This window comes from Molossus molossus, unplaced genomic scaffold, assembly GCF_014108415.1.
Source record: "Molossus molossus isolate mMolMol1 unplaced genomic scaffold, mMolMol1.p scaffold_m16_p_10, whole genome shotgun sequence".
NCBI classification, from domain to species: domain Eukaryota; kingdom Metazoa; phylum Chordata; class Mammalia; order Chiroptera; family Molossidae; genus Molossus; species Molossus molossus.
Genome location: NW_023425345.1, coordinates 58,411,267 through 58,535,647, shown reverse-complemented (window position 1 = coordinate 58,535,647; position 124,381 = coordinate 58,411,267). Strand labels below are relative to the sequence as shown.

Sequence of the window (124,381 nt, the reverse complement as noted above, 5' to 3'; positions counted from 1 at the left end):
TTAGGAAATGAAGGGACAGGTCATGAGCAGTCTCTTGAAGCTAAAAGGAACAAGAACTGGATTCTCCCTTGGAGCATCCGGAAGAAACCAGCCCTGCTGACATCTTGATTTTAGTCCTGTAGAATTCTTTTTCTAATTCTGACCTCCAGAACTGTAGCATAATGACTTTATATTGCCTTAAACCACTATGTTTGTGGCAATTTTTTACAGCAGCAATGGGAAACTAATGCATGTACCTCTTCTCTACCTACCACCAGGTGAAGTTTTATTTTCTTTACTCTTTGCCTAATCTTTGTGAGTTTTAATTTTGCCAAAGTAGGCTGACAAAAATTGTTTAGCTAGCAGTATTATTTATCTAATACAAAGAATAAAATGGAGTGAATGATCCAACTAGTAATTCTGAGCTGATAGGTAAAAATGTTTGCCAAAGAATGTGAAAATAATCAATTTGCAAATATGTACAAAATAAGAATTATATGAATATCTAAGACATTCAGATTCTGAATGTTTTATTTTATACTTCAGCCTTACATTACCAAGGATGCATTTTTGTTTAATGTTTCATTCATACCTTCTTTTTCTATTAGACTTGGATTTCTTTTCATAGCAGATATTTTTGTTTTGTTTTTAAGGAAAGATAGCATGGCATAGTGCTTGGAGTCAGAAAAACTGATATTAAAATCCTCGTTTTTGACACTTTCCCATAAAGTAAGCTTGGGTAAGAATTTAATTTTTCTGAGCCAATATTTCTAATATGTAAAATGAGTTTAATGTTAGCACCTTTCTCATCCTCCTGTGTCATGTGGAACATGGTTAATATTCAATACATGGTGGCCATTATTATTATTATTATTATTACAATACAGTTTTATTTCAGGTCCAGTAAAATCCTCTTACCTGAAAGATATATCAATTCTGTATTAATATATCTCTATGATTTCCTTCACCTCACTGTCATAGCCCCCTCCCCTAAAAACCTCATGCCCTAAGCCTGGAATTCTACTAGAAGAGTAAAGGAAGGCTTGCCAACCAACAGTAGACATATTCTGAAAACATAACAGAGTATTAGGATTAAAAAAACTCCTACAGCGCCTTAGCCAGTGTGGCTCAATTTGTTGGACATCATCCCATGCACCAAAAGGTTGCTGGTTTGAATTCTGATCAGGGCACACACCCAGGTCAGTGAGGGGCATTCAGGAGGCAACCAATCTTCCATGTTTCTCTCTCTCTCCCTCTCCCTTCCTTTTGCTCTAAAAAAAAACAAAAACTCAATAAAAATATTTTTAAAATTAAGTTAAAATTACTCCTATAGCACAGATAACTTTCAAAAAGAAGCAACTTTAAAAGTTGCTATTGGTTTGGTGGGGGAAGAGTGGTGGTTGTTTGCTTTTGATCACATTACAAGAGCTATTTTATTTGCCATGATAATTAGTGGTCAATAAACCCAAGTTGAGACAAGAGTGTCGAACAATCAGCTAGGTGATTTTCTCCACATCTCAGCCACACAACTGTTTCTACCTTAGCAACTACTTCAGGCACTTCAAATAACTGTAGGTCATTTTAAATCACTATAATTCTTTTGCCAATAATAAAACAACAAAATTTATACCCTCAAATTTCCAGGTCCACCTCAATGGCTTCTGTCTTCACCTATACTGGGGCAACTCATGAGAGGTTATTGCTTAACGTGCAATGAGTCTTGCCATATTATCTTAAGGGCTACCAAAGTGAGTTAAACTCACTTCCCACTTGTCTCATTTTTTAAGGATGTTTATATCCAATTCTAATTATCATAACTTTTTTCTTGGTTAGTGATATTAGTGGCTATACTGTTGCTTATACCAAATCAGAACATAATGGAAAGCAAAGAATAAGTTGATAGAATCTAGCCCTCAATCAAGGAGAGAGGAATGAGATTTGAAAATAGTATTTGAAGCTCCATGCAGGTAGGGAACAAGTAAGTCCATTTTGGAGCCCAGGTGATAACAAACCCAGGTCTATTCATTAAACCTGCTGCCATGGTTAATTTCAAACAAAGCAGAGTAATTCCCCTACATCCCTCCCCCAAAAGTTCAGATTATCCTTCAAGGCAGTGGTACCTGCAATGTACCAGGACGAATTCTCCACTCTCTTCCTATCTGGTGTTCATGGACTGGGACAGCACACAAGGAACAGCCAAACTGATTTGATCCAAAGCTCGGTAAAGACCAGGTCCAAAGTGGGAAGGCTGGGAAAGGTATAAGCTGGGGCGATTTCACCAAGAACCCTCTAGAGGCAGTTTGCAGACAGGTCAAGAAAGAAAGGGGGCAGTTCCCAGCAAAGGCTCCAGCCCACTGAGATCTGCGTTTGCAGGTTGCCTGGCAACAGGCAAGTCCAGCTGGGCCTCCAACCCTTCTCTCCCTTCCGGGGTAAAGAAGGTCTAGGCGCAAGTCCCTAGCTGCGTCCAGGCCACCTCCCGGCCCCAAGCTGTGTGGGCCGTTTCTCCTGCTCCAGGGTCAGAGCCTAAAGCGACCCGCCGCCCTCTCTGACTTGCTGAAAAAAAGGAACTCTTAGTAGCAGCCTCCGGAGCCTCAAACCGGGTTCAGCTCCACGACGCCTCTAAACCCCGGGGAGGAACTGGAGCGGACTCACCCACATGTGCTTCTCCTGCGCAGGGAGAGGGCCAAAGCCCGGCCCGGATCCATGGCAGTTGCATAATTCTTTAGTAAATTGTATTTAACACATTTTATAGGGCATCTACCAGGTGTCAGCTCCCAGAATGATGTTCTGATGGGGGAAATCTCTAAGCATAAGCTCTCAAGGAACTTTCAAGTATTTAAAAAGAAAGTATTGCAGTATAGAATTAGAGAGAGATGTATAGGCATAGATATAAATATTTCTTTAAATAGGTATGTACATATGCACAACTATAATGATCACTTATATATATTTGATAAGAAATTAAAATACTAATAGGAACAGATCTAAGAATCAGGAAATCTCCACTGCATACTTTGCTCTGCACGTGATGTCTTTGGGTGTCAACTCCTCATTAATAAAAGAAAAAGCCCGGTTTGAGATATTTCTAGAGTTCCATTCCATTCTCAGATGCCCAGCTTTGCCGGACTGCACAGGCAAGTGTCAGATACCCAACTAGAACTCAGATCTTCTGAAGCCTAATCCGGTTCTCTTCCCACAAAATCAAGATTTCTTCTCTGCAGTCTCTTCCCAAAATTAGCTCCCCTCTGGAGGGGTGGAGGGGTTGGAAGATGAACGATTTGGAACTTTGTGTTAATGCATTCTTGCTATCTGGCCAGCCCAGGTGCAATAGAGTGCTTCATTTGCATGTGAATAAGATAAGGTTTGCATAGGTGGACTAATGGGTCCTAGGACTCAGGAATGTCTGTGTTTGTTATCTTTTAGTTTCAAAGTCTCTTTCCACCAGAAAAAAGCAAGAGACAAAACTAGGCTGTATAGTTTACAGAGATGCCATCTCAAGGAAATAATTTACATAAATCCACTTGTAACCAATCTGCAAATAAATGGGCTGCCTTGCAAAGCTCCCCCTCTCTCTATGCACCGTGTGCTAGTAGTTTCATTGCATTGCACCGAGAAACGGCGCCCCTCAAAATATAGGCATTTAAATTTCCAGTTGGACCAAGTTTTGGTGTAAAAAGACAAATATATTTTTAAAGCATAAAAATAGTGAAGGTGATGGGTATAAGGCAATCATTCCTTCTGTTTCTTCCTTGTACTCCATAAAATTCATCTACCCATTATCCCCACACAGAAAGAAAAGCAGAAGTAAACTGAAAAAAGTAATAATGAAACAAACACTGAACTTCAACTTTTAAAAATTTATCAAAGATTCTAATTCTAATGCCCAACTAATGTTGTCCATGACACAAGTAGATATTCAAGAAAATAAAATATCCTTGTCTGTTTCTGGCACTTAGGCTAGTAAACCTAATTGCTTCAGTATTTCTGAATATAGTTCTCGAAGCCATTAGGAACATGGTCTAAATAAAACAAATCTGTCTAACCCAGATATTGTGTTAAAACATCTATATAAAAGCAATAATCTTGGGTTATGCATTGAATATATAAAAATGATATTTTTTGCCAATCTTCAATACAGTTCATTATTTTACCAAAGTTATGTCGTTATTACAGCCAATTAATTTCTCTATACACACAATAAAATTAAATTTACCATATGTTAACCTATTTTATTTTCAGTATCAAAATAATTTGCATTTGAAGCTCAACAAGCATTCATTGAACACCAACTATATGAAAATATATCCAATGTTATAAAAAATAAAACTATGTGAGCATACCTAGTATTATCTTTTAAACTCAGTATAAAATATATATTGAATCACTAGTATGTATATAACAAGATACAGTTTCCAAAGAAGTTTACATTTGTATATAACATTATGGGAAAGTTAGGGTGTTCATTTCTTCAGTAACTCATTCAATAAACTTTACTGAGGCATGTGGCTTCAGTACCTGATCTAGGTGCTATAGATATAGCAGTGAAGCAAATAGAGCTAGTGTTTTAGTGCAAGATACAATCTAACAGAGGTGACAAACATTAAATAAATAAATAATATGATGTGGCGTAGCAACAGGTTAATGGAAGAGACACTGGCAGGTAGGAAATGTGGTGAGATCAGGTATGGCTTTACTGAGAAGAATTCTGAAGGCAAAGGGAACAGCAAGGGCAAAAGGCCTGAGGAGAGAGCATTCTTGTCAAACTGGTGGATGTCGATGCAGCAGAGTGAGTCAGGGAAGAACGTAGGTTTGCGGCAGAGATGAGCCATGGTCAGGTTATATAGTGCTTTACAGGCCATACCTAGGACTTCAGATTTATAAGTGTGATGGGAAGGAAGAGAGTTTTGAAAAGAGCAAGGCTTATGTTTTAAAGGGATCATCTGACTGTTCTATGGAATATAAATTGTAATGAAGCAAGAATGGATATAGAGCGCAGACAGGGTGCTCAGTGGTTGAGCATGGATCCATGCTCTAAGAGGTCAGTGGTTCGATTCCCAGTCAGGGCAAATGCAGAAGTTAAGAGTGGGAGCAGGAAGATCCACTAGGAAGCCATTGCATTTATCCATAAATCAAGGAGATGCCATTTTAAATGGTGAACACTGGTCAAGGTCTAAAAATATAAGAACAAAGCCAACAAAACTTGCAAAAGTTTGAGGCCTGAGCAATCGATTAAATAAATAAGTAAAATAGAGCTTCCATTAACTAAGATAGTGAAGATTCAGGAAAGATCAGGATTGGGATGTGAAGCAGCAGAAGCTCAGTTTGGACTATGACTGTAATGTTAAAGTCACATACATTGCTATTCTCCATTAGCAGATAGTAGAACAAAAATATTTATTGCTCTGTAGAATTTCCATTGGGATCCTTGTATTTTCCCCCATTTTATCATTGAATTTTCTGCTTTTTATTAACAAAGGTCTAGTTGCATCAAAGTTTTGGGATTTTTTGGTTGCAAGCTTAATTGATTAGAATATCCATAGATGTGAATATGTGCTCATTTAAATTAAATAGCATTGGACACAACCTCAAATCATCAAATCAAGATATTTATTTAAAACACAGAAACAATGAAAAAGGTCATTTAATGTCAGAAAAAAATGCTGATTTATTATTGAACAATAATATTACTGATATGATGGGTTTAAAACATGAAACCAAATGAAGATGATTTATATTGCAATGTAAGTAAAATAAGCAATCAAATGTACTCTAAGCTAGTCTTCAGTATACCAACTAAATCAGTCCTTTATCTGAAATTCCCTAGTCACCAAAAATATAGATGTGTTCCAAACTTAAGTATCAAGAAGAAGAGATTTTGTCCAGAGAAATTACTTCACTACACTTTCCATGTGTCTATTTTTACCTTTCTAGGAAGTCATTCTCTTTAGGTATGAAAACAAGCAAATTATAAAATTATTAAAATTTTGACAAAATAATTTAGAATCACACTATCCAGTATATGCTTGCTTTAGTCCCAGTCTCTGAGGAAACAAGCAATACGATGAGCAAAACACAGAAGCTGAGTCTATCAAACTCACATTCAGGATTTTGCACGGGTCTGGTCCATTGTCAGCATCTAACACATGTCCTTCTTTTACATAACACGGTGCTGCCTGCATGTTACAATCTAGATTACAATCCAGGCGCCTTTAGCAGTGATTCCAGATTAGGTCCACAGAAAGCGCCTTCAGGAAGGTTTAAACTCTGTACCAGAGGGCAACTCAAGGCTTTCTTCTGCAGCCCAGGGGATTCTGGCCAGCGACTCCTGCTGCCTGTTCGGCCTCCGTCCTGGCCCCGCCCCTGGGGCCCAGTTTGCTGCGCATCCCCGCGACCGCCTCTGCGCAGGAGGATGGAACCCCCAGAGAATGTAGTTCCCAGGCTCCCCAAGGAATAGCTGTCTGAGCCGTTAGGAGTCCCCGCAGCCAGAGCATCCTCTACATCTTGCCATGGTTCTGTGGAATAAATTGAGTTGCTTATGGACCTTAGGTTTCTGTCTGGTAACCAGTAAGCGGTTCAGCGTCCCTTCCATCAAAGACAAGAGTTTCATAGACCAGTGTGTTGATGCTCACAATGAATTGCGGCGCCAAGTCCAGCCCCCTGCGGCCAACATGAAATACATGGTGAGAAAAAAAACCGGGCTGGGATCATCCGAAAGTATCTTGGTGATTAATTTTATGGACGCACTTGTATGAATTCAGTCTGGACTTTCAGCATGCAGTTAAAAGTCACACCTTGGCCGGTTGTCTCCTGCAGGGTGGTGATAGAAGGGAATGAGAAAGGAAATCTTGAAGCTGTTCTTTGCCTAGATTTACATACAGGGTAGGGCAGAATTAGGCTTACAGTTATGAGGACCTGAAACAGAGCTTATTCTTGTATTTTGTTTATTAATTAGTGTATTATTACTTCGTATTACAATGTAAGCCTACTTTTGTCCACCCATGTATATACACACGTTCTACATAAACATATACTATATTTTCCAAAAGAAACAATGAAAAGATAAATGTAAATTAATCGAAATTTACACAGCTAGCTGCAGAAGAGAGGGAAGAAAGGAATAAGTTGGAAGAAACACGAGCCTTCTTTGAATTTACTTTGTTTCATAGTTTGACTTTGTAAACATGCAATCATTTTTGTTACTCGAACCCTTCCCATTAATGATCTGGTGCTTTTCTTTTTCTTTTTTCTTTTTTTTTTTTGCAGATCCATATTCCCACCTTGTATCATTTTTCTTCTGTCTAAAGGACATTAATATTTCTCATACTGTAGGTCTGTTGGTAATTAATCCTATCAACTTTTTATGTCTGTGAGTTTATTTCTCAATTTATGACACATATCATCATTAGACACAGAATTCTAGGTTGAACTTCAAAGATAATGCCCTAACTAACTTCTGTGTCCCCACACATTGTTCGTGATGAGAACTCTGCTGGATCATTTTCTTGGTTCCCATGCACATTACATGTATTTTTCCTCTGGCTGCTTTTAAGAAATGGCTTTATCCTTGGTATTGAGCAATTTGATTATGATGTGCCTTGGTGTAGTATTGTTCATATTTCTGGGGGTCACTATGCACTATGCTTCGTTGATCTGCAGGATTGAACAAATTAGAAAAATTTTAGCCATTGTCCGCTCAAATATTAAAGAGTCCAATGACAAGTATATTAATGATACAATTTGAAGTTATCTCACAACCCACTGATGCTCTTTTCAAGTAAAAAAAAAAAATTTCTCACTCTTGCTTAGTCTACTCATTTTAACAATATGCTAATTCTGGCTCAACTTCCATTCATTTGGTTTTTCTCCTCACTATTTTTTTTTTAATTTATTGATTGGAGGGAGAGAAACATTGATTTGTTGTTCTACTTATTCATGCATTCATTGGTTGATTCCTGTAAGTGCCCTGACCAGGAAACCTGTAACTTTGGCACATCAGAACAATACTCTAACCGACTGAGCTACCTGACCAAGGCCTTTCTCCTTATTTTTTATAGTATTATCAGGCATCCTTACATGCAGATAACCTTTTATCAGATACCTGATTCTTTCCATTTTAGCTTGTTGGGTAATGGTTATTTTTGTATTTCTATAAATATTCTTGACTTTTTTCTGGCATGGATTTATGTTACGTGGCATTTTGATCCACTTGAGTCTTGTCTTTAAAATTTGTAAGTCAGGAAAAAAGTGGTGGTTGAGTCTCCCTCTATTAAGGAGAGATCTTTCTGAGTACTTTACACAATTCCCAAGATTATGAAGTTTTCCAATCTCAACAGTGATAAGAGGCAATATTCCTGGTACTGTGTAAACATTAGGTAATATGCTCTCCTGTCCTTCTGAGTGACTCATTCCCTGGCCTTGAATATGTTCTTCATATGTGTATCTTAGTCAGTACCCTGCTAAATACTCATCTTTGGAGCTCTGCCTCTGTGCAGGCCTCTGCCTTGTGGCATTATGGCCTGAGCATTCTCTCGAGGCAGTAGGCTAACAAACTCACAGGACTCACCTTGTTGGTTTCCCTCCTCTCAGGGATCACTGGTCCTTGTTGCCTGATTTCATGCGTATTGCTTTCTCACATATGTATTTTATTCTTAGTGTCTCAAGTAGTAAACTTACTCCATCTTGGCCGAAAGCAGAAATGCTAACTGTTGGCTAAGTCTTCAACAGTAGTTTCTCCTGTCCCCCACCACTGAATCGCCCAGGAAAGCTAGGCACCTCATTTCTCATATCAATTTCTACAAATGTCAGAAAAGATGGACTGTGATGTGTTAACAAATAAACCCTGAAATCATGAAAGTTCTAAAAAACATTTATTGATATGTAACATTGTTTTAGTTTAAAATATAAAAGAAAATGATTTAAGTATATATTGAAAAAATGATTACCACAATAAGTTTAGTTAATGTCCATCACCTCACATAGTTCTTTTTTATCTTGTGATGAGAACTTTTAAGAGCTCATCTCTGAGCAACTTTCAAATATACGATACAGAATGGTTAACAGTGCTCGCAGTGCTGTACTTTACAGCCATAAACTTGTTCATCTGGTAAACGGAAGTTTATACATTTTGACCCCCTTCACCCTTTAACCTATCCCCACCTGAGATGCTGACAAATGCTAGTCTGTTCTCTGTATCATGAGTTTGGTTTTTTAATATTCTGCATATAAGTGAGATCATTCAGTATTTATCTTTCACCATCTTATTTCACTTAGCATAATTCCTTAAGCGTAGATTTAGCATCTCACTCACACTATTCTCCAGATCCCTGTTCTCCATGCAGTGCCTTTGGGCTATTTATATGTTGGTTGCATCATGTCAACATGTGTTCTTCAAAGTCACCAATGAGAAAGCTACAGGGCTCCACAGAAGTTTTATGATCAGATCTAGTGGTGAGATATGCCATTCCCACCCATATCCCTTTGGCCAGACTTAGTCTGATAACCCTACCACGCTTACCTTAAGTGCCCTACCACAGACTGCTTTTGTAGTCATCAAATATTGTTTTATTCCTTTCCTTTAATATATAGAAAAAATTCAAGGCCTCCCTCAAAGGATAAAACACAGTATCCTCTCCAGTTACTGAATCAGAGTCTAATGTCACTGTGTGGTATGAAACAATTTCTCCAACAGGGTTGGTTGTGGATATTCTTGACTGGGTGTGTCCTTCACATAAAGAATATTAAATGCTAGCATAAAGACAAGACGACCACAACAAACGTTTCTATTCAGGAAGTAGAAGAGTAGAAGCCATGCAGCAATCATTGATTCAGAGCAATTTTGAGTTTGGGGTATACCTTACCTGTTCCATTTGCTGAGACACTTTTTAGCCAATCAAGAGGATTTCCTTGTCACATACTTCATCTCCTCTTTGCCCTGGGGCTTAATTACATGAGAGTTTCCTGACACATGTCTCTCAAAGCTTTTTCAAAATCTTCTCTTTCATTATGTGCAATAGAGAAGCAGTTTCTTTTCCATCTCCAAAAGCCCCACATGTCTTGATTTTCTCTCTTATTTCTGTTTCCAAATGGCCGATTTTGTAGTCTTTTAAAATCTTGTTGAATCTACATTAACAACCAACAAACACTATTAATGTTCTGTTTTCCAATCTCTGTTTTGACCTTCAAATTCAATGGACTCATAGTCTACCTCCTAATTTGTAGATCACATTTTTTCAGATGCTTTGGCCCTGAACAACTTGGATTGCCATCATTCCTGCCTCATTTTCAATTTTTTGTTGAATTAATAATACTTTTATATTCAGATTGTTGTTCTGCTGAAACAATTCAAAGATGTTTGTTATGCTGAGGGAAACTAATAAAAACATGAATAAATTTTAAGATAAGTGTCAAGTTTACACAGAAATTGGAACCATTGTACACTGTTGGTGGGAATGTAAAATTATGTCAAAGCTATGGAAAGCAGTATGAAGATTACACAAGATATTAAAATTATAACTACCATATGATCCAAAAATCCCACTTCTGGCTATATATAAAAATATTGAAAGCAGGATCTTGAAGAGATATCTGCACTCCCATGTATATTGCAACACTGTTTACAAAAGCCAAGATATAGAAACATCCCAAGGGTCCATCAAGTGCTTCAAGAAAAGGTGGTCTATACATACAGTGGGATATTATTCAACCTTAAGAAAGATGAAAATGCTGCCATCAGTGAACACACCGAAGAACCTGCAGGACATGATGCTAAGTGAAAAAGCCAGTCACAAAAGGACAAATACTGCACGATTCCACTATTTGAAGTCTCTAAAATAGTCAAACTCGTAGAAGCGGGAAACAGAATTGCCAGGGTCGGGGTTGGGGGGATGGAGTAGGAAACTGGGGACTTGTTTATCAGAGGGTATCGTTTCAGTTATGTTAGATGAATAAGCTATAGAAATCTGCCATGTAGCACAGTGCCTACACTTCATAATAGGGTATGTTGCACTTCACAAATTTGTGAAGAAGGTAAATCTCATGTTAAGTGTTCTTACCTCCCTGCCGCCCCCCCCCCCCCAAAAAAAGTGGAACAAACGAAAACAAAGGCCCACAAAGAAACTCTGAGAGGTTTGGTTATGTCTCTTACCTTGTTTGTACTCTTAGAAACATAGGTGTTTGCATATGTCTAAACTCATCAAACTATATATATTAAATAGGTACAGTTCTTTCTATACCAACTGTACCTCAATAAATACATGTTAAAGTATTTTTATGTGTTTGTGTTACTTCTTAAGTCCTTTCAGGAATTCTGAACATTGACTACTGTGCTATCTTTATTGCTCAGCATCATTCTTTTTATACTATCCGTGTATAGTATAAATTCTTTAGTAGCATACTGACACATCCCAACATCCTCCTGCCCTCAATCATATGCACAAAATACTGCTTCATGCCACAGCACAAGCAGAAGTATGATTATATGAGCCTATTCTTAAAAAGATAGTGTGGGTACTCACCATCAGATGAAACTATTTATAAATATATTTGTTTTCAGTTTATATTTTGAAGAATTTCTTACCAGGCTTTCTTCTTCCTCCTGTGTGGGCTTCATTTACACAGATGTAATTCATGATAGGAGGGGCTTGTACTGCTGGAGTGTATTTGAGTTAGGCTAGGCATAAGACAGGTGATAGGGTCTTTAAAAGTTTGTCTATAAGCTCGTCAAATTAATCTCTTTGCAATTTACGACACAATATTACTCAATAAATTGTTTTTCCTAGGGCCAGAGAATTAATATTAATTAAGTTTTAGGTGAAAGTATTGCCAATTCCAAGGGATCATTAAAGTATTTTTTTCTGGAAATATTTTTGTAATTAATTTATTTATTTTTGTTACAGATGTTTCTTGTTTTTCACCCACTGATGCCCCCCAACCTCTCCCTCCCCGCTCTCTCCCCAGCTTTGTTGTCCATGTCCATTGTTCATGCGTACATGCATATAAGTTCTGTAGTTTATCTCTCCCCTCCACTCCCTCTTCTGGGGATTGTCAGTCTGTACCCCACTTCCACGCTTCTGGGACTCCCCATTCCTCAGACTGTTATGTTCATTATATTCCACAAATAAGTGAGATCATATGATACTTGTCTTTTTCTGTTTGCCTTGTTTCACGTAGGATGATACTTTCCTGGTCCCTCCATGTCGTCTCAAAGGATAAGAGATCTTTCTTACTGCTGCATAGTACTCCATTGTGTATATGTACCACAGCTTTTTTATCCATTCGTCTACTGGTGGACACTTGGGCTGTTTCCAGATCTTAGCTATTGTAAATAGTGCTTCTATGAACATGGGGGTACATATATTCTTCCTGATTGATGTTTCAGGCTTCTTAGGGTTTATTCATAGAAGTGGGATCACTGGGTCAAATGGAAGTTCTATTTTTAACTTTTTGATGTAACAACATATTGTTTTCCACAGTGGCTGCACCAGTCTGCATTCCCACCAGCAGTGTACTAGAGTCCATTATTCTCCACACCCTCGCCAACACTTGTTGTTTGATGATTTGTTGATGGCAGCCATTCTCACAGGTGTGAGGTGATACCTCATTGTTGTTTTAATTTGCATCTCTCTGATGATTAATGATATTGAGCATTTCTTCATAGGTCTCTTGGCCATTTGTATGTCCTGTTTGGAGAGGTGTCTATTTAGTTCCTCTGCCCATTTTTTAATTGGGTCCTATGTTTTCCTTTGACTGAGTTGAGCACTCTATATATATTGGAAATTAACCTCTTATCTGATATATCATTGGCAATTATGCTCTCCCATGCAGTGGGTTGCCTTTCCATTTTGATGATTGTATCTTTTGCTGTACACAAGCTTTTCAGTTTGATGTAGTCCCGTGTGTTCATTTTCTCCTTTGTTTCTGTTGCCTTAGGTGATGTATCAGTGAAAATTCTGCTGCATATGATGTCTGAAATTTTGTTGCCTACATATTCTTCTAAAATTTTTATGGATTCATGAGTCACGTTTAAGTCTTTTCTTCATTTTGAGTTTATTATTGTGTATGGTGTAAGTTGATGGTCTAGTTTCATTTTTTTGCATGTAGCTGTCCAATTTTCCCCACGCCATTTATTAAAGAGGCTGGCTTTACTCCACTATATGCTCTTGCCACTTTTGTCAAATATTAATTGAGCATATTGCCTTGGGTCCATTTCTGAGTTCTCTGTTCTGTTCCACTGGTCTATATGCTTGTTCTTGTGCCAGTACCAGGCTGTTTAGATTACATTGGCATTGTAGTATAACCTGAAATCTGGTAATGTGATTCCTCCAACTTTGTTCTTCTTTTTCAAGATTGCTGTGGTTATTCAAGGTCTTTTTTGGATCCATATGAACTTTTGAAGTATTTGTTCTAGTTCTGTGAAGTATGTCTTTGGTATTTTGATGGGGATTGCACTGAATCTATAGATTTCTTTGGGTAGTTTGGACATTTTAATGATGTTAATTCTTCCAATCCATGAACAAGGTATGTGCTTCCATTTTTTTATATCTTCCTCTATTTCCTTTTTCAACGACCTGTAGTTTTCTGTGAATAGTTCCTTTATTTCTTTGGTTAAGTTTATTCCTAGGTATCTTAATTTTTTTGCTGCGATGGTAAATGGAATTGTTTTCTTAGTTTCTCTTTCTGTGAGTTCATTGGTGTATAGGAATGCCATCGATTTATTGATGTTAATTTTGTATCCTGCTACTTTGCCAAATTTATTTATTAACTCTAGTAAATTTTTGATGAAGTCTTTGGGGTTTTCTACGTATAGTACCATGTCATCTGTGAATAATGACAGTTTCACTTCCTTCTTTCCAATTTGGATCCCTTTTATTTTTTCTTCATGTCTAACTGCTGTGGCTAAGACTTCCAGTACTATGTTAAATAAGAGTGACAAAAGTGGGCATCCTTGCCTTTGTCCTGTTCTTAAGGGAAATGCTTTTAGTTTTTGACCATTGAGTATGATGTTGGCTGTAGGTCTTTCATATATGGCCTTTATTATGTCGAGATATGATCCCTCTATTCCCACATTGCTGAGCATTTTTTATCAGAAATGGGTGCTGGATTTTGTCTAATGCTTTTTCAGTGTCTATTGATATGATCATATGATTTTTTATCTTTCATTTTATTTATGTGGTGTATCACATTTATTGATTTGCGAATATTGTACCAGCCTTGCATCCCTGGAATGAATCCCACTTGGTCATGGTGAATAATTTTTTTGATGTATTGCTGGATCCGATTTGCTAGAAATTTGTTCAGGATTTTGGCATCTATGTTCATCAGGGATATTGGCCCTTAGTTTTCTTTCTTTGTGGTGTCTTTTTCTGGTTTTGGAATTAGAATTATTCTGGCCTCATAAAACAGGTTTGGAAGTCTTCCTTCTTCTTGAATTTTTGGTAATAGTTTGAGAAGAGTGGGTATTAGTTCTTTGAATGTTCGGTAAAATTCCCCCATGAAGCCGTCAGGGCCTGGGCTTTTGTTTGCTGGGAGAGTCTTGATTACATCTTCAATTTCTTCTGTTGTTATTGGTCTGTTCACGTTTTCTATCTCTTCCCGGTTTAGTGTTGGGAGACTGTGTTTCTAGAAATTTGTCCATTTCGCTTAGATTGTCAGATCTGTTGCCGTATAATTGTTCATAATATTTGTTAACAATCCTTTGTATTTCTGTGGTGTAAGTTGTTACTTCTCCTCTTTCATTTCTGATTTTGTGTATTTGGGTTTTCTCTCTTTGTTTCTTGGTGAGTCTAGCTAGGGGTCCATCAATCTTGTTGATCTTTTCAAAGAACCAGCTCTTTGTTTCATTGATCCTTTGAGTTGTTTTTTTGGTCTCCATGTCATTTATTTCTCCTTTGATCTTTCGATTCCCTTCCTTCTACTTGCTCTGGGATTTTCTTTTGGTTTGCTTTCCAGTTCCTTAGGTTTGAGGTTAGATAGTCTATTAGAAAATTTTCTTGCTTCTTGAGATAGGCCTGCAGTGCTACAAACTTACCTCTCAGAATTGCTTTTGCTGCATCCCATAGATTTTGTGTTGTTGTGTGTTCATTTTCATTGATTTCCAGGAAGTTTTTAATTTCTTCTTTGATCTCCATGGTAACCCATTCATTGTTCAATAACATGCTATTTAGCCTCCATGTTTCAAATATCTTTGCACGTTCTTGTTGCAGTTGATTTCTAGTTGCATGTCATTGTAGTCTGAGAAGATGCTTGATATGATTTCAAACTTTTTGAACTTGTAGAGACTTAGCTTGTGCCCTAACATGTGGTCTATCTTTGAGAATGTCACATTTGCACTTGAGAAGAATGTGAGTACTGCAGTTTTGGGGTGTTATTCTCTGTAGATATCTATGAAATCCATTTGATCTGCACATTATTTAGAGTCTGTGTTTCCTTGTTAATTTTTTATCTAGAGGATCTATCCAGTGATGTCAGCAGGGTATTGAATTCCCCTGCTATGATTGTATTGCTGTTTATTTCTCCTTTGAAATCCTCCAGAAGATTTTTAATATATGTTGGTGCTCCTATATTGGGTTCATATATGTTTACCAAGGTTATATCTTTCTGTTGGATAGATCCTTTCAATATTATGTAGTGGCCCTCTTTGTCTCTAGTTATAGTCTTCATTTTGAAATCTACTTCATCAGATATGAATATTGCTACCCCAGCTCTTTTTTTCCTTTCTGTTTGCTTGAAAGATTTTTTTCCATCCCTTCACTTTCAACCTCTGTGAGTTTTTTGATGTGAGGTGGGCCTCTTGTAAACAACATATAAGTGAGTATGCTTTCTTATGCAGTCAGTTACTCTGTGTCTTTTTATTGGAGCATTCAAACCATTAACATTTAAAGTGCTAATAGATATGTACTTATTTATTGCCATTTTTGTTTAGTGTGGTTACATTTTTCTTCCTATTTTTTCTACTAATTACAGCAGCCTTTTTGCCATATCTTGCAGTACTGGTTTGCTGTTAAGATATTCCCTTAGCCTTTTTTTTTTTTTTTGTCTGGAAAGCTCTTTATTTGACCTTCTAATTTGAATGATAGCCTTGCTGGATAGAATAGTCTTGGATTCAGATCCTTGTTTTTCATGACCTTGATGACTTCATGCCACTCCCTTCGGGCCTGTAGTGTTTCTGTTGAGAAGTCAGCTGAGAGCCTTATGGGGTTTCCTTTGTAGGTAACCTGTTGTTTATCTCTTGCTGCCTTTAGGATTCTGTCTTTGTCTTAAATTTTTGGCATTTTAATTGCAGTATCTTGGTGTGGGCCTGTTTGGGTTCTTCTCACTTGGGGCTCTCTGTGCTTTTTGAACTTGAATGCCTTCTTCCTTCACCAAATTAGGAAAATTTTCTGTCACTATTTCTTCAAATATATTCTCTAACCCTTGCCCACATTCTTTCTCCTCGGGGACTCCTATGATGTGAATGTTATGACGTTTCCACTTGTCCCACAGTTTTCTTAAGCTCTCTTCCTGTTTTTTAATTGCTTTTATCCTTTTGGTTTTCTGATTGGTTGATTTTTCTACCCAGACTTCTAATTCACTGATCCAGTCCTCAGCTTCCTCTACCCTGCTTGTTAGTCCTTCCAATGTGTTCTTAACTTCTGCTATGTCATTCTTCATTTCCTCTTTGTTGATTTTCAATGTTTCTATATCTTTACTCATGGTGCTCATGTCCTTACTCGTGCTGTTGAGCTTCCTCAAGATCATGGCTCTGAACTCTACCTCTGATCATTTGCTTAGCTGCATTTCAGTCATCTCATCTTCGATAGAGTTCTCTTGTTCTTTCATTTGGGGTTGTTTCTTTGTTTCACCATTTTGGCTATCTCAGTGGGTTTTGGAACCTTCCAAATTTTCCCTGTGGGTGTTAGTGTTTTGCTGTTTGTGGCTCTCTCTCTACTGGGTTTGGATGAGACTGGGTGGGCCCACGTTAAACACCACTCTCAAGTCTTACTTTCCTGGGTAGATTTGCAAGCCCAGGAAAGGTTAAGTTTTCCTCTAGCTTTTTCCTGGTGGCTAGTAGTCTCAGTTACTCAGTGCCTTGGAATGTAGCCCTGGTGTTCTGCATAAGAGGATTTCCAGAGGGTGGGATAGATGCTGGTTATTAATGAGCCACAATTTGCATTTCTTTGCCTCACCTGGGAATGGCTGAATCTTCGAGAGGGGAGGGGGCTGCTGCATTTCTCCACAGCTCTGGAAAGGAGCACCCTGGCCACTGTCCTTTGTGGCCGCAACTTAACAAAAACTCTGAGTGCCCTCCAAATCCCAGGTGTCCCGACAGTTTCAGCCTAGTCTGCCCTCCCTCTGCTGTAGCTCCCAGGTGAGTGGCTATGGCTATCTTAGCACTCTGTCCCAGCTCTGTGTGCTGTGGAGCAGGCTTGGTCTTTATTCCCCAAGGGGGCTGCTCACAGCTAAGACTGCTACTGTCCGTGGGCTCCCAGCTTGCCACCCTTTTGTGCCTCCCCAGATCCTACCAGTGTCCCTGGTTATATGGTCCTGTCCTGCTGCTTTTCTGTTGTTTTTTTTCTGAGGATTTGTCTTTATTCTAGTTGTAATTCCTGTTTGGTTCTGGGAGATCTTCTGCATAGCTTCTATTCACTCCACCTCCATTTTCACATCCTCTGAGCCTATCTTGTGTGCATCTGGGTCGCACCCTGCAGGTCCCATGGGTAACTGGATGGCACAGTTCCTTTGGGGACCTGGCTCTATGCCTATGTTATGGGCTGCTGGGTCACACAGTCCTCTCTGGTACTTCAGCACTCTGCAGGTCCCACAGGTAATTGGATGGCATAGTCCCTGCTGGGTCACACAGGCCTCTCTGGTGCTTCAGCACCCCGCAGGTCCCAAGGGTAACTGGATGGCACAGTCCCTGCTGGATTTTGCAGGCCTCTCTGGTGCCCCTGCACCCTGCAGGTGGATCACATCAGTCTCTCTCGAGCTCTGGCTTCCCACTGCTCTTGTGGGCTACTGGACTGCACAGGCCTCTGTGGAGCCCCAGGTCCCGCTGCTGGTGGCTGGGGAGTGCTGCTGCCCTGTGGGGCTCAACTCCTGCTTAGCTTTTGCTGTAGTTTCGGGGGATGGGTCTCAGCTGCTGGTCTGTGCTTTTGTTGCCTGGGATGGATGTCTGCTCCCCAGCCTCTGTTGCTGGGGATATATTTTGACTCTGATCAGGCTGCTACTAGTGGGGATGGTGCTGGGCTCCGGACTGCCTGCGTCTTCCACGACCGGCACCTTGAGAGCTCCACTACTGTGCCCTGGTCTGTGTTGACACAGAGTGTCCACTGGTCCAATGGTACCAGGTGTGCTGGTGGGCTCAGGTTGCTGGGCCCTAGCTGCTCCCACTGCCTCCTCCCAGGGAAGACCCAGGATCTTTCAAAATGGTGGGACCTCCCCACAGCGCAGAGAGAAGCTTCCTGAAGGGCCACTTACCGTGGTAGCCGGCTGCTTTGTCCACAGCACAGGAACCTTCTGCTCCGTGGCTCTGCACTGCACGGGTTTGCTCGTCCACCTTCACATCCACTCACACTCTCTCACACACTCACCCTCCCTCCAGTCCTGCCCACTGCCATCTTCCTGGCTTTTCTCTCTAGAAATATTTTTAACTACATTGTTCAGGTGAAAAAAACAAGAACTTTAATGATAAGGTCCTTGGGAATTTTAAAATGCAAATAGATGCTTTTAGTTATATACACATCAAGGTAATTATAAATTGAACATATTATGTATGTTTGAACTGCTTTGAAATACATGTTTTGAATATAAACAATTCCTTAACCATCATATAATTCATACTCTTTCAAGGCCATAGAGTTTACCATTTAGATATTAAGACAAGGTCGTAATTAAAATGATTGAATCATTTTCTATTTTATCATACTTTGGATAGGGATGATTTGAACAAGCTATTCTATATTAAAACTCTATTTTCATTATATTTTTTAAAAATAAATGTAAGGGTTAATAATAATTTATTTCCTTTCAAAGCAGAGAATTCTCCCAATGATTTAGGCAAAAGACTAGGACTCTCACAGGCTTAAGGAGGTCAAGTTTTCTACAGTCTACAGCTAAACTATCTTGGCGAAAGGAATGAGTTACACAAAATTATAGCTAGGAATATAGTAAGTGAAGAGACCTGGCAAAAAACATTTGTTGGGCCCTGGCCAGTTTGGCTTAGCAGTTAGAGTGTCGGCCTGCGGTCTGGAGAGACCCGGGTTCGGTTCCCGCTAAGGGCACGTACCTCGGTTGCAGTTTGTCCCCGGCCCTGGTTGGTCATGCGGGTGGCAGCCACTCGATGTGTCCCTTCACGTCGATGTTTCTCTCTCTCTCTCCCTTCCTCTCTCTCCCTCCCACTCTATCTATACAAAAAAATGGAAAAATATCCTCGGGTGAGGAAAAAAAAAAAACATTTGTTGGTTGTTGTTGATATCTTGTTTGTTTGTTTCTGAAATTGTATCTATCTTACAGGAACTATAAGAAAAATGGAGATTCTGTCTTTATGGTATTTCACCTGTTCTAACTACACATTATTTTTAGGTGGAGAGTGACATATGAGAACTCATCACTCAGCCTATTCATTTTTGGAACAGTGAATTATGAACCATACTCTGGGAGCCGCTGAAGTCTCTCTTGCCAACTGTTAATAAATATTTGATACATCTATTTTTGTAGATTAAAGGAAAATAAGTGATTAAAATGTCAAAAAAAAAAAAAAAAGAATATAGGAAACTTTACCCAGTGAAATTAGTAGTATACATTTAAATCAATAATCTTAAAATGGAAATAAAGTGCCGAAAAGATATAGGAAGTATCTTTAGGAATCAAGTCAATAATCGTCATAATCTTTACAAAATCATCACCACTGGGACACCAGTGGCACTGCCCTTCAGATTTGGACATGCTACTGGTGCCATGTCATTCTGTGGCACAGAAATCTTGATGGAAGCTGGGAAAACCATGCTAGATACCACCCTCCCACTACACAGTCCTATCATCCCCTCTGAAATCTCGCTGTATGTTCAAATCTCTGATTCTTGTAGCAACCTTTATACTTAGCTACGTAAGCTTATTACCAAGTGAGAATTCTAGAGACAAGAAATTACAGGGAGTATATTTACCTGATGGAAATGCCTTCTTTGGAGTTCTGGAAATAGGAACGAGAAATGCGATGAGCCTAACCCTTGAAAGATCATATTCCCAAGAGCAGGAGTAAATCTATATGCCTCGGTTTTCCTGTTAAATAAAGCTAAAACTATTGTATATTATATTTAAATAAAAAATAAATATAAGAACACTCTTAAAGAGGGAGAGAAGAAAGCAGACAAATCAATTAGAGACTTCAAGACTCAAGAAATTACAAAGGCGAGTTCCCTGGCTTGCTTTTTCATTCCTATATGTTCTGAACTAAGTATTAAAGAAGCTGAAACCCAGAAATGTCAATAAATGCAGAAAATTAAAGCCTCAAGAAAACCTGCTGTTTATCTTGCCAGAGAATCAGGAAAGGGGCAGTAGGACAGAAATCTTTTATTTGTTTATTTATTTTTATAATAACCACCCTACTGTTGACAAACAGTGCAGAGAAAAAAAAATAACCTTCTTAACCTCTACAGCAAAGGCCAAGAGAAAACCTAGACTATCAGCCTTGTATAACAGTAAGGAAGCACCCTCCCACCTCCACCCACCAGTGTTGTATCAGAGGAGGCTAAGTGAAAAGAATTCTATCCCCCATCAGGAAGTAACCAGTTGCCCAGTCAGCCAGGGCGGCGTCAGAGAAGTACAAGCATATAGCTGGTACTTTCACCACCACCCAGCAGTAATGAGGTAGCCCTCACAACAACCCCCCACTAGGGTGTCAGTCGAAGGCATGTCATTACTTTCACCCTCATATTGAAGTGATGGGGTACCCCCTCCTCTCATGTGATGTCAGCAGAGGCCAAGAAAAGAGCATAGGTTTTCCTCCTTACCTGGTGGTAAGACATTTTTTCTCCCTGTGGGATACAGTCAGCAGAAGCAAAGGGGGAGCCTGGGTACCCATCTCCTTCCAGTGGTAACGAGCATCCCACCCACCCCATGGTTAAGAAGAGTGAGTGGGGAGCCTAGACTTTCACCCACCAACCAGTGAAACAGAACTTTCCCCCAATTGAAACAGTGTTGGTGAACCCCTCCTAAAACCTGAGGATTAAATAAGGCCTAGAGTCTCATAACATAAACCTCAAAATGTTAAAGATACAAGAAAAAAAATCACTCATCGTACCAAAAACCGGAAAAATATCAACAAGAATTAGAAAAGATGACAGAGGCCAACACCCAGATGACATTGATGTTAGAAGTATCTGGCACGAATTTCGAAGTACTTATCATAAAAATGCTTCAAAGAGCAATCACAAAAAATGCTTAAAGCAAATGAAAAAATAGAAAGTCTCAGCAGGGAAATGGAAGCTATAAAGTAGATTCAAATGGAACTTTTTCAACTGAAAGATTTAATACAAATTTGAAACTCATTGGATGGATGGGCTCAATAGCAGAATGAATATGACAAGGTGGGGGGGGGCAGTAAACTTAAAATAGGACTATAGAAATCACCAAATCTGAACAACAAAGAAAATAGACTGAAAAAAAGTGAACAGAACATCAGGGATCTATGAAACAATAATAAAATATCTAAAATCCATGTCATTGGAGTTCCAGAAAACATGGAAAAAGATGGGGAGGGGTAGAAAAAATATTTTAAGAAACAGTGAATGAGACCTTCCAAAATTTGAGTAAAGACATAAACAATAAATCTGAGTGAAGACCAAATACGATGAGCTCAAAGAAATTCATGCCAAAATACATCATCATCAAACTTTATAAAACTTAAGACAAAAAAAATTCTTAAAAGCAGTTGGAGAGAAACGACACATTAGCTATAGGAGAACAACAATTTCAATGTCATCAAATTTCTTATTCAAATCTATGAGTGCCAGAAGCAAGTGGCACAACATTTTCCTTTTAAACGTCAAGGCCAGTTTCAAAGAAGACTCATCCAAGAATTCTACCCAGAGGAATAATACTTCAAGAATGAAAGTATTAATAAGACATACTCATATTCAGCAACTATGATAATTTGTCATAAGCAGAACTACACTAAAAGGAGCCCGGTCAGTGTGGCTAAGTGGTTGAGTGTCCACCCATGCACCAAGAGGTCTCCAGTTCGATTCCCAGTCAGGGAACATGACCAGGTTGTAGGCCCAATCTCTGGCGGGCAGCATGCAGGAGGCGGCCAATCGATGTTCTCTCTCATTGATGTTTCTATCTCTCTCTCTCTGCTTTCTTCTCTCTCTCAAATCATTAAAGAAAAAAAAAATTTCTTTAAAACAATAAAATAAAAGAACAGCTAAGGAAATATCTTCAAACAGTAAAATAATGATAAAACAAGGACTCTTGCAACATAAGGAATGCAGAAACGAAAAGGCAAAGAGTACAAATATGGGTAAATATAATAAACTGTTCTCTATGTTTTTCAAACTATGTTTGACACTTGAAGCAAAAATTATAACATTGTTCTACATGGTTCTTATGTATGTAGATATTTAAGACAATATTTTTCTGTTTGGTTTATTTATTTTGTTCTTTAGATTCCACATATAAGTGAAATCATATGGTATTTGTCTTTCTCTGACTTATTTCACTTAGTATAATACCCTCTAGGTCTATCCATGAGTCACAAATAGTAAAAATCTATTTTTAATGACCAAATAATATTCCCCTGTATCTATGTACAACTTCTTTTTTACCCACTCATCTATTGATGGACACTTAGGTTGTTTCCATATCTTAGCTATTGTAAATAATGCTGTAATTAAATAAGGGTGCATATATATATATTTGAATTAGTGTTTTGAATTTCTTCAGAGAAATATAAGAAGTGGAATTGCTGGGTCATAGGTAGTTGTATTTTTAATTTTGGAAGGAACTTCTATACTATTTTCCACAGTGGCTACATCAATCAGCATTCTTACAACAGTGCACAAGGGTTTCCTTTTCTCCACATCTTCACTGGTTGTTTGTTGATTTATTGATGATAATCATTTTGACAGATGTGAGATGATATTTTTTATGGTTTTAATTTGCATTTTTCTGATGATTAGTGATGTTGAGCATCTTCTCATATGTCTACTGACTAGCTGTATGTCCTCTTTGAAGAAGTGTTTACTCAGGTCCTCTGGCCATTTTTAAATTATAGTTTGTTTTTTTGATGTTAAGTTATGTGGGTTCCTTATAATTTTGTTGTTGTTAATCCTCACCTGAGGATATTTTTTCTACTGATTTTTAGAGAGTGGAAGGGTGGGATGGAGGAAGGAATAGAGAGAATGAGAAAAAGAGAAAAAGAAACAGAAACATCAATGTGAGAGAGACACATCGATTTGTTGCCTCCCAAACACACCTAAACCAGGACCTTGGATCGAAACTGCAACCCAGTACGTGCCTTTGACTAGGAGGAATCAAACCTAAGGTGCACGGGCTGACACTCTAAACACTGGGCCACACCAGTCAGGGCATAATTTTTTTTTTTTTAATTTTTTTAGAAAGAGATGAAGAAAGAGAGAGAGAGAGAGAAACATCAATGTGAGAAAGAAACATTGATTGGCTGCCTCCTGCACACCCTCTACTAGGGATCAAGTCCCCAACTTGAGCATGTGTCCTGATGGGGAATCGAGCTGGGACCTCTCAGTCCACGGGACAATGTTCAATCCACTGAGCCGCACTGGCGGGGCTAAATTTTTAATATTAACTCCTTATCAGATATATCATTGGTGAATATCTTCTCCCACTTAGTAGGTTGTCTTTTCATTTTTTTGATGGTTTCTTTTGCTGTGCAAAAACCTTTTAGTTTGATGTAGTCCCATTTGTTTATTTTTCTTTTGTTTTCCTTGTCCTAAGAGATTTATCAGAAAAAAATATTACTAAGAAAAATGTGAGAACATTTGCTGCCTATAATTTCTTCTATGAGTTTTATGGTTTCAGGTTTTACATTTATCTTTAATCTATTTTGAGTTTATTCTTTTGTATGGTTTAAGTTGGTGGTCTGGTCTCATTTTTTTCACATGTATCTGTCCAATTTTCTCAACACCATTTATTGAATAGACTGTCTGTACCCCATTATATATCCTTGCCTCCTTTGTCGTAGATTACTTGACTATATATGCATGGATTTATTTCTTGGCTCTCTATTTTGTTCCATTAACCTGTATGGCTGTTTTTACTCCATTACTGTGCTGTTTTGGCTACTATGGCCATGCCGTATAGTTTGATAACAGGTAACATGATACCTCCAACTTTGTTCTTCTCAAGATTGCTATGCTATTCAAGGTCTTTTGTGATTCTATATAAATTTTTTAATTATTTGTTCTAGTTCTGTGAAAAATGCCATTGGTATTTTGATAGGGATTGCATTAAATCTATAAATATCTTTTGGTAGCATGGACATTTAAAACAAAAAACAAAAAACATGTATTTAAGACAATTATATTATTGCTGGAGTGAATGTAAAGGGACCTAAATGGAATTACAGCGGTCCTCTCATATCTGTAGGAGACATATTCTAAGACTCCTCGGTGGGTGTCTGAAACCATGGATAATACCAAACCTTATGTACAGACCCGGCACACACAAAAACATACACACACGCACTTTCTCTTCATGTCTTACACCCATCAATTTAAAAGACTTTCTCATCTTAACTAAGCACTCATCACATACTATGGTTATACTTTTGCAGTTTGAGATGCAGCAACAAAATTAGTAAAAATTTCTAATTTCTTCTTAATTTCATAATTAGAAGATTTATTCTTACCACAAATCTTAGACATCACAGCATACAATCTTTTCCTTTCCTTACTAATAAAGTAAGTATTAAAAATAATACTAAGCAAATAAGTATGATGATATGGTAGGCTAATAGTAAAAGCATGAAGAAAAACATGTCATGCAAACATTAATCAAAAGGAAGCAGGAGTGGGCCTCAGGAAGATGGTGACAGGCACAAATGGAGTGAGGTTGAGTGTGTGAGAGTATGAGCGAGTGTGAGAAAGAGTGTGAGTGGCTGTGGGTGTGAATGAGCAACCTCGAGCAGTCCAAAAATGTGGGGCAGAGGGTTCCTGTGCTGTGGATGGGGAGCAGCCGGTTACTGCAGTAAGCACCTCATCTGGGAGCTTCTACCCGCACCGCCAGGAGGCCCCACCATTTTGGAAGGTCCCGGTTCTTCTCTGGGTCCACCAGAGTGTTTTGTACCTTTGGACCGGTGGAACCCACTGTGTCAATGAGGACCAGCGCACAGAAGTGGCTGCTGCAGTAGCTATAACCGGCGGGAGCCGAGCACCATCCTGCACAACAGCAGCCTGATTAGAGCCCAGCATCTTCCCCCAGGGCAGCAGTGACTGGGCAGGAGTGGAACACTACTCCTAATAGCAGCTAAGGCTCAGGAGCCGAGACATACTCCCAGCAGCACAGATCGGCAGCTGAGACCCCTCTCGGTAGCATCAGCACAGGCAGATCAGGAGCGGTGCCCCAGCCCAAGCAGCAACAAGACTCTGGCAGCCGAGAACTGCCCAGACAACTGCAGCAACGGATTTGGAGTGGAGCCCCTTCCCCATCAACAGCAAAGTCCCAGGAGTTGAGCACCCTCAGCCCCCAACAGTAGCAGAGGATTGAGAGCTGAAAGCACCCCCTAACAACAGCAGCAGTAGCAGCACACAAACCAAGGGTTGACACTTGCCCCCACCAGCGATGGATAAGGAACTGAGCCCCACTAGGTAACAGTGTACCCCAGCAACACACCAGCAGGACCCACACACCCCAGCAGACTAAGAAGCAGCAAGACATGGGCAGCTGAGACCTGCAGAACAAACCAACACCAGCTGCCAGTTCTCAGTCCTCCGAGATCAACAACAGGCAAGAGGCACCATACACCAAAATAGTCTGGGAGGCAAAGCAGTCTTATTTGACACTCACCGACCTGCCAACACATTCCAAATTTCCTTACCAGGCCTAGAACTACCAGATTGTTAAATGGTGAGAGAAAGAAAAAACACCCAGATGAAAGGAAAGGAGGAATCATCAAAAAAGGAACTACAGGGAACAGAAGAAAGCAATTTGTCAGATAAAGAATTCAAAGCAATGATTTTAAGGGTGCTCAAACAATTTAGTGAGAACTACAGGCAACTTAAGAATTTTGAAGAGCTCAGTGGGAAATACATAAGCTTAAAAAAAAAGGTATAAGCTATGAATAAAAATCAAGTGGAAATAAAGAATGACATAGCTGTTATGGAAAAAATAGCCTAGAAGGGTTCAATAGTAGATTAAAAGAAGCTGAAGACCGAATTAGCCACTTGGAAGACAAAGTAGAAAATTTCTTATTTCAATGACCTGTAGTTTTCTGTGAAGAGGTCCTTTACTTCTTTGGTTAAGTTTATTCCTAGGTATCTTAATTTTTTTACCACAATGGTAAATGGGATTGTGTTTTTAGTTTCTCTTTCTGTGAGTTCATCATTAGTGTATAAGAATGATGTTGATTTCTTGATGTTAATTTTGTACCCTGCTGCTTTGCCAAATTCATTTATTAAGTCTAGTAGATTTTTGATGGAGTCTTTAGGGTTTTCGATGTATAACATCATGTCATCTGCAAATAATGACAGTTTCACTTCCTTCTTTCCAATTTGGATCCCTTTTATTTTTTCTTCATGTCTAACTGCTGTGGCTAAGACTTCCAGTACTATGTTAAATAAGAAGGGTGAAAGTGGGCATCCCTGCCTTGTTCCTGTTCTTAAGGGAAATGCTTTTAGTTTTTGCCCATTGAGTATGAAGTTGGCTGTAGGTTTGTCATATATGGCCTTTATTATGTCAAGATATGATCCTTCTATTCCCACATTGCTGAGTGTTTTTATCAGAAATGGGTGCTGAATTTTGTCGAATGCATTTTCAGCATCTATTGATACGATCATATGATTTTTATTTTTCATTTTGTTTGTGTGGTGTATCACATTTATTGATTTGTGAATATTGTACCATCCTTGAATCCCTAGGATGAATCCCACTTGGTCATGATGAATAACTTTCTTGATGTATCACTAGATCCAATTTGCTAATATTTTGTTAAGGATTTTGGCCTCTTTATTGATCAGGGATATTGGCCTGTAGTTCTCCTTTGTTGTGTCTTTATCCAGTTTTGGAATTAGGACCATGCTGGCCTCATAAAATGAGTTTGGAAGCCTTCTGTCTTCTTGGATTTTTTGAAGTAGTTTGAGGAGAATGGGTATTAGCTCTTCTTTGAATGTTCGTTAAACTCACTGGTGAAGCCGTCCGGGATTGGGCTTTTGTTTATGGGGAGTTTCTTGATTACATCTTTAATTTCCTTAGTTGTCATTGGTCTGTTCAAGTTTTCTATCTCTTCTCGGTTTAGTTTTGAGAGGCTGTGTGTTTCTAAAAATTTGTCCATTTCATCTAGATTTTCCAATTTGTTGGCGTATAATTGTTCATACTGTTTTGATGATCCTTTGTATTTCTGTGGTATCAGTTGTTATTTCTCCTATTTTGTTTCTGATTTTGTTTATTTGGGGCCCTCTTTTTGTTTCTTGGTGAGTCTGGCATAGGGTTCATCAATCTAGTTTATCTTTTCAAAGAACCAGCTCTTTGTTTCATTGATCTTTTGAATTGTTTTTTTTAGTCTCTGTCATTTATTTCTGCTCTGACCTTTACTATTTATGTCCTTCTTCTTGCTCTGGGTTTTTCTTTTTGTTTATTTTCTAGTTCTTTAAGTTGTAGGGTTAGAAAGTCAATTAGGAATTTTTCTTGTTTCTTGAGGTAGGCCTGTAGTGCTATGAACTTCCTTCTCAGGACTGCTTTCACTGCATCCCATAGATTTTGTGTTGTTGTGTGTTTATTTTCATTGGTTTCCAAAGAGTTTTTAATTTCTTCCTTAATCTCCTTGGTAACCCATTTGCTGTTTAATAACATGCTATTTAGCCGCCAAGTGTTTGAAAGTTTTTGTTGTAATTGAGTTCTATTTTCCTGTCATTGTGATCTGAGAACATGCTTGATATGATTTCAGTCTTCTTGAATCTCTAGAGACTTAGTTTGTGTCCTAACATGTGGTCTATCTTTGAGAATGTCCCATGTGCACTGGAGAAGAATGTATATTCTGCAGCTTTGGGGTGAAATATTCTGTAAATGTCAATTAAGTCTAACTGATTTAGTTTGTCATTTAAGGACTTTGTATTTTTGTTAATTTTTTGTCTCGAAGATTTATAGAGTGGCATCAGTGGGGTGTTAAAGTCAACACATTATGATTGTGTTGCTATTGATCTCTCCTTGAAGTCCTCCAGAAGTTTTTTAATATATTTTGGTGCTCCCATGTTTTGTGCATATATGTTTACCAGGGTTATATCCTCTTGTTGGATTGATCTTTTTAATATTATGTAGTGCCCTTCCTTGTCTCTTATTATGGCCTTCGGTTTGAAATCTATCTCATCAGATATTAGTGTTGCTACAGCAGCTTTTTTTTTTAAATTTCCATTTGCTTGGAAAATTTTTTTCCATCCCTTCACTTTCATCCTGTGTGACTCTTTTGTTGTGAGGTGGGTCTCTTGTAGACAGTATATATTTGGGTCGTGTTTTCTTATCCAATCAGCTACCCTATGTCTTTTGATTGAAGCATTTAAGCCATTTACAGTTAAGGTTATTATTCATAGATACGTATTAATTGCTATTTTTATTTTCTGCTTGTGTTCCTCTCTCTCTCACTCTCTGTTTCTGCTTCTTCTTACAACAGTCCCTTCCGCATGTCTTGCAGTGCTGGTTTGGTGGTGGTAAGTTTCTTTAGCTTTTTTTTTTTTTTTTTTTGTTTTTTTGTCTCTGAAGTTCTTTATTTCTCCTCAATTTTAAATGATAGCCTTGCTGGATAGAGTAGTCTTGGATTCAGACCCTTGTCTTTCATTACTTTGTATACTTCATGCCATTCCCTTCTGGCCTGCAGTGTTTCTATTGAGAAATCAACTGACAGTCTAATGAGAGCTCCCTTGTAGGAAACTGTCTGTCTCTCTCTTGCATCCTTTAAGATTATTTGTTTGTCTTTAATGTTTGCCATTTTTATTATGACGTGTCTGGCTGTGGGTCTTTTTGGGTTCATCTTGCTAGGGACTCTCTGTGTTTCCTGGACTTGTATGACTTTTCCTTCACCAGTTTAGGGAACTTTTCTATCATTATTTCTTCAAACAGGTTCTCTATTCCTTTCTCTGATTCTTCTCCTTCCTGTACTCCTATGATACAAATGTTACATTTTGTATTGTCCCAAAGCTCCCTTAAACTCTCCTCCTGCTTTTTAATTTTTCTTCCCATTTGCTGCTCTATCTGGGTCTTTTTTTCTACTTTGTCTTCTAGGTGGCTGATTCAGTCTTCAGCTTCTTCTAATCTACTATTGAACCCTTCTAAGCTATTTTTTCCATAACAGCTATGTCATTTTTATTTCCACCTGATTATTATTCATAGCTTCTATTTTTTTTTTAAGCTTATGTAGTTCCTACTGAGCTCTTCATAATTCTTATTAAGTTGCTTGTAGTTCTCACCAAGCACCCTTAAAATCATTGCTTTGAATTCTTTATCTGACAAATTGCTTTCTTCCATTACCTGTAGTTCCTTTTCTGGTAATTCCTCTTTTTCTTTCATTTGGGTGTTGTTTCTTTGTCTCACCATTTAACAATCTGGTAGTTCTAGGCCCAAAGATGAATGTTGGAATGTGTAGGCAGGTCGGTGTGTATCAAATAAGGCTGCTGTGCCTCCCAGACTATTTTGGTGAATGCACCTCTTGCCTGCTATGGGTCCTGGAGGATTGACAACTGGCAGCTGGTATTGGTCTGTCATGCAAGTCTTGGCTTCCCGAGTCTTGCTGATGCTTGGACTGGGGCACTGCTCCTGATCAGCCTCTACGGATGCTGCTGAGAATGGGTCTCAGCTGCCAATTTGTGCTGCTGCTGCCTAGGGTGAGTGGATCCCACTGGTGCACTTCTTGGGTGCGTGGGTCTTGCTGGTTTACTGCTGGGGTGCATGGGTTCTATTGGTATTCTGCTGTGGTTTGTGGATCCTGCTGGTAGCTTCTGCAGTGTGTGGATCCAACTGGTGTGCTCCTGGGGTGCATGGGTCCTGCTGGTGTGTTGCTGAGGTACTCTGCTGCCTGGTGGGGCTCAGCTCCTGATCAGTCGCTGCTGGGGGTGAGCGTCAGCTCCTGGTTTACACTGCTGCTGCTGCTGCTGTTGCCAGGGGGTGCTCTCAGATGCCAATCCTCTGTTATTGTTGGGTGCTGAGGATGCCCCTGGGACTTTGTACATTTTCCTGGTATCTAGAAACTTTGATAACTTCACTTATTTTTTTTTAGTCTTGCCTGTACATTGATTTGAATTTTCCATGTATTGAGTCATGTCATCTGTGAATGGTAAATTCCAATCAATCTTTAGACATTTTATATCTATTGTCCTATATATTTATACTGCACATATTTTATACAGCCTAACCTCTAATACAATTTTAAATAGAAATAATGATACATCTTGTTTCATTTCCAATCTTGGGTGAAAGCTTTCAATATTTCACCATTTTGTACTGATGCTTGCTGTATGGTTAGATTTTCTTATATATAAATTCTTGATTAAATTAAGGAAATTCTATTTCTAGTGTGCTAGGAAGATTTTCCCATTTTAATTATCAATAAGTCCTCATCCTTTACTTATGATATGTTTGCATGACTTTCTAAATTACTAGACTGTGAACTTTTATTTAAATCACATTCAAATATTTGTGAATGCTCTACTGTACAAGGCCATCAGGTAGGTACAAGAAAAACAAAAATGAACTGTCACCACGTGGGTAATAGAGTGTTTCTGAAGCACAATTTAAAAGAACTAATAAACAAAATTTAATTGATTACAATAATTAGAATAACTTTAATGCAAAAAAAATATGCACAATTCAATTTAAATTATTTTTGTCTTTCAGAGTTGGGATGAAGGTTTAGCGAAGATTTCAAAAGCATGGGCAAACCAATGCCAAATGGAACACAACCACTGTTTGTCAAATTCATATCATTGTCATCCAATTTTTATATCTATGGGAGAAAATATCTGGTTAGGTGACTCATACAACCTTACACCAAAAAGTGTTATTAATCATTGGTATAATGAAAGCATATTTTATAATTTTAATAGACTACAGTGTTCTAAAATTTGTACCCATTATACACAGGTAAATATTTGACACTTTATTGATTAGTTTTTATTTATGCACATTTCAATCACAAGACATATTCTTTTAGCATTTTCTTTTTAGTTACTTTTGTATATCCTGAAAATTCACCTTTATTTTGAAGATAGTTTTATTGAGTATAGAATTATGTGGAACTTTTGTGTGTGTTTTTTGTTTGTTTGTTTTTACTTTAAACTTTATACCACGGTAATCTCAATGCATTAATTCCAGTAAGAAATATGTCAGCCTTTTATTTATTCCTGTGTATATAATGTCTTAGTTCTCTGATAGGCTTTACATTTCTTTTGTTACAAAAAATCCTGAACAATGTCATAATGTACCAAAGTTTTCTTCACTTTTTTGTGCTGCAGTTTATTAATTTTTTTAGAACTGCAGGTCTATAATTTAAATCAAATTTTGATAAATGTTGGATATTTCTTCTTGAAATATTTCTTTCACTACCTCTCACTTCTCTCTTTTCAGAGTTCAGTCACCAGTGTAGAAGGCCACTTCCTTTCTTAATTTTTTCACTCTATGATTAATTTCAGATAGTCCTATTGCTTTAAGTTCATAATCTTTTCTTCTCTCATGTTTACACTATTAATAACATTTAGTTAATTTTTTCACCTTAGATATTAAAGTTTGCATCTCTAAAAGTTTGATTTTTTTGTCTTTTTTATGTCATCAGTAACTATATCAAGAATATTTTCTCTTTCATATAGTCTCTTCACCATATGAGATAGTTATGGTAATTATTTTAATGTTTTCTCTGTTAATACTGGCATCTATGTTAGTTCTGGGGTAGTTTCAATGGGTTGGTTTTTTTCTCTTCCTTATGGGTCAAATTTTTCTGCTTCTTATCACATTGAGTATGTTTTATTATATCCCCAACTTTTTATTTTTTTATTATTATTTTTTTTTATCCTCACCCGAGGACACTTTTTCATTCTTTGTTCAGATAGAGAAGGAGGGAGAGAGAGAGAGAGAAACATCGATGTGAAAGGGACACATCGAGTGGCTGCCACCCGCACGACCAACCAGGGCCGGGGACAAACTGCAACCGAGGTACATGCCCTTAGCGGGAACCGAACCCGGGTCTCTCCGGACCACAGGCCGACGCTCCAACCACTGAGCCAAACCGGCCAGGGCTATATCCCCAACTTTTTAAATGTTGCCTTGTTGGATGCTTCATTTATTTACATACCTATAATATTCTTGAATTCTCCTCTGGAATATAGTTAAGTTTCCTGGAATTAGATTGATGCTTTTGGTTCCTGTTTTTAAAATATGTTAGGTGGAGGCAAAATTCTTCTGCATGCTCTACCCAGTGAAATTATGAACCTTGCCAGTATAGCAAGTGGGAAAGGCCCTATATCTGGCCTAATGTAAGTCCCTGTATTCTTTTACGTAATTTTTAATAAGTAGTTCTATCTCAAGTCTAGGGTAGATTCTCAAATGCATACTCTGATTACTGCTCTGCTGAATTAATGATCAGGAACCCCTGCAGACCTCCACAGTAGTGTCACTGTTAGATTTTCACCACTGAGATACTATACTACCTAAACACCTGCTTCCTTGATCTCTGCAGACTCTCAGTTCTGTCTCTCAACTATGTGGATCCATCAAGCTTCTCCTGGTTTCCCTACCACCCCTCCCCCACCAGCCATGGCCTGGAAACTCTCTCAAAGCAACAAGCTGAGACAATTGTAAGGCTCACTGCTCCCCACACCCTGAACTCTCAGGCAGCATTATCCTTTGCTGTCATATGTCCAGCATCTTGAAGACCTTTATTTCCTATAATTTTTCCAATTCTTTTGGTTGTTTCAGGTGAGAGTTTTTGGTGATAAATGGAAGTCACAGTTTAGGCATGACACTGAGCTCCTAAGATGTCCCATTTAAGCGAGAGAAAGAGCTCTCTTCTCTTAAACTTATCTCTATAAGCTGAATTAACATATAGTGTCTGAAAGCATGTCATTTTTACCAGAAGTGCACTGAACAAGGCAATTAGCAGCTTTCATGCTCCTATTTTATTCTATTTAATCTTTGTGCAACAACAGGATGCTGTAAATTTAGAAATCTTTCTCAGAATAGATGTTATATACAAAGTTTATGATTTGGTTACTGCTAGGAAAATTGAGAGAATGAGATCAATTGACAGGTGTCCTGATAACAAGCAGAATACAATGTTCCTAAATTGGCATCAAGGCTGAGTCACAACTTTTATATAGTCCTTTGTCTCCTGTTTTACTGTAAGGGGAAAATAACCTGTTTTCAAATACCCCTTGTCCCTTAGCATTACTACAGCAGAACCGGGAGCTTACTCCTCATTCGTTTATTTACACATATGTTTAAATAATTAGGAAGAGGTGCATTCTTCTTATTGGTTCAACAACTGTTTTGCTTAGTGTTCTAAAGAAAATGCGGTAAAATTTTCTTACTGTTACCCTCTGAAGATATTCGTACTGAAGTTACAAGTAATGTTCAAATTAATGTTATATATAGTCCCTTTAATGAAAGCAAAACATTTTAAACCTATACATAATCAATATTTATCTTTACCATTCCAAAAGCCAAAAATGTCTGTTTAGATATTAAGAAAATAAAATTTAACGGTGTAGTCAGTTATTCATGAACCAAATTTTCAAAAATAAAAAAATAAAATTTAACGGTGTAGTCAGTTATTCATGAACCAAATTTTCAAAAATAAATTACTTGAAAGTATATATACATGTAGTCATATCATGTATTAACTTTCTAAAACATTCAAAAGGAATGAGGTATTTTAAGGATCTAGGTTAATCTCATTTGATTAATAAACTAGGTCAGAATTGATATCACTCTCCAAAGCCACACATGGTTAGAACCAAAACTCAGCTCTTTTCTATTCACACTTTTGCTGCCTTTCAAAGAGCCATTAAACTATATTTTGCAAAACTGTTGATTACAGCTACACCCAGTCCATGAGAAATAGTTACCAATAAATCAATTTATAGAATGTGTCAATGCGTTTTGTTAATTGAATTGTAAAATATATAGATTTAGAAAATTAATTTGTGTTATCAAAATCTATATAAGCCCTGGCCGGTTTGGTTCAGCGGTTAGAGCGTCCGCCTGCGGTCCGGAGAGGCCCGGGTTCGGTTCCCGCTAAGGGCATGTACCTCGGTTGCAGTTTGTCCCCGGCCCTGGTTGGTCGTGCGGGTGGCAGCCACTCGATGTGTCCCTTTCACATCGATGTTTCCCTCTCTCTCTCTTCCTCTCTCTCCCTCCCACTCTGTCTGTACACAAAAATGGAAAAATGTCCTCGGATGAGGATTAAAAAAATAATAATAAAAATCTATATAAATTTTTTTTGTTATTTTGTTTTCCAAATGGAGTAAATAAGTATTTCCCCCTTTGACCATTCAGGAAAAGGAGGAATATTCCATTCTATCATTGTCACAAAAGAATACTAATATTTTCACCTCTTTATCCTCCCCCGCATGCCACCCCACCTCTGCTCCAGGTTAGTTTACCAGCGAATTCTTCTCTTGAATAACCCGCTATTCTTTATAACAAAACAAAAATATTCACCATCCTTATGGCAGGCATTTTTATTTTTTATTTTTTTTGCAATAAACTCAATGTGTTCTTAGTCTCTGTCCCTATCTGTCTCTTGTGATTTGACAGAGGTGAGAATATGGTTAAGATGACAAAATTTAAAATGTGATCATAAGCTAAGTAAAATTTTTCGGAGAAAAAAAATAAAAGTTTATAATTGTTTTTATTTAATGTGATTTTAATATTGTTTGTATTGTATACCCATGGAGAAAATAAATATTTTTCATAAATCATCTAGAAAAAAATATTATGACTATATATTATATTCTTTTGATTTATGAGAATTAATCAGTGAGGTAAAAGTAGTTAGGTTGTTCTCATAAAAGTAGCCTTTTAAAAAATTGCTTTAGCCCTGTCCAGTTTGGCTCAGTGGTTAGAATGTTGACCTGCAGTCCAGAGAGACCCAGGTTCGGTTCCCGCTAAGGGCACGTACCTCGGTTGCAGTTTGTCCCCGGCCCTGACTGGGTCGTGCGGGTGGCAACCACTACACGTATCCCTTTCACGTCGATGTTTTTCTCTCTCTTTCCCTCCCACTCTATCTGAACAAAAAATGGAAAAATGTCCTCGGGTGAGGATAAAAATAATAATAATAATTATAAATTGCTTTAGCCTAGCCAGTGTGGCTCAGTGGTTGAGCATCAACCCATGCATTGACCAAGAGGTCGTCGGTTCAATTCCCAGTCACGGCACATGCCCAGGTTGTGGGCCAAATCCCCAGTGAGGGGCATACAGGAGGTGGCCAGACAATGTACTCTCTTATCAGTGTTTCTATCTCTCTCTCCCTCTCCCTTCCACTCTCTCTCAAAAAAAAAAAGAAATCAATAAAGAAAAAAAAAATTAAAGTTGTGGGCCTATTTAAAAAATTGTTTTAAACTAAATATTAAAAATTAAGGTAAATAACCAATAAGAATTTATGTATATTAATTTTTATAGTATAACTAAGATTATAGCTATTCCCATAGTGCATTGTGGCATAGAGTTGTTTTGCATATTTTATTTAAAAATTTCTTTCCTTATAGGTAATTTGGGCCAATTCATATAAAGTTGGTTGTGCAATTAATATTTGTCCTGACCTTGGGGGAACTGAAACTGCAATATTTATATGTGACTATGGACCTCCGTAAGTTATTTTGCTATTAAAAATATTTCATATTGAAATAAATGTTAAGAATTGTTTCAAAAACTAGGGTATTAGACAAAAAGACAGGTATATATTTAATAAATAAAGTCTCCCTCTATAATGCTAGTCAAAAGAAACATACGAAAATAGAAAGTAGTGAGAGAATATTGCCTTGTGTAAAGAATTATATCTACCATGAGATATTTAAAGTTCAGATTGAAAATGATGGACATTGTTTAAGTAAAACAACAGATAATAAAAAATGTATTGCCACCATAAATGCTGGAATACAAAATAGGCTGGCAGATGCTTTCCTAATATAAGATAACTAGAATGAACAGATGATTCAGAATGATAGTGAAAAGCACATCTTTCTAAGAAAAAAATACCATAATTTTTATTGCCTTTTTGATAACTGCACATCTAAATGGAAATATAACATAAGCCTAATGGGAGGCTCCAAATATAAAATTCTGGAACTCTAATCCCAATTATCTGTACAAGAAAAAAATATAAAATCCAACCATTAAACAAGCCAAAATATTGAAATATATAAGAGATGAAAACACAAGCATAGAATAAGTATACAGGATTGGTAAAAAGAAACTGAGACATGCCAAAATTGCTATAGAGAAGTACAAATCTGTATCTCTCTTTCTGTGTTTCTTCTATTCCCTCTTAGTTAGTAACAGAAATGAGTATGACAAATGCATAACTTAAACAGAAGAAAAACAAAGGACAGATGAAACAAACAGAATAAGATAACCTCAAACTTAAGTATGTCAATGATTGCATCAAATGGAAATTCTACAAATACCCAAATGAAAAGGTAGAGATTGTGAGCTTGGATAAAAAAAAGTCAAGAAGCAATTATGCCATGGCCGGTTTGGCTCAGCTGTTAGACCATCGGCCCAAGGACCAAAGAGTTGAGGGTTCAATTCCAGCCAAGGGCACGCACATACCTCAGTTGCAGTTTGCCCCCAGCCCTGGTTGGGGTCGTGCAGGAGGCAACCAATCGATGTGTCTCTCTCACATTGATGTTTCTCTCTCTCTCTCTCTCTCTCTCTCTCTCTCTCTCTCTCTCTCTCTCTCCTTCCCTCCTACACTCTCTGAAGATAAATGGGAAAATATCCTCCAGTGAGGAATTTAAAAAGACAAAGAACCAATTAATTATATGCTGCCTACAAGAAGCATATATAAAAACACAAATACATTAAAAGTACAAGGATGGAAAAAGCTTTACTAACATTAGGTAAAATAAAACTGCAGTGTCTATATTAATATCAGATGTGAATTTCAGAGCAACAAAATGTTGCCAGGGATAAAGGCCATTAAAAATAGTAATGGGGTTAATCAAGAGGCAACTTGGATGAATTGAACAAATTACTCAAAAATCACAAATTACAAAGAAAATATAAAATGAAAAGACAACTACAGAGCAGTATCTCTTATGAACACAGATACAAAAGTACTAAACAAAATTTAACAATTGAATCCAATAATATAATAAAAGCATAATACACCTTGTCCAAATGTAGTTTATTCCAGGAATGTAGGCCTGATTTAACATTCTAAAACAATCCATGTAATTAGCCATATCAATCAGCCTAAAAATAAAGATCATATGACCATATATTTAGACTGAGTAAAAGACAAACATTCATTCCTAATAAAAGTCCTCTGCCCAGTATAAACAGAAGGAAACATCTTAAACCTAATAAAGGGCATTTTGAAAAACCTGCCTGTAATGTTATACCTAAGAGTAAAAAGTTTTTCTGTAAAATACTAGATAGAACTTTTTCTGTGAAGTAATAGTAAAAATGATAGGCTTTGCAAAACACATGCATTCTATCATATATTCATCTTTATGTTTTTGTATTGTTTTAAATAACCCCTTAAAATATAAAACATCAAGTCTTACTATAGGCCATACTTTGCTGACTGCTGGTTTATAGATCTAAACAGAAAATGTAATGGAGTCAATGAAAACTCTTCTGGAACTAATAAGTAAGTTTAGAAAATTTTCAGGATACCAGATCAGGATATAAAACTCAATTACATGCCCATACACCAGCAATGAGCAATCATAAGTAGAAATAAAATGACAATATCATTTACAATAGCTTAAAAAATATAAATTATCTAGGAATAAATCTGGCGGAAGAACGTGTACACTGAAAATTACATAATATTCATGAGATGAATTAAATACAAATAAATAGATTATATCTTGTTAATATGATAAAAGACTCAATATTGTTAAAATGTAATTTTTCACTAAATTGCTCCAAACATTCAATACAATTCTAATAAATATCCCAACAGAGCTTTATTGAAAAATGGACAAACCTGGATCCTAAAATTCATATGGAAATGCAAAGGACTTAGAATAGCCAAAGCAACTAAGAAGAACAAATTTGAAGGACTGACACTATTGTTTTCAAGAATTAAATTATAGCTAGAATAAATACAACATTGTAATATTAACTAAAGTTAGACAAATAAGTCAATGGAACAGAATAAGGAGTCCAAAAATAATTCTACACATGGTTGACCACATGTGTTCAACTGATTTTTCATAGAATCAGAGAGGCAATGAAGTGGAAAAGAGATTCTTCAACAAATGCTGCTAGAACAATATGTCCTCTATATATATAAAAACCAAAAATAAACTTGAATCTACACAAAATAAAACCTACAAAAATAACTTAAAACGAATCTTAGGCCTAAATGTAAAACCTAAACTATAAAACCTGTAGAAGTAAACATGAATGAAAACTTTGTGATCTTAACATAGCCAAAATATTTTAGTTACCACACCAAAACCATGATCCATAAAAGAACAAATTAACAAGTTGGACTGCATTAAAATTAAATTTACAACTATGCAAACACACTGGTAAGAGAATGAAAAGATAAGCTACAGACTGGAAGAAAGTCTTCACAAAACATATCAGATAAAAGACTTACATGAAGAATATAGGGAGAACTGTCACAATTCAGTATCAGGAATACTTAAAACAATAAAAAATAAATTAAAAGTTAATGAAGAAAATTTGCAGATGGAAAATAAGCAATGATAAAAACTCATCATTAATCATTAGGGAAATACAACTTAAAATCACAATGAATACTCTATATAATAATTTGAATGGCTAAAGACTGCCCATTCCAAATCCAGAGGAAGATGTGAAGGAACTAGAATTCTCAACCACAGCTGATGAGAATAAAAAGTGTCACAACTATTTTGTAAAAACAGTGTGACAGTTTCTTAAAAAGTTAAATATGCACTGACCATCATATGATCTATTTATTTCACTTTTAGATATGTATTCAAGGAACTGCATGTGCAAAAAAGACATATATGAATGTTCAAAATGTACATAGTAACTTTATATGTAATAGTCAAAAACTAAAACAACCCAAATGTCCATAAACTAATGAATGGATAAATGAATTGTGGCTTATTTTTTAATGGAATACTGCTGGTGTTATTAATGTTTTTCTTTGTGTGCTCTAAGTAACATTTTTAAAAGTCTTTCACAAACACAGAGATGAGGAAAAAACAGGCATAGTATCTGCCAAATGGTTGACCAAATGGTACCATTTTTTTTGGTACATCAAGCAGAACTAGACAAAGACTATGGTATTATACTTTTAAAGTGGGTCATAATACTTACCTGGCAGGGGAGATACCATGATCACAAAGGTGGTTTTCCCAGGGCGAGGCTTATCCATCGCACTTCGGATGTGCTGACCCCTGCGAATTCCCCAAATGTGGGAAACTTGGCTGCATAATTTGTAGTAATGGGGGACTGCATTCACACTCTCCCCTAATAAAATTAATTAATTAATTAATTGAGCCATAAAGCATATGCTTCCACTTGCAATTTAAATTTTGCTTATTCCATTTACAAAATAAAGAGATAATCTTAGTATTCTACAACAAACAAAAAATCTGTGGCTGTCACATACATAATTACACTGGGTTCATAGCTAATTTTATGTTTTATAAAATATTCAAGAATATAATGCCTTGGATGGGTAGCTCAGTTGGTTAGAGTGTCGTCCTGACACGCCAAGGTTGTGGGTTTGATACAAGGTCAGGGCACATACAAGAATCAACCAGTGAATAAATAAATAAGTGGAACAACAAATTGATCTTTCTCTCTCTCTCTTTCTCTCAAAAAAGTCAATAAAAACAATTTAAGAATATAACTGTGACAAAACCAACAAAAGAAACAACCATCAAAATGGAAAGGGAACCCACTGTGTGGGGGAGCATAATTGCCAATGATACATCTGCTAAGGGGTTAAGGAAGATAAAGAACCCAATGTAAAAATGAGTAGAGGACCTAAATAGACATCTCTCCAAAAAGGACATACAAATGGCCAAGAGACATATGAAGAAATACTTAACAGCACTAATCAACAGAGAGATGCAAATTAAAACAACTATGAGGTATCACCTCACACCTGCTAGAATGGCTGCCATCAACAAATCATGAAACAAGTGCTGGCGAGGTTATGGAGAAAAGGGGGCTCTAGTACACTGCTGGTGGGAATACAGACTGTTGCAGCCACTATGGAAAACACTATGGTGCTTCCTCAAAAAGTTAAAAATTGAACTACCGTTTGACCCAGTAATCCCACTTCTAGGAATATATTCTAAGAAACCTGAAACACCAATCACAAAGAATATATGTACCCCTATGTTCATAGCAGCACTATTTACAATCGCTAAGATCTGGAAACAGCCCAAGTGTCCATCAATGGAAGAGTGGATAAAAAAGCTGTGGTACATATATACAATGGAATACTATGCAGCTGTAAGAAAGATCTCGTATCCTTTGAGACAACATGGAGGGACCTCAAGAGTATTATGCTAAGCAAAATAAGCCAATCAGTGAAAGACAAATGCCACATGATCTCACTTATTTGTGGAATATAATGAACAAAGTGGGCTGATGAATGAAATAGACCCAGAGACATAGAAAGGAGTATGGTTCAAATTGACAAATCTCAGAGGAGGGGGGCAGGGGGGATGGATGAGATGAACCAAAGAATTTATATGCATGTATGCATAACCAATGGACATAGACAACAATGCTGGGGGGGGGGGTAGCTAGGGGAGGATGGGGAGGAGGGTGTCTAGAGGGGTAAAAGGAGAAACATCTGTACCAAAAATAAATTAATAAAAATGGGGGAAAAATTAATAAATAATAATTTTTTAAAAGAATATAACTGTGATTTATTAAGAATGCACTGTAGAGAACAGTTTTAAAGTTTCTTTTTACAAAAGAAATGAGCATAAAATTGGTACAAAAGCTTTTTTTCCTTTCAACATTCATGATTTAATGAGCAACCAAAAAAATATAAATGAATGCACAAAATTAGAGGAATAAGTAGCCTTTTGGCTACTCAATGTTTCTCTTTTTTTACAGAGGAAATTATGAACGGACTCCCCCTTACACTAAAGGAGTACCCTGTTCTAAGTGTGGAAAAGAAGACAGTTGTGAAAATAAGCTCTGCCGTAAGTAAAAAGTGTGTGTGTGTGTGGGGGGGGGGGGGTGATTGTAACATTCTATTTGGAGAGCAAAATTTCCATAAATGCATCATATTTTCAAATTTAGCTCCCCTCAAGTTTACAGAGAATTTATTAACAAGATTTGATTGTTGCTATATGGTGATATAAATCACTTGTCATAAATTATATTTAAACTCAGGTGATCCTGCCCTTCTTTACTGATTATTTTCCCTTTCAGGCTAAAGGACAGATTGGAGTGAGGTATAAGTATGATCCAGTGTGCTGCTATACAGTATATATTTGCTGCTATACAAAGAACTACTAGTTGAAATGTTTATTTGCATTTGCCTCCATTCTCCTCCTTTTATTAGTTATTATTAAAATAGTAACTCACGCCCGGCCAGTATGGTTCAGTGAATTAAGCATCGTCCCATGGACTGAGAGGTCCCAGGTCAATTCCTGGTCAGGGCACATGCCCAGGTTTGGGGCTTGATCTTCCAGAGAGGGTGTGCAGGAGGCAGCCGATAGATGCTTCTCTCTCACATTGATGTTTCTATTTCTCTCTCTCTAAAAAACTAATGAAAACATGTTTTTAAAAAATATTGACTCACTCAGAAGTAATATATTAATTAATGTCCATATTCATTGTGATTTTAAACTAATGTTTCTCTTCCATCATCAGCCTATTGGTTCTCAGAGCAAAGATACTTTTTAAGGTTAAGTGTTTAAATTCTTTGATTGAAGATAAAGTGAAATGGGTGAAGGAGATAGATGATTTAGAAACTGTAAAAAGAGAAAAAGTTATAATGCCACAAAATGAGACAGACACAAAAAGAAAGCACATTTATAAAATTACCTTATTTACTTAAAGTCCAAAATTAGGCAAAACTAATCTACACTTGAAGTCAGGATAGCGGTTACCTTTGGAGAAGAAAGAGGAGTTAGTAATTACAAGAGGATACCAAAAGGTTATCTAAGTATATTCACTTTGTAATCATTAAACAAACATTCCATAAGAAATGTATGTTTGTATATTCATGTTATACTTCAATTAAAGAATGAACTAGAGTATGGTCCCTCTAATTTCAGATTTCATTCAAAGCAACATAAAAAATAAACTAACTGCATTATGTCCCAGTTGGAAACTAATGTGTTTAACCAAAGACAGAAAAAGATAACAATGAAATATTCTTTTTTATTCTTTTTCACTTCTCCTTCCTGCCCAGTATCCAAGCCACTGACACATCTCTCCTGAACTAGTACAGTCCACCACTTCTCTTCATACCCTACTCTGAACTGTTTTACACTAAGAAAATCATATCAAATACCTTCTTTTCTTAAAATTCCTCAATTGTTTCTTACTGCAATGGAAGAAAAATCTGACCCTATACCATGTGGCTGCCAAGCCCAAGCTTTTGCCTCTCTCTTACCATGATTTTTTTGCCCTCCCTAGGTTCCAGCTCTTTCTAAAAGCTCCATCATCCAAATCACCTGTGGGTCTGTTTCTACACTAAAGATTGTTTGTTTTTCTCTTAATTTCAGTAACTTGCTGTTTCTTGGTGTGGTATGTTGACTTTAAAGATGGCCACCAGCCCAGCTGGTATGGCTCAGTGATTGAGCATTGACCCATGCACCAGGAGGTCATCAGTTCAATTCCCAATCAGGGCATATGCCTGGGTTGTGGGCCCAATCCCCAGTTAGGGGCATGCAAGAGGCAGCCAATTGATGTTCTCTCTCATCAATGTCTCTCTCTCTCTTCCTCTCCCTTCCTCTCTCTCTAAAATCAATGAAGAAAAGTTAAAGATGGCCACCAACAATTCCTCCCCCTCTTTACATGCATGTCTCTACTCCCATCGAGGAGTGAAGTTTATTTCTCCTCACCTTGAATAAGGGACTTGATATTCTGCTGGTTCTGGGCCTGGCCTTTAAGAAACCTGGCAGCTTTGGCTTTTCCTCTTTTGGAAGCTCCCAGCATACCAAGAAATCCATGCTTTCCTTCTGGATAGGTCACATGGAGAAAGGCCCTGGAAGAGGAAAGGTCATCCTTCTCTTTCAACCTCTACTGAACTGCAGTGAAATGCAGCCATGTCATTGAATGCTGATGACACTACATATAGCAGAGAAATTGCCTAGTAGAGCCAGCCAACCAATAACTGTGAGAAATAATAACGAATTGTCATTGTTTTAAACCATTAAGTTTGGAAGTCTGTTTCACAATAGTACGTTGCAGAAACACTTGGTATTACTAATAAGGTTTTATTAAACATCTAACATCTGTAAAACAAAACTGTAGAACATTCTACCTTTACCTTTGCTGAACAGATGGACTTGGGGTTGTTCAGCTTAATCCAAACACAATTCGGTCAAAGCTGGGCTTGAACTTAGGTAAAGTTTGGTCTACTTCTGTTTACCCCTATTTCAAGGGTATAGATTTATAGGGCTTTCTTTTTTTTTTTTTTTTTCTTGGTGGTACATGCCCCTAGTGGGAACCGAACCCAGGACTCTCTGGTCTGCAGGCCATCACTCAACCACTGAGCCAAACTGGCCAGGGCAACTGAGAAACTGAGGTGTTCACTGTTGCCTTTCCCTGGTGGGTTCTAAACTTCAATCTCTTGTTGCTTTAGTACACTGGGATTACAAAATCATCTGCTTTCATTTCCAGAGGCTTTCAGCCTAGGGATTTAGCCTCCTGCCCTTCACAGCTTCAAAATTAAAATAGCTTCAAAATTAAAATTAAAATGGATATCCATTGGGCTCATTTCCTCCACCTCTACTGCTCCTCTGAATCTTGACCTATACTCAGTTCCCTAATGTTATGTCTCTAGCCTTGGAAGACTAACAAAAGTTCTCCTGATTTCTCTTTTTCCCAAAAATCAACCCCTGCCAGAGGAAAGCCGACATATTCAGCCCTAGACCTGGACCCAGATCAAACAATGGCTCCAGAGAAAAAAACATCATTCATATCATCCGCCCACCTCTCTGTGGAACTCCTGCTCTAAAATCTTCACTCTTTGGTCTTCGTTGCTTTAAATCTCTGATGCTCTTAAACATTGTTTTGTTGTATTTTATTTGCATTTTCTAGTTGTGCTTGATGACAGCTTTTGTGTGTCACAAAGGACTCCATTCCTGACATTTAAGCAGGTATTGGTCTCCAAGATAGCCCACACAAGCTGCAAAGGCTACAAGAAACTTTGAGACCTATTAGGAGCTGTTCTCCAACTTGTTCCTTTTCCAATTATTCAGAAATTATTTGACTATTCTTGGCCCTTTGCTCTTGCAAATTAATGTTAATGATAAGCTTATGAAGACCTTAAAATTTTGGTTGGCATTACATTAAATTTATAGGTAAATTTAAGAAGAATTAACATCTTTACAGCATTGACTTTATATTAATAAAGATGGTTTACTTTGGTCTTGAAACATCTTTAAGTTTTAAATTTTTCTCAATAAAGGCCTTGCACATTAAATTAGATTCCTTACTAACATGTATCTTTTGTTTTAAAATGATATTTTAAAACTATATTTCCTAATTTACTTTTTGCTGATATAAAGAAATACAGAATATTTTAATATTAACCTACTACCCAGGAATCTTATGTAATTCTTTTACTAATAATGTGTTAATACTCTTGGATTTTCTTAATGTTCTCTATAAAAAATACAAGTTTTTTTCTGTCACTTAACCTTTATGTCAGTTATTTATTTTACTAATATTAATAGTGAATCATCCAGTGAAATGTTAGACATAAGTAGTAACAGTGGACACCATTCTCTTGTTCCTGACTTAAGGGCAATGTTTCACCATGACCCATATTTGCTTTGGGTTATTTCTTGATGTGGTATGTTGACTAGCCTAGCTGGTGTGGCTCAGTGATTGAGCATTGGGTTATTTAATTAGTCCTGCCAGGTTATTGTGGTTTTCTCTTTCCTTATTTTGCTATGAGCTTTTATCTTGAATGAACATTTAATTTGACCATATTTTTTCTGTAGCCCTTAAAATGATCCCCATTTTTTTCCTTTAATGTCTTAATGTTGTAAACTTCATCAAAGGATTTCTTTCCTTTTTTCTTTTTGGAAACTGTTTTGTAAGTATTAATTTGTAAGTTTAATTTTTTAAATGTACTTATGCATTCAACTTTTCTTTGAGTAATATACTTTAAAAATGGTCCATTTCACAGATATTTTGAAATTATAAAGAGATTGGTACATGGTAGTTTTTAATGTTTTAAATCTTTTATCACATCCTGTTCATCTTTCGTTTTGTTTATTTATTGTTCCCTTTGTTTTTATTTTTTAAACCACTTTACTGAAGTATGATTGACATTCAAAATGTGGTACATATATCTAATGTATACAACTTAACCAGTGAGATTTATACATCCTTATAGGTACTGGTAGTTAAGTTATTTCCTGGAAATCCAATTTTAAAATCTACTTTGATTCCCATAATAAATTCAAATTGGTCATAAAGTTTCTTTCAGAGGTTGCTAGATTCTTGTTAACATTTTATTTACAGTTTTTCAATTTTAATTTAGAATTACTGACCTGAAAATTTTCATTTCTCATATGATTTTTTACTTCAAGGTTGAAGTAGCTTCATAAAACATGTTGAAAGTTGGAAGTATTAAGTCTTTTAATATTTTGGTTGCAGTTTGTATAAGATTCTGATTACTTTTTTAATGTTTAGGAGTTTTCTGTAAAACAATTTTGTTCTGGGTTGTGTGTTTTTGTACATTTCAAATTTACTGGTTTAATTTCTTTAAATATTATGTGATATCATGTTTGAGAACAAAATTAGCAAATTTATGGTTTATACAAGTTTTAATGAAATCTTATATTTTATCTCTGCTCTACCTGTCACATTCTAATTACATAAGTCCTATACATTTTGTTTCGTTGTTGTTAATCAGTAAACAAAAACCAGCTTTTGGTTTTGTTGACTTCCTTTTTGAGAGACAGCACATGTAGCTTAATGGGTAAATGTATAGGCCTTGCAGTAAGATGGCTTAACTGAGGAGGTGATTAAAAGCATGTAAGTATCATACAAAGTGATTTGAGTCCAAAACAAAGTAAGTTCTCAATAAATTTTAGCTATTGTTTTAGTTAAGTTCCTCATTATTTTCTATCTTTTGACCCAGCTTATTTTTTATAGCACTAATCACTCTCTGAAATGATCATTTTTACTCATCTTTATCTATTTAGGCCATTTGTAAATTGATGATAGATTTTCTTCCCTTATTTTTCTGTAAGGAGAACTTTATTTTTGTTTTGATGACCATTAATTATATCCAAAGACTGGAATCATGCTCAATACACAACAAGCACTCAAAAAAAATGAATAAATAAATGAAAAAATCAAATAAAAGAATTCCTAACAAACTGCAGATTACTGATAGAATAGTAAACAGGGGAGAAACATTTGATGGGGGAAAGATGTAGAGGAAAATTTGGAGCAAAGGCCACATTAAATGAGTGAGATATTTAATGAAAGGCTCTGGGTACCCAAAACTCAGTATTAAGGACTACCTTTTCCAGAGATTTTAAATGGGCATGGCAGAGTACCACATATAAAGTTATATCATTTTGCCCGGCCAGTGTGGCTCAGTGGATTGAGTATAGTCCTATGGACTGCGAGCTCCCGGTTCGATTCCGGGTCAGGGCACATGCCTGGTTGCAGGCTCGATCCCCAGTAGGGGGGTGAAGAATGCAGTAGATCAATGTTTCTCTCTCACATTGATGTTTCTATGTCTCTCTCTCTCTCTAAAAAAATCAATAAAAACATATTTTTAAAAATTAACGTTATATCGTTTTGTCTACATTTGGCTTTGGGGTCTTCAATATGAAAAGCATTCTTTAAATATATGTGGACATGACATGGTTGGCAGGGAGCATCATAGAGATTTTTACATAGAATGGGATTTGGGGAGGAAGCTTTCATTTTTATAAGTTAAAGGCTAAATTTTGTTTCCTAAGTGCATTATCTTATTATAAAGCTAGAAAAGCAAGTGAATGTTTTTAATTTTATATTTCTTTATTTTCTATTTTAGGAAATAAAGAACGTGATACACTCATAGGTATGTATAAAAATATTTGAGTATTGATTTGATTATTTTGTCCCCTAGAAACTAAGTTGAGCTCTTAACTACTGTATTTTATTGACAGAATATCCAAATTGGAATCCACATGGGAAAGCTGCACAGCAGACAGCCTGTAATCTCTTGTGCCTGGTTTGTGTTCTTCTGAGACTGTTTTAATTTTCATCTATGTACAAGAGACATGACAATAAACTAACAGTTTATGACTAAATGTAAATCTCATCAGTTTATTAAAACTTCTACACTCTTATCTGTTATCTAAATTTAATATAGTTTTACTACTCTTTATTTTTTACTATTAATTTATTTTTGTTACAAATGTTTCTCCTTTTTCCCCCATTGACACCCTCCTCTTGACCCCTCCCCCACCACCCCATCCCCAACATTGTTGTCTATGTCCATGGTTATCCATATATGCATATAAGTTCTGTGGTTTATCTCTTCCCTCCCCACCCTCATCCCCTCTTTTAAGGTTTGTCAGTCTGTACCATACTTCTTTGTCTCAGGGACTATTTTGTTCATTAGTTTCTTTTGTACATTATAATTTACAAATAAGTGACATCATGTGATACTTGTCTTTCTCTGATTGGCTTGTTTCGCTTAGGATAATACTCTCTAGGTCCCTCCATGTTACAGCTACATAGTGTTCCATTGTGTATATGTACACAGCTTTTTATCCACTCATCTATTGATGGACATTTGGGCTGTTTCCAAATCTTAGAGATTGTAAATAGTGCTGCTATGAACATAGGATTACATATCTTCTTTCTGATTGGTGTTTCAGGCTTCTTAGGGTATATTCCTAGAAGTGGGTTCACTGGGTCAAATGGCAGTTCAATTTTTAACTTTTTGAGGAAACACCATAGTGTTTCCCATAGCGGCTGCACCAGTCTGCATTTCCACCAGCAGTATACTAGAGTCCCCTTTTCTCCACATCCTCACCAGAAAACTACACCGGCACTTGTTTGATGATTTGGTGATGGCAGCGATTCTGACAGGTGTGAGGTGATACTTCATTGTTGTTTTAATTTGCATCTCTCTGATGGTTAGTGATGTTGAGCATTTTTTCCTGTCTCTTGGCCATTTATATATCCTGTTTGGAGAGGTGTCTCTTTAGATACTCTGCCCATTTTTTAATTGGGTTCTTTGTCCTCCTTTTGTTCAGTTGTATGAGCACTCTATATATTTTGGAAATTAACCCCTTAGCACATGTATCATTGGCAATTATTCTCTCCCATATAGGGAGTTCCCTTTCCATTTTGATGGTTGTTTCTTTTGCTGTACAAAAGCTTTTTAGTTTGATGAAATCCCATGTATTAATTTTTTCCTTTGTTTCTCTTGCCTTAAGTGTTGTATCAGTGAAAATCCTGCTGCGTGTGATGTCTGAAATTTTGTTGCCTACATTTTCTTATAGGATTTTTATGGATTTACGAGTCACATTTAAGTCTTTTATCCATTTTGAGTTTATTATTGTTTATGGTGTAAGTTGGTGGTCTAGCTTCATTTCTTTACATGTAACCGTCCAATTTTCCCAACACCATTTATTGAAGAGGCTGTCTTGACTCTACTGTATGCTCTTACCACCTTTGTCAAATATTAATTGAGCATATTGTCATGTGTCAATTTCTGGGTGCTCTATTTTGTTCCATTGATCTATCTGTCTGTTTTTTATTACAGTGGCTTTGTAGTGTAACCTGAAATCCAGTATTGTGATCCCTCCTATTTTGTTCTTCTTTTTCAAGATTGCTGTGGCTATTTGGGATCTTTTTTGGTTCCAAATAAACTTTTGGAGTATTTGTTCTAGTTCTGTGAAATATGTCATTGGTATTTTGATGTGGATTGCATTGAATCTATAGATTGCTTTGGGTAGTATGGATATTTTAATGATGTTAATTCTTACAATCCACGAATAAGGTACATGCTTCCACTTTTTAATATCTTGCTCTATTTTTTTTTTTTTTTTCAATGACCTGTAGTTTTCTGTGAAGAGGTCCTTTACTTCTTTGGTTAGGTTTATTCCTAGGTATCTTAATATTTTTGCCATGATGGTAAATGGGATTGTTTTTTTAGTTTCTTTTTCTGTGAGTTCATCGTTAGTGTATAAGAATGATGTCAATTTCTTGATGTTAATTTTGTATTCTGCTACTTTACCAAATTCATTTAAGTCTAGTAGATTTTTGATGAAGTCTTTAAGGTTTTCTATGTACAATATCATGTCATTGGCAAATAACGACAGTTTCACTTTCTCCTTTCCAGTTTGGATCCCTTTTATTTTTTCTTCATGTCTAATTGCTGTGGCAAAGACTTTCAGTATTATGTTAAATAAGTGTGGTAAAAGTGGGCATCCCTTTCTTGTTCCTGATCTTAAAGGAAATGCTTTTAGTTTATGGCCATTGAGTATGATGTTGGCTGTAGGTTTTTTATATATAGACTTTATTATGTCAAGATATGATCCCTCTATTCCCACATTGCTGAGTGTTTTTTTTATCAGAAATGGGTGCTGAATTTTGTCAAATGCTTTTACAGCATCTATTGATAAGATTATATGGTTTTTATCTTTCATTTTGTTTATGAGGTGTATCACATTTATTGATTTGCGAATATTGTACCAGCCTTGCATCCCTTGGATGAATCCCACTTGGTCATGATGAATAATTTTCTTGATGTATTGCTGGATCCAATTTGCTAATATTTTGTTAAGGATTTTTGCATCTGTGTTCATCAGAGGTATTGGACTGTAGTTTTCTTTCTTGGTAGTGTCTTTATCTGGTTTTGCAACTAGGATCATGCTGGCCTCATAAAATGAGTTTGAAGTCTTTTGTCTTCTTGGATTTTTTTAATAGTTTGAGAAGATGGGTGTTAGCCCTTCTTTGAATGTTCGGTAAAACTCCCCCATGAAGCTGTCCAGGCCTGGGCTTTTGTTTGCAGGAAATTTCTTAATTATGTCTTCAATTTCCTGATTTGCCTGAGACTAGGGGGTTTTCCCGGAATATAGGAAAACACAATAAGCCCAAGGCATTCCCTAACAAACCAGGAAGTTGATAATCCTAAACTTAAACCAAAAGCTTATATGTAGCATTAATTACAGATATTGTGTGTATTTTCATAATAGAGCAATATATATTTTAAAGTACACAAAAATTAAACCTAAAAAAGATGACATAAAATGAATTTTAAAATAACTGTGAAAGAGATGTTTATGCCAGGAAAACGATAATCAAATGATTGATAGTTTGCTTATACTTGTATCTTTCCAATTATAATCTGCAATATCTTTTCAGCGATTTTTGTAAGACATATGATTATTTTGTGATGTTTGGTTTAGTGAATACTAAGTAATATAATCTGCAATTATATCTACTTGGATTCACACACTGCAACAAAGGAAACATACAAATCACATAATTATCAGACCCAGTGAAACTCCCATTTCCCTCAGAAAAGCTATGTGCCCCTTAGTCAAAAATACCAGGAACCAAACTGGAATTGCACACGTAGAATTTGAGCCTTATAGCTAGTGAGATCACACTGATTATCATACTTAAATAAGTATGTATTAAGAATGCATAATAATATGTCTGGCAAAACATTAAATGTTAAAATTTTATTTTACTTTTTTTCAATATAAATGAAAATGAGGCATTACTTATTAATAGTATTAATTTAATAATACCTAACACGAAGTAATATTTTCAATGCGCCAAGCACTAAGTGCTTCACATATAATGATTTATATAATCCTCTCAATAATTCTGTGAGGTGAATGCTATTAATTTCTATTTTTTAACTATTAGTAGAGTTAAACATATTTTCAAAAACTGCACTCAGATTTACAAATACATTTTTTTGAGAGTTATAGTCTAAGAAAATGCTGTGCTTTTCAAGAGGATTTCCAGGACTTGTTGAATACATATTACCATACTAAATAAATATTGACCTCAAGAATATGAGTAACATAAATTTAGGAGTCAAAATTTCATATATCTATTCCCAGATTTATATTTGATTTTACAGTTTTGACTTTGGGATAGAGGCAAACTGTTGGCTAGTTCCTGAGACCACTTCCACCACATTTTTTTTTTTTTGTCACTGTTCACCTCCTTCATTCATTTTTCCAATGGTGCTGTTCATTTTCTTAAGAATTTGTAATTATTCTCAAATGTGCATTAATGAACCATCAGTGATTTTAATCCTTTGACATTTATCTACCAAATATCTTTCTCAGTTATCCTCTAGTTATAGTTTAATGAAGTAAAGTTCATCATCCCACTTTTTCTGTTTTTCCTTGTAAAATGGACATAGTAATATCTGTTTCTGAGGTTTTTTTAAAATATTTTTTTCCTTATTGATTTTAGAGAGAGAGAAACATCAATGAGAGAGAACATCAATTGGCTTCCTCCTGAATGCCCTCTACTGGGGATTTGGCCCACAGCCTGGGCATGTCCCCTGCCTGACCTGTAATTGAACCGGCCACCTCCTAGCCTATGGGTCGATGCTCAAGCACTGAGCCACACCAGCTGGGAAGATTTTTTATTTTTTAAATGAGTTGACAAGCATTTAAAACAGCACAGGATAGCCCTGGTAAGTGTGGCTCAGTTGGGCTTCATTCCTTGCACCAACAGGTTGTAACTTCAATTCCTGGTCAGGGCACATGCCAGGGTTTGGGGCTTGATCCCTGGTATGGGATGTGCAAGAGGCAGCTGATAGATGTTTCAGTCACATCAATGTTTCTCTCTCTCTCCCTCTCTCTAAAAATCAATTTAAAATCTTTAAAAAAAAAAAAAAAAAAAAAAACGGCACAGGATAGTGGTGATGGTTACACAAAACTGTGAATATAACTGCCACTGAATGTTACACTAAATATGGTTGATAGGGTAAATTTTGCTGTGTTTATTTTACCACAATGAAAAATAAGTAAAATAGCACCTGACACATAGTAAGGATTTTTGAAATATACTATTTTTGCCATTTACTATTCTGTACTATAATTGATGATTGTCTTTAACACCTTTAACTAAAAGCTTCATGTGGATAGATATATCTAGCTTGTTCAACATTTGTAGCTCTGACACAGAGGAAGTCCTAAAGAAATACTTGTGGAGTGAAGTGTCTAGCAATGGAATGGGCTGCCTGAGAGATGGGGACTCCGTTGGTAGTGTAATTATTTAAGCAGAGGATATAATGACCACCTATCAATGATGTGTCAGAGAATATATCTAATACACAGGACTAGTAAAAGTATCTAAATTTATTTGTAATTTAAGATTGCATTATTCTGTTTATCTCATATTTGACTATAGACGACAGTACCAACATAATAAAGGAATTCCATCTTCAGCCCTAAAATAGGCTGTGGTCAGAGTAAAATACTCTTAGCCTTTTCTGCTCTCCTGGCATATGTATTACATGCTTTTCCCTCTGTTTAGAACATACTCTTTCACCTTCCTATATTCTTTACTTTCTTGACGTCACGTTCTCCAGAAAGGCATTTTTCACATGGTATGAGAGTTACCAATTTGTTAGTTTTCTAAATGTAAGCCATTTGGAAGCAGAGTCTGTGTCTTGTCCACCAGTCTTTGTCAACCCCTTAACACTTTACCTAGTAATAAATATTTACTAAACAACTAAAGGTATGAATGAAACCATCTGGTGAGGTCTATTGCTTTTAATTGTGTAGACCATAATTTTTAAAAGCACATTTCTTCCAAATCTTGGCTATCCATCAGTAGATGAGTGGATAAAAAATCTGTGGTACATTTACACAATGGAATACTACTCTGCCGTAAAAAGGGAAGAAAAATGTACCCTTTGCAACAGCAAGGATGAACCTGGAGAACATCGTGCTAAGTGAAATATGTCAGTCAGAGAAAGACAAATATCATATAGTTTCACTTGTATGTGGAATTTAATGAACAAACTGAACTACCAAGCAAAATAGAGACAGACTCATAGATAGAGAGCAGGTAGACAGTTCTGGTGGTGGGGTGGGGTTGAGGGAGGTGGAAAAGTAGAAGAGAGCATAGACGGGATAGACAGTGATGGAAAAAAATAAATTAAAAAAATGTTTTAAATAAATAAAAGCGCATTTCTTTTTAAATATTTTGGTCAACCAGTTACAATGCTTTGCTTGTGGCAAAATTCTGTCCCAGTGTCACTGACTTTGAATATCTCCTTAATTCTGTCAGGCACAATATGTTATTTGCAAATGGAACCCCCAAACAAGAGTGTACTTTTATTTTGTGCCTAGAACTTATATTCTTTGAAACAAGTTTTCTACAGCAAAATGTTTGGAGGTAAAAAGCACAGGCCAAAATCTGCTAAGACACTAGACATTTTTGTCTGAAAGAAGAAATAAAAACAAAATAAGTTCTTACCTACTGTGAACTGAACAATTTGTCAGAGAAGATTAATATTAATATTCCAGGCTGTCTATAAGGTGCTGGTGAGAGAAAATATGTCAAGCTTATCAGAATTTTGTGATCCTTAGTTTAACCCCTACATGTTGAGTTTTCCAGTCTTTCATTTATTTTGTGATCTCTTGCAAAGGACCATTAAAACACTGAGAGAAAATCTCAACCAAGTCCACCTCAAAGAGAGTATTTTTCAATCCATAATGAAAATACAGACGCGTCCTGCATTAAGTTCACAACTCAATAGGTAAAGATGGGGGAAAAAATAAATTTTCATCAATATCACAGAAGATTGATCATTTGCCCTTGCATAATTAGAAGGTTCCTCAGACATTTTCATTATTCAGCATCTGGAATTTACTGTACAGAGGGCTTAGTGATAAACGATGACATCATTTGGTATCAGAAATCAACTCCAGAGAGTTAATTAGCGTAGTGAACAGCCTGCACTCATTTGACTCAAGGCTCCCATGACTTCTGCCAGCCAACAACTAGGGCAAACGAACTTGCCCCATCCGACATCCAGGCCCGACTTCCCCTTCTGCTCCGGGAGGGGCGGGGCCTAGCTTGGCTGCGTAGATTGGCAGGGCAGGGGGAGGGGCGGCGCGTGCGCACTGGCCGGTCCGCGGCCGGTGGACCATGGAGGGTGCCAGGCCCTTCGCCCTGGACTGGTACGGCCGATCGCTCCGGCTGACGCCAGGGGCTGGTTGGAAGGTGTGGCTTGGTGAGCTCTGGCTACTGTTGCTGACTTCTGGCTTGAGCGCGGATTTGTTGCCACATGAAGAGGACGTAAGCTTTATCAATGAGTATGTGAACCTCCACAATGAACTCCGAGGCAACGTCCGGCCCCAAGGGGCCAACTTGCGCTTCATGGTGAGGCCCCGAGGCGATGGCCGGAACCTCTGACACCTTGTCCCGACGCGCCCCGGCCTCAGCCTGGGCCGCTGCTCTGGCCTAAGGATCGCGGGGAACCGCACTTGCCGTGTGGGTTTAAAAACATGCACACGTCCAGCGTGTCCACTTCCTTTTAAACACATGCGTTAAGATTTTGCACAGGGCCTGAGTGGAGACGCTCACCTGGGGCGTACATTTTAAGGAGGCTTCAATTCGAGAAAATGATAGTTGAATGCATTATATATTTTTTTTTTAATTTAAAAATCAATGCAAAAATATTGATGAAGACAGTATCGATCCAAACAACAGGATCCTTGGCCTAAATTAGGGAGAGGCAAGGGAGGCGCTGTCAGGATGGCGCAAATGAAGTCAGATCTTGATTGTATTGAAAATAGTGATTTCTTTTTTTCATCGTTTTTAGTTTCATCGTGTCTTTTTAAAAATACTACTCGCCTTGATTATTGAGTTTTTCGGTACCCACCCAAAATTTTGCTCCCGAGGGAGCGTCTGGGCACCTCACCCTAGTCCAAACCTGATTCGGGGCTCTTAATGTTTCTGGCTCCTTTCCCTGTCTCTTCCGCGTTTCTATGTAACACACCTGTTACCTTGTGGTTCGTGATTATCATGAAAAAAGACTGCAAAAGGTATTTAAGGAATTATTTGATTATCAGGCCATTAGGAGCTTCCAATTTACATGATCAGTGATATTTCAAGGACTCTCTCCTTAGATTTGAGTCTTTTCTTCCTTCTGGATTGGTTCCTCAGGACAAATTCCCAAAATGGCATAAATAAAGGATATATTTTTAATTTATATGGCACAAATCAATCGCTAGTGTAAAGGGGTGTGCCAACTTAAGCAGATACCAGCAGTGTGCAAATGTTCTGTTTTCTCCACATTCACACTGGCTCCAGTGTTTGCAATCACCTGCTAAACTCATAAGCTCTAAAATGGTACTTCATTTTAATGTTAATTTAAAAATGCTATTTTGATCATATTTTAGTTATTTCTTGTTCATTTTCTTTACCTTTTGTATTGTCAGTGTTTCCTTTTCTGCTTAAATATTTTCTTATAGAAATATACTAGGATTTAGTACTGTTGCTGAAGATATTAATTTCAAGTCAATTTTTATGTTTTAAATTTAATCATAGAACTTGGAGATATTTTCGAGTTTTAGCTATGTACCTCATTTATGATTAATTCTATTTTTTACAAGTTTGAAGATTAGCCATCCTTCTGATAAATTAATAAACACAATAGTTTATAATATAATTTTTATACCTTATGTATTTCTAACCTCTAAATATTATATTTCAAACAAAAGGAAAAGTATAGAGAGTAATAAAGCAGACAATTATGTACCCACAATATATATCTTAATATATGAATATTTTAATAGGAATATTGTATTGGATACAGTATAAAGCCCCAACCTAAACTTTTACCCTTCTCCCTTTCTAAAAGTTGGTATGTATTTTTCCATGGATTTTGCTAGGATGTAAATATTAACTGTAAATAGAATAGTTTACTATAATAGTATGATCTGCTTGGAACTTTTCCTTGAGAGGTTTGAAAATCATAACTTTTGTTTGTTTTTATTAATCCTCACCTGAGTATATTTTTTCACTTATTTTTAAAAAGAGTGGAAGGGAGGGAGGGAGAGAGAGAGAGAGAGAGAGAAACATTGATGTGACAGATGAGAAACCTCGATTGGTTGCCTCCTGCATGCACCCTGACTGATGCTGGAGGTCGAACCTGCAACCCAGATACGTGCCCTTGACAGGAAATCGAACTCATGACCCTTCAGTGCTCCAGCCAATGCTCTAACCACTGACCTACACGTGCCAGGGTGAAAATCATACATTTTATTTTCAATTTTTTATGGTCATTTTTAACATTTTAATATACACATAAGTTTACAAAGTCCAAAATTAATCAACACCTATAACCTCCTTCCAAATATTAAAAAGATCTTACAACACAAATTCTAAATTCTCCTGCTGGTGTCCATGCTTTGTTGTTATCTAGTGTTTTTCTTCTGCCTTGTTATTAAACTCAAAAACTTTAGTTTTTTTTATTGTTGTAAAATATGCATAACATAAACTTTAACATTTTAACCATCTTTTATTATATAGTTCTGTGGCATTAAGTACAGTAAAACCTCAATATAACGGACTAATTCAGGTGATGGGGTGTCCATTAAAACCAAAAGTCCATTATATAATAAAGTAAGTTTTCTGAATGCATATATTAAACAACTGACAAATTAGTTTATCTGTTTTTACTTATATAGACATGTTTAAGTAATTAAAATTAAGTATGCATGAAAAGTTAATTTCACAGAAAAATTTTCTATATGTATTACTGTAATTTTAAATTTATACTTAATAAGTCTGATAAATGTGTACGTTCACCAGTCACCACAAGTAAACAAATGCACACAGCTGGGGCTTGGCTTAGCACCTATCAGATCAGCCAGCAGGCATAAAAACTGCTGCAGAAAGTCACACCATGTGACAACAGAACCAAATACCAGTGTGATCACATGCTAATCATTTGCTGAACATTGTTTGCAAGCAGTAACTCTTGGATTTAAATATGTAAACTATAGTTGTAGATATGTAATATTTATATATGTAGGCAAAATTGCTACAGTGTTTTTTCCAACATATGGCCTATTCACTAAAATTTGTCAAAAATAACAGTGAATTTTGTCTGTTAAATCTGAAGTCCATTAAATCAAGGTTCCAAAAATCAAGGGCTTACTGTACATTTACATTGTTGTGCAACCATCACCAGCATTCATCTCCAGAACATTTTCATCTTCCTCAATTGAAACTCTGTACCCATCATCAAACACTAACTCCCCATTTCCTTCTTCCCCCAGTTTCTAATTACAACCGTTCTGCCTCTATGAATTTGACTATTCAAAGTATTTCTTATAGGAATCATACAGTATTTCTCTTGTGACTGGCTTATTTCACTAAGCTCAATGTTTTCAAGTTTCATGTATATTGTAGCATGTGTGAGAATTTCCATCTTTTTAAAGCTGAACAATATTTCACTTTGTATATATACCACATTTTGTGTATCCATTCATTGGTCAATGGACACTTAGGTTGCTTTCACCATTGGCTGTTGTGACTAATGCTGTGAATATGGGTGTGTGTACCAATATGTGTTCAATTCCTTGCTTTCACCTCTATTGGATATATACCCAGAACTGGAATTGCTGTAACATATGGAAATTTTGTGTTTGATTTTTTTAAAATATGTTTTTATATATTTTTTAGAGAGAGATGGAAACATCAATGTGAGGGAGAAACATCGATCAGCTGCCTCCTCCACACCCCTACTCAGGATCAAGCCCACAACCTGACTGGGAATTGAACCAGGACCTCTCAGTCCATGGGATGATGCTCAATCCACTGAACCACACTGGCCAGGGCTCTGTGTTTAATTTTCTGAAGAACTGCCATTCTGTTTCCCATAGCGGCTGCACCATTTCACATCCCCACCAGCAGTCCACAAGGGTTGTCATTTCTCCACATTCTTGCCAACACTTATTAGTTTCTGGGGTTTTTTGTTTGTTTTTTTATATATCCATTTAGCAAGTATGAAGTGGTATGCCAATATGGTTTTGATTTGTATTTCCCTATTTTATAGTTATGTTGATCATCTTTTCAGGTGCTTATTGTACATTAGCATAACTTCTTTGGAGAAATGTCCATTCAAGTCTTTTGCTCAATTTTTGGTCAGGTTTGTTGCTGTTGTTTTGTTAGTTGAGTTGAAAAAATTATTTATGTATTCTGGATATTAATCCCTTACCAAATATATGATTTGTAAATGTTTTCTCTCATTCTGTAGGTTTCACTTTTTTTTAAAATTCTCACCCAAGGCCCTGGCCAGTTTGGCTCAGCGGTTAGAGCGTTGGTCTTCAGTCTGGAGAGACCCAGGTTCTGTTCCCGCTAAGGGCATGTACCTTGGTTGCAGTTTGTCCCCAGCCCTGGTTGGGTCGTGTGGGTGGCAACCACTCGATGTGTTGCTTTCACGTCGATGTTTCTCTCTCTCTCTCTCTCCCTCTCACTCTATCTGAACAAAATATCAAAAAATGTCCTCGGGTGAGGATAAAAAAAACAAAAAACAAAAAAAAAAATTCTCACCCAAGGATATTTTGTCCATTGATTTTCAGATAGAGTGGGAGGAAAGAAGGGAGAGAGAGAGAAACATTGATGTAAAAGAGACACATTGATTGGATGCCTCCCGCATGACCCCAACCAGGGCCTGGGAAACCATAACCAAGGTATGTGCCCTTGATTGGAATCAAACCTGCAACTCTTTGGTCAGCAGGCTGATGCTCTAACCGCTGAGCCAAACAGACAAGGGCAAGGTTTCTTTTTCATTGTGTTGGTAGTATCCTTTGATGCACAAAAATTTTTAATTTGATCAAGTCTAATTTATCTATTTTTAACCTTGTCACCTGTGCTTTCAGGACATATCCACAAAAATCATTCCCAAATCTAATGGAGCTTTTCCCCTTTTGTTACCAGAGAATCAGCCAAGTCAGAGAGAGAGGGCTCAGCTCTTCTCTCCTTGGCTCTTGTCAGCTCAAGAAAGAATTTAGATGAGTGAAAGAAAGCAGTGTTGAAGAAAAGCAAGCAAATTTATTAAGGATACACTTGGCATAGAGCACAAGCGAGCAACTCAGCTAGTCTGAGTGCCCACACATTAGGGTTTTAAGGGTTATATATCTTTAATTATTTTTTAAAAATATGTTTTCATTGATTTTTTAGAAAGAGAGGATGGGAGAGATAGAAACATTGATGTGAAAGAGAAACATCGATTGACTGCCTCCTGCATGCTTCCCACTGGGGATCGAGCCCACAACCTAGGCATGTGGCCTGACCAGGAATTGAACTGGGAATTCTCAGTCCATGGGACGACTCACAATCCACTGAGCAGCACTGGCTGGGCAAGGGTTATACATCTTTATGATGCAAACTTCAAGGTTTCCCTCCCCTGGTATTGGGATTACCTCCCCCTTGTGATTGTGGTTTGACTGTTGATAATCTTGTTTTAACATTCCCCTCTTAAGTGATACGATCCAAATGCTTTTGGGGTGTTGAAGATCAACAGTCAGTCTTCCATATCTGCTTCCTGCTGACTGAGGATATAGAGCTGGTTCTGGGATGGCATCGCTTGTTCCCTGTCTAGGCAGGCAAGAGTTAAGGTTCTGTATGGAATTTGTCAGAGGCCGTGGGGTGGCGGTTATGTTCGAATATCCTTGTTGAACAATCATTTGTAGGCAAATTGTCTCTAGCCTGGAAGATACAAAATGGACATGGAGATTAAAAACACAGGGTCCAGCCCTGGCCAGTTTGGCTCAGCGGTTAGAGTGTTTGCCTATGGACCAAAGAGTCCTGGGTTGGATTCTAGCCAAGGGCATGTTCGTGGGTTGCGGTTTGTCCCCAGCCCTAGTTGGGGTCATGTGGGTGGCAACCAGTCAATGTGTGTCTTTCACATCTATGCTTCTCTCTCTCTCTCTCCCTTTCTCTCTCTCTCCCCCCTCTCCCTCTCCTTCCCTCCCACACTGTCTGAAGATAAACATAAACATATCCTCAGGTAAGGATTAAAAAAAATTATACAGGGTCCACAAAGAAGTAGAAGTAGGGAAGCCAGGGGGCCTAGAAAGGGAAGTACCTAAGAGCTCTATTACCAAATGCTAGGCCAGGAGCTCTACTCGTGTTCGGGTTGGGCCTGGAGTGCCCAGCTTTGTCTAGAAAATGTTGGATATGGTCATGGATTTGGCCAGTTTGGTTGATCCAAAAACAGCATTCTTCTCAAAGCATGGCACAGACACCTCCTTGTCCTGCAGTCAGTATATTTAAGCCCCATCTGTTTTGAGGATGACTGCTGCTAAAGAGTTGATTTGAGTCTAGAGGGTGAAGAGTGGGGCTGCACTTTGGATGTTATGTTGAGCTATTTCAGAGAAGACATTGATATAAATGTTTGTTGATACTGCTCCAGTGGTCCCAGCAGCGGCCCCTGCTACTTCAATTAAGGTGCTGATTCCTATTAGAATGGGAATTAAGGAACCCCCTCTCTTAGAGATCCTGTAAATGGTGCTCAAGGGGATGGATATAGGAGCCATAGTTTCTACAACAGATATAGTGGGTAAAACAGAAGGTGCAAAGTCCCATCCAGTTGGTGGGTAAGCATTGATAAGTGGAGTCTTTACAGATATAATATAATCCTTTCCAGGGATGGAGGCATCTTGACCTATGAAATATATTGAATTGGGTTTTGCTTCCATAGGTTCTGCTAAAAGTGTATTTCCAGAAATAGGTACTGCTGAAAGATAAAGGGCTAAAACAAGGGGTGTTATTGTGGGAAGCATTGTTGCTTTTGCCCTCCCAAAACATAACACACCAATTGGTGTCAATAAAGGTGTATCCCTGGGAATTTTTATGAGTAAGGGAGCAGTTGTCTGTTCCTATGCTTCCCCATTAAAGTTATGTGGGAGCAACTTAGGGGTCTTCCCTGGCAGAATCCTCCAGTCTTGCCTCTGAAAAAAAGATATATTTGCTGGAGGTGTGAGGTGAGAGTGGTATGGGGAGGGTCCAACGAGAGAGAGAGCATTTGGTTGTTGAAATGTATTTTAGCAGTACTAGTATCCAGAAGGAATTGAATATACATGAATCCCTGTGTTTGGGCCCAGAGCTTTAGAGAGGCTGGCCATGCCTCCCTGGACCGGCCAAGACCTGTAGGAATATCCAACAGTATTCCTGTTGGCAGTATTAGCTAGTAAGTTAACTGCAGCCTGTAAGGCCTTAATAAAGTGAGCAGTATTAATTAGGAGTGTTGGTTTAGGACATAATAGGGCAGAGGAAAGAAGTTGTAACTAAGTTTGATGGGTTTCTTGACATAATTTTGCTATTGTTCTTTTGAGTGTTTGGTTTACCTTTTCAACTTTTCCAGAGAAGTGGAGTCTCCATGCTGAATGTAAGTGCCAATTAATACCTACGGCCTTACTGACCCTTTGAGCTATATTTGAAGCAAAAGTTGGGTAATTATCACTTTGTAAGGACTAGAGGAAATCTAGATCGAGGAAGTAATTCTTTCAATAACATTTTAGTCAACTCCTGTGCCCATTCTGTTCTAGTAGGGAGTACTTCTATCCACCCTATAAAGTATCTATAAAGACTAATCGATATTTGTATCCCTGGCATGAAGTCATTTGGGTGAAATCAAGTTGCCAGTCATCTCGAGGATGATTGTGCCATCTCTACTAGTTGTGGGCGACCTTGATGGTCTTTTGTAATCCTTTTCCATTAAAAATCTCCCACATACTTGGGCTAGTTTGTCCCTTCCAAAATGGCATGAGTCATGTAAATTTTTTATACTTTCCATTGAATTCACTGTGGGGGTTGTAAAAGACCATCTGTTTGGTAATATCCGCATTCATTCTTGTTATATCCATGTTGCGTAGACCAATCTATTTCCTCCTTGGTATAGCAGGGCAAATATTTCTTTAAGCTTACAGTGGGAATAAGGGCTTTCATGATATTTTCCCATTTTGTGGTGGCATCCTTGGCTATACAATCTGCAAAATTGTTTCCCTGGCCAATTTGTTTTATTCCCTTTTGGTGTGCACTGCAATGAATCACTGCTGTTTCTTGGGGCAATTTTACAGCTTCTAGAAGTTGTAAAATATAGGGTCCATACTTTATTGGTCCACGTTTTGTATTCAGATAGCCTCTTTCTTTCCAAATAGCTGCATGAACATGTAGTATTAAAAATGCGTATTTACAGTCAGCATGTATATTTAGTCTCTTGCCTTTTCCTATATATAGGGCCCTTGTGAGGGCTATTCTGCTAATTGTACTGAGGTTCCTATAGGTAAAGCTTGAGCCTCTGTAGTACAATGCTGGCATACTACTGCATATCTAGCATAATGTACCCTTTCTCTCATGAAACTGCTTCGATCTGAGAACCAAACCTCATCCACATTTTGGAGTGGGTTGATCCTTTAGGTCTGGTATGCTGGCATAAACTTGGTCTGTGGTCTCACCACAATTATGTGTAGTCTATATTTGGGGCAGGCATTAAGGTGGCTGGATTCAGGATGGAACAGTTTTCAATTCTCACCTGTGGGTTTTCTATTAGAATAATTTGGTACTACAACATGTGATAATTGGTAAGCCAGTGAGTTTCTTTAGTATTGAGCAATGGACCAATTTGGTGGGACGTGTACAGAGTTATATTTTGTCCTAATGATATCTTAAGTGCTTCTTCTAAAAGTAAGGCTGCCACAGCTACTACCCTGAGGCAATGAGGCCAGCTTTGGGCTACTGTACCTAATTTTTTTTGTTTGTTTTTTGTTGTTGTTTTGTTTTGTGGTACGTGCCCCTAGTGAGAACCGAATCCGGGACTCTCTGGTCCGCAGGCCAACGCTCAACCACTGAGCCAAACTGGCCAGGGCTGTACCTAATTCTTTTGAAAAATATTTTACGGGCCTCTTGGTGGATCCCAAGGCCTGAGTCAGGACACTTAATGCTATTCCCAACTTCTCAGTAACATGCAAGTGGAAGGGCTTTTCTAAATTTGGTAAGCACAGTTCTGGTGCCTATGTAAGAGCTCAACCCTTTGTTATTCCTTTTCCCAGTATAAGCTAGTTGGTCCCTGCTGAGTGCTTTCCTTTAGAGCTTTGTAGAGGGGTCTGGCCTCTTCCCCAAATCCTAGGATCCATAATCTGCAATATCCTGTCAATCCTAAAAATGCCCAAAACTGTTTCTGGTGGCCTCAGGAAGGCCTAAAGTGATCTGTATCCTATTTGAGGAGACTATTCTCTTCTCAGGGGTTAATATAAGGCCTACATATTCTGCTTTTTGTTGTAGTATCTAAGCCTTATTCTTAGATATTTAGGGTCTATATTACATGTTTATGGCCTAGTTTCTCCTTGAGGAAACAGATAAGTAGCTCATCTACATATTGGATTACCAGGTCACCCCCCTCAAATGATAGATAGGTCCTTTATCAATGCTTCTCCAAACAAATGTGAGCTATCTCTGAATCCCTGAGGGAGGACCATCCCGGTCAGTAGTGTGTATGTCCCTGTATATCTGCCCATTCAAAAGCAAATACATTTAGCAAGCTGGATCCAAGGGAATGCAGAAGGAAGCATCTTTTAAATCTAGTGCAGAGAACCATTGGGTTTGGGAAATAATTTGTCCCAAAATAATATAAGGGTTAGGTATTACCAGATGTATGGGGATTATGGCCTCATTGATTGCCTTTAAAGTTTGAACTAATCTATAGGTCCCATCTTTCTAATAGGTAAAATGGGAGTGTTACAGGGAGAATTACAAGCTACTGACAACCCATGACCAAGATAATTTTCTTTTTTGTTTAGTTGATTTTTAGAGAGAGAGGAAGGGAGAGAGAGAGAGAGAAAATATCGTTATGAGAGGAAACATCAATCAGCAGCCTCCTGTACGCTCCCTACTGGGGATCAAGCCAGGTATGTGCCCTGACTGAGAGTCAAATGGGACTTCTCAGTCCATGGGACAATGCTGAATCCACTGAGCCACACACTCTGGGCAGTGATAATTTTCTGTAGCCTTTCCCTGGCCTCCGAATTTATGGGATATTGCCTTCTATTAGGAAAATTGGTTGGATCCTTTAATTTGATCATAACTGGTTTAGCTCTGTGAGCCCATTGTGGAAATCCTATTGCCCATACTTGGGAATTAAGTTCTTATTCCTTATCTATGTCGGTTTCTGTTGCTCTTCTTTTATTAAATAATGCCTTATTCGGAACTGACTCCTTGGTGCCTGTAGAGAAAATTACTTGAGTCCTAATTTTACTAAAAATATCTCTGCCTAATAAAGGGATAGGATACTTTGCTATGACCAAAAATCAGAGTGTAAATAAAGGTGGTCACTCCCCAGAGGCAGTTTAAAGGTAGAGTAAAATGTCTTGCTCAGGGTGTGCCATCTACTCCTGTATGATAGTACTATCAGAAGAGAGGGGTCTCTTATGGGAGTCAACAGAGAAGGTAGCTCCTATATCTAAAGGAAAATTAATAGGCCTTCGTGCCAATTCAAGGGTTACCCTTGGCTCTGTCCCTTTTATGGTAATGTTCCTAGCAGGAACCACCTGGAGCATACAGCCCTATTAGTTTAGAGCCTTATTGGGAAAGAATCCCAGAGGTGAATCCTGTGGTATTGAATTTTGGTTTCCCATCTGAAAGAGAATAGAGATCACAGGAGAGAATGGGTGTCCTCGTTCCTTCTCCTATTTTTATTTTTTTTTTATTTAATGTCTAGGGAAGGCATCCCTTCTCAAGCATGGGTTTCCAGAATTAACTAGTCTTACTGGGTAACCTAAATTCCTGGCTGCAGTTACCCATGAATACATCTATCCTGTACCCTGAGGGTGGCATTACCACTGACCAGGATGCCCTGGGAATGGACTTTACCTCATTCAGACAGGTGACAACTCCACACTGGTCTCCTTTGCCCTTTCTGATATCTCTATTCCCATTTGACTTAAAACCTCCTTTGCCTCCAACCCTTCCCTCCCTGTACTATTGAGGGAGGACTTATACCTTCTAGGTACACTCCTGTTTAGGCAACAGTACTACCAGTTACTGGCCCATTTTTCCTGCCAAAGACCCCACTGGAGCAAGAGTTGCAGTGTTTCTAATCCTGCCAGTCACTGTAAAGACAGTATTCTCATTCTCTTAAAAATATTTGCTATCCAATATATTTGTCCACTGGAGTGTCTGAATACCTGCCATTCCTGCCTACTCCTTAGTCTCGTAGGTCCTGTGTAGCCATGCATAACAGATTCCTGAATAGAGTGGGTAATCCTTTGTCTGTATTCAAGCAGGGAATTTACTGATATCCCTTAAATTTTGGTAAGATTCAGTAGGACAAAGCCAACATTTCCTGCTACGCCTGTCAGCCTTCTCAAGATATTTTACAAATTGTGTTGGAGTGTCAAAGTTAGGTGTTAGAGCTTGGAGTATGTTCATGAAGAAGGTCCCTTTATTCCATTTATTCCATAACTAACACTGAACCAGTCCCATGATTAATGGGCTGGAGTAAAGGGTCCTGATCAGCCTGGTAAATAACCTTAGGATCTTAGCTTCAATTTGTTCAACCAGGGTACCTCACCTATACCTTTGCTTATATAACAATAGTTGTCAGTTCATAGCTTCTGGACCGTGCCTTTCCTGACAACCTAAGGAAGGAACTTCCTCTGGGCTCTTAGATAATATCTCTGAAACTTGAAGGGTCCCCAAGTGATCCTCTCCCTTGCCACCTCACAGACACAACAATCCCCCTTTCTGTATTTCCTGCAAAGGTAATACAAATACAGATGGAGCTGCCAGAAGCACACAGGACAGAGGGGCAGCAGATTCACAACTGACTGATGATTTAAACTTATTTTTCTCTTGGTCATTCCCCAGAGGGAGAAAAGCTAAGGACTTTATTTAGTGGGTTCAAATGTGCTGCTTTGGAGAAGGGCTTTCACGGGCCGCTGTACCCCTGGTCATCCTGCTCCCTGCTGCGTGTCTCAGTTTCTCTCCCGCCATCTAAAACAACCAGAAGGGCTTGGAGTGTTGAATGATCAACCTTGTGTGCACATCCGAATGAGCCAGTCAATTAATTACAAGTGAAATGGAAGTCCCTATGAGACCCCTGCATGTCTTATGGTTCAACCCCAGACACCTCCACAAGGCCCTTACTTGTATATGGACATTTGAGATTCAAACTGGAGGGGAGACTTGCCTCTTTTCTTCGGAGCCTGGGCAAGCCAGAGCACTCAGTTGGTTTTACTTTTAATTTTCTGCACCCAGGCACAGGCCCAATATGTCTTGCTAATCTTCATTATGCTGCAACTCCCCTAAATTCTGAGAGCAAAACGCAAAAAGAAATTCCTGGAGGGACTGAACCTACTGCAATCTGTCAGCAGGAATCAAAGATGATCAGGCAGCTATCCAAGTCAGGGTACCAGAAAGATGTTACCAGAGAGCCAGCCAAGTCAGAGAGGGCTCAGCTCTCCCCTCCTCTGCTCTTGTCAGCTCGAGAGAAAGAGCTCAGATGAGTGATAGAAAGCAGTGTTGAAGCAAAGCAAGCAAATTTATTAAGGATACACTTGGCATAATACACAAGTGGGCAACTGAGCTAGTCTCAGCACCCCACCCATTAGGGTTTTAAGGATTATATATCTTTTTGCTAGAAGTTTCATCGTTCAAGGTTCAAGCTTCAAGGTTGCCCTCCCCTGGTATTGGAACTTGCATGCAAGGTTTCGAGCTCCCTCTTGACATTGCAGTTTTACTGTTGATAATCTTGGCAGGTCTCAGGATTGCTTGGGTGTGATAATAACCCCCCTCTCTGCCTTAGTATCGCTCTATTCTGCCTAACGTTTTGTTTTCTTCTAAGAATTATAGTTTTAGCCAACAGGTACATGAAATATGCTCAACATGACTAATCATCCGGAAAATGCAATTCAAAACCACAATGAGATGTCACCTCACAACTTTTAGAATGGCTATCATCAAAAAAAAACAAAACAAGTGATACCAAGTCTTGATGAAGATATGGAGAAAAGGGAACTCTTGTGCACTGTTGGTAGCAATGTAGATTGGTGTAGCCACTATGGAAAATATGTTGTGTATTGATTTGATATGATTTAAAATCCACCTGTATATGATAGGAATGAAGTTGTTTTAAGAGTAAAGTTGTTTTGATATAGAGTGAGGTAAGATGTGTCAGGATATTTGCTAAGCACTTAGGAGTTCAACTAATGAAGGGCATTGCCGGAGCTTATCAATAAAAACATCTGAAGGAACAACTATGAAGGGGACATTTAGACTATAAATACTGAGAGTTTGTAAAGACTATTGGAGAGCTTCAGTCTGGGCAAGGCCACACTTTGCTGACATAAATAGCTCTTTGAAGACCTTTGGGACATCAGCTCTCACGGCAGTAAAGGGCTACTCTTTTACTGGCAGTGGCCACAGCTGTGCAGTGGCCCTGTGAGGGAGATCAGCTTGCCTGTCAACACCAGTACCATTGTAACCTAGCAACATGCTCTACCAACAAATGACTTTTTCATTTTTGCACTGTCAGCTGGACAACAGCTTTAGGTTACCTAAGCTGTGTCTTCTGACTACCAACTCATAAAAAGTACACCTCAACTAAATTTGGACTTTATTCCCTTCATCTCCCCTTGCCTAGAACAATAATGTAATTAAACTAACATTGCTTTGGAGTATGTTATTTGTTATTGCCTTATTAAGAGATATTTTATATGCTATTGGCTTATGATATTATTATAATTCTCTCAGTGAACCTGTGTTAAATAAAAAACTGGCAATACAAACAGTTTCTGAGCATAATTTTGCCACCAAAAACAAAACATAATATTATGTTTTGGCAGTTCCTCAAAAATTAAAAATAGAACTGCCATATGATCAAGCAATTCCACTTCTGGGTATATGTCTAAAGGAAATAAAAACAAGATATGAAAGAGATTACTGCATTCCCACATTCACTGAAGTATTATTTATAATAGCCAAGACAGGGAAAGAACCTAAGTGTCCATCATTGGATGAATGGATAAAGAAGATGTGGTGTATATATACAATGGAATATTATTTAGCCATGAGAAAAAAGGAAATCCTGCCCTTTACTACAACTTGGATGTACCTTTAGATAATTATGCTAAGTGAAATAAGCCAGGCAAAGACAAAAGCTACATGGTATCACTTATATGTGGAATCTAAAAAAAATTTTTAAGTGACTCATAAAAACAGAGTAGAAAAGAAAGTAGTTTCCAGGAGCAAGAGATGGGGAAATGGTTAGAGGTTGGTAAAAGGGTAGTGACTATACCTGATAACACTGTATTATATAATTGAAAAAAAATTAGCCTGTTTACAACTAATTTTATTCAAAGTTGAGCAAAGGAATTTGTAAATATTATAACTTATTTTGTACACCATCATGGGAAGGAATAAAGTAAAATACTTACAAACTTGGAGTTGAGAGGTAGATTCTCTGGGTTAAATTCAGGCTCCACAATTTATTGGTTATAAGTGGCAACAGGTAAACTATTTGTTTGTGTTTTAGTTACTTCCTTTATGAAACAAAAAATAATAACAATGCATACCTCAGAGTATTCTGAACACTAGGTGAAATAATGCATTAAAAACAGAATAATAACTTGTACATGGTAAGCATTTGATATATAAGCAATATACAAAATAAGCCAGTAAAAGGATGGTCCCTGGAACAGTTTGAAAATGAGAAACAATCTGTAGGGTCCCTAATAGTGCAATGGCAACATTTATTATATGCTACTCAAACTATGGAATACCATGTAAAGACTGCAAAAGTTTAAGTAGATCTAGTTATGCTAATATGGAACAATCTCTCTAGTTGAAAACTGCAAGTTGCAGGCCAATAATATTATGGTATGGTATGATTACAGTAGTGCAAGAAAAAAATCACAAAATATTCATTTAAAACATCCACTTTTATCTTATATATGTATGTACTTATAAGTGTGTGTGTATGTAGACATAGAGAAATATATACATAGCAATTTTTTAAATAATAATTACTTTTGGGGAGGGAAGTAGTTGGAGGCTATTTTAAAAGCCTGATTTGTTTATTTTTCATAATATATATTTTTTTAATATAATGGAATTGAGAAAACCCTAAGGAAATCTTAATATTAGTTTTCAGAAATGCTTACTTTCAAATATACTGTAAAATATGTACTCAGCATTTTGGTTTTACAACTATTTTGTTGAGTTTTTTCTGTGTGTTGTTTTTTTCTTGCCCTTAACTAAACAATGAACTTAATGAGGCTCTAAATAATGACAAATTGTGTTTTAGTTACTTCCTTTATGAAACAAAAAATATCCACATTTGTGGATATTCCCAGACAGTTGGCCGGGAGCAACATCTTGTGAAATTTTCTTACATTTCTGGGAACATCATAAAATGTTATGTCTCTCTTTTAACTACCAACCACTATGTGTTAAAATTATATATATATATAATCTCCCAGGTTGTTATCCTAATAAGAAACAACTAGAGCACAAAATTTATGCTGACTTCAAATTTTATTCCTCACAACACAGTATTTTGCATAAAACCTCTGCTCAATAAATAGTTCTTAAATAAATATTTTTACTGCGTATTACTATGAATAAAAGGCATGAGATTAAATATCTATATATTCTAAACAGACTACATGTAAGAGTATCATAATCAGTTGCATCATCTAACAATCTGTCTTTTTAATTACAAATACATGCATAGTCCTTTGTCCCAGGAAATAGTCGTTTCATTTATAAATATATAAAGAAAAACTTTCCCTATAGAAATTCCACAAATAAGATCCATAAGCACAAAGTTAGGATTGTTTTCCATAAATCTTACTATGAAAACTTAAGAAAAATAATTTAGAGACACACACAAAAAAACTCATCATTATTTTGTTTTCTTTGCTTTTTGCATTTTTTTCAGACTTGGGATGTAGCTTTGTCACGGACTGCTAGAGCATGGGGGAAAAAATGTGTGCTTGAACGTAATACTCATTTAGAAGAAATAAATATGGCCCATCCTAAATTTAATGGTATTGGTGAAAATATATGGGTCGGTCCTGAAAATGAATTTACTGCAAGTATTGCTATCAGAAGCTGGTATGCAGAGGGGAAAAAGTACGATTTTGAAAATGACAGTTGCGCTGGTGACTGTTCTAATTATATACAGGTATCTAATTTTGATATTATTAATTCAATAGACTCCTTAATTGCTTTCCTATCAAGTTTTTATTGTTTCAAGCTTATAAATAAATTAAAATTATTACTTCTAATAGAATAAAAATTCTTATCAGTCCTAGATCTTCAAAACATCTGTAATTCCATCTATTATGTGAATCAATTAAAACAGTCTTTTAAATATAGGAAATCTAATCTCCATAACCAAAGATGAAAGGTACTTTTGTAAAATAATGTACACTGGAAAAGAAATTAAGAAACCAGAAAATAAAAATTATTTTTAAATTATTGACTATAATTTAACTATAAACATAAGTAAAGGACGTGATATTTTTTGCATAGATCAGTACACATACTACTTTATAACAAATTGGTTAAAACATTTTAAATGCTAGTGAATAGTGTTATTTCCCTACCTCATGTCTTAACAATATACCCTTACACTTTATATTCCACCCTTATACTTTACACCCCACTTGTTATGAACCACTTGATCACACTGCTTAATAATCATCTATATGTGCTACTACACTAAGGGCAGGGATCTTGACTTCTCATCTGTTTATTTTCAACACAACAATCTGGCATTATTTAGGTCTTCAAGAAATATTTGTATCAGAGATCAATAATTTATTAACAGAACTTTCAAGCTTATTTAAAATATGATAATTTTTCTATCAATAAACTCTGATATCATGTTTTATGTACAACGCAAAATCTTGGAATTTTTTCATTTGAATTCATTTCTTTCTCTTTCCTCAAATGAATGATGTTTCAAAATATGTTGGATCTGTTCATTCTTCTTCTAGAAAGTTATAGTGGTTCTCCGTTGTCTTATTCATATCAAAGCTAGTCTCCTTAATATAACTTCATACTCTCAGCAAACTAACAAATTCTACTCCCTGACCTACTCCTCTTTATTTTGTACTCCTTAATTCTAGTATCTTAGACATTTTTGTCCTCTGTATTTAATCTTACTAACTCTAATTTAACTGTTGCAGACATTCTATTCTCTATTCTTTTCATGAATCACTCTATTTCTTTTTTTTATCCTCAACGGAGGACATTTTTCCATTTTTTGTTCAGGTAGAGCAGGAGGGGGAGAGAGAGAGAGGGAAACATCGACGTGAAAGGGACACATGGAGTGGCTGCCACCCGCATGACCCAATCAGGGCCGGGGACAAACTGCAACCGAGGTACATGCCCTTAGCGGGAACCGAAACTGAGTCTCTCCAGATCGCAGGCCAATGCTCTAACCACTGAGCAAAACCAGCCAGGGCCACTCTATTTCTTTAAAAATCACACTTTTAAAACCACTAAGGCTTGGGATAAAAATTTTAAAAAGCAGAAATGGTTCCCCTCTCTCCTACAGAGATTAACAAAACAAAACAAGTACTTTTTTTTTTTTTGTCACTCTAAAGTATTAGAAATATTAAAACCATATAGAGAATTTCTGGAATATCTTTAATTATTCTCATATTTTTATTTCAATTTAATTTTTTCTTTTACAAGAACAAGCTTCTTTATTCACTTTTTAAATGAAAGGCCCAGACTCTGTTTTATAATGGAATTTATTCAACAAAAGAAAAGTGCTAAAAGCATTCAATTACTCTCTAGTCCTGTATCGCTTTTCCTTCCTTCTATAATCTTAGTGTCTCTCTCTTTCTCCCTTCTATTTATAACTTCTATTCTTTCAAAACTGTTCTTTTCTCTTTCCCTCTTCCTCTCTTCCAATAACCTAGAACTCTCAGATTCTACAAGAGGATGAAAACTGCTTCAGCACATGGGCCTTTCTTTGGCTTTAAAGCATTATTCTGGATCAGTGGTTATCAAACTCTTCATCCTAAGAATACTTATTGGTAGAATCTATTAAAGTATTTCTCTAAATTCAGTTTTGCAATTGCTGCCCTAAAACCATGATAATTCTCTACCTGCACCCAAGTGAAGAGTAGTTCATATTTCTTCCATTGTTTAGTTAAAGTTTCTGTGGGAATTGAATATTATTGTTTATCATATGGCAGAGTAAATGTTTAGAATTACATTTCATATTTTCCTTGAAAATTTTATTTTAGCTTGTTTGGGACAAGTCTTACAAAGTTGGTTGTGCTGTTACTCCATGTTCAAGAATTGGACGTATTAGATATGCAGCACTTTTCATATGCAACTATGCACCAGGGTAAGTTACTTCACATTTTTAAAAAAATATAAAAATAAATAAATTGGGAATTTTTCAATTTAAGTTTTCCTAACTTTTAATATATTGTCACAAATGTCTTTTTGTGAACTATAAAAAAATTAAATATAAGATATTAAAGACTATATTGAAATATTTTCAATTCCATAATGAATCAATAAGTCATAAATTGGGCATATTAACATTATATATAGACTAGCCAAGTATAGATTCCTAAATGAATCTTAGTTTTAGTATTATTTCACAATATCTAGCCTAATTAGTATGGGATTTAAATTATTTTTCAAAATAGTTTATTCCTATATTATAATAAAAGTCAAAATGTGTTGAAATGCCCTGGCCAGTTTGGTTCAGCAGTTAGAGTGTCGGTCTGTGGTCCAAAGAGACCCGGGTTCGATTCCCGCTAAGGGCATGTACCTCGGTTGCAGTTTGTCCCCGGCCCTGGTTGGTTTGTGCAGGAGGTGTATGCTGTATGAATTATTTCAGGAGTACATCAGCTTTGTAACATGAAGGACACTTTTAATTGACTATTCTTTGAAGGTTGCATTATTAATTGGGGCTAAAGTCATACATATAAGGAACTGTAATATCTCAAAGATGGAAGAGTACTTTAAAAGTCTCCTAGTCAAGCCTGGCCAGTGTGGCTCAGTGGATTGAGCATTGGCCTGTGGACTGAGAAGTCTGGGTTTGATTCCTGGTCAGGGCATATGCTCCGGTTGCGGGCTCAATCCCCAGCCAATCGATACTTCTCTTTCACATCAATGTGTCTATCTCTCTCTCTAAAAAAAATTAATAAAAACATATTTAAAGTTTTAAAAAGTCTCCTAGTCAAGCTATCCATTTGAAATTTTAATACTTTCTTTCTTACCGTGTAATTATTTCCCCTATACCAGAGTACCTTCCTATCACGGAAAATAACTATCCCCAACATAGCCTCTATCTCTGGAGAGCTCTGTTGGAAAGTCTCAAGTTTTTGTACAGGTCAATATGATACTATAAATAATATTATTAAAATGACAAGCTAAGTGAGAAAATACCCTAGTCAACATTTCAAGTAAATAGTAGAAACTGATTACATTCTAGGATTGAAAAGGAATTCCTGCCAAATAAAATGCTTCTGGGACTAAAACAAGAAGGAAAAAAAAAAAACAAGAACAGAAACACTGATTACTGATTGTATTCCCTGAGATAGGGAAAACAACAGAACTGTGATGTAAGTCAAATTAGACTCAGAAAACCCCTTCCCGACGGAAAGCTTTGCTGACTCTGAACACAGGCAGGCAAAGCAAACGTGGGAGGTAGAGCCTCCAGCACTTTCCAGGCTTCCTTCCATCCTTACAGCCCAGAAGCACTGGGATGGCTGGCATCTCCTACATGGAGAAACTTGAAAGTTGACTACTGATTGGAAAATTCAAGCAGAGAACTAAGCACTGGTGGGGGAGGGAAGAAGTCTCCCTGAAGCACAGGTCTTCATGCACTCAGCCACTGTGTGCAAGGCTCGGCCATAATCACCGGCAAAACAGGCTGACCATATTTAGCTTATTGTCTTGGAAGGGAAACAAACAATAAATAAGTGAACACGTGAAAAATATTTAATTAGATAGTAAAATATGCCATAAAAATGAAGGAAGAGAAATAAATAGGGACTAACTAGGATAGAATATAAAAAGGGTAGTTGTAAAAGAAAGTGGCATTTGAGCTGAAAGTCAAATGATAAGACAGCTAAAGAATATTTTAGGTAGAAGTAAAAACATATATAAAATCTCTGAGCTTGAAATGAGTTAGCATATTTAAGAAATGAATAACTAGTTAGAAGTAAGAGGTGTGGTTGAGAGTTAGATGACAGTACATCAAATAGAATACCAAAGCTCATGTTAAGGATTTTGGAATTTATTCTAAGTAATGGTAAAGCCACTGGAAAGACTTAAGCGAGTTACATGATTTGAAAAGAACACTTTAATGAAGGTTTCTTTTGCGGTTGTGTCAAGAAATGGAGTATAGGAAAACAAGGGTACAAAGAGGAAGCAAGCCCTGGCCAGGTAGCTCAGTTGGTTAGACTGTTGTCCCTCTACACCAAGGTTGTGGGTTCAATGTCCCATCAGAGCACATACAAGAAGCAACCAATGAATGCATAAATAAAAGAGCTGCAAATCTCTCTCTCTCTCTCTCTCTCTCTCTCTCTCTCTCTCTCTCTGATCAATTTTTAAAAAGGAAGCAAGCACAATTAGGAGACTGTTTCTATATAACAGGCTATAGACAGTGGTATCTTCAGTTAAGGTTTTAGCATGTGGATTGGTTTTCTATTAATGAATAATAAATTACCACAAGTGTAGTGACATAAAACAGCACCCATTTATTATCAAACAGTTCTGTAGGTTTTAAGCCCCCTCAATGTGGCTGTATTCTTTGCTAAGGGTCTCAAAGGCCAAATTCCAGGTGTTGACTGAGTTCTCATCTGGAGGCTTTGAGGAAATAACTGCTCGTTCAGATTGTCAGCAGAATTTAATTCACTGTGGTTATCGGACTCGCATTCCCATTTCCTCATCGGTTCTCAGCCAGGGGTTGCCCTCAGCTTCTAGAGGCTGTCCAAATTCCTTGACACGTGGCTCCCACCATCTCCAAAGGCGCATCAGACTCTTCTCATGCTTCAAATCTCTGACTTCTCTTCTGTGACCAGCTCGAAAAAGCTCTATGCTTTTAAAGTACCCAACTGATCAGTTGCATAGCCTCCCTGTATTAAAGTCTATGGTGCCATATAACATAAGTAAAGTGCATCACAGTCACTGCCCTGGGAATTATGCGAGGCATATACACCAAGGGTGGGAGATCTTGTGGTCAGTCTTAGAAGTCTGCCTACCATAGCATAGAAATTGTGAGAATGGATCAGTTTCTGGACATATTATGAAGGTTAAGCTAATAATACCAGTTGAAGAATTTGACTTTAGGGGCCAGTAGAATAGAATAATCTAGAATGATACCTATGTCTTTAGTTTGAACAACTGGGTAAATGATGATACCATTAACTTAGGGAAGATCAGGAGATGTATTTTATGTTTGTACACATTAGGTAGAAATATTAACATGGGAAATGTAAATGAATTATGAAAAGAAACTAGCTATATGGACGTCTGACATAAGTTTCTAAGTAGAGGCAACTTCTAGAGTAAAGGCCCTGAAGTAGAAAAGAATCACTGTCCTAAATGAATCACTTTGAGAGTGAGTGAGTATGAAGACTTAATTTAAGAACTAAGTTTTAGAGCACTAGAATATTTCAACTTCAGGCAAAGGAGAAAGAAGAGAGGCTAACAAGATAAGAGGGAAATCAGGAGGCGGACGCAGGGTTATTGCTCTGGTTTTGGGCACCAGGCCTCCCAACCAGATACTCTGAGCCCGTACCTGCCCAGCTGCTGCCGCCACCTGGGTATCTGGGCGAACCCTGGGCAACAGCAATGGCCCAGATGACAGATTGCCAGAAGGAGCAGCACTAGGAGCTGGAGGTGCTGGAGTCCATCCTCTCGGACTCCTTTACAGCACCATCAGAAAATCCTCCCAGTGTCACCATTGCTGTAACCGCTGAGGCTGAAAAAATGGTGAAACTGGCCAGATGACCACAACGTTTCATACAATGAAAAATACCCAGATGAAGCCCCCTCTGTTTATGAAATATTCTCACAGGGAAACCTAGAAGATAATGGTATCTCTGGCATTTTAGCAGGCAGAAGAAAATCTTTTTCTTGCACTCCTGTTACAATTGAGAAGTTCTTAAGTTGGAAAGCCAAATTTGATGCAGAAGTCTTGGAATTAAAAAGAAAGAAATGAAAGAACAAGCAGAAAAAAATAAATTTAGTGAGAAACATCTATTTGAAACAGCTCATAATGTTGACATATCTAACATCCAGTGTTTGCAGCATGCTGGAAACAGTGTGGAGGTAGATGAGGTTTTGTACCAGGAAAAGGATGACTTGGGGCTGGACGATGATGATGAGGGCCCAGACTACAATCCTGCCGACCCAGAGGTTGCTGGACTATCCCAGTCTGCAGAGAGGCTTGACTGTCCCAGTATCTCCGGCTATGCTGATAGTGTGTTGATTTTCCTTTCTTTTTTTTCTAAGAAAAAAATAATTTTCAGAAGAATCCTCTTTTGATAGCTTTCATCATTGAATTAAACAAGCTTATTTTTAAAATAAAAAGAAAAGGCCCTGAGCGGTTTGGCTCAGCAGTTAGAGCGTTGGCCTGCGGACCAGAGAGCCCTGAGTTCGGTTCCCATTAGGGGCACGTACCTCGGTTGCAGTTTGTCCCTGGCTCCGATTGGGGTTGTGTGGGTGGCAGCCACTCAATGTGTCTCTCTCACATCGATGTTTCCCCCTCTTTATTCCTCCCTCTCGCTCTATCTGAAGATAAATGCAAAAATGTCCTCAGGTAAGAATAAAAAAATAACTAAATGAATAAATAAATATAAAAGATAAGAGGGAAAACAAAACAATGCTGATGAGAATACTTAGAAGCCAAGTGAAGAACATAAGTCAAGATGCATAAACTGGTTAACTGTATGAGATGCTCCTGAAAGAATGAAAGAAAAAAAAAAGAGGAAGAAGAGATGACAATCCATGTGATAAGGTAAAGGGGTAAAGATATTTGGTGCTCTTAATAACAATAGTGAATGTAGGCCTATTCCATGACTATAATGATAAGATGAAGCTATTAGTTGTTAGGATTACTCTTCTTTCCACCCACCTGTCTCATCGGCTTCTTTGTCTTGAAATTTCTATCATTCACATTTCCTTTGATGCAAATATTGGCAAGTCTACCTGTGAAGGATCTAGGTTGGAATATATACTAGTCAACTTGGTCCAAGTTTTATTTGATACGTACTCAAAATAGGCAGTCATGGCTGTCTTTCTTAAGAGTAGTTGGTAGAAAAATAAAACCATCACAATATTATGAAATACTGGGTAGAAATGAAAATAAGAGAACCGAATTAAAAATAAGAATGTTTAGTGGGCTGAACGGTGGCCTCCAAAAGATATATCCAGGTTCTAAATCACAGAACCTGTAAATATTAATATATATGGCAAGAGTGAATATTGTTTCACCTGGCAAAATCTTGATTAACATGAGGATTTGGAGAGGAGATCTTTTCCTGGATTATTTGGCTGGGCTCAAAATGTAATCACATGTATCCTTACAAGAGAGAGAAAGATTCATCACTAGACACAGAAGAGGAGGAGGCAATGTAACCGTGGAGGGAGAGTTTGGAGTGCTATATCCACAAACCAAGGACTCCTGAAGCCACCGGAAGCTGGAAGAATCAAAGAATTCTCTCCATGAGCCTTCAGAACAAGCACCATGGTGCCGATACCTTGATTTTGGACTTCAGGCCTCCAGAACTGAGAGAATAAATTTCTTTTGTTTTTAAATTACCCAGTTTGTGGTAATTTGTTCAAGTACCTACAGCAAACTAATATAGAATGGAAGAATAAAACACATTTGTCCATAGAGAAAATATGAGTCAATGACAACCTTGAAAAATTATCTCAGAACAGAGACGAAGAACAGAAATCAAAATATGTAAGAAAATAAATATGTAGGAGATATATCTATAAATTTGGTGTGCCTACAGAACAGAGAAAAATGGAACAGAAACAATAATTAAAGAAAAGATGATGTTTCCAATCCATAAAGATACCCATATAAAGATTAAGATAGATTATAAATATATCAGAAAAAGTGAACTGAAACAATATTTACAGATATCATTTTCTAGTGATCATTTTTCGATTTCAAAGATAAACAGAGTGGGGGGACTTCCGGTCAAGATGGCGGCGAAGGTAAATGCAGTATCGCGTCCTCGCACAACCACATCAAAGTTACAACTAAACTGCAGAACAACCATCATTCAAAACCACCTGAAATCAAGCTAAATGGAAGTCCTACAACTACAGAATTAAAGCAGCAGCTGCATCCAGACTGGTAGGAGGGGCGGAGGCGTGAGGGGCGGAGGTGCAACAGGTTGGTCCCACACCCACGTGTGACAGATAAAAATCAGGAGGACACCTCGGCTGGGAAGGTCCTTCCTGAGGACTGAGGGGTCCCCGTCCCACACCAGGTGCCCCGCTCAGGGTTCCAGTGCCAGGAAGAGAATCCCCATAACTTCTGGCTGGAAAAACCAGCAGGAGCTGAGGCTCAGGGGAGCTGACGTGGCTGGAGCCCCAGGCAGCTCCTTAAAGGGCCCGTGCATGGATTTATCGGACTCTCTCCCTCTAAGCTTGGAGGAGAGGCAGCTGGAGGGGCGCCAGAGACATACAGGGAAGAACGGAGCTGTTTGGCACTGGAGTGAGGGCTGGAAAGGGGGCTTTCTCCGGGACAAAAGTGCTGTCAGAGGTCTTTGTTCCTTTGGTGAGTCTTTCCATGGGGCGGCAGACAGAAGCCATATCTGGGACTCCAGCAACCTGGCTCACACTGGTAGCCCTGCCCTGGTGACTCCCTGAGGCCCCGCCCCACCCCACCCAACTTTCAGGCCCACCCAAGCTGTTGCCACTTGCTTAACCATAGGATTGGCCTGTCTTGGATCCTGCTTCAGGTATTCCTAAATTCTTTCAAACGAGCAGCATCTGGTCTCAGCTAGCCCCATACCTCTCGTTAAGTAATACACAGAAACAAACACAGGGAGGCAGCCAAAATGAGGAGACAAAGAAACAGGTCCCAAATGAAAGAACAGAACAAAACCCCAAGAAAAGAACTAAGTGAAATGGAGATAAGCAACATAACAGATGTTGAGTTCAAAATACTGCTTATAAGGATGCTCAATGAACTTAGTGAGAACCTCAGTGAACTTAGGGAGGGCCTTAAGAGCATAAAAAAGGACCAGTCAGAAATCACAGATGCACAGTTAGAATTGAAGGAGGCATTAACTGAAATAAAGAATAATTTACACAGCTTCAATAATAGAGTACGTAAATCCAAGGAGCAAACCATCAATTTGGAATATAAGGAAGCAAAAAATGCCCAATCAGAACAGCAAAAAGAAAAAAGAATCCAAAAAAATGAGGATAGTGTAAGGAGCCTCTGGGACAACTTCAAGCGTGCCAACATTCGCATCTTGGGGGTGCCAGAAGGAGAAGAGTGAGAACAAGAAATCGAAAACCTGTTTGAAACAATAATGGCAGAAAACTTTCCTAACTTGGTGAAGGAAACAGATATCCAAGTCCAGGAAGCACAGAGAGTCCCAAACAAGATGAACTCCAAGAGGCCCACACCAAGACACATCATCATCAAAATGCAAAAGTTTCAAGACAAAGAGAGAATCTTAAAAGCAGCAAGAGAAAGGCAGCTAGTTACCTACAAGGGAGTTCCCATAAGGCTGTCAGCTGATTTCTCAAAAGAAACTTTGCAGGCCAGAAGGGAGTGGCAAGAAATATTCAGAGTGATGAAAAGCAAGAACCTACAACCAAGATTACTCTATCCTGCAAAGCTGTCATTTAGAATTGATGGATATATAAAAACTTTTCCAGACAAGAAAAAGTTAAAGGAGTTCATCACCACCAAACCGTTATTATATGAAATGATGAAGGGTCTTTTTGAAGAAAAGATAAAATATATGAACAAACAAAATGGCAATGGATACATATCTATCAACAATGGAATCTACAAACAAAATCAACACATAGAACAGAAACATTTTCATAGATACAGAGAACATTTTGTTGGTTGCCAGATGGGAGGGTTGTTGGGGGAATGGGTGAAAAAGGTGAAGAGATTAAGAAGTACAAATTCATTGCTAGACTGACAAACCTCAAAGGGAAAGGGGTTGGGGGGGGGGAGGGTGGGAAGAAATAAACCAAAGAACTTATATGCATAACCAATGGACACAGATAATAGTGTGGGAAAAGGCGGGGGGGGGGGAGGGGAGTGGGGAGGAAGGGGTCAATGGGGGAAAAATGAACATCTATACATTTTACATCCAACAATAAAGATTTAAAAAAAAAAAAGATAAACAGAGTAGTACACTTAGGGCAGCTTGGTTGCTCTTTATGCAGAATCAACCTCATAGATGAAATTCATAGATATCTGAGCAAAATAAAACAAAGTAACAGAAATCAGTGTTGATTAGCCTAGACTTGAACTTAGATACTGCAGAGGGTACAATGAAAAACAACCATTTAGAATGAGAGATTGTCTTTCTAACTGAGCTAGGAGAAGACACAGGGTAGAGGGGAAGAAAAGAATTATTTTTAGACTTAACTGCATCTGCAGGTGACTGCAGAACATAAGTTTGTAGTAGGTGCAACAAACACTGACCAGGCAATAGAATTCCACTTTTTTTGCAGTGTCATTTCTGAAAGCAATTGTAGTCTTTTAGGAAAGAAATATGTTGTCAGGTTTTTTTGTGTGTTTTTTTTTAAGCAACATTAAGCCCTAGCCAGTTTGGTTCAGCGGTTGGAGCATTGTCCCTCAGATGGAAGGGTCTCAGGTTTGATCCTGGTCAAGGGCATGTGCCTGGGTTGCAGGTTTCCCTGGCCCTGACCAGACGAGGGGTGTGCGGGAAGCAACCAATTGATGTGTCGTTCTCAACATTGATGTTTCTATCTCTCTCTACCTCTTGTCCACTCTCTCTAAAAAAATAAATAAATAAACATAAAAGTGACCTTAACCAAATACACACATATCTATATTTTAAATAGAAAGAAGTTGTTATAAAAGCAGGTATGAAATCATCAAAGCAATTAGCCTGGAAACAGATTTAAAAGCAGTCAGCTTAGATACATAAAAGATGTGTATTTCACAGAAAGAGGTCAGTGGGGAAGGAAAGAGATCTGGGGCTGAGGAAGATGAATTTAATCTAAGACTGGACTCTTAAAAGACATAATTCAGCCTGGTTGGTGTGGCTCAGTTGTTGAGCATTGACTCAAAGAGGTCACTGGTTTGATTCCCGGTCAGGGCACATGCCCAGGTTGTGGGCCCAGTCCCCAGTGGGGGCCATGCAGGAGTGGCCAGTCGATGTTCTCTCTCATTGATGTTTCAATCTCTCTCTCCTTCTCCCTTCCTCTCTCTCTAAAATCAATTAAAAAAAAACTTTTTTAAAGATGTAAATCATAATGTCCAAAAATACTTACTAAAGGAAATTTTCTTTATTTAATACAATCCGGCAGATGGTATCATTTTCTTTAGTTTATGAAAAGGTAGAATATATTCCCAAGCCTCCCTGAAGGCTGGATGCAAAGGGTCTATCTGGTGGAGGACTCAGATGTCCTGGAGGGTGGCAGAGCCCGAAGGTGAGATGCGCCAGTGCCCGTGATGAGCGCATGGGGGGAGGAGCTCCTCTGCCACTGCCAGCACCCACACAGTGTCATGAACCCTGCCTTCCATCGCATGGAAATGGCAAGAACAGGTCAGATTCAGGATATAATTTGAAGATGGAGCTAATAATACCTGTTGATCGATTTAACTTTAAGGGTCAATGGAATAGAGTAATCTAGAATGATGCCTATGTCTTTATTCTGAGCAACTGGATGAATGGTGATTTTATTAAATCAAATAACAAAGATTTACAGAGGAGCAGAGCTTGAGGGAAGATCAAGTGTTCTGTTTCAGACACATTAGACAGGGGGAAATGTGGAAATGTAAATGAATCATGAGAAAGAGCTAGTCAGGTGAAGTTCTAAGATAGGTTTCTAAGCAGTAGTGGCAACTGCAGGAATCAAGACCTTAGGACAGAAATGAGTCCTGAATTAGATGATCTTGTGAGAAGGTAAGTATGGAAAACAGAGCAGAAGAGACCTAGGAACTAAGCCCAATATCACCAAAATATCAGGCAAAGAGCTGGCACAGGAGTATAAAGAGATGTTAGTGAGGTAAGAGGGAAACTAGAACTGTGCTGGCAGATTTTTTAAATAACATTTAAATTTATTTTCTCAATAATCTCTTTCTTTCCATGCTTTTCTGCAAATAGTAATTTATGATTCAAAGATACATCACACTGTAATCATGTAGACATTTTGAATAGCAGTTTAAATACATAAAGTGCAAACAATATATGTAACTCATTTGAAATGATGACAGTATGAACAACTGACAGTATGAACTTAATGACAAGTTCACAAATGCACAGTGACAACTGTATCACATTCACTGCCTGGCCAACTGTGATTTTAAGACACCATCAATGTTAAGATGTATCTTGATTTCAGAGATATTAAAATACAAAAAGGCATACACCTTAAAATTATGAAGTGTATATAAGTGAAAGAAGAGAGTTACAAAACAATATGTATCTTTACTATACATAATAAAATAAAACACATTATATAAAATAATATTTCAGCCCAGCCAGTATGGCTCAGTGGTTGAGGGTGGACCCACGCACCAGGAGGTCTCTGGTTGGATTCCTGGTCAGAGCACATGCCCAGGTTGTGGGCCCGATCCCCCATGGTGGGGCATGCAGGAGGCAGCCAATCGATGTTCTCTCTCATCAATGTTTCTATCTCTCTAAAATCAATAAAGAAAAATATATATTTTTAAATATTTCATTCACAGTTAAGTGCAACATTCTAATCTACCTCATATTTTAAAATACTGGTTGGAAAGCACTAAATCTGATTTCATGAGCTATTAATATTTATGACTTGCAGTTTGAAAAATAATGCCAATTTAGAATATTTTATATACATGTTTAGCAATGAAAAGAAGAAACAGGGTAGGTGTGTAGAGCTGAGTGAAATCAATTTTTTATAATTTTGGTTGCTAATGTATTTTCATAAGCTAAAGAAAGCCATTGATAACTTGATAAATAGGGAGTGATAGAATATATTAGAATATATAAGGGATGGGAAAGAATTGAAAGAGTAAGTTTTATCTGGAAAAAGGCAGGAGGAGAGAATTATAAGAAGAGAAAATGTAGAGAAATTCTTAATAGTAAAGTTTTTCTTTCTTGTTTAGTGAAGCTCATGAGGGTTTAATGTATTCTGATCTTTCAAAGGATTTGTGGATTTACTTGTCCTTTCACATTCTTTTGTTTGTTTTCTGTTTTATTATTTTGAGACATTCAATCTTCCAAGTATTTTTTAGGGGGACAGGTTGTTATATATTGCTGCTTCTGTTAAAATATACAACATTCCTTTCTTTTTAATCTTGCTTAATATTGAGGATATTTACAGTTATATATTTACTCAGATTACAATTTTTGCTGGACCTTAGAATCTTACATGATACAGACTCTTATTGCTTTCTATGGATTACAATTTTAGTTCATTTTAATAAAATATGTTCATGATAGAAAATTCAAAGGTATCAAAGAGAAAGTAATGTTTTCATCACTGTCTTCCAGTTACCCTCCCCAATATTTTATCCTAAAAGATATATTCTGTGCTTATACAAGAGTATATCAATCTTTGTGTGTGTTATTTTCATAATTCAAATAGGAACACACTACACTTCCTGTGGTGTGCTTTAATTGTTTTTACTTAATGATATGAGTGGATGTTTTCAGATACTTTTTAATATTTTCACAGTGTTTTTTAAATTGATATGCAAATGTTTAAGTAATGCTCTCCTTTTGATGGGCATTTAGGCTATTTATTACAGCCATAATTATTTGGGTAGCCATGTAATTCTCACATGAGTTAATATCTGTCATATGATTTTATAGTCATGGAATTACCAGGTTGAAGATCATGTGTACCTTTAATCAGGATAGATATTACTGAATATCTACTCATCATGGTCGCACGATTTATTTTATTTTTTTAATCCTTGCCAGAGGATATTTTTCTATTTATCTTCAGATAGATTGGAAGGGAGAGAGGGAGAGAAAGAGAAATATCGATGTGAGAGGGACACATGGACTGGCTGCCTCCTGCATAACCCAGACCAGGGCCAGGGAGAACCGCAACTGAGGTACATGCCCTTGACCAGAATTGAACAGGCGACTCATTGGTCCATGGGCCAACGCTCTGCCGCTGAGCCAAACCGGCTAGGGCTGGTCACACCATTTTTTATTAAAAATTATCTTTACATCAACATATGAAAGACTATTTTTTCAAATTCCTAGCTAACATATTTCCAAACATTTTGATATTTACTGCTTTGAGTTCAGTATATCATTAATTTTCATCTTCTATTTTACATGAGTTTAAGTATCTTTCTTTATGTTTCAGAATAATTGAATTTTATTTTCTGGGACCTGACTACTTCTACACATTTACTATTTTTCTCTTACGCTGTACTTTTCTTTTTTAATTGTAGAAGTATCTTATATAGCTATTTCACATTATATCATTTACAGTTTTTTTCCATTTTGATGTTTAACTTTCAACTTTATATATACTGTAATTTATTTTTGACAAATAGAATTTTGTACTGTAAAAAAAAAAAAAATCAATACTTTTTTCCAAGGGTTTTGAGATTTGTATCATGCTTATACAAGCCTTCTCAAAATATTGTTCTCACATTTTCGTCTACCAATTATTTTTTTTAACTTTAAACATTTGACACACTTTGCTTCTGGACATTATGTAAGCTGGTATAAGAACTAGTCTCTTGCTTAAAATAAGCATAAAGATTGCACAAAGTATACAGGGTGTGAGCAAAAGTAGATTTACATCTGTGAGTATGCAAAACACAGAGTTTATTCTTGCATTATTTATTAATTGTTGTATTATTGATTTATATTATTGATTTCATATTACTATTGTTATTTCATATCCTTACTTATGATTTATCTTTTAGATAATGATGGCTGGTTATTTAACCTACTTTCACCCACCCCTGTATATAAAATAACTGTTTTCAGGCATTAGGAAATAACCAATGCAGGGTTATCATTTTTGCAAATAAAAATAACCCAGTTATTTTTGTCTTGGTTTTCCCTGAGAGTATTCTCCAAACCATAGCCAGAGAAACAGAATCCAAGCAAAGAACGTGTGTTTTCTGGGGAAAGGAGATATCAGTGTTTATTGATGTTAAGGTATCTAGTATTTAAGACCAGAATCCCGAAGAGGAAAAGCTGTAAAGAAGAACCTCCAAAAGTGTATGTAAAAATTTTTTGTGGGTCCTTGGCCAACTTCTAAGCTGTACACATTAAGGCAAGATTCTGGAAGGACCTTGGAGTTGCTTGGAAGCTGAAGACCTGCACAGAGATTTCAGACACTGCACAGTGCTGAGAAGACAGTTACAGTTTGGGCCCAGTCAAAATGGAGAGATGTTGGACAACAGCCTGGAGCCTTACCAAGCAGAACATAAAAAATCCAGAGAATATGTACACATTTGATTATATAAAAATTTAAAACTAACTTATGGCTAAAGAAATGTCACAGATATTGCCAAAAAAAAAATAATAATATACTGGGAAAATATATTTGTGGGATATATGGCAGAGTTAGTTGCCTTAATTTACAAAGAACTACAAATCAAAAAGGGAAACAACCCAAGAGAATAATGTACAGAAGATATGAAGAGGTTATATCCTGAAAAGAAAAGAAAATGGTCATTAATCATATAAAACGATATTCTCTTTTTTTTTATTTTATTTATTTATTTTTTAAATCTTTATTGTTGGATGTAAGATGTATTACAGATGTTCCACATTTTTTCCCCATTGATCCCCTCCTCCCCACTCCCACCCCCCTCCCACCTTTTCCCACACTACTGTCTGTGTCCATTGGTTATGCATATAAGTTCTTTGGTTTATTTCTTCCCACCCCCCACCCCCCCGCAACCCCTTTCCCTTTGAGGTTTGTCAGTCTAGCAATGAATTTGTACTTCTTAATCTCTTCACCTTTTTCACCCCCCTCCCAACTGGCAACCAACAAAATGTTCTCTGTATCTATGAGAATGTTTCTGTTCTACCTGTTCATTTTGTTTGTAGATTCCATTGTTGATAGATATGTATCCATTGCCATTTTGTTTGTGAAATGATATTCTCACTCATAATTGAAGTAATTGAGGTATAAACAAAAAATAAATAACCACTTTCCATCATCCATTTGAAAATATGGGGAAGCTTAATTGGTACTCTACACATGTAATGGGACAATATATTAGTACAATCTTTCTGGATTTGGCAGTATAACAAAATTTAAAATGTACTTACCTTTGACCTTGTAATCTCCTTATTAGGATTTTATTTTATTAATATCCTTATAAAAGTTGGTCAACATATGCAAAGGAGGACACTTACTATAGCATGTTTGAATAGCATGAAAACGAAATTTTAAAAAACCAATGACTCCAGTGGTAGGCAACTGAGCAGCTAATTTACTGTACGTTATTATATAACCATTGAAAAGACTGCTATCTTTCTCTATGTACCAATAATATGAAAAGATCCACTTGTTAGATAAAAAAGCAAGATGCAAAATAATAATAGGTAAGATTGGATCTTTTTTTATAGCAGCTAACATTATCAAAATGTAATGATTCAATAGGATAGAAGTGAGAAATTGCTGTTTGATGGGTAGCTTTGTTCCTTTAGTGGTTTAAACACCTAGGTTGTTCCCATCTTGTTTCTTCACCATCCCTGGGTCACCAAAGCCAGCTCAGGCTTATAATAAGTGAAAAGAAACACGCTGGCAGCTTGACCATCTCTTAAAGCACCAGGTGGGAAGTGGTGCACATCACTCTACTCCCATTTCATTGACTATAAAATTGATCATACGGGAAGATGGCGGCGGGCAGGACCAAAGGGAGGGTAAGTGTGTGAGAGAGTGTGCTAGTGTGTGAGAGAGTGTGAGTAGACGTGAAGGTGGACAACCAAACTCCTGCAGTGCAGAGACGCGGAGCAGAAGGTTCCTGTGCTGTGGATGGAGCAGCCGGCTACCATGGTAAGCAACTCTTCAGGGCGCTTCTCCCTGCGCCATGGGGAGGTCCCACCATTTTGGAAGATCCCGGGTCTTCCCTGGGAAGAGGCAGTGGGAGCGGCTAGGGCCCAGCAGCGCACCTGGCACCATCGGACCAGTGGACACTCTGTGTCAACACAGACCAGTGCACAGTAGTGGAGTTCCCAGGGTGCCGGTTGCGGAAGCTGCAGGCAGCCCGGAGCCCAGCACCATCCCCCATAGTAGCAGCCCAAGCAGAGTCGAGATATACCCTCAGCAACAGAGGCTGGGGAGTAGACATCCATCCCCAGGCAACAGACCAGCAGCTGAACTCCTTCTCCAAACTACAGCAAAAGCTGAGCAGGAGTTGAGCCCCATGGGGCAGCAGCACTCCCCAGCCACCAGCGGCGGGATCTGGGGCTCCACAGAGGCCTGTGTGGTCCAGCAGCTCACAAGAGTAGTGGGAAACCAGAGTCCAACAGAGACTGGTGTGATCCAGCTGCCCACCCGCATGACCTGTAGGGTACGGGGGCACCAGAGAGGCCTGTGCAACCCAGCAGGGACTGTGCCATCCAGTTACCCATGGGACCTGCGGGGTGCTAAAGCACCAGAGAGGCCTGCCTGCAAATCTACCCAGGAAAGTAAGACTTCACAGCGGTGTTTAATGTGGGCCTGCACCATGAGTAACGATATAGAAACATTGAAAACCAACCAAGTGGAAATGAAGAATGACATAGCAGAAATTAAGAACACTCTACCAGCAGAGTAGAGGAAGCTGAGGACCAGATCAGTGAATTAGAAGACAGAGTAGAAAAAAGCAACCAATCAGAAAACCAAAAGGAAAAAACAATTTAAAAACAGAAGAAGCTTAAGAGAACTGTGGGACAACTGGAACGTAGTAACATTCGCATCATAGGAGTCCCCGAAGAGGAAGAAAATGGGCAAGTGTTAGAGAATATATTTGAAGAAATAGTGACAGAAAACTTTCCTAACTTGGTGAAGGAAGAAGGCATACACAATGGAGTACTATGCAGCTGTAAGAAAGAAGGATCTCTTATCCTTTGTGATGACATGGAGAGACCTGGAGAGTATTATCCTAAGTGAAACAAGCCAAGCAGAGAAAGACAAATATCATATGATCTCACTTATTTGTGGAATATAATGAACATAACAGTCTGGGGAATGGGGTAGTCCCAGAAATGTGGAAGTGAGGTACAGACTCAGAATCCCCAGAAGAGGGGGTGGTGGGGGAGGGATAAACCACAGAACTTATATGCATGTATGCATGAAAAATGGACATGGACAACAAAGCTGGGGACAGGGCAGGGAGGGAGGGCGAGGGGTGTATCAGTGGGGGAAAAGGAGAAACATCTGTAACAAAAATAAATAAATTAATTAAATAAAAAAATAAAAATAACATAACATAAATAAAATTGATCATATGACCACATCTAAGTTGCAAAGGAAGTTGGGAAATATAGCTTGGCATTAATACTTTTATTTCAGTATTTCAAGAGATATTTAGATTGACCGTTGCTAGTCTCTATCACAAATATATAAGTACTGAGAATTTTTGTGAAAAATGTTTTCTAGAAGAAATCATAGAAACTGTTAACAAAACTTATCTGTGGGGAAACAGGTGAAAAGTGGGAGATGGAGACATTTTTCCTCTTCACGATTGCCCTTTTTTGCTTTCTTTTTCCTACCATATACTTAGAAATATTATGCATGTATTACATTTATTTATTTATTTATTTATTTATTTACTTTTATAGCAACAAAGGATATCTGGATTGATATTGGAGAAATATTTAAGACCTTTTTAGAAGGTATAAATAACAAGATTTGTAGATCATGGTGTTAAATAATGAGGGAAAGAAAACAGTCAAAGAACATTCTCAGATTTATGATTCAATCATAAGTAGTATCACCATTAACTGCAATGAGGAACACTAAATCTTTTGGGAGGAAAGATGACAAGTTCCATTTTGGGCATGAGTTTTAATGGGCTATGAAATACTTTAAGATGTTTAGTAAGCCTCAGAGGAGGGGGTTTGGGGGGGAGAGATAAACCACAGAACTTACGTGCATGTATGCATGACCAATGAACATAGACAACAAAGCTGGGGTTGGGGCGGGGGGAAGGGGAGGAGGGTGTCCATGGGGAAAAATGAGAAATATCCGTAACAAAAGTGAATTAATTTTAAAAAAAAATGTTTAGTAAGCAGGTGGTCATATGGATCAGAAGCTCATGAGTGGAGCATGGCATAAAATAAATATTTGGAGTGCCAGTGGAGATTGTAATCATGGAAGTAGATGGGAGAGACTACAGAGTGAGAAGAGAAAAGGACCTCTAGAGATATCATGCCAACTTTTATGGGCAGTTAGAGGAAGATAGAACGGCAGGAGACACCTAAGAAGAGTGGCCAGACAGATCGAAAAAATAAGAGTATGGTATCATAATGACCTGGGCCCGAGGCTGAGGCGACTAGATTCCATTCTTATGTAGACCCTTGGCTAAGGTGACCAAATAACTCCATTTTTATTATCAATGGACCTTCCTCAATATTTTTCCAATAATAGGTTAATTACCCCTAGAAGTAAAGAAATTTTGCCTAAGATTATAGTTGCCCCACATGTTGGGAGGCATTTGCAGTTTCCAGTACCAGTATTTGCAGACATTTGCAGGTATTCATGAGCCCGATGAATAGTACTAATTTTGAGTTCTGTAATCGCTGTCACGCCCACTATTGTACCAGTCCTCAGAGGGGAGGGAGGGAGGATGGGGCTTCTGTCTTTTAAATCTGAGGAGCAAGGAAAATCGTGGCTGCTGATCTAAGGGGAGACTATGCCCTCCACAGCCTGCCGGCGAGAATAAAGGACTCCTTTACAATTTGGCTGTATGTCTCTGGTTATCTCACTGACACATTGTAACAATAGTAGGCATGGAGGAAAATGTTTTCCAAAGGAAGATTTGTCCAAAATTTCACATTCTAAGAGGTCAAGCAAAGTAAAGATTTTAAAATATCAGATTTAAAGAGAAGTTCATTGGTAAACATAGGAAGAGCCATTTATGTGGAGTAGAGGAAAGTTGACGCCAGGTAGGAATGAATCGAGGACTGGGTGTTGTTTTTTATTTTATTTCATTTTTGAAATGGGAATGATGTGAGAATATTTAAATATTGACATGAAGAATCTAATATAGAATAAAAGTAATTCTTTAAAGGAATAAAGGTATAAAAGAGATTAACCTTAGAAAGAAGAAGCAGTTCTTCCGTTTTCTTAGAAAAAAAGGAAAGGTGAGATGGGTGTATTTGTCATATTTAGTGACAAAACGTTTCTCAAGTTCCGATCTAAAAGCCATTATGTTTCTCAGTGAAGTAAGACAGATCATGTCCTGAGAATAAAGGGGAAGACTTTGAAGATGGAGTTTAGAGGATTGCGAAGGTTTGAAATAGTTATTATGGAAAATGAGAGAAGAATCTGACTAGAGAACCATAGAAAGATTCTTTACTTAGTTTAATGATTTTTCTCCAGCAGCACCCAGTTGCCCTGAAGCAGACATGGAACAATCACACAGTAAGATGCCTTTGTTTTTTCCAACACTGGGGTTTAATCAGGTGGATGTAAAGGAAAATAGTGCAGGAGAGTTTCAGGTTTTTAGCTGAATATGCAAATATGAGAATATGCAGAGACCTAAGGTAGGTAGAGAAGAGACAGCAGGGTAGATGGGGAGAAAAAATAGACTTGCAGAACCAGTGAAATTAATGGACAAGTAAATAAGTGAGCAACCTGGAAGGACAGGAGGATGCAATCATTGAGTGTAACGTATGATTTTGTGAGTTCAAAGGTGGGGCAGTTTTAGGGGATAACAAGGTCCAGAGTATGGCTACAAAATGACAACTTCAGAGCATTTAGAAATTTTGTGAAGACATCCAGTAACAGAGAGACCAAGTTATTGGACAAATTATAAGACAATGGCACCATTTTGACTGAAAGGGAGATTGGGAGCCAGATGCCAAAATGAGTAAGAAGGCATGATCAGAAGTAAGATAGTATCCTGGGGAGGATTAGAGAATAGTACAACAAAATAATATCAGCCTTGAAGGAGCTTTGGCCGGGTTTAGCTATGGTCCCTAGTCCTTTAGTTCCAAGATGTGGAAGTGAAGGAGATGTGACCAACTGAGTTTTACAGAAAGTGATACAAAGTAACATAGTTTTGCACATAAGGGGATACTTTGAGGCAGAAAACAACAGATTCATGCTTTCTTGACCTTGAATAAATCTAGGAAGTAGTCATAGAGTTTTGGCAAAGACAAATATATTAGATGTATCAGAAGAAGAGACAGATGGGATCTCTAAAAGATAATCTTCCTTGCTGTTTATTGCATTGTATTTTTCTCTAGCCTCCTGGGATAGATTCTTTAAATGTTCTTCTGAAACCTAGATGTTCAGATGTGAAACAGAAGCCAGCTTTGTGGTATTTCTCAATGATAATACAGAAGTAGTGGAAGTGAAAGTGGTTATTGTATGTGGTGTAACTATTCTGGCTGTATCAGATGGAAAGATCAACATCTGTTTGATCTTCTCTTGCCATTGTTCTGTGGACAATGCACAGACTAGGTGAGTCTGCACATGGAGAACTTTGAAGAGAAGAATCTGCTTACAAATTAGAATTGCTAGATTGTCAAACCATGAAGCTAAATTACCTCCTTCATGAACAAAGTGGTGGCAGAAATAGGTCTAGTATAAGCAATGAATGTTTCCATCACCACAAGAATTGTGTTCTCTTTCTGGACCAGTCTAGTTCTGTTATAAATTTTGAATAATGGTCTTCTAATGGACTTTGGGTTGGACATAGGTATAGTTACCCATTAGGCCAGCCAGACAACGTGTCCTTATCTAGGGCTTGGATGCACATCCTATAGGTGGCAATATACTGAAGGTACAGCCAGATATGAGTCTAAGAAAAGTTCCAGGGACTTATATGCCTAATGTTTGTTTTTATAGCTTCCAATACACATTGAGTAAATAAGCAATCCTGTTTAAATAACCAGTATCAATGACCCTCCCCTTGCTCAAAAATATCTTTTTTCCTACCTCCTCTTTCTTATCTTACGTCTTTTATATAAGCTTCCCTCCCTGGCCGGTTTGGTTCAGTGGTTAGAGCTTCGGCCTGTGGACCAGAGTCCCGGGTTCGGTTCCCACTAAGGGCAAGTATCTCAGTTGCTGATTGGCCCTGGCCCTGGTTGGGGTCATGTGCATGGCAACCACTCGAAGTGTCTCTCTCACACTGATGTTTCTTTCTCTCTCTTCCCCACTTCTCTCCAGCTCTCTCTGGAGATAAATGCAAAAATGTCCTTGGGTGAGGATAAAAAAAGAAAATTATATAAGCTTCCCAATTCATATCTACTTTGGGGCCTTACTTAGCTTTGGGCAATGGATGTAATAATTTCTTACTCTCTCCTCTGTTTTATACAATAGGTTAAACCAACCAAAATTTATGTATTTTTCATGTAGACCTCAAAGTAATCCAAGCAGGTAGGTCTTTGGGACAATAAACATTTCTGGATTTTTCAAACTCTTGAATATTAATATATCATTTTCATAGAACTTTTTTATACATTTGTGCCAACCAGAAAGCAGTTTAATTATAAAGTATTCTATAACATCCATTTCAAAGGACATCTTTGCTACAAACTAAGATGAAATAAGCTTTAAAATTCACTCATATTTAAATTACAATATTTTGTTTCAAGTACATGAGGATTAGTTTCAGAAGAGACTTCGGGGGGGAAAAAGAGAGGAAAGATTGCACCTCCAACTTACGTAACTCCTTGAGTCCATTTTCTTAATTAAATCACCTTTATAAACGAATGAAAAATTGGTAACCATATTATTTAAGTGACATAAATTTGAGACTTTTTCTAACTAAATGTTTTCTGCTTTTTTGTAGAGGAAAGCTGAGCAGAAGGCCTTACCAACCAGGAGTAGTTTGTTCTCAATGTAGCAGATATGACAGATGCACAGATTTTCTATGCAGTAAGACAAAGAAAATAACTTTACCACGAGAAAAATCTACTGTGCAAAGGGAGGCAAGAAAGATGAAGTGTTGAACACCAGTTTTTCATTGTCACGCTATTACTGTTCCTTTTATCAGAATGGTATTATCAAAGGAGGGTTGAAATTGCATCATCTTTCTTCTTCTTCTTTTTTTATCCTCACCCGAGGATATTTTTCCATTTTTTGTTCAGGTCAGGTGGGAGGGAGAGAGAGAGAAACACCGATGTGAAAGGGACACATCGAGTGGCTGCCACCCGCATGACCAACCAGGGCCGGGGACAAACTGCAACCAACGTACGCGCCCTCAGCGGGAACCGAACCCGGGTCTCTCTGGACCGCAGGCCAATACTCTAACCGCTGAGCAAAACCGGCCAGGGCGAAGTTGCATCATCTTTAGATTTTCCTAAACTGCACCCCATCTTAAACCCCCATCTTACCTCTGTTCCTTCCCCTAAGATCATACCAAAATGTCTGAAAAAAGAAATGGAAACTAATAGCTATACCTGAAAAAAGCTTCACAATTAATTCCTGAAACTGCAGCCTATTTGTTGAATTTTTTTTTTTTAAAGGAGAGAGAGATCGAAACACCAATTTGAAAGAGAAACATCAATCTGCAGTCTCCTGCGCTCCCCCTACAGGGGGGATTGAGCCCACAACCTGGGCATGTGCCCTGACCAGGAATCGAACCTGGACCTCTCAGTCCAGGGACGATGCTCAGCCCACTGAGCCACGCTGGCCAGGCACAGTAGCCTATTTGAAAATGACTACTCTAAAAGATAAGGTATTCCAAAATATTTATAAAGAGAAAAGAAGTAAAGTAACAAATGTTTAATAGGTTTTTTTAAATTTTTCCCCCAAAATATTCAAAAGTTATAAGTATAAAATATGTTGTACTGATTTATTTTTTAGTTTTCCCAAACATTAGACCATAGAATCCAAAAGTATAATTACTTGTAATATATGATACTTAGAGGAATGTGGTAGGAGATAAATTCAGACAGTAGGGGCATATTATGCTTTTGTGTCAAAGAAACTAGTGGACAATTTCATCGTAATGCCACTTCTGGGGTGAATCCACCCTAATATTTCTGCCCTTGGTTCACCTGAATCAAGGTGCAAAGTCTTGCTCTTCCTCTTCCCCTTTTCTTTCTTTTCCCAAAACATTGAGTCCTAAGACCATTAGGTAGGTCAGGATGACGTAGGCATCCACACAGAGGGTAGCCAGATGAGTCTAAGCAGGATGACAAGGGACCTGTACAGTGGACATCAGGAGACAACCTAAGCAGGATGAGGATGGTGTCCACATGGAAATATGGTCTTTTATAGGAAGTTAGGGCCCTCACAGAGTGAATCAGTGACCCTGCATGACATCAGGGTTGGTATATCAAAGCCAGATCGTGATGAAGGAATATCCGTGCAGGGGTGGGTCAGTATGTGGTATATAAGCCCGAGGAAGGTGAGGACAGAATCCACATGGGGTGGGAGGGAGAAGTCTGGCGTGGAATATCAGAGTCAGAACAGGTTAGGAAGGCATCCAAGGAGGGATGGTCTGGCCTGGTTGTTGGAGCCCAAGAAGAATGAAGAGAAGATACACATGGGGTGGCCTGGCAAGAGGTATTAAAACCTAAGCAGGTGAAGGTGAATCTATTTTGCAGGAGATGTCAGAGTCCAAACTAAGTGAGGAAGGTTTTAATGTGGGATAGGTGGCCTGGCATCAGAGGGGTCAGAGCCCTAGTGGGGTAAGGAGCACATCCGCACATTGGAGAAGTTCAAAGCTGGTTTCAAAGCCTGAGCGGGATAGGAGGGCGTCCAAGTGAAGGGTCAGATTATAGGCTGCCAGATTAAATACAGGATGCCCAGTTAAATTGAATTTCAGATAAGTGAAAAATACTTTTACTATAAATATATCCCTAAAAACGTATCGTTCTCTGAAATTCAAATTTAGCAAGGCATTTGTATTTTAATTTGCTGAATCTGAGGACGACCCCAGCCTGGTGTGGAGAGTCAAAGCCCAAGCAGGAGGAGGAGGGCACCCATGCGAGGGAGAGCGTACAGGCAGTGATGACAGATTGGAAGCATACTGGGGTGCTGAGCAAATAAGTAAATAGATGAAGGATAAAAGGAGGCAGTTTTCTTACTGTCAGGTAATGGATTACAAATATGTAAAGGAAGAAAATTAGCATGACCCTTGTGATGAATTGGAATTCTAGGTATTGGAGCTTAAAGATTTCAAAAAATATATGTAAATGAGTTGCAAATATTTACATATGTATGTTGCACATAAATTACCTTACTCTGAAATAGCCTTAAAACGGTGCCCCCCCCCCCACCCCAAAGCAATGAGCACCACTAGAACACAGATCTTGCTTTCTAAATTGCAGTGTGCACTCAAAGGGACCAGAGCTCGTTGGAGGAAAGTTAGATTCCAGGGCTAGGGCAGGAGAAATATACCATAAATCCAGAATATCTTTTTTTTAATGGTTTTTTTAATTGATTTTTTAGGGAGAGAGAGAGATAGAAACATTGACGTGAAAGAAATACATCGATTGGCTGCCTCCCGCACAACCCAACTGAGGATTGAGCCCAAAACCCAGGCATGTGCCCTGACTGGGAATGGAACCGGGACCTCTCAGTCCATGGGACGATGCTCAATCCACTGAGCCACACCAGCAGGCCCAGAATATCTTTTTATACCTGAAAGCAAGAATGTGCTCAAAGAATGATGGGGCCCAGCCAGTGTGGCTCAGTGGTTGAGCACTGACCCATGCACCAAAAGGTTGTTGGTTCGATTCCCAGTCAGGTCACATTCTCAGGTTGTGGGCCCAATCCCCGGTGGGGGGCATGCAGGAGGTGGCCAATCAATGTTCTCTCTCCTTGATGTTTCTCTCTCTCTCTTCCTCTTCCTTCCTCTCCCTCTTTAATATCAATAAAGAAAAAAAAAAGAGTGATGGGGACATGTAACAAAAGCGACACCCAAGGACACAGAAGCCTTCTTCAAGGGTTCTCACTAATCAAATCTGTGACAGTTTGAGCATGGAAATAATGATAATAGTAATTTAATTATAACTCATTGAATAAAACAGGAGAAACTATGATTTATACTGATATAAATTAATAAATGAATACTTTAAAATTTGGTGAGGAACAGTGTCATTACATATTTCCAAAATAACTTCATAAAAATACTTATTTACTAAAGGGATAAGAGTAACTGCACAACGGAGAAGCCTGGCAGAAACCACCCTATGAAAGTGACAGAGTGAACCTCATCAGTAAGAGAACTCATCAAAACTACACTCCACCTGAGAGGGAGCAATGAAGAGTCCAGCATCATTTCTGTGGTATTCCTGCCAAAGATGCACACAAGGAGGCATATAATAAGTCTAAATTGCCAATCTGTTTCAAAAATTTAAGATTTGGCCCGGCTGGTTTGGCTCAGCGGTTAGAGCGTCGGCCTGCGGTTCAGAGAGACCCGGGTTTGGTTCCCGCTAAGGGCACATACCTCGGTTGCACTTTGTCCCCAACCCCGGTTGGGTTGTGTGGGAGGCAACCACTCAATGTGTCCCTTTCACATCAATGTTTCTCCCTCTCCCTTCCTCCTGCCATCCCACTCTATCTGAACAACAACAAAAATGTCCTAAGGTGAGGATTAAAAAAAAAAAAGATTGAAGATTTGTCTACAGAATAACTGGTTTATTAGTTTCAAAATTTCAAGATTATGAATGTCAAATGAAGGATGAAGAATCATCCCAGACTGAAGAAAATAAAGAGACATAAAAGTGAAATGTAGTGTATAATTCTGAACTTGAAGCTTTTACTATAAAGGACACCATTAGCATAATTGGGAAAAACTGAATGAGGTCTAAACATTAGCTGGTAGTAATGTAACAATGTTAATTTCTTGATTGTGATGACTGTGTTATGATTGTATAGACTAGAGGAACATCCTTGTTTGTAGGAAATACTAAGTACTTTAGGATGGTGAGGTAGGTATCAGATTGGCATTTACATTACAATGTTTCAAAAGCTATTTGTACTGAATAAAATAGCTATTTGTACTGATTGAAACATTTGTAGGCTAGGGATTCTTTTAAGAAATTTTTTAAATTTCTTAAAAATTGCGAAATCAAAGGAAAGCAAATCAATTTGAAAGTTTTTTTGTTATATATAGTCCAGAGGAGAGGAGAGATAAGGCTCATATTGAAGTATTTGTATGAGTAATAGAGATAATGAGGAAAAGTCTATTAATATTTATGAAGTAAAATCGTATGTCTTAGAGTCAAATCTGATAGAAAATGAAAAAAGAGAGAGTCTAATATAAATATCAGTCTTGGGATTTAGATGACGATGCAACTTATTGAGATATGAATTATATGAAGAGAGGAAGCTATGGAAAATAGATGATGAGTTCAGTTGTGATTATCAGCTTCAAATACCTGTTTACCATCTGTGTAGTTAGACTGAAAGCTTAAGGTACAGATCAGGGCTGCTTTTCAGAATCACTATCATATCAATGAAACTAAAAATATAAAAAAGGAAGAAGTCACCTAGGTACAACAAACACACAGACAAGAATAGTACACCAAGAATGGAATCTTAGAGGGAAAAATGAATATGGGGGAAACAGGAGAGAAACAAGGACCAGAGGGTATTCTAGTGCAGTCATTGAACTGCGACATGGAGGTCATTAGGGGCCTGAGAGAGGTTTCAGAGGGCGAGTAGGAGAGCAACCATTTCTTCAGGGCTTGAAAGTGAAGAAGTATAAATATCTACAGCAATACTACTCTGTCAAAAACTTGGTTAAGTATCATCTTACAGGTAGATTCCTACAAAGCTTCTCTTAATTTTCCATTAAAATACCAATAAAGACTCTTTCTATTTAGATAGTAAAAAATGTTTATTTAGTAGTAACTGTGTGCCAGACATTGTACCAGGCGGGGGACGGAGTAAACGAAAAGGAGAGGGACATACTTCCTCTCCTCTCTGTACTTACAGTTCAGCAAGGAAGCTAGGCATTTAAAGTAAGAAACAGGTTTTCCCCAGCTGCCAGTAGGGTGCTCAGTTCTTCTGAGGAAGCTGAGGCCTCGTTGGGGTGAAGCCATCACTTCATGGCCTCAGTCACAGAGCTCTGCATCTACTCAGCCCTGATCCCGCACGACTATGAGTGACGGTGACGGAGGATAAGATCAATGCCCCATTAAAGCAGCTGGTGTGAATGTTGAGCCTTTCTGGCCAGGCTTATTTGCACAGGCTCTGGCCAGTGTCAACACTGGGAGCCTTATCTGCCACATAGGGGCTGGCAGACCTGCCCCAGCAGGCCGTCCTGCCCCCTCCACCGCTGCTGCCCCAGCTGAGGAGAAGAACGTGGAGGCAAAGAAAGAAGAATCTGAGGAGTCTGATGATGACATGGGCTTTGGTCGTTTTGACTAAATCTCTTTTGTAACACATTCAATAAAAAGCTGAACTCTGAAAGAAAAAAAAGAAATAATAAAAAGGATAAAACTATTGTTTTTAAATTTATTTATTTAAAGTTATGTAAATTCTAATATATGTATAGATTCAAGTTATCAACACTACAATCAGAACACAGAAAATTCTGTCACACTGAAAACAAACAAAAAACTTTCTTCTGTTATCCCTTTCTAGTCAAACACTTCTGCCACCCCTAATTCTGGCAACCTCCAAGCTGTTCTTCAATCTTTTAGTTTTTTTCTTTTTGAGAATGTCCTATAAGGAGAATTCTATAGTTTGTAACCTCTGAAAACTGGCTTCTCTTGCTCAGTAAGCTCTTTTGAGATTCTTCCAAGCTGACCTGTAATCAGAAAATTATAAGACACAGGAGAAAGAAATTGAAGAAGATTCAAGTAAGTTGAAGCACATACCATTTTCATGGATAGGAAGAATTAACATCATTAAAATGTCCATACTATCCAAAGAAATCTACAGGTTCAATGCAATTCCTATCAAGATACCAATGGTATATTTCACATAACTATAACAAATATTTCAAAAACTGATATGAAACCTCAAAAGACCCCGAATAGCAACAGCAAGCTTGAGAAAGAAGAACAGAATTGGAGGAACCATGCTATCTGACTATACTACAAGGCCATAGTAATCAAAACAGCATGGTACTGGCATAAAAACAGACATATCAATCAATGGAACAGAATAGAGAGCCCAGAAATAATACCATGCTTTTATAGTCAATTAATGTTTAAAAAAGGAGGCAAAAACACAATGGACTAAAGATAGGCTGTTCAATAAATGGTGTTAAGAAGGTTAGATAGGTACATGAGAAAAATAAATAAAACTAGACCACCTTCTTACACTACACACAAGAATAAACTCAAGCCCTGGCCGAGTTTGGCTCAGCGGTTAGAGCATTGACCTGAGGTCTGGAGAGACCCGGGTTCGGTTCCCGCTAAGGGCAAGTGGATGGGTTGCAGTCTGTTCCCCGTCCTGGTTGGGTCATGTGGGTGGCAACCACTTGATGTGTCCCTTTCACATCGATGTTTCTCTCTCTGTCTCTTCCTCTCTCTTCTTCCCACTCTATCTGAACAAAAAACAAAAAAAATATCCTCAGTTAAGGATAAAACAAAAATAAAAGAATAAAATCAAAATGTATTAAAGACTTAAATGTTAGACTCAAAACCATAAAAATCCTAGAGAATACATAGGCAGTAAAATTTTGGACATTTCTCGCAGCAATATCTTTTTGGACATATCTCTTTGGGCAAGGCAACAAAAGAAAAAAAATAAATGGGACTGCATCAAACTAAAAAGTTTTTGCACAGCAAAGGAAACCATTAGCTAAATGAACTGACAACCCATTGAATGGGAGAACATATTTACCGATATATCTGATAAGGGGTTAACATCCAAAATTTATCAAGAATTTATAAAACTCAACACCAAAAAAACCAACAATCCAATTTAAAAAAGGGCAAAAGACCTGAATCAACACCTCTCCAAAGAGGACATACAGATGGTCAATAGACATATGAAAAGATGCTCAACATCACTAATCATCAGAGAAATGCAAATTAAGCCACAATGAGATATTACCTCACAACTGTCAGAATGGCTATCATCAATAAATCAACGAACAGGTGTTGGTGAAGTTATGAAGAAGAGGGTACCCTTGTGCACTGTTGGTGGAAATGCAGATTGGTGCCACTGAAAAGGAGTATGAAGTTACTTCAAAAATTAAAAAATGGAACTACCTTATGACCTAGCAATTCCACTTCTGAGAATTTATCCAAAGAAACCTGAAACACTAATTAGAAAAAAATATATGTTCGTTGCAGCGCTATTTACAATAGCCAAGACTTGGACGCAGCCCACGTGTATGGTACACTGATGCAGTGGAATACTACTCAACTCTAAAAAGAAAGAAAATGTTACCTTTTGTGACAGTGTGGATGGACCTCCTGGAGAACATTATGCTAAGTGAAATAAGCCAGTCAAAAAAAGACAAGTTCCATATGATTTCACTCATGGGGAATTTAGTAAACAAACTGAATAACAAGCAAAATAGAGACAGACCCATAGACAGAGAGCAGGCCAACAGCTCTGGGGAGGAAGTGTGTGTGTGTGGGGGGGGGGGGTTGTTTGTGAGGGAGTAGAGGGATTGAGAAAAAAGAGAGAGAGAGAACTCATGGACAGGGACAACTGTGACTGCAAGGTTTTGGGGGAGGTGGGTAGAGATAGAAGAGGTATGTGGGAATAAATGTTGATGGAAAAAATTAAAAGAAATGAGAGGTGTAACTATAAATATATTGAAATATTTAATCAAGTGCAAAAGTAAAAGAAGAATGTAATCAATAAAAATTAGTGATGAGAAATTGAGACAGATTAAAAAAAAAAGAAACGCACAGAATGAAGTTGAGAATATATATATAGACTACAAGGTAAAATACTTTTTCAAAGGAGCTTTAAAATAGAAATCATTACAAAAAATACATAGTAATAAATATGGCCAAGCACAAAAGGCTGAATGAAATAACTTTAAAAACCCAGTACAAGATGAGTTCTCCAAAGTGCCAGAAGAGTGATTTCTAAATTTTCCCCTAAGGCAGTAGTTCTCAAACTGTGGGTCGCGATCCCTTTGAGGGTCGAATGACCCTTTCACAGGGGTCACCTAAGACATAACAGTAGCAAAATTACAGTTATGAAGTAGCAATGAAGATAATTTTATGATTGGGGGTCACCACAACATGAGGAACTGTATTAAAGGGTCGCAGCATTAGGAAGGTTGAGGACCACTGCTAAGGGTTTTATCATTGCACAACAAAGCCCCAGGTTGTCATCGGACCCTCTGTGTGTGGTAACTCATTTATCCTCTCACTTTTTTTCCTAGTGCAACCTTTCCAGGAAAGGTCATCTGACCCTCTCTGCCCAGACGGGCAGAGGAAAGACAATCTATTTTCTGAAAGGCATTATGATAGCTTTATCATGGGCAATATAGCAAAAACGGTGAATTTCAGGCTATAGAGTTAACTTTGCCACCTAGGAAATGAAGAGCAACTGAAAGCTTTTGAAAATAAGGGTAAAATAAGGAAAGTGAGTAGATTCAGAAGATTAATCTGCAATGATGGAGTGGGGAGATATGACAATAAGAGATGTAAAATCCTAGCGTGCTGAAACGGGAAGGCAGACGTGGAACGGTTTCTGTAAGATGCACAGTGGTTTAGAGGCAGAATTAGTGCTAGAATTGACATCTCCTCCTATACGTTCATGCTCTCTCTAGCAGACCAGACTGACTTTTACTGAAAGAGGATATATTGGACTTTTTGGCTGTCTGCCGGTAGGAGAGCAGAAATCAAAGACAATAGCATGATGCTTGAGAACTAGGAAAATGATGTAATTGTTGTTGGAAAAATCATACTATATTCTAGAAAAAGGAAAAATTTATGTAATTTTTTATGGACTTTCTTTCTTTTTTTTTTTACCCTAGGCAATGCAGAGCGTGACCAAGCCATATGTATGTATCGTTGTCCTTTATTTCTTGAACGATTTAACTACTTGATGTGAAATCCAGCTCTCAATGGCTTTTTTATTTACAGATTATCATTTTTGGTATCCAAGATGGGAAGTGCCCCGGCCACTTGTGTGTGATCCAATCTGCATATTTACTTTCCTTTTAAGAATACTAAGTTTTATACTATGTGTCACAATTGTATTGATAATACAGTCTCATTTTCCAAATATATTATTGGAAGAACAGATGATCTTTACCCCCGAGGTAACGGAGATAGAGGAAAAGGAAGAGAAAGAGGAAAAAGAATCAGAGGAGGATGAGGATAAAGACGAAGATAAGGACGAGGACAAGGAGGAGGACGAGGACGAGGACGAGGACGACGATGAGGATGAGGATGAGGACGAGGACGAGGACGAGGACGAGGACGAGGACGAGGACGAGGAAGACGAGGAATAGGATCTACCACCACCAAAGAGCAAAAGTATAATACAAAAAAGGCAACATTTTTTTTAAAAAAGAGCTTGAACTTTAACAAGAAAAGTATGTACGAACCACTATTGCAATACCTTTTATTTCCTTCTCCTTTTTTCACTTATTCAACAAATTTCAATTTAAAAAACAAAACAAAAACAAACAAATGAAAACACGTATTTTATAGTAAGTATGGTAAGACAATCCTTGGGCACTAAGAATAGACAAAGATGTAATGACAGAAATGCTAAAAAGGATTTGACATTCTATTAATCTTAAGATGTCACTATGCTATCCTGGTAAAGGAGAAATTTTCCATTTTTGAAATATGTTTCATCTCCAAGGTGTTTTAAATATTTTTAAAGCGGGTTAATAAATTTCTTGAGCATTAATATTTACCTGTGAGGTATGTAGGACCATTCCAAGTTGAGGATAACCATTTAATAAATAACTTTTGGTTTTGTTGTTTTCTCATTACTATCATAGTTGTTATTAGCAATGGTGATCATGGTGGTGGTGATATTTTCCATGTGATATCAAGGCATCGAATATCATTATTTATTTTTGTACTATATATGATTGGAATGGTTTAAGTGCTACTTGTACATGCTATTAGGAGACAGATTTATCATTTCTACTTTATGTTTAATATTTTATAGTTGTAATTCTTTACTAGGCTATATAATTTGTTGCCACTAAGGGCTAATAAATGTCAAAAGTTTACGTAGTTGCGATAGAGAAATCTGACTACTTTTGAATTTAGGTGATAAAATAAATTTTAAAAAATAATTATTTACTTGGAGTTATTTTTTAAAAGCATATAAATTAGTAATGTAAATTAATTACTTACCACTTGTAATGCTAATAGATGAACTGAGTAAAAAAAAACCTAACATGGCAAAATACATCAAATGGTATAAATTCTATGTTTATGAACTTTATTATATTAAAAACCTGTGCTTAAATGGGGCAAGATGAAAATTATGTAAAAAATCAAACAAACAAAACCTCCGAACTATCCTCTCAGATTTGATAGTTTCTGGGATTTGTTTTCATTTGCTTTTTTTTTGTTGTTTTCAAGAGCTCTATGAAGTCAGCCTCTTTTCTCCACAGACTCCTAAGAAACATAATATCCTTAGGCAGAGAAAACTGTTGGTTATCTACAGCGATTTTATTTATTATTGTTATTGCTATTTTACATTCATATACCACTTCATAGCTTCCAAAATGCTTTCACATAATTATTTTATACTCAAAACCACTCTGTGGAGTTAGTATTGCTTCCATTTTTAAGATGAAAAAAAATGACTTTGGATTTGTGAAGTGGATCAATTTAAGACAGAACAAATTAATGTCTGAACCTTCTTATGCATAAGTAGAAATTCTTTACACTGATACCATGTTCAAGTCTCCACATGACTAACTTGTTATGTATCTGTACATCTAACTTCTACTGTTCTAATCAACTGTTGAACATATTCTTCAGGCAATTTTATGGGTTATGATTGCTATAGGCCAGTGGCTCTTAACTGGGGGTGATTTTGCTACTCCACCTCCCCCGCCCCCGAATATTTGGCAATATCTGGAAATATTTTTTATTGTCATGACCTGAAAAGTACTGCTGGTATCTAGTGAGCAGAGACCAGGAATGCTGCCAAACATTTCACCATGCTCAGGACAGCCCCCACAACAAAGAATCATCTGGTCCAAAGTGTCAGCAATGCTGAGGTTGAGAGATTCTGCTGTAGGCAAGTCCCACACTAGACGTGTGTAAACTATGGATGCATTATATGCTATTATATTTCTTTAAGCTCTCATTTTTCTAAAAACTATTCTCCCATTCTCTTTCCTCCTTCCGTTTCATCTCCTTTCCATATCCACCGGTTACCATGGAAGCTGTCGTCTGCCTAGTTTGAGGGCAGACCACTGACCACGGCTCAGCCCAATGAGTCTTGGGCTTGGGGATACTGACAGACCTTCAAGGAAGGTTCTACTTGGCAGCTAGAGTGCTAACATGTAAACTTCTGAGGCTAGTTATCATATTGCACAGAAGGAAAGAATGAAATACAAACAGAAAGAAGCAGTAAAAGGCTATTGTCTCTGATGCCTATTTTTATTCCAACCTACACATACATTTTTTTTTTAATTATGTCCTATCCACTAAGTTTTCTTGTTCCCAGGCTGAGTTGGATTTCTAGAACTGATTCAATTGACAGGATATTCTCACTATAAAATTATTTTTATTAAAATTTGTATTGTTCTGAAACAGCATGAATAATAATGGCACTAAAAAATCTATGGATGACCTTTATAGCATTATATGATCCAAGGAATAGAATGTCTGCTTACATTTTATTTCCCAATAAAACTGTTCCCAGTGTGCTCTCCATATCATCGCCAGCTCTCCCAGCGCACACACCCCGTGTGCTTAGAATTCTAATTTTTATCTTTATCACGCAAGTCACAGGTGGACTCCTTCAGCTAGCCTAAGGGATTATTAGCATGAATCTCGGAGATGTCAGGAAAAGTTACTCTTATTCTGTTTCCATGGCACTGAAATCAGGAATGTACTTTGACCAGGATGTTCTGGCCTCGATAGCTGGAGTGATAGATGAGCATTTGGTCCATTCTTTGAAGTGCTGCGTATTCTGTTCTGCATCATAAAACTCTAAGACTGTTGAAATGCTTGCTTCTGGCCTTGGTAAGATACCATCCAGCAAGTGCCTACTACGTTAGGGGCAGGAATACTCCAGAGGAAGACAGATATGCTCCTACTCCATTCATTTATACTGCAACCTCTGCAACGGTGCATCTGCTAGTGAGGTTTAGCACCAGGAACTTTGCACCCTTTTGGTCCTGGAGAATGTTGCTGATCTTCTTGCCATTATTCCTGACATTCTTTTGTGTTCTTTATGTGAGTAAAACCTGTTTGGTATTTTCTAATGTTTGTACTTTGTCTACCCATCAATCCATTTACATTGCCAATATAGTAGTCACGCAGAGTGGCCGCCATTGGAAATGACTCCATATCCAATCTGGGTAAATCTCTGTGGGGAAAACTCTGGGATAAGAAATGGGACAAAGGTGATATTGTGATACCATATTGGTTTTCTACCTGGTCTTGATTTAGCTAAGAGCTTGAGTAAATGTGAAAGAACCAGTTCACTTAGTCCATAAATATTGACAAAATGTTTCATGCTATCATGAGTCCTCCATTCAAATGGTCAAGGATCAAGTATGCTATTCCCTAAAACCAGAAAAATGTGAAGACTGTTGAGTCTGCCACAGGTTCCTCAATTCCCCCGTAGCAGTGAGCTACAGCGCTGTGTGGTAATAGACACTACACTAAGGGAGGCTGGGGAAAAGCAGGAATGAGCACAGAATCTTCACAAGGAATAACAACATATAGCAGTGTGGGAAACTAGAGTCATCAATGCTGGGTGACAGTAGAGGTGGTAGGACCTGTAGCTATTTAGCATAGCCATGAACCACCTCTACATCATTCAACATAATGTTGCTGGGAAACAGGTTGGTCAGCAGCTGTAGGATGGGGTGGAGTGGGGGCATTGTGACTGTACCTTCTCCCTCCCTTTCCTACCAGAAATTCAACATTTTTTGTCCTGAAAGCAGAAATTGCTAAAACTACATACGCACTCAAAGTACCACCTGAGTGAGGGAAATATGAGTGGGCAAGATTCCTAAAAATATTTAAAATCTGAAGAGTAATAATGATATTCCCCTTATTAAACAGATTTCATAGACCTCATCATTAGAGAAAAACATAATCACTAACCTTCTGACTCATTCCAGTCAGGACAGTGCAGCATTGGTGGCTGGTCTGTCCCACATAGCACTAACCAATGCAGGAAATAAAAGGATACAGCTATACCATATAGGTTAGAACAGCCCTTCTATGTGTCCTGGAAAGAACGTGCCAGTTTGGGGAAACAGAACCACGAAGTTTGCAAAGCACAAAGTCACACAATGGGTCATTGGCAGTGGTGGTGTTTAAGCCATTCCAGCTTCCAAACCTTGGTTCCTGGTCTCCTGTAATATTCCTGCTGGTGACATATCCTTACAAAAGATTGCCTCTAATTTGGCATGTTAATTGTGCCTCCAAAAGACCATTCCAAAGCTTTATTGGGTCAGATGTTTCTGCACTGAATAGTGTGTATAATACAACCAGTGGATTTCATAGTCTGGGCTTCCCTTCTGAAAAATCCTTCATTGTGAAGCGAGGCTTCAGACAGAATGCTAGCTGGTGAGGTCATTTATTTTTGTGACTCTGGTACTCATCAAACCCACACCTGGTGGTTTTGGCTAACACTTTGAGAGAAGAAAAGTCAAATCCATACCCAGAAAGGATGTTAGAATAGGTGTCTCTTCCAAAGAAAATGTACCACTGGCTTTTCCAGGATGGAAGGAGCCCAATGTTTTCAACTTGCCACTAACTGCCCCTTTGTCTCCACAAACATAGAGCTACATCAGGGATTCAGCACCCATCTCCTTTGTTGGTAGATTATACATATAGAGGTACTTAGCTCAGCACTGATAAGTGAAAGTCCATGCCAATGGACCGGTGTGGCATTCATGAATTCCATTTACCCATCATGCTAATTCCAGCTGGACAAAGGACAAGGCTGGCTAATGTCAACTAATTGAGTCATTTGGTTCAATGCCTCGGGTGCACGTTAACCTGTGAAAAATCTCCACACACCATTCGCATTCCTATATCTCCATTCACCTGCCTCTGCCCCAGGCCATCATATTTCTGATCTTTCTTTCTAAACTCCTAACCTTTGGCGAGGCGTTTGCTATTGTCCATGTGTCCATATTTATTCTCATCTCAGGCCACATACGCTTCCATTCGAAGTGCATGACCAAGTGTACCACTCTACGCTCTGCCTTGAAGATCCTCATCGCTGCTCTCTCTCAAGGCCACACCTGAGCTCATCTATAATGCAGCCGTTGTCCATTTTCAGCTCGGACTCACATGTCAAGCCAACCAATTTATAAACCATGATTTGGCTTTTTTCTACCTTTATATAGAGATACAATATAGTCATAGGTGTGAACGGATGCTGGTATAACTGTGGTATGTTAATGGAGGGCTAGGTTGTCTGCGCATGTAACTTACTCATACCCTCTGGTCCTGCTTGGATTTGGTCCCATGATGATGTGGATTCAGATCCTTTGTCTAACAGTCCCCTCAGTTGTATGGATATTCCTATTTTCAAGTATATATTCATTGAAGTAAATGTCCATGGGTCCCTTTTGCAAAGTACTAGAGAAATCTTTAAAGTGCATCCTAGTGGCTTTCTCCTGGGAACCCAGCCATCTCTTTAGTCAGTGTTTTCCAGGTATGAAAACTCGTTCAGTTCTGGTAACCGAGCTAGGTATCATGACTTCTTACCAGCTGTTTTTCTGGATGTCTACTAAAATAAGCCATGCCAGGTCTGAACCTTCTGATGGCAATGTCAAGACAGAATTAGAGGTACAAGAGGTTTAGTAGTTGACTCCCATAAAAACGGAAGTATCAGAGAATGCAGTATGGGAAGGGAGAAAAGAGGAAGTTTACAGTGGAGAAACCTACGATTGCTCCCTGAGCCAGGTGATCAGAGTCAGCGTCAACAGTGTTGAGGCAGGGGGAATAGCATGTGTCCTTGATGTGGGATGATGAAAATGGCATTTTACCTCTGTGGTATTCTTTCCAATAATATATAATCCCAGTCTAATCATGAGAAAACATAAGACAAATCCCAATTAAGGGTAATTGTATAAGATATTGACCAGTATTCCTAAAAACTGTCAAGGTCATCAAAACAAGAAAAACCTGAGAAACCATCAAAACCAAAAGGAGTCTAAGCTTAGACACAGGACAACTAAATGTAATATGATATCCTGAATGGAGTCCTGGAACATGAAAAGGGAATTAGGTGAAAGCTAAGAAAATTGGAACAAAATGTGGATTTTAGTTCATGACAATGTATAAATATTGATTTATTATCTGTGACAAGTGTACTGTAGATGTTACTAATAGGGGTAAGTGGGTGTGGGGGGTATGGGAACTCTGTACTGTCTTCATAATTTTTCTGTAAATCTAAAATTGTTCTAAAATAAAAAGTTTTTGTGAAAATAAAAACAGAATATTTTGTGGCACATAAAAATTATATAAAAATGAAATGTCCTTGCATATGAATAAACTAAACTAAGGACACAACAACAAATGGTTTGCACTTTTCCTCCCCAACCAGGGGGTAAATAGCTTAAATCACCCTACTCAGCGAGACAGAGAGCAGGAATCCAATTAGTGCCATTTGCCAAGGACAGACAAATTAAGAGAAGAAATCTCATTTGGTACATTACCATGAAGCTAACGAATATTCTATTGAGATCCTCCCCTAAGACGTTCCCTAAATGCACAGCCTTTAAAACTCCTGAGAAAACTAAGTTTTCCAGGAACCTCCCCCCCACCCCCCCGCTTTCTTCCCCAACGGGCATGCATCTCCTAAACTCAAAGGATCCCCGCAAAGCTTGCAGTCAGGGGAGCAATGGGCAGCAGCAGTTCACCCCAGACTAACCACCTGAACCTGTCCCCAAAGTCCCTTTCCTCTGACTTCCCAGTGTGCCAAGGCAGCCCAGCCTAGACTCTCCTGTTGCTTCTTCTATGCTCTTCCTTGTCTCACTTTCCATAATTTTGCTTCAGAAAATAAATTCTGGCTTGCTTTGCTACACTTCACCTCTTGTTGAAATCTTTCCTTCAAGAAGACATTGACCAAGGTCTCCTGTCTCAGCGGGAACAAAGGCGCTGGTGCTGGAGCCTGTCAGCTAACTGCTCCTCCCGGCAGTTCCTGTCTTGAAGGGAATGTGGGTCAAAGCATATGTGCAGCATTTATTACAGCTTCTAGGGAGGGTTAGAGTGATTAAGTGATTAAGGGTTAGAGTGCACTAAGTCTGAAAAGCTCAGGGGAGGCCTGCGTGGCCGCCTTACCCACTCAGACACCTACAGTAACCACACAGGATGGTCTGAACATAAAAATCCCTAACTAAAATCAGATCATGGTGGGTAGTCACACCCTAGGCCTTTAGCTTCCTTGACAAAGGTCAATCCTTACCTCAGATGAGCCTGTCTGTTATCTGTTAGCATCTGAGATAACATACCTTTGAAATGCCAGCTTAATCTGTCTAGACCCCCAAGGCACAACATCAGAACATTCCTGTTGCCCACGTACCATCGCTATGTACTGTAAGTGTTTGCAGTCCTGTACCACCAAAAGCAAAGAGGCTTGTGTCTCTCCAGAGATTTCCTGCTTTGCTCTCTTCAGCCTCCTTAATCTGCCACCAGTAGATTTTATATAAACCTCCTTATGTCTCCTCCTTTGATTCTAATGTATAATATAAACTACAAAACTGCCATTCTCCAGAGCCTTTTCTCAATCCATTGAAATTTATCTCTGGCGATTGTTGTTAGTTTGGCTCAAAGAAACTCATCAACATTATCTACAGGTTTAGATGTTTCCTAGGTCAACAAGGGGAAAATAATTGAAAAATAAATAAATAAATATTTCCCTGGCCGGTTTGGTTCAGCGGTTAGAGCGTCGGCCTGCGGTCCAGAGAGAACCGGGTTTGGTTCCCACTAAGGGCACGTACCTCAGTTGCAGTTTGTCCCCGGCCCTGGTTGGGTCATGAGTGTGGGAGGCAGCCATTCAATGTGTCCCTTTCATGTCAATGTTTCTCTCTCTCTCTCTCTCTCTCTCTCTCTCTCTCTCTCTCTGTCCTTCCTGCTCTGTCTGAACAAAAAATGGAAAAATGTCCTCGGGTGAGGATAAAAAAGAAAATAAATAAATAAATAAATAAAGGTTGAGGGGAGGATTCTGATTAAGGAGTCTGAAACAAAACTCTTCTCCATGAGAAAAATAATTCTGGAGGATGAGATAAAATTTCCAATCGACAGGCAGGCTGCAGCTACAGTGATATCTCGGTTCTCGAACGCCCTGACTTTCGACCAAATCGGTATTCGACCAGGAGATTCGAGAAACTTTTGTCTCGGAATCCGAACAAATATTTGGAACTCGAACTTCCGAGATGAGCCGAGTTGAGCCGAATGGCGTTCATTCGGCCCAGCGCGCCTTGCTCGCGTCATCAGTGTGAGTGCAGAGAGAGAGTCACGCTTTGTGGAGAGAGTCACGCTTTGTGGAGAGAGTCAAGGTACAATGGTCTAAGGATCAGGAACAGAGATTTCTGGGTGCTGGGCTCGATGTACAATATAACCTGGTCCTAGGGCGAGGACCATATGTTAACATTGAGGGGAGAGAAAGACGCAGCAGGGAAAGAGTGAAGGTGCTGGATTAGTAAATCGGTGACAGATTCCGTTACTAGAAACCTCGGGGGCCGTTGCTGGCATGGGTGGTGCGACGAGTAGGAAATCCTGATGCTGCCACTGAGAGCAAGGATGGTTCGTTACGCAGGAATCCGGAGGAACTAATCTAAGCTGGAAGCCATGGGAAGTCTTAGCAAAACAGACCTCCCCTCCCCACAGTGGGGCACAAAGGAAATTGTACTTCTGAAAGAAGAGAAGCACTACTGGGCAGAACACTCGTCTTTTAGACCTAAAGACTCTTAATCCAGCTACTCACCAAACACTAATTTGAAAAAATATATGCACCTCTGTGTTCATTGCGGTGTTATTGACAATAGCCAAGATTTGGAAGCAGCCCCAGTGTTCATCAGTAGATGAGTGGATAAAAAAGCTGTAGTACATATACACAATGGAATACTACTCTGCCATAAAAAGGAAGACCTTTTTACCCTTTGTGACAGCAAAGATGAACCTGGAGAACATTGTGCTAAGTGAAATAAGCCGGTCAGAGAAAGACGAGAACCATATGATTTCACTCATATGTGGAATTTAATGAACAAACTGAATTACCACGCAAAATAGACAGACTCATAGATAGAAAGCAGGCAGACAGCTCTGGGGTGGGCAGCAGGAGGTGGGTGTGGGGACTGAGAGGTTGGAGGGACTGAGCAAAAAAGAAAAAAAGAGAGAGAACTCATGGATAACCGTGTGGTGATACAGGGGTGGGGCAGAGGTTGAAGACAGCGTATCAAACTAAGAGTTTTTGCACAGCGAAGGAAACCATCAGCAAAATGAACTGACACCCCACCGAATGGGAGAACATACTCACTGATACACCTGATAAGGGGTTAATATTCAAAATTTATAAAGAACTTATAAAACTCAACACCAGACAAACAAACTGCAAGGTTGGCTGAAGGAGGAACACACCTGGGCTCAGGCAGTAGAACTTTATTGGGGAGTTTACCTGCCAGGCTGACTCCTAAGGTGGGATCAGTGCTGGTATCTCTAACAGGCAGGGTTATATAGGGAATTTATGGGTGAGGGGCTGGGAGCCCTTAGAAGGAGAGGACAATGTGATTTGGCTACTTGCGTAGACATAACCGCAAGGAGACCAAGGGGGATCTCCACTCCCAGGGTGATTCAACCTGGACACCTGGGGTAGTGTTCTGGAACATCCTGTTTCTCAGAATTATTTTCATATATCTAGGGAGGAGGGAGTTGGAGACCTTGGCTGCAACCCAATCACAAACAATCCAATTAAAAATGGGCAAAAGACCTGAATAGATACTTCTCCAAAGAGGACATACAGATGGCCAATAGATATACGAAAAAAATGCTCAGTATCACTAATCATCAAAGAGATGCAAATTAAAATCACAATAAGCTCTCACCTCACACCTGCCAGAATGGCTGTTATCAGTAAATCAACAAACAACAAGTGCTGGTGAGGGTGTGGAGAAAAGGGGATCGGTATGCGCTGCTGGTGGGGATGCAGACGGTGCAGCCATGGTGGAAAGCAACATGAGCTTTCCTCGAAAGCTTAAAAATGAATCTGCCTTATGACCCAGGGATTCCACTTCTGGGAATTTAGCCATTAACTTTTAGAGTTTTTTTAAAAAGTCCAATAAGAACCTGGGTATTATCAGAAAAGCATTTAAATAAAATTACAGGAAGATCATCAAAGTAACCTAATTCAGTAGAAATAATTTATTCGGAAATCGGTCTGTGAACAAGGGAAAGACACCTCTCTCAGGCCAAGTCTGCCCCTATGAGATAATTAATCTCAAACACTGAAGGTTTGTGTTTACTATATGAATTCTACATTTAAAAAAATTAAAATGATGGAGCTTGGTATACAGATGGCAAAGCTTGGTTAATGGAGATTTGTGTCTGAAAGAATGCCAGCTAACCAAAAATTGCTAGTAAAAAAAAAAAAAAAAGATGGAGCATATTAGCAAAATAGACAAAGTTAGATACAGTGTGGCTAGTATCAACCCCCAACTGATTAAGGAGATGAGAGAGAGAGAGAGAGAAATACATATGACTCAGTCAATGACCAGTGGTTCAACCATTTCTTTTGGCCAGTGGGACACAGGGAACCAGACTTAAAATATCATCATTTGGATGCTAGACTTAACAAAAAAGCCATGAGCTTTTTCATCTAAAAATATGGATTAGTCACGTTGAGACCCATCAGTCACTTTCAGAGGAGGAGCGTGCTAGTGGACTAGCATTTATTTGTGCTCGCTTTGGCGGTGTTAGGTCACTGCAATGAGTGTACGTGGAGCAGCAAACTCAGTTTCAATAGACACATTTCCAGATTAAGTTACAGGTTTGTTAACAAGATTAGGTGTTTTCTAAAGGGTGGCTGTGCTTACTTAAAGGTGTGTTTAACAAAAACAACAGACATGGCTTGCTTAAGGCAAAATAAACCTTTTACTAAAAAAAAGTTATGTGCCTGGGACGTGGCTACTCACCATGACCTGCTGAGTGAGGAATTTATGATCAGATCACCCAGTGAGGTTATTTTCTGTGGAACCCCTTTTTGTTGGGGGAAGGGGTTGTTTGTTGTTGTTTTATATTTTGAGATGCTTGATTTTTTCATTAACATTTCCAAATCTGTATATGTGTTAACCTTCTATTTGCAATGTCTCAAAGTTATGTTTTCTGCAATATTTCCATTGGGAAACACCTTTTTTGTTCATAATTTCAACAGTTTATATCAACCACAAAGCAGAGGAGTAAACAGAAATGAAAATTGGGAAAGACTTTTAGACTTCCGGTCAAGATGGCAGCGTAGATAAACACAGTATTGCATCCTCCCACAACCAGATCAAAGTTACAACTAAACTACAGAACAATCATCATTCAGAACCACCTGAAATCAAGCTGAATAGAAGTCCTACAACTACGGAATTAAAGCAGCAGCCACAATGAGATTGGGAGGAGGGGCGGAGGCGCGAGGGGCTGGTCCCACACCCACGTGTGGAGGATAAAAATCAGGAGGACACCCCGGCTGATAAGGTCCTCCCTGAGGACTGAGGGGTCCCTGTCCCACACCAGGTGCCCCGCTCAGGGTTCCAGTGCCAGGAAGAACAGTCTCCATGACTTCTGGCTGGAAAAACCAGTGGGAACTGAGGCTCAGGGAAGCTGAGGCGGCTGGAGCCCAAGGCAGCTCGTCTTAAAGGGCCCGCTCACAGACTTATTGGGCTCATTCCCTCTAAGCTCAGAGGGGAAGCAGCTTGAGGGGCGCCAGAAACATACAGGGAAGAACTGAGCTGTTTGGCATTGGAGCAAGGGCTGGAGAGGGGGCTTTCTTCTAGACAGATGAGCAGTAAGAGCCCTTTGTTTCTTTGGTGAGCCCTTCCCTGGGGCGGCAGACAGTCTCCATATCTGGGACTCCAGCAACCTGGCTCACACTGGTAGCCCCGCCCTGGTGACTCCCTGAGGCCCTGCCCCACCCCACTCAACTTTCAGGCCCACCCAAGCTGTTGCCAGTTGCTTAACCATAGGATTGGCCTGTCTCGGATCCTGCTTCAGGTTTTCCTAAATTCTTTCAAACAAGCAGCATCTGGTCTCAGCTAGCCCCATACCTCTCGTTAAGTAATACATAGAAACAAACACAGGGAGGCAGCCAAAATGAGGAGACAAAAAAACAGGTCCCAAATGAAAGAACAGAACAAAACCCCAGGAAAAGAACTAAGCAAAATGGAGATAAGCAGCCTAACAGATGCTGAGTTCAAAATACTGCTTATAAGGATGCTCAATGAACTTAGTGAGAACCTCAATGAACTTAGTGAGGGCCTCAAGAGCATAATAAAGGACCAGTCAGAAATGAAGGATGCACAGTCAGAAATGAAGGAGGCACTAACTGAAATAAAGAATAATTTACACAGATTCAATAGTAGAGTAGGTAAAGCCAAGAAGCAAACCATCGATTTGGGATATAAGGAAGGAAAAAACATCCAATCAGAACAGCAAAAAGAAAAAAGAATCCAAAAAAATGAGGATAATGTAAGGAGCCTCTGAGACAACTTCAAGCGTGCCAACAGTAGCATCTTGGGGGTGCCAGAAGGAGAAGAGAGAGAGCAAGAAATCAAAAACCTATTTGACACAATAATGTCAGAAAACTTCCCTAACTTGGTGAAGGAAACAGCAATCCAAGTCCAGGAAGCACAGAGAGTCCCAAACAAGATGAACCCCAAGAGGCCCACACCAAGACACATCATCATGAAAATGCAAAAGTTTCAAGACAAAGAGAGAATCTTAAAAGCAGCGAGAAAAAAGCAGTTAGTTACCTACAAGGGAGTTCCCATAAGATTGTCAGCTCATTTCTCGAAAGAAACTTTGCAGGCCAGAAGGGAGTGGCAAGAAATATTCAGAGTGATGAAAAGCAAGAACCTACAAGCAAGATTACTCTATCCTGCAAAGCTGTCATTTAAAATCGATGGTCATGTAAAGAGTTTCCCAGACAAGGAAAAGCTAAAGGAGTTCATCACCACCAAGCCATTATTATATGAAATGTTGAAGGGTCTTCTTGAAGAAAAAGATAAAAAACATGAACAAACAAAATGGCAAGGAATACATAGCTATCAACAATTGAATCTACAAACAAAATGAACAAGCAGAACAGAAACATTCTCATAGATATAGAGAACATTTTGTTGGTTGCCAGATGGGAGGGGGTTGGGAGAATCAGTGAAAAAGGTGAAGGGATTAAGAAGTACAAATTCATTGCTAGACTGACAAACCTGAAAGGGAAGGGGGGTTGGGGGGTGGGAAGAAATAAACCAAAGATCTTATATGCATATATGCATAACCAATGGACACAGGCAACAGTGTGGGGAAAGGCAGGAGGGGGATGGAAGTGGGGAGGAGGGGGGGTCAATGGGGGAAAAATGAGGAACATCTGTAATACATTCAACAATGAAGATTTTTTTAAAAATGAAAATTGGCACTTTAATCAAATACTAGACAAAACAGGGAGGTGATAGAGCAGTGAAAAGTAATGTTCCAGATTAAAGGGATGTGTTTTAACTCATGTTGAAGCTGATTAAAAGTATATCATCAGCCCTGGCCGGTTTGGCTCAGCGGTTAGAGCGTCGACCTGCGGTCCTGAGAGACCCGGGTTCGGTTCCCGCTAAGGGTGCGTACCTCGGTTGCAGTTTGTCCCCGGCCCTGGTCAGTCGTGCGGGTGGCAGCCACTTGATGTGTTCCTTTCACATCGATGTTTCTCTCTCTCTCTCTGTTTCTCTCTCTCCCTCCCACTCTACCTGAACAAAAAAATGGGAAAATGTCCTCGGGTGAGGATAAAAAAAAAGTATATCATCAGTTGAATTGTTTCTAAGAGACAGAGTTGGCAATAAGGAGGTAGAGATAAAAGATGCAACTCGTATCATAATCACCCAAGTTATTTTTTTAGACAATTTTTATTCTAGTCATTATTTTACAAACAGATTCAGTTATATGTCTCCAAGATAGAAACATTAAAATTCCAGTAATCTGTGACTGCTAGAATTTCACTCATAAGATTGATGGGCTGGATCAACCCTGCCTCTCATGAATAAGGTAGACCTGATAGAGTCTCCATAGCCAGGAGAAGGGAAGTTCCACAGAATTAGATTGGATATAACCTAGAATGAATAGAGGGCAGAGCTTGGTCATGCCACTGATTGGGTTGCAGCCAAAGTCTCCAACTCCCTCCTCCCTTGATAGATGAAAATAATTCTGAGAAACAGGATGCTCCAGAACACTACTGCAGGTATCCAGGTTGAATCACCCTGGGAGTGGAGACCCCCCTTGGTTTCCTTGTAGTTATACCTACGCAAGTAGCCAAATCACATTGTCCTCTCCCTCTGAGGACTGCCAGCCCCTCACGCATAAATCCCCTATATAACCCTGCCTGTTAGAGATACTGGCACTGACCCCACCTTAGGAGTCAGCCTGGCAGGTAAACTCCCCAATAAAGTTCTCTTGCCTGAACCCAGGTGTGTTCCTCCTTTGGCTGACCTTTCAGCCACATTTACTACTCACTATTTGGAATATTTCTCAAGGCTGTCTCCTTTCATGGTGCAAAGGAGAGATGCAGAGGAAGACGAAGATAAGTGGTGGCAGAAACAGGCAACCCTAAACAGCATTTTAAAGAAGAATAGAGAACCAGAGAATGTACCCTTAGCATTCTTACTATGTATTATCTGCACCCTTTAAGGAAGGATCTTGAGAAAAGACCACAGCACTGATCCAATCATTCAGAGTTTATTGCTGTGGATGTGGACAAAAGGCTATCGTATATTAGTGATAATGAATAAACACTGTGGATGTGGCCAGGGCCTAATGGGATAGTTGTAATTTGGACATACACTAGGTTACTCAATAAGTGTTGACTTCTTCCTCCGAGAACCCAGGGAAAAATTTACCTGACCAAACAGCCAGCCATTAATAGAAATGCAAAGCAGAAATGCATGCTTCGAAATCTATCAAGATATTGAAATTTATACCAAGTTCCTAAATAGAATGGAAAGGATCTGAAAATGGCTTACTTTACACAACAACTGTGTTTTGTGCATAAGCAAAATGATGTTGCTTTTGTAGATGGTTTCTATATCCTATGTAAAAAGTATAGTCTTTTTTTCTTTTAAAATTATTTTTTCTTTACTGGTTTTAGAGAGAGAGGAAGGGAGAGGGGGAGAGAGAGAGAGAGAAACATTGATGAAGAGAGAACATTGATTGGCTGCCTCCTGCATGCCCCCCAGTGGGGATCTGGCCCACAACCTGGGCATGTGGCCTGACCAGGAATCAAACCGGTGACCTCTTGGTGCATGGGTCAGTGCTCAACCACTGGGTCACACAAGCCAGGCAAAAAGTATAGTCTTGACATAACATGGTACAATGGTAATTAGTTTAAAAGTGATGAACCAGAATAAAAAAGAAAACTAATTTTAGGGCTTTGGGAAGGGGCTCTTTGAGTAATATGGGAGTGATTCAGCATAAAACTCTTTGTGTCTTCCTTTCCAGCTCTCACCCTGAGCCACTAACCCCTGACTCTCTTCACACAGTTCCAGTCAGTCTGCTCTTTCTCTGCCCAAGCTCAAAAAAAATTTTTGAAGAATGGGAGCTCCATGAAGTCAGAGGCTCCTGTTGTCTTTGCTGCTATATCCCTGGAGCCTAAACAATGTCCAGCACATAAAAATCTTCAGGAAAAATTAGGAATGTCAGTAATCAGCCTACTAATCAACTATCTGACACCTGACTGCAGCCTGTGGGGCAGCACCCTTCCTACTCACTGCTCACACCTGTGGCAAAGCCATCATAAAGGACAGCATTCCTCTTTTATGTCTCAACTGCTTCTCGTCTGCTTGGGGAGCCAACTTACCAAAACAGTAGATCTTCATTCCAGAACTTTGTTTTATAATCCTGTTATCCCAGATAAATATAAATAAAAGGTATATCCAGATTAAATTAAAAAAAAAAAAGTAAGCTGTTTTTTATGAATCAGAGATTAAGAATAATAAGAATAATAATAATAATAATAACAAGAACAACAACAAAGCAGTGAATCCTGTGAATCTGTTTCTGAATCCTGGCCAAGAGTGAGAGACACACTTTGTGAACATGGACAATCTAAACTTAGAACGTTTTGAGACACTGGGTTCATACACAATTAACCCCTGTAGGTAGCCCAAAGAACTATTGATAGTACCAGGAATTATTGCATCACATGTCCATAGTTAGTGATGCCTGAAGATTGTGGAGTTATAGTTTAAGGGAGACCGAATCCTGACTCACACTGAGACAAAGGTGACATGGCAGGCCGTAGTGAGATGTACCCCTATGGATGGTTCTCATGCCCATCCTGCTTTTCCACTGGTGGAACTAGGCTTACTGATTATGGCCCGTTGGGAACCAAGTCTTATTACATCATGTGTTCTTGTCTTATATTAATAAAATATTATCGAGGCCCTGGCCAGGTAGCTCAGGTGGTTAGAGCATCATCCCCATACACCATGCCAAGATTGCAGGTTCGATCCCTGGTTAGGGCACATACAAGAATCAACCAATGAGTAAAGCAGCAAATCAATGTTTCTCTCTCTCTCTCTCTCTCAAATAAATAAATAAACAAATAAAAATAAAATAAAATATAATCTAAATCCTTTTTAATGGCTACAAAAACTTCCGCTGCCTGAATGCTCTCTACATAATCTCCCTCCTTTCATTGGATGTTTGTTTCTTTCTAACACTACATGAATGACATGGCTCGTGATCCTCCGGCTCAAAAGGAGATTCCCACTACTTGAGTTTAATTCTAACTTGATGCGGACATGGGAGAGAGTTCTTCCTTTATGCCTCATCTCCACATAAGTCCCTTAAAGAGGGGATAGCAAAGTCCAGGATTTTGTAAGTTTGTAAATTGTGGGTGATCAGTTGACAGGAGAAAAGCACAGAGACAGCTGGTCCCGAGTCCCTTGCACTTTGCTCACTGGTCTCAGGATCTTCCTATACTTTTTTTTCTGCTCTTTTGCCAGGGCCAAGCTGACTTACCCAGCAGGCTCAGGAGGCAACTGCCCAAGGCTCATTACACTTGTAGGGACCCATGAAATTGTTTAATTAATTTTAATTTCTTTTAAAATCAGAAGAAAATGAATACAATAATAATGATGATGAACATAAGATAATGCATCCAGCCTAGATTGTTCATCTTTATATCAACAGTTATAAAATACAATTTTAATACTTTTATGGCAAAGAAGTCTATGAAGCTAGAGTGCATAAGGAGTGCTTAGACCTAGCACCTAGGTCGGTCATTTCTTTGTCTTTGGTGTGAAGTTAAGGGCACTAATTTTAATTGAGTAAATATTCTCTTTTCAATGCAATTTTCCAATTTTGGTAATTAGCTCCATATTTATTCAATTTATTTGTGTAGTCACTTATTTCTCAGTTGTTTTCCTTTGTGGGTCACTGTTTTTGCTCTGCCTCTCAGCTTCTTCTTTTCTTCCACTATTTTTTCAGTTTCTTCCTTGAGTCCTTCTTCCCCACATTCTTTGTTCTTTTCTCTCCTCTCCCCTCTTCTATTACAACCAGGTAATATGAGTGTGTATATATATATTTAACTCCAGCTTAACAGTATTATAATTTATACATAATTATTAGGTCTTAAATACATTTTAATGGTATCAATCAATAGGTATTTAATGTCAAAGGAACTTTTGCATAAAAGTTACTCTGTGCCCATTTCAATGCTAAATTTATTATTTGCATTCTAATACATGAAACTGTGAACATCAATTTTATTTTATTTATTTTCCGAAAGCACCCCCCCGACCAAAACCAGAAAGGAATTGAGCTGCCTCCCCAGAAATCCACATTTGAAGAGGCTTGACATTTCCCATAGACCTGCCCAGGAGGAAGATGATCTGCCCTGGGCGGGACCCTTGATCTACGACACTGCTAAGGCCGTGACTCCCTACTGGGCTGCTCCTACATAAACCAAAGTGACCCTGAAGACTGGCCTGGGTGGGACTCAAGACCACCAAACCTCCCAGGTTGCCAGGCGGATGAGGGTGTGTGGGCTGTGCCTGGGTGTGGTGAATAGAGCCTGATGCTCCCCTAAGGCGGGCACAGCCAGCAGCACCCCCTCCAGATTTGCTCCTGGGCAGCACAGCCTTTGTAGCACCCCCTACACCACTGGTGATGCTGGTGTCCTGGAGAATGGACAGGGACACAGAGGCTCTCCAAGCACAGACTGGTTCGACCACCACCCCATAGCACGGCCTGGAAAAGAGCAAGCTGGAACCACAGGAGGTGACCAAGGGAACACTGCACCTGAACGCACACAAAGGAAGGTCAGAGGAGAAAACCAGCCGGTGGGGGACGCAGCGTCCCCTTTACAGAAGGCTCAGCCCGTTCCTCTCCCCAGCAGAGACCAGGCTACGGGATGGAGTATGAAGGACAGGGCCCTGACCTACCCCGCCAAGAGGCCGGGCCGCAGGCATCGACCCCACTGGTCACAGTAACCAAGCCCAGACCAGGACGCTGGACGCTCACATGTCCACGAAGACCATGAAGCATCAGCCCAGGCCCCCGACCAGCAGCATGGTCACATGGATGCCGTAGACTAGCAGCTCGTTGAGCCGGCGGAAATCCACGCGTCGGCGGCCCAGCAGCAGCACCGACAGCTTGAGCTGGAAGCGCCCAGGACACGCACGCCCAGGTACTGCAGGAGGGCGGCCAGCGCCCCACAGCGCGGCTGTGAAGAGGCTGCAGCTGACGTGGAGCAGCGCATGCAGCCCTACAGCCAGCGTGCACACACGTACACGTCACAGCTGTTGTACTTGGGGCGCGCCAGGCCGCAGGTGCTCGCGGGCCCGCAGGCCGCGTGCAGGCAGGTGGTGTGCCGGCCGTGGAAGGCGCGCACCCGTCTGAACGTCCATTTTATTAGACATTTCTTAAATAATTACTGTTCCTTAAAAACAGATTAAAACTGCATATTTAGAATGAGGTCGTCTACTGACTGTTTATAAAACTTCAAAGCAAGAAAAAATAGTATTTTTATAAATACAATGACTCGAAAGCTTTCTCTTATCCTAAAACCCTCACTCCTTTGGGTTCAATTATTTCTTTACTATTTTTACTTGTTTCCTTTATAGAGCTATAGTAATGCTTATTTTGTTACCCTCCCAGATGACCTTCCCAAGATGACCCTCCTCCAAGCAGTTCTATCTTATCCTTGTCCTCTCCAGTCCCAGCACTCGAGAATTAACATCCCCCAAATCTGCGTTAAATACTGCATTTGTTTCCCAGGGCTGTTGTAACACAGTACAACCAACTGGGTGGGTTAAAACAAAGAAACAAACAAAATTACTGTCCCACATTTCTGGAGGCTGGAAGTCCAAAACCAAGGTGTTGACTGGCCCCTGTCCCACTGTAGCCTCCAAGTCTTGGTCTAAGAGATGACACCTGCTCGCTTCTCCAGCTTCAATAGCCCAAGGCACTCCTCGGTGGTGGCAGCATAACTCAGATCTCTGCCTACCTCTTCACATGGTCTTATTTCTCTGTCTCTGGCTTCACAGGGCATTCTCCTCTCTGCATCTCTCCTTCACTTCTTAGAAGGGCGCTAGTCATATTGAATTAGGGTCCCTCCTAACAATCTCATCCTAGCTAGATCCCAACTGCTAGAACCCCATTTCCAAATGTCAGTCTGAGGTACAGGAGTTTAGGGCATCCACGTATCTTTTGGAGGGACTCAACCCGATCCATCATAGGTGCCTTGGCTCGGGATGCAGATATCTCTCTGAATAACTTTTCCTAAGGCAACTTTTGTTTTTCTGCTTCCTACGCAAAGCAGAAGCTAATTATCTCCATCGTTTCTTATTTGACATAGGCACCATCCTTTTCTCCTCTTCCTTTGTTCTTGGAGTGTGGATGTGAAACCGCAGATGGAGCAGCTGTCTTGTGACCACAGAAGCATGAGTGGAAAAGCCAGATGCTGAGGATGATGGAGCAGGAAAACCGGAAGGGCTGGCAGTACTGACACCACGTTGCTATGCACAGGCCCTGAACTTTCCACCTTTGGTATTCCCCATTATTTCAGAAAAATGCCACCCATTGCAGTTAACTCACTGTAGATGAGTTTGTTTGTTTTTTTTCTTTTTGTTTTTGTTTTTATCTTTATTGTTGAATGTATTACAGCTGTTCCTCATTTTTCCCCCATTGACCCCCTCCTCCCCACTCCCGCCCCCCTCCTGCCTTTTCCTACACTGTTGTCTCTGTCCATTGGTTATGCATATATGCATATAAGTTCTTTGGTTTATTTCTTCCCACTCCCCAAACCCCCCTTCCCTTTGAGGTTTGTCAGTCTAGCAACCAATTTGTTCTTCTTAATCCCTTCACCTTTTTCACCCATTCTTCCAACCTCCCTTCCATCTGGCAACCAACAAAATGTTCTCTGTATCTATGAGATTGTTTCTGTTCTGCTTGTTCATTTTGGTTGTAGATTCAATTGTTGATAGCTGTGTATTCCTTGCCATTTTGTTTTTTCATGTTTTTTATCTTTTTCTTCAAGAAGACCCTTCAACATTTCATATAATAATGGCTTGGTGGTGATGAACTCCTTTAACTTTTTCTTGTCTGGGAAACTCTTTACATGGCCATTGATTTTAAATGACAGCTTTGCAGGATAGAGTAATCTTGGTTGTAGGTTCTTGCTTTTCATCACTCTGAATATTTCTTGCCACTCCCTTTTGGCCTGCAAAGTTTCTTTTGAGAAATCAGCTGACAGCCTTATGGGTACTCCCTTGTAGGTAACTAGCTGCCTTTCTCTTGCTGCTTTTAAGATTCTGTCTTTGTCTTGAACCTTTTGCATTTTGATGATGATGTGTCTTGGTGTGGGCCTCTTGGGGTTCATCTTGTTTGGTTCTCTCTGTGCTTCCTGGACTTGGATTGCTGTTTCCTTCACCAAGTTAGGAAAGTTTTCTGCCATTATTGTGTCAAACAGGTTTTTGATTTCTTGCTCTCTCTCTTCTCCTTCTGGCACCCCCAAGATGCGAATGTTGGCATGCTTGAAGTTGTCCCAGAGGCTCCTTACACTATCCTCATTTTTTTGGATTCTTTTTTCTTTTTGCTGTTTTGATTGGGCATTTTTGCTTCCTTATATTCCAAATCGATGGTTTGCTTCTTGGCTTTACCTACTCTGCTATTGAATCTGTGTAAATTATTCTTTATTTCAGTTAGTGCCTCCTTCATTTCTGACTGGTCCTTTTGTATGCTCTTGAGGCCCTCACTAAGTTCAC

General features: G+C 38.5%; 3 protein-coding genes, 1 non-coding gene and 2 pseudogenes across 4 annotated transcripts; 5 read left to right on the top strand and 1 right to left on the bottom strand.

The window, feature by feature from the left end:
* Positions 1-6,485: 6,485 nt before the first annotated feature.
* On the top strand, positions 6,486-47,767 carry GLIPR1L1 (GLIPR1 like 1). The gene is made up of 6 exons (XM_036253217.1): positions 6,486-6,659; positions 31,024-31,269; positions 35,886-35,986; positions 41,431-41,519; positions 47,561-47,587; positions 47,676-47,767. Exons 1-6 carry the CDS (start codon positions 6,486-6,488, stop codon positions 47,765-47,767), a joined length of 729 nt encoding a protein of 242 aa, XP_036109110.1.
* Positions 39,659-39,822, top strand: LOC118624820. Its single transcript, XR_004958487.1, has one exon. It is a non-coding gene; the product is annotated as a U1 spliceosomal RNA (small nuclear RNA).
* A 6,890-nt stretch (positions 47,768-54,657) lies between the features above and the next one.
* GLIPR1L2 (GLIPR1 like 2) lies at positions 54,658-103,168 on the top strand (the record flags this gene model as incomplete). The annotated part of the gene is made up of 6 exons (XM_036252568.1): positions 54,658-54,891; positions 70,460-70,705; positions 72,786-72,889; positions 93,674-93,759; positions 102,740-102,766; positions 102,849-103,168. Coding segments are annotated over exons 1-6 (1,017 nt in total), but the record flags the coding sequence as incomplete, so codon positions are not given.
* On the top strand, positions 76,366-79,784 carry LOC118624373 (annotated as a pseudogene).
* LOC118624374 (60S acidic ribosomal protein P1-like) lies at positions 98,889-99,210 on the top strand. The gene is given in 3 exon segments (XM_036252569.1): positions 98,889-98,943; positions 98,946-98,972; positions 98,975-99,210. Coding segments are annotated over 3 exon segments (318 nt in total).
* An 18,465-nt stretch (positions 103,169-121,633) lies between the features above and the next one.
* The window catches only part of LOC118623722, a 4,406-nt pseudogene continuing 1,658 nt past the window's right edge, over positions 121,634-124,381 (bottom strand).

What these genes read in the sequence shown, in the direction of transcription:
- GLIPR1L1 (XM_036253217.1), top strand. Translation starts at nt 6,486, where the DNA reads ATGGTTCTGTGGAATAAATTGAGTTGCTTATGGACCTTAGGTTTCTGT. An exon ending in CGGCCAACATGAAATACATG is followed by an intron (nt 6,660 to 31,023) that starts GTGAGAAAAAAA and finishes TTTGTCTTTCAG; the next exon opens with AGTTGGGATGAAGGTTTAGC. An exon ending in ATATGTGACTATGGACCTCC is followed by an intron (nt 35,987 to 41,430) that starts GTAAGTTATTTT and finishes CTTTTTTTACAG; the next exon opens with AGGAAATTATGAACGGACTC.